The 144,179-nt window shown below is 35.5% G+C and overlaps 4 protein-coding genes across 10 annotated transcripts; 1 reads left to right on the top strand and 3 right to left on the bottom strand.

Annotated features, from left to right (window-relative positions):
- Nucleotides 1–2,996: 2,996 nt before the first annotated feature.
- On the bottom strand, nt 2,997–7,948 carry LOC117342360 (retinal homeobox protein Rx1-like). The gene is made up of 5 exons (XM_033904510.1): nt 7,374–7,948; nt 5,413–5,521; nt 4,935–5,058; nt 4,356–4,425; nt 2,997–3,847 (listed from the first exon to the last, which is right to left on the bottom strand). Exons 1-5 carry the CDS (start codon nt 7,405–7,407, stop codon nt 3,495–3,497), a joined length of 690 nt encoding a protein of 229 aa, XP_033760401.1. The 5' UTR covers nt 7,408–7,948; the 3' UTR covers nt 2,997–3,494.
- Nucleotides 7,949–23,572: 15,624 nt separating this feature from the next.
- On the bottom strand, nt 23,573–121,885 carry LOC117342358 (leucine-rich repeat and calponin homology domain-containing protein 2-like). 7 transcript variants are annotated; one of them, XM_033904504.1, is made up of 19 exons: nt 121,684–121,885; nt 110,105–110,249; nt 71,419–71,548; nt 64,563–64,668; nt 64,143–64,279; nt 63,565–63,698; nt 62,517–62,649; nt 58,877–59,230; nt 53,852–54,033; nt 53,437–53,628; nt 51,736–51,777; nt 46,912–47,067; nt 45,666–46,011; nt 45,214–45,351; nt 43,721–43,814; nt 42,690–42,811; nt 41,465–41,602; nt 39,860–39,937; nt 23,573–28,259 (listed from the first exon to the last, which is right to left on the bottom strand). In XM_033904504.1, exons 1-19 carry the CDS (start codon nt 121,856–121,858, stop codon nt 28,146–28,148), a joined length of 2,916 nt encoding a protein of 971 aa, XP_033760395.1. In that variant the 5' UTR covers nt 121,859–121,885; the 3' UTR covers nt 23,573–28,145. The 7 variants fall into 7 exon arrangements, with proteins under 7 accessions (XP_033760395.1, XP_033760393.1, XP_033760394.1 ...); XM_033904502.1 differs by lacking the exon at nt 51,736–51,777 and adding an exon at nt 48,134–48,310; XM_033904503.1 differs by lacking the exon at nt 51,736–51,777 and adding an exon at nt 48,134–48,310 and having other exon boundaries at nt 58,877–59,227.
- A 4,381-nt stretch (nt 121,886–126,266) lies between these two features.
- LOC117342446 (transcription initiation factor TFIID subunit 9B-like) lies at nt 126,267–132,069 on the bottom strand. The gene is made up of 6 exons (XM_033904605.1): nt 131,949–132,069; nt 130,739–130,875; nt 130,215–130,355; nt 129,486–129,567; nt 128,614–128,739; nt 126,267–127,784 (listed from the first exon to the last, which is right to left on the bottom strand). Exons 1-6 carry the CDS (start codon nt 132,067–132,069, stop codon nt 127,570–127,572), a joined length of 822 nt encoding a protein of 273 aa, XP_033760496.1. The 3' UTR covers nt 126,267–127,569.
- Nucleotides 132,070–132,298: 229 nt separating this feature from the next.
- LOC117342904 (thioredoxin reductase-like selenoprotein T1b) lies at nt 132,299–139,846 on the top strand. Its single transcript, XM_033905200.1, has 5 exons — nt 132,299–132,473; nt 133,796–134,033; nt 134,746–134,833; nt 135,577–135,728; nt 136,316–139,846. Exons 1-4 carry the CDS (start codon nt 132,310–132,312, stop codon nt 135,690–135,692), a joined length of 606 nt encoding a protein of 201 aa, XP_033761091.1. The 5' UTR covers nt 132,299–132,309; the 3' UTR covers nt 135,693–135,728; nt 136,316–139,846.
- Nucleotides 139,847–144,179: the final 4,333 nt, after the last annotated feature.

The raw sequence follows: 144,179 nt of genomic DNA, 5'->3' as shown, positions 1-144,179 counted from the left end.
TATATATCCAAGATTTTTAGTGTAGGCCCGTTTTCACGTGAGATGGACGTGTATAGGACAGTACAAAAAGACTCACAAGTGAAAAACTCCTCTAAATATTTCTAAAGTATTATAAACATACCTAACGAGGATACTAGCAATGTCTCGTTAGGTAATTTGTAATAATACAGGGGTCGGGATAAATGGGTTGTTTAATAAACATGTAAACAATCTACCAGACAATGTAAGCTTATAACGTTGATAATCACAAAAACATAAAACCCAGTATTTATACGGAGAACCCGAGGAACGATGGTGATCGGCGCTTTTTAAGCTCTATGTATGTCCTTGTTGTTTTTACAACAGATCTGCGCTTGATGCTTTAGCGTAACTTAGCAAGATATGCCATCAGGCGTGTCAATCAAATGAAATATATTTAACTATCCAAAGCGCCTGGTTTAGTTCGTTTTTTTAAGTTTACAGTAAGCTACGGCATTCCATACATCATTCCTGTGCAAAGCCTTGTATGTATACCTTAATTATGGTTGAATTTTCTTTGCTGCAAAAATGAATTCACTTCAACACATTTTATTGACATTAGATGTTACAAGTCAATGTGATCGAATAACGACACCACGAAACATAAGGACGATGGTGATCGACACTTGCAATGTTCTGTTATGTGTAATTGTAGTTTCTGTAGCAATGAAACAGTTGTGCGTTTGATGGTTTAGTGTAACCTTGATTTGATCTAGATATGACAGCTAGTCTGTCGAGCAAAACAGAAAACACCGGCCGTTTTCCGTTTTGCACGTAATCAGTGATCAGTGGTAACAGTCTAATAAGCACTATTGAACCTATACAAAACACAGGCTTATACAAACACTTCCGAAGGCATGTAACGAGACGGGCCATATACTCGGTAAGAAAATATCAATGTCATAGGGACATGGGTGCAGGAAACAGTTAATTCCACATCCCAAGGTTTCTTTTCATGTTCCTGTGTTTCGCATTTTCGCAGAGACGTCTACAGAATAAGAAACACTCTTATGAAATGTATTTATAAATAACGTGGGCATTTGAAATCCGCTTTCGATAGTCATATTTCTCTGTATCAGTGAAATTATCATTTTTTGAATTTAGAAGTTAGCCTTATGAAATTTGTCTGATTTTTAAAAGTAAAAATGATAGTATTATTGTTATTGTTCTAATCTTGCTGATCAGACTACCTCAATATAGAAATGTTATTTCCTACGATTTATTTCTAAATTCTCATAAGTGTTCCGTGAGATTGGAATCTTCCATATTAAATCATTATAATCAGATATTCGATATTTATATGTGGTATTTGGTACATGGTTCTTTGGTGGCATTTTGTCATTCAACTATTCTATAATTGGAAACATTTAAGCATTTGGTTAATTATGTATTGTACTGCATATACAATGAACATATTACTTTGTGTGTAATGATTTGTTAGCTGCTGGAATGGATTGAAAGTCGTCGGGTGTAGATAATGGGAACAATAACTACTAATATCTATAAAACAAAGTTTTGACACATTTTAAATTATTTCACCGAAAATAAATGTTTGATAAAAGCTAAAATGTTTAAACATAAACAACATATATATGTACAAGGCGAATAAAACGCGAATATTTCCCTATACAATGTAACATCAGTTTTATACATCTGGTATTTTCATTGATATTAGTTCCTTTCAATGTTACTTTACCATAACATACACTTAACATATTGTAACTGAATAGTGATATTTTATCATAAATCTTTGTTGATACAGCGGGATGCTAAATCTAATGCCTGTACCTGTTGGGGACGTTCTGAAGTAGCCATGTTTAGTGTAAATCCCTATAAGGACGGTAAGTGTTGGTAACGAATGTTTAAACTTGTCCTCAAATAACTTAACGCTAGACCCTCCTCCAGAAGAGATTTAGGTTAAAGTTTGAGTAAAGCATTGGATAAAGTTTAATGATACAAACAATTGACCTTTGTAATTCCTTTAAGAATATTGTCTACTGTACAATCGTTCAATATCATTGTCTTTTGTTCCATCCTGACTCTACCGAGCAAATGCACGCTCTCCAAACTCTACGATATTTCCGTAGTTAATCTACTATCTTAATATGACTTTTATATCTGCACTTGTGATGTGATATTTTGTGATTCACTTGTGTCTACTTAAAGATGGGCGGAAAGCTATTTGAAAATTTACTTCTTTGTACCGTCACGTATCGTCGGATACCCGTGTGTCAACATGTTGTTACATGCATGTTCACCTATAAATTGAAGAGTTCTTATTCTGAAACTGTTATGTTGATTAGTTTCTATATTTGAGTGACGTCATTGAAATGAGAATTTTTCACTGAGCTGACCCATGGGTGATAAGCGTGGCGCAATTAACCGTGGGTATCCGACTTTGACTGTCGCTATTACTTCAATGATCATATATCTATTTTCGGATCCATTGCATATTGTACGCTATCACTTACTGGAACCAATTATCATCACTACGATATAATCTACGATGGCATGTATTTTTATTTTGTCGATAAACCAGATTTATTGTAAAGTTGAAGAAAAACAACATTCTTATTAACGCTTTTAATATTCGTTTTCTATGGATTTCCTTACGTTGGTCCTTTTTCATCACTGCCGAGCCCAAAAAAGACGAAACAGTTGTATGGAGCAATTAGATCCTCTATTGGGTATATACCGTATCTGCTAGTTATTTCTTAGTCAATTGTCGCTTGCTTTTAAATACTTTGATTTATAACATTATGTTGACAGGTATATTCCTACGGATGTTCGGTGGATCGCCTGTCAATCACTGGTCAAAGTTCTCAAGTAACATCTACTTTGTGTGTCGCCCTAACGTCACAATGACCACGCCTGTATTTGAGCATGTGAAATCCGATATCAACCAGGCTCATTTTAAAGTATTTACAAAATATGTTTGCTGAAGATTCTCACGACAATTAAGTCAACAAATAACAATCGACATCGATTTGTGGTTTTTATTCCAGGATGTTTGGAACAATATCAAACGTAATCCTCGGTACAATGAATTCACAGAAACTGTAAAGCAGAAAGTATATCAATGGTGTATTCATAGAAATTGTTAAAGGTATATTATGCCTTGTTTCTAGAAACACTATGATTTAAAACGAAAGTATCCATTTGTTGTTTCAGAAACAAAAGTAAACAATTTCACTGTTCTTGTTTGCCATTCAGACATTTCTTCATATTTGTGCGTTATTATACTGCACTCAACTATACACCAATGTTCCTTAAGAAATCTTGTTACAAGGTTGAAGATATCTCATTAAACAGTTTAAACGGATAAACAATGTAATTCATACATACAAATGTGTCAAATACATATAATTACCTTTGTTAAATAAAACTAATGATACCGAAGCTAACATACTTTATTATTATATTTGGCCATAACAAGCTGTTTTCAATAAATACATGTATAAGTTGGTAAGTGGCGATTAATTAAATATTTTCATCCGTGAGTTTGATGACTCTTTGTTGGGTTTTCCAAACACGTATTTATTCATGAACTGTGTATCCCGAGACATCATCTCCCTCTGAACGAGATTAATCGGAGACGGAAATGACATATGTTCCACGAGACCAGTCAGTGGCGCCGCCTGGTGGTGAGAAAGGTAATGAGTCTGTGACTGTTCTGCAACCGGTCCCAACCATGATGGTTGGTAGTATGAATAGTCTCCGGCTAAAAGCGACCATGGCTGCCACGCCCCCTCCTTATTAGGAACGGTCTCTGTTGATGGAGCAGGTGGCAGTTGGTTGACAGGTTCTGTCTTATTGGTGGAGAAATCTTCTGTAATAAACAGTAACAATATATATTATGTAGAAAGATAACTAATTTTGAAGCCCTAATTTATTTTATATCTAAGATGTCAAAAGTGTATGCTGCAACATGCTTCTATTACGGTTAATGCTGAACACACTACACTCTTCGGTACAACGTAATGATAAAATAGTATAAAGAAAACTTAACACATGTTTATTTCGTATGAAAGGCATGGTCGATGTACATGTATTGTAACATCCAGAAGTTCAAGTCGTGTAATTATATCAAAATACTAATCATATGAGTATTTGTCTTTCTTTATATGTATGTAAATGAAGACTTTTTAATTGTTAAAAGAGTGTTTCAATTAAATGGAATTGATCTATGCCAAAATTTATATCGCTGTTAGCTTTACATAAATGTTTTCTATATGGTCATATTCAACAAAAAAGAATGTGATATCAGCTTAGCTTTAATAAAGGTAAGACAAATCTACAGGGTAATTCTATAACGATTTTGTAAACATGATGCGTACCTTCAGGACATATGTCGACTTTTGGGGCCACACCTTTTCTCCACTTAGCGCGTCTGTTTTGGAACCAGATCTGTAAAATGGATAAGAATCCCATTAAACCTCTCGGAATATAAAGGTACGCATGGGAAATGAAAACGCTGTTTATTAGGTTACCATAGTAACGCAGACTTGGAATGGTTGTGAGGATTCCGCTGGCAACTATTTTTAAAAATAGCATCTGAATATAAATGTAAATGTCAACATTATTTATTTTACAACAATTGCAAAACAACTTTTATCAACTTAATGTTTATCACTCTTGTTGTCCCGGATGGAAGATCACTGTGAAAATACCAGGGGAAAACTCATGTGGTCGGGCAACTGACCCAATACCTTTTCACGTCCGATCGGGGAGTCGAACCCCGGCCGCATATGTGAAAGGGAAGTGTGTTACCACTGTGCCAACCGACCACCCATCTGAATTATATATGACTATATCTTAAATCACAAAATAAAATGATTATTTTCAGAGTTTTTTAGTATTTGAAATAAAATATAATCAATGACGGATACAATAGATTTATTGCGATAGAGACAAACCTGTACTCTGGATTCGTTTAAAGTCAATTTTCGTGCCAAGTCTTCTCTGGTGACAACATCTGGGTAGGGGGCTCTTCGGAATGCTTTTTCCATTTCTTTCAGTTGAAATGGAGAAAACGTGGTCCTGAATAATAGGAAAATAAAATCAAGTCTATTAAGTATAAATCAACATTTGTAAATTGTATGTTAATGTTCCCGAAAAACATTGGCAAGATTTCGTCCCTAAACTTTAAAACGGTTACATTATTGAACGGAAATAAAAGTTATAACAATAATGACCTACAGGGTAATGTGACAATTTAAGAAATGCTTACCATGTATCGATTGTTTTAACGAGTGTTCTGGTAAGACAACAATTATCAACAACAAAATCAAATCCATCCTGCTGTATAACCATGAATACCACATAATTGAAAGTTGTCTTTCAATGACAAATTATTCAATAATTTGATCAAAACATCTACAACTGTTTTCTTACCTGTGTCGAGGTTTCCGTCCTTTGTTTGAGGTGCCCATTCCAGGAATATCGTTTGGCATGTCATTCTTCTTCAAAACCATGGCGTGTAATCTTTGTAAACTTCTCACAGCTAAAATTTAAAAACGTTCTTTATATAGATTGGGAATTATTGTTACAGTATTCATGCCTACTGTAGAATTAGTACAACACAAATATTTGATAAGTGTATATGCAGAAAGCTAGGAGCAAACTGTAGACATAGATTCTAGATTGGTAAATGATTACATCAACAATTGTTTACATCTTAACATTAACGTCTTTAAGCCATTTGATACTTGTAAATACTAATAAAAATACTTATGTTCTCTTTGTGGATTCATAAATTAGCAAATTTTGTTTTATATTACTTACCTCAATAATCACATAAAGGTTTCCATCTATTCTCATCAATAACTAACAATATCTCTGGTTATGATCATTCAACCATGAAATATTTGCTTTGGATGCACTATTTATCATTTGACCAATTAGGTATAGATTATTCTAATGTGGATAATGACGTTATTTACTCCGTGAAATCATCTCGTATTTCTAGTGCCCTGTCCGGTCACCTTAAGTGATATACAGCAATACCTCGTTTGGATTCAGAGCTTTAACTGTTCCGATGCGTTTAATGTCTACACAAATGTTATCTTTTCCCTTGTTTAGAAAGACTCTATACCGCTATGTAGTTAGAACCCTTTATAATCGCAAGGTTTTATTGAAAACACGTGGTATTATATCATTGGGTTTCTTTGAACATTGATTATATCTTATATATATTCCTAAGAGCTGTATTGAAGCTACACATTACTTCTGACACCAAAACATCCCCTGGTAAATGAGGGGAGGACCTGAGTCGCCATAGCGGTTACAAATTTAGTAATGTAAACATGTCTATCAATAGCAAATTAAGTTGATTTGCCGTAGGAGATGTTATCAGTGAAATTTCAGAAATATTAAGTGAGCGAGTTATACTAAATGAAATCCCATACAAATCAAAGTCGAACGGTGAATAATTTTAGAAAAAAAAAAAAACAATATGGCATTTCAGTTGAGGTAAATACATTGTGTAATAAATATAAACAGGAGAAAAAGTACTAATTCGAAGCATATCACTGTGTAACATATAAACCGCGTTCGCTTTGCTACCAATAAGGCCAATACATATAGAACCTAGTCAGATGGTATATTTGTTTGTGTAAAGTGAACATTTTCTATTAACATTTAGATGATACTGGTCAGATATACAATGTAAAAACAAAAATAAAATAATAATAAAAAAACAATACACATAAACACCGTACATGGTACTAGTTCTCAGAAAGGTAAAACTCCATGTTCTCATAACAGCAGCTTTACTTTCTCAAAAAAGTCTCCATTCACATGTGCTTTATTATTATTATAATTTATTTTTATAAAAACAATTATAACTTATACAAGAAAAATGATGAGGTTTGTAATATTCTGGAAATTATGATGTTGAGTGAGTATGAATGAATTGTTGACATGCATTAAAAAGTTCCTTAAGATATAATGTATTCGGTTTTTTTTTATTCCTGTCGATTTCGTTGTGAAAAATAGTAATTTTAAGTTAAGCAATGCAGTTAGTATAATCTCTGATATCACAAAGCTAAGCGTATTTTCTATACCCCTGTTAAATAGAAAATACATATATAAAATACCAAAAATGATGTTAATATTTATAAGAAGCATAATGCCATTGACACACAAGACGAATATGTCTCGTGCCTGTCTATGATATATATCACAAGTATCTTGAAGTATGAAATACGCAGTGAGTAACTAAATGAAACTGAAAAATGATGATATCACACCAAATAGTATTATTACTTTTGAATGAATACACCTCTGCTCTAGTTTACTATAAAAATAAAATAAATAACAATACTTGACGGCCTATCATCTTCCTAACAACTAACCTGAATTATCCTGGCCCTCCAATTCAACCTTCATGTTACACTGTCTCCAGATATGTGGTCAAATTCCAATCCAATCCGACACAAACAGCAATTCAAATATAACGTTAACACATTAATATGAAATGAACAAGTGAAATAAATTTCACGTGGTTCAAATACACATGTTGAAATCCCAGAATCATTTCCTGAAATATTTTGTAAGAGGAAGAGGACTTTATATACAGGCCATGTAATTTCTACAACAATCGACAGCATACGATCACAGTGTTAATAGCCAATTAGAGTCGATAAAGCCGGGAACGCCACAGTCGTCTGTAGGGGCGGTAATCACCACTACATGAGCCGTTAAATGCCTCATTGTGCTCCCGTTATGGCGCTGTCGTGTTTATCCTCCGGATCCGTATACCGTTTAATGCGGATGATGACAGACTTGATTTGGTTAAACTATTAGTTATCACTTAACAAAATCAGTATAGGCCCACTGCCTCATCATGTGTCGTACTTCTCACCAATGAAACTCAAGCCCACCGTAGAACTGGTCCTGTAATTAACAAAGTGTGCTTGTAATATTACGGATGGAATGAACGGGTCGAACGTGTGTTCAATTTCTGCAGGATTTCTCCCACCTCACCTCCCCATTCTCCAGGTAGACCAAAAAACGTAGTGGATGCATTTCAATGCGTATCAACTAACACCCTTATCTTATATACATTTTTGTATCTTAATACCCCATTATGGTTTCGTGAATTGGCAGATGGTTATTCATGTTCCCCACGAAACAAGAGAGAATTCTTATTAAATGTCGGATTAAATTGAGATTAATGACTTTATTTTATATTCATCAATAGAAAGATACAAAGAAAAGTACTGCAGTCGATATTAATCAATAGAAAATACAAAGAGAAATACTACATTTTATATACATCACTAAAATACAAATAAAATAGTAAAATCTATATTTATGAAGATTTATCATGGTCAGAGCGCGTTATTTAAGCAGAAACATCCATATGATTTTTGCAAAAGTAATCTCTGAACTTACGTATGACATACCACCAGCCGCCACAGAACAAACAGTATCAGTCCCCGTCAGGGTCATTTGTGCTCCTTGTATTTTGTTTTGTTTTACTAATAATATGTCGCATTAATCAGGCCTATCTATTAAGAATGTTTATCTATTAAGAAGGTCTATCTATTAAGAAGGTCTATCTATTAATTAGACCTTTCTATTTATCATGTATATCTATTAAGTAGGTCTATCTATTAATTAGACCTTTCTATTTATCAGGTATATCTATTAAATAGGCCTATCTATCAAGTAGGTCTATCTATTAAGTAGGCCAATCTATTAGTTAGGCCTATCTATAAAGTAAGCCTATCTAAACCATCATTTACTTACCAGTAGAGAATAATCTCGAGAAATGGTATATTAGTATAAATTACCCGTGGTTAAACAACCAAGTGGTATAAGTAGCATTCCATATCTCATATGATAATATTTAGATATGGACAATCAGCAGACCTATTGCAGCACGCTTACAAGAAAAATAATCGACATTTATAATACAAATGATATTTATTTGATTATAGATTTTCAAAATATTTCAACTGCATTGTGTTGTTCGTAAAATGATGTTTTAAATTTATTTTACATCTATTATGCCAAAAATATAAATCTATATTTATTTTTGCCAATTTGATTTTCATATTTGTAATAATTATAAAACAATTATGAAATGCTTAAATTCTAACATCATTTGTTCCTCGTTTTGTCAATAGCATGAGTAAGCTGGCAGATGACAGATATGAAATGCCCCCTATAACCCGCATATGACGATGGGGTCACGCAGGGCTATCTGTCCCCGTCATTTAACCTCTTATCTCGCCGTAACAACCCGAAGTGTGACACCGTCAGGCAGACCTACCTGCAACATGTAAAGGTTAGAATTAGCAGACAAATAAAGAGACGAATTCAAGAACAAAACAAACGAATAAAATTCCTTCTCATCGTTATTTCTGACGGTTTTACTTTTTAGGATTGATCTATTTCCCGGCATTGTATTTAAACACGGATGGTAATTCAAAGTATTTCAACAGTTTCGAAAATTTCCTGCCGATTAGAACGATATAATGTAAAATAAGCCATTGACATTGTCCCAACTAGTTAGTTGTGAGTCCGTGTGATATCGTTATCACAATAGCAGAAGTCATTAACAATATCTAGTATAGCTGTATTTTGACGTCCTTTTTCAAGTTTGTGTCTGATTGAGAATGTAGATTTAACGATTAATCATGATATTAAAGTGGAATGTATTTTATGCGATTGGAAAAGGCATATTTCATTTATACCATATTACAGCTTTAATTTTCCTATACAATTCGGATTTCAGTTATGTTACCGTGTGAAAGTCACATTATGACTCCCATATCCTGAGTTGTATTTAGTGTCACGGATTTTGTCTCTCTTTTTTTTACAGAAATGATTTTTTAGGAAATGATTCACAAGTGGGAAAATGATATATGAAGACAGTGCTTTGATGTAAGTGAAATTATCTGTCATTGCTGTACGTGGTATAAACAATGTATTGTTTTTTCTGATAATTGTATATCAGTTTCCTTAATTTTTCTAATGATGCTTTAACATCAAATGCTAAAAACGCGTATGACAGAAGATAGACATATCCATGGCGACAAACTCATGAATATTCAAACTTGATTACAGAAGTGTCACTTTTATGTTTCTGTCAGCAGCGCCGCTAAGTGGCGAAGATGAGATGCTATCGGGTTAAAGGGTGACAACCCTGACTGGAGATAGGTCAACTAAGCTTTGTGCCGCTGCCGTTGTAGCTTGAGTCAATTTACATTTTAATGGTCACTTTGATGGTCAGCGATCTGTCCACAACAGATAAACGGATGGTCATCTGGCACTGGAGTGAGATTGGAACACTTGATTACATTCACTCCGATAATGACAACAGTTTGAGAAGGCATCACGAATCGGAACCTGTTTCAGATATAAGTAAACTAAACATATCCATTTAACTATTTCCTATCATTTCATGCCGATTAATTCACATAATTTGTTCGTTTGATGTTGACTTTATTGTTATGCTTTCGCTAGGTGTAAAGGTCAGCTAACATTTTCAGCATATTAATACTATCCTGACAGTATTACGGTGTACAGTTTGTGTATTACCATCCTGACAGTATTACAGTGTACAGTTTGTGTATTACCATCCTAACAGTATTACAGAAGAAGGTTTTTGTATTTCTCCTTTGTTTTAACGTATCTGCTATTTTCTTGTATGATCGATATGTTGTTCATCTAGTGTTTATTTATTGATACCATAAAACATTTATACAGCACACTATGCAATTTGCAATACGACTCTAATGCACCCTATAATCCATTAATAAAAACACATAAATAGTCGAGGTGATAATAGGAAAGCTTATATTTTTGTATTGGAATACTTACGAACAGGCAAAAGTAATTACTTACTTTACGCGGAAATAGTTATCAAAATCTTGTACTTAGTTATCAAAGACTTGTACTTACATAAACAACTGTTTGTGATCACTGGACAACTGCCCCTTCTCTCTTTTGTTTTTGATCACTAGACAACTGTCTCTTCTCTCTTTTGTTTGTGATCACTGGACAACTGTCCCTTCTCTCTTTTGTTTGTGATCACTAGACAACTGTCTCTTCTCTCTTTTGTTTGTGATCACTGGACAACTGTCCCTTCTCTCTTTTGTTTGTGATCACTGGACAACTGTCCCTTCTCTCTTTTGTTTGTGATCACTGGACAACTGTCCCTTCTCTCTTTTGTTTGTGATCACTAGACAACTGTCTCTTCTCTCTTTTGTTTGTGATCACTGGACAACTGTCCCTTCTCTCTTTTGTTTGTGATCACTGGACAACTGTCCCTTCTCTCTTTTGTTTGTGATCACTAGACAACTGTCTCTTCTCTCTTTTGTTTGTGATCGCCGGACAACGGCCTCTTCTCTCTTTTGTTTGTGATCACTGGACAACTGTCTCTTCTCTCTTTTGTTTGTGATCACTTGACAACTGTCCCTTCTCTCTTTTGTTTGTGATCACTAGACAACTGTCTCTTCTCTCTTTTGTTTGTGATCACTGGACAACTGTCTCTTCTCTCTTTTGTTTGTGATTACTGGACATCTGTCTCTTCTCTCTTTTGTTTGTGATCACTAGACAACTGTCTCTTCTCTCTTTTGTTTGTGATCACTAGACAACTGTCTCTTCTCTCTTTTGTTTGTGATCACTAGACAACTGTCCCTTCTCTCTTTTGTTTGTGATCACTAGACAACTGTATCTTCTCTCTTTTGTTTGTGATCACTAGACAACTGTCTCTTCTCTCTTTTGTTTGTGATCACTGGACAACTGTCCCTTCTCTCTTTTGTTTGTGATCACTAGACAACTGTCTCTTCTCTCTTTTGTTTGTGATCACTGGACAACTGTCCCTTCTCTCTTTTGTTTGTGATCACTGGACAACTGTCCCTTCTCTCTTTTGTTTGTGATCACTAGACAACTGTCCCTTCTCTCTTTTGTTTGTGATCACTAGACAACTGTCTCTTCTCTCTTTTGTTTGTGATCACTAGACAACTGTCCCTTCTCTCTTTTGTTTGTGATCACTAGACAACTGTCCCTTCTCTCTTTTGTTTGTGATCACTAGACAACTGTCTCTTCTCTCTTTTGTTTGTGATCACTGGACAACTGCCTCTTCTCTCTTTTGTTTGTGATCACTAGACAACTGTCTCTTCTCTCTTTTGTTTGTGATCACTTGACAACTGTCCCTTCTCTCTTTTGTTTGTGATCACTAGACAACTGTCTCTTCTCTCTTTTGTTTGTGATCACTGGACAACTGTCCCTTCTCTCTTTTGTTTGTGATCACTGGACAACTGTCCCTTCTCTCTTTTGTTTGTGATCACTAGACAACTGTCTCTTCTCTCTTTTGTTTGTGATCACTAGACAACTGTCTCTTCTCTCTTTTGTTTGTGATCACTAGACAACTGTCCCTTCTCTCTTTTGTTTGTGATCACTAGACAACTGTATCTTCTCTCTTTTGTTTGTGATCACTAGACAACTGTCCCTTCTCTCTTTTGTTTGTGATCACTAGACAACTGTCTCTTCTCTCTTTTGTTTGTGATCACTAGACAACTGTCCCTTCTCTCTTTTGTTTGTGATCACTAGACAACTGTATCTTCTCTCTTTTGTTTGTAATCACTGAACAACTGTATCTTCTCTCTTTTGTTTGTGATCACTAGACAACTGTCTTTTCTCACTTTTGTTTGTGATCACTGGACAACTGCCTCTTCTCTCTTTTGTTTGTGATCAATGAACAACTGTCCCTTCTCTCTTTTGTTTGCGATCACTGGACAACGGCCTCTTCTCTCCTCTTTTTAATAAGTTTCTGATTTTAATTATCATAAGTAATACCAATGGAATATCTGAACTAACCAAAAGCAAATAATAGACTAGGTGGACTTTAAATGACAACTGATTTTCTCAGTACATGTATAATGCCTCGATACAACTTATACAATGTCATATGAAATATACCAATCCATGCATGAAAATAAAGCCTGAAAATTCTAAGGCATTGTTGTGGTTTTTGAAGACTTTTTTTGAAGAAGTTTTATCGGCAGAAACACCGATAATAGTTGTGTTGTGAAATGAGCCCTTTTCATAATCAAGAGTGTGTGTTGTTTTAAACTCCTAGATAAATTTTATACTATGACGTAAAACGCGTGTCACCTTTCATGGTTGAAAACCAAGAACAAAAGAAACAAAAGATGTAAATTATGTAATTGAACAAAACTAATTAAGACATCAAAGAACATGAAATATGAACACCTGATCATTGTAAGCACAGGTGCAATTCTGATTTGTTCAAAATGAGAGAATACGGGCCCTCGCAGTAAGTGTGTCAATTTTCAGATTAACATTTGCACAAGTAAAAACTATTGTTTTATCGAAGAAATGCGGGCGCCATATTAACAAGTGGTTGGCTGACAAAATCAGTTTTGTATGTTCACTTCTCGTATCGTTAATTAATTGTGTCTAGTTTGATATGGGTATTATCTTATAATCGTTAATATCATTAAATCTTCAGTGTTTGAAAAAAAACATCAATTCAGCAAATATTGATAAAAGGAATAGGCGCCAATTATTCCACACACCTGGATGGATTCAAACCAGCTCTATGATTTACGTCTCTTCAAGAAAGAAGGGGAACGTGTTCGTAAAAAACATCTAATTGTGTAGTACGGATATCAGTCATACTAAAAAACAACCATGCTTAAAATAATACCACATAACTACATATCAAAATAAAATCGGATATGAAAATCTAAAATAAACATGAGTTCACGATTATTCCGTATCGGATATCTAAGGAAGAAGTTTCCAATATTTATTCGGTACAGTTACTACTACCACAAAAAGGTAATTGTATATAAACAAGAAATGATTCATTGTTTTATCCATGTCACAAAAACAGCTCAAATTCGACCTATATTCCTTTAGATTATTAAGTATCATAAATCTTATCTAATTTACAACCAGAAGTTATAATGTTTAATTTGCCGCTTTTCTGTATAGAAACAATTTCACAAAATGTTCAAGTTCAATAATATGATATACATATCCTTTCTAAGGGAGTAGCTGTTGGTACTCAGCAATAGTTGGTATAATATTGGTTCGGCCAACATCTCTGTGCAGAACATATGGACTGAAGCGTCTATAGGGGAAATATCATATAACATCTTTGCTTGTTGATATAGATTCTGGTACATTGCTCTAGCAATAGATTTTCAACTTAAGCCTCAATTCAAAATTTTCAATAAATATGAAGATTGATCAATAGGCATATCTTTTTTGTTTTTGTGATTAATAATTAATTATAATGAGATAAAATACGTGAACACATATACTTTCCAATGATTGTGACCAACAATTAAAGAGAATAGATCATTCATAATCCACGATACCTTGAATATTGCATATTTTCTGTTGCATATGAACATTTCAATAGCAAACCATGGATTCATACGAAATAAGCTTCCTTAAAGTACTTTCTGAGGATGCTAGAATGCTCTTTCGTGGCGACACTAATAGCCATGTCTAAACATGTGTCCATGCGCTATTGTTCGGCAATAGAGTTGTCAATTACTGGTCACCTGAGCTGGCGAGCAGGAACGCTGGCGCACGGTGCCAACGTTGAGGCTGACATATGCATGCTTTTAAAGCACGTGCCGTGGATAATCGTATCAGGAGAGAGTAGAATAAACCACGTGTCGCAGATCAAATCTGACGGCCCCATTTGTGACTTTAATCGGGGCTTGGAATTATTACATAACTGTCTTTACAAGGCATAACGGTACCGTAAAAATAAGGTAGTCCGTCGTAATCATCAAATTACCTGGAGAATTACCTTATTACCTAATTAATTTTCGTAGTTTTTATCCAATTAAATATCTTTGATAACTCTATCTTATTTTTAAACCTAAATTCAGACATCTATAGAAATCAACCTTGGTAATCCATGCAGTGATACCTTACCATCACACATTGAAAGTGTATTAATTAATTTATTAATTAATACGTGTATGAAAATCTAACGACTGGTGGTGATAGTGTCCCGGGTAGGAATGACAGTCCGAAATGATAAAGCGACAGTGAGAATCGGTCTATTCAAAACTAATTTTGGATTCATATAAAAGTGGTACTGTAACATACAATTGTTAGTATTTGTGATATAATTTATGTTATAATATTGTATACGTGTTATAAAGTTTAATCAATTTCAAACGTGCTATCACTAAATGTATAAACCTTTCTTAAAAAGATTTTTTTTATCTTAAATCAAATTCCTTAGACATTTCATCGACACATCACAATGTATAATTATATATAATTAAGGTAATATTATCGACAATAACATTCAGATATGGCGACAGTCTACAGAATCAATCTATTGATGTCTCGTCCATTTACGACTTATTCGCAAAGAAAAGGCTCCATTCTTTCTTGTACAAAAAAATTGTATATCTAAAAGCGTTATTACGTTTTAATCTCCTTTGCGTAGATTCTGGAAAGAAAAGGGAAAAACTAGACCAAACACTTTTTATACATTAAGGACAGATAACTTGTGTCCACATTAACTTTGAGGATTTTTTTCATTTTTTGTGTGTATATTATGCCCAAAGATAACACTGAAATTTAATAACATCAAACAACATGAAGTGTATAACCAGAGAGGTATCACCACAGGCCTGGACAGGCCTTCAACAATGCCCACATCAGTGATTTAGTGAATAGATAAGACGTGCTATTATTGTTTACAGGAGACTCCATAAACCAATCACATTTGGAACAAACAGAGGCTCTTTGAACCTGATTATGAGACAGTTGCATAACTGCTGTAAAATTATATTGAAAATAGCAAAATTTATTTAGGACTCTTAGAATACTTCCCATATGATTAATTGTAGATAATTATTTGAATGAATGCTAAAGAAAATTATCAGATTTATATTTTAATTTTTACACTGACACAATCAGGAAGTGTGAACAAATTAACAATTATTCGATCACAATCACAAAATCAAAACATTAATTCTTGTAAAATCTCCATTTTTAGCGAAAACAAACCAAATTGATTTCGATATAATTAATAGTAATAGTCGCACACGCCTGTCCACTTAAAGGATCGCTTTTCATGATATAATTATTTATCAAATAGCTCACAAAGTACCCACCACTAATCAGTGTTATTACTTGCTTTAGACCAACAAATCGGCCAGGAATTATTTCCCAATTATTTCTGATAGCTACGTAAAAAGCCCGTATAAATGTATGTATATGGAGGCAGTGTGACGGATATCAGAGAAACCTTCTAAGTTAATTATACACTGATTAACCTTGGTTAATGAGTTCTCGAAATTGAGTGGAAAATGAACATACAATTTCATACTGACCAACTATTTCTAGTATCACACGCATTGTCATCTTAATGAAATATTAAAAAGATAAACGTGTCTTTTATTTCAAAATTTTACATGTAAAAATTATGATTTTAGATTCACAATCTTTTCTATTGTTTCATTTTGTTATTCAAATACAGTAATATGTAAGCAATTGTGCTTTTCATCAATCATAAAATATAAATATGTTTGCATTGATGTCAAACGAAGCTATCATAACTTCGTACCTTCATAGAAGGAGCTACAATGCATTAAATGACCAACATCCAACACAATCCATGCTTCAGCTTTAAATGTCACGAATTTCGTCCTCAATAGCACGTATGAGTCATCGCGATGAAAAAGAAATATCAAGCAAAATTATTTCTAATCATGAAAGTTGATAGATATTACGAAATGCACATTTCTCGGCTTTCATGATGCCTATCAATTTTGGCAACGCAACAGCTAGACGCAACTCCATGCTTTGTTTGGTAATCAGGCAGACGAGCACGAAAATGCGACAAATTACATGCATTATGGAAATTTCGGAACTTTGCAATGAAGAGAGATTAGGTGAACTACTTATGTTGATAACAATGAAGATTAAAGTCGTAAGTAAGATATAAAAAAAAACCACGGGAAACCAAATTACATGTATATAAAACAAAGGAAAATGAGGATTGGAAGGAAATTCACGTTAATGTGCTTAATTATGATGACCACTTAATTTGTGATATATTATTTTTTTCATGAACAGTAACAATGCGTAAAATATCGTCTATAGAGGATCGTTCGTGACTATGTATATCATACGGAATTTATCAAATCAGCTCAGTAAATTAATATCCGAGCATTTAGGCTAAAAAATAAAATGAGTAACCCCTGAAGCGAAAATCAGCTATTTGTTACTTATAATTTACAAACAGAATAATAATTAGCAGTAACTACACACTTATCATATAAAATCCTCAAAAATAAAAACTATTTGTTTCTGATGCCTACACGCCATGATTTGGCTCTATATATGAAATTATCAATCTATAAATAATGTGTATAATTAATAACTTAATTAACGTTATTGAATCCCATGCTTTCTAAAATTACCTCCGTTGTAAACACTTTATAAATCATGACAACTTATTTATCTCACAATAAAAGTGATTGTTCGATAATTATCTAGGAAGCAGCTATGCTGGCCCATTGTCCGGATGCCGGTGAATGTACACGATTTATTACCCTGTATTGAAAGGACCAGGGCCAGTTTAATTACATCAATTCAACGTTACTTAACACAGGACTATTACATAGAGGACCCGCCCCTGGCCCTGTCAGATTAAATAGACCTGTCAGACGTTATTTGTGCTGTGCCTAATTGCAAGCGAGTTTTCTTTATTTAAAGGATTTAACCATATCATTGTATGGTCTTTTAAGGTATAAACTGATAGCCGTAATATACTCTGATAGTTACGAAGTCATTTTCATGTAAAAGTGCAGCGTCAGTCTAAAAAAGTTTGTAAAATTGATCTTCTAATTCAAATCTAAGTTCTAAACATAAACAGAGGCCGTAAATCCAGAGTGGCTCACCATCAAGTCATCATCCTTATATCTTATCCGTCTAATTGTGGTTATTTTCTTAATTTGTTTTATAACTTCAAGACAGTGTCAGGATTCCCTTTCCATTATTTTGTATTAAAATAATTATTACGGTTGTCTGCTAGTTTAATATTCGTTTTCTTGAATTAAACAGGCGTAGCTAGATATTGATGGACCCATCTGAGGGACATGTCGCCCTAGGACAATATAACCACGCAATCTCCGATAGTAAATGGCCTTTAACAGTCGGTCACTCCCGCTGTTGTATGGTGATCCGAGCCATCAAACATAAAGATGTATTTAGTGAGGAATAAGTGACATATAGGGGTCAAATAAATGTCAACCCTAAACCAGTAACGCTAGAATTATTGCATTCACTAAATTTATTTCCACAGTGAAACAACGGGTAAACTTGACTTGAATAGTTTCCAATTATCATTACCAGCTATACCATCGTAATAAACCTCCACTTACATATAGGTGTATTATAAATATCTCGACTATCCAGCAGAATTATTTTGTTTATTCCTGGTAACATTTAAAACTGTTGCACTCGTGTTTCTGGTCCTAATAAGAAATTTCCGAGTTATTAACAAAATAGACAACTGATGTTCGTTACCAAGGAAATGAAAAAAGAAGACAGGATTTTTTTTTTTTTATTATTATTATTTTTTATTTTTTCCAACAATGTAGAAATATACTTGGAGACTACGAAGAAATGGGCTTCCCCATAATTCAATCAACTAGATATATTTTGTTATTACAAAATCGTGTACGCCAATACAGTCTATGTGTATATTCTGAATCTGTACTTTCTTTACGGGTTATATAGGGGGGAAAACGTATTTGACGTAATTTGGAAAGAGCTCTTCGGGAGTATGTGGAACGATTTCGTTTTCGGCTCGACAGCGAGGAATATTGAGTTATCACCATATCCTATGAATAAAAACTATCATAGTAAACCTGGCCTATTTCCGCGTCATTCAATTTAACTAGCCAGCGTTTGTTTTAAGGGGCTTATGGGCGTTACAATGGGTGTTGGAAACCTAGTTTATTAGCTGACCAGATATTAATGGTAACTTTACTTTTGCCCTCTTCGTATATACATGGAGTAGCAATCTGTGTTTAGCTCAATGGACAACATATTAAAAGCACATAAATTATGATACAGTACATCCCGAATCATAGTTAACATAAATCATAAGGTCGCCTCGATCTTCTCCGCCTCCTAAATTGGTATGATTTTGAAATTAATAGTCTAATTCTATTTCAGATATGAGTTTGGTACTTATTTGTTTGCAATATATGGCATCGCATTACTTCGTTACCAGAAGTAGTCTTTTTTTCTATTACTGAGAGCTTAAATTCATGACATATCACTACCGACTACTCGCAGTAACAACAGGTTTGATTGTAATAATCCTGTCTTGAATTTCATGTAAAACAAATATTTCCAGTAAGAAATAGGTATGTCTTCGAGACCTGTTTACGTCTCGTGTCGACAGTATTCCGTTCTTTTCTTGGTGTCCTTTTCGTTTTAATCCGCCATCAAGATTGAATATATATTAAACATACGTGTAATAGAATCCAATGTAACACGTCTAGATAGTACAGCCTGAATCATTGGCCACTGACGTCATATGCATGTATCACAATTAAATCATTATAAAACAATTTAGACATTCTGTACATACACAACGGTGGCCATGCATGAAATGAAAATGTCTCTCCGGTGCGCGTGTTCTATATATAAATTTAAACATGAGGGGGGGGGGGGGGGGGGGGGGGGGGGGGGGTTCAAGTGTTACATTTAATAGATACGTACGAAAGCACAGCCTGCTTTAGTCATGGTATACATACACAGACCGCTCCACACAAAATTTTAGATTCAGATATTGTACAATCTAAATATCAAAAGGACAAAATTGAATCGGCCTGGTACTGAAAATCCACCATGATCAGTTTTTTTGGGGGGAAAGCTGTCGATAAATTTAGCCTTCGCCTAAAAAAAATAGCTGCACCCAGCAAAACTTATTTGATTTCACTGAAAATATCACGTGCATGAAGACGTTCTTCAAAGAATAGCAAATCCCAATGCTAACGAGTAGGCAGTTCATCAGGGAGCGGGTGAATCCTTGAATAAAGACTACAAGTATCCAATCAAGGAGGGCGTACCAAGTATGGAGAATCTGAACACATAACCTACACACAAACAATACGATATCGGTATGTTTTAATGGACAGAAAGGTGGGGTTTCAAAATGGCCTAAATGTATGTGCTATTGTTAGCCTCCTTAGTCCTACGTATACAAATAGGCATTTAAGTTACATATGCAAGAATTCAGCGCCGTGTTTATGTTAAAAATGAAACAAATGTATGTTTTTTGGTGAAAATAATACAATATCAATTCTCTAATTTTGCTAAGAAAACTTAAAATAAAAATGCTGATAATAACATGTTCGATAAACATGTGATGGATTTTGAGTAAAAACATGCTCTTTTTACATTAAGCGATAAATTTCTGAAGGTCAAAACTATAACTTCCTATTGAAGCCCATTCGTAACTATATGCTAAAAAGCATCTCCAAAATCAGAAATTAGACGTTTTGTGCAAAGCAATAAAAAATGATTGACAATATTGCTATGTGATTTTTAAAAGAAAAACGATCATAGCCGGAAAACTGTTTTTGCATTGTAATATTGTAAAGTAAACTATACAATATTTATACTTGGTTTCATTAGTACACAGGGATTTACACCTACACCAATAACCAACTAAAGCGAAATTTCCAATTTCAAAATGGCCGCCATGTTCCCTGATAACCACAAATATTAAATGTTCTTACAACTTCCGAATGAATTTTCTGACAAGAACGCTACATGATATATTTACACATTAAACCATCTAATCTGGAATCCAATATGGCTTCCTTGTTCTAGAATCTGATTGGCCATGTCAGTGTTAGTCTACAGCGTAGTTCTAATTGTCCAAGTTGACAATACCTAATACCTGGAAGATGACGTTTGGTAGCGATGTCTACATTACTTGAGGTTTGTCTTAAACCTTTTGACTTTTGGATGCAAAAGCTTACTGATTTCCAAATGCATGTACATGTAGTATCCTAAATAGTATATGATACTGGCTACGTGGGCACAACCCCCAATGGTTCTCTGTCCAGTAGTTTATGGGATGGTGTCGGAGCTGTCATGTTGGATCCAAACATTGTACTTTACACTGCTCATATACCGCAAGTGGATCCGACATCGTGCAATGCTCCGTGAGTGCCGAAAGATCCAGATCTCGTAATCACCATCATCGCTGAGCTGCTCACTGATGTAGCCAGCTGCCAGTGATATTTGGTATGTGCCACAGGATATTGTCCGAAGGTATGCCATGTCTAATCCGGGCAAGTCACAATTATCTGCAGTCACATCTAGTTCTACAATTAGTGATTTGGTTCTTCTGGTAAGATCTGGCTCATCTTTCACACGCTGGGCTAAAATGATGTAAACACTTGGGTGTTTTCAATTTGTCTGCCAGCTCTCTATCGAATGTGTCTCGCTCTGGTGTTCATTGAGACAGGCTGTTACTAGTGATTCGACGACATAAATGAAATAATTGGAGGCACGTTGTTTTGAAAAACAACCATTGCTTGAATCGTTTGTGATATGACCCCACTACCCAACTGGATTTAGTTATGGAACTATCAAAGTTTGCTTGTAGGTCGTCATGTTGAGTCTGTCCAAGGACGGCATCTGGTGTCAAACTACAAGATTACAATATGGCAAAACCTACTTAAACCCTCGATCAACAAGGACATTGTCATCTTTCTCCAATCATGATGGCTTTTGTAATATTTGCATCATTATCGTTTACAAGAAAAGGTTCTACTGTGTCCAGAATGTAACCATTAGGTAAGGCTATGCTCATGGACAAATAGTTCCGCTTCTTCCGGCCACATTACATTCTCTGGAGCTTGTGGTCAGAACTTAGGAATAAAGATATATATATGTAACGTCAAATATGACGGTCGCCCGCATACCAAAATTGCTTCGGACAACACTGTGTTGTGCTCCAGGTTATTTTCTCTTTTAAGATGTTCACGTCCAAGGAACAATAGTTATATCTGATGCTTTAACGTTTTCCATATACTGGAAACTGAAATGTTTAAAAGAGCTGAACACCGTTTCTAGGGTATGTCCGTTTTAACGTTTACGCAGTTTAAATACCAGTGTCAATAGAAAAAGACCATTGTGAAAGAAGATCTAGAAACGGTGTTCATGTCTAACCTGTCAAGGCTTTACAATCTGCATTATCCACAGAGGAGAAACCCAGAGTTATAGCGTAGCATACCAGCATATGTAATATCTCCAAAATATCATTGATGATTTCCTTTTATCTGGAAGGTAGCCGAGAAGTCAACCTTTCTCTTTCATCAGTGCGAGTTTCAACGTTAGGGTTAAGTTCTTTTCCTGTACGATAATGTGAACAAATACATGAGGACCAAGGGCATCACAGTTTGTGGTAAAAGACAAGTATGTGTTTTGCGCGCTTGGGCAAAATTGTCGAGTTTTGATTTAAACTATTCATTATAGCGTGCATTTGGCGTGGTTGGAAAGACTGGCCATAAAATAGATCCTCTATGGATAATAATGGGATGTTCCGCCACGTATCATCATCAACACCAACGTTTTGATCTTCTGGTTGCAGCTTTCGTTTCTGATAATTTAGGCATTTTGTTTAAGGTTCAAACTTTCCTATTTCGTTAAAATAAATACAATGTAATCCTTTTTTTTATCTGTTTTGCGACACACTGCGTTCCTAGTTAAGTAATTAAGTTACGTAATTAGTAACAAGTGCAGCATCGATTTATTTGGGTTAAATGTATAGCCAAGGGAACCAATTTTGATGTCAGAAAGCATTGTATCAGTGAGTCGTCTGTAAGTGTAAAAAAACGATCTTTAGGTCGACCCCTATTGGAAATTAACACTACTGGAAACCCCACCTTTGGCGATGGTACGTAATTCGGAAGATGCTACTTAGTTCATCAATAGGCGATTGAACCCTCAAGTGAAGACTAACACCAGACTACAAGCATTTGGTCAAGGGGCCTACCCATCGTCGCATAGCAACAATTGATTACACTACACAATTTGCACTATGCATTTAACCGTGGGTATCCGACAACATGTATGTAGTCCTACCAAGTCTGGAGAAATTTAACACACATCTCATACAAAAATATTTGTTCATAAGGAGAATCCACCTGTTTTTCATAAATTAAAGAAAATCCGTATTACCGTGTTGGTTGTCGGAGTCGATAAAACATTTTAAAGTTGTGGTGCATCGACTCGGACGCAGAATAAAAAGACTATTCCAATAGCCTACCTAGATTGCAAAGTATCGAATCCGGTGTTGTTTTTGGTCCCAATATAATCCTCTCCGATTAATAATCCCACCCTGCGATACATTGAAATTCGACAACCCATCGAAGTAAGCCATGCCTTCTAATCAATCTTAACTTACGAATTTGATACTTTGTCGTTGAACGTATGCATACAATGTTTATAATTTGCATAGTGTCAAAAATTTTAAAGAAAATACAAAGACATTTTAGAGAGTTCTTCACTTTTTCATCGGTTTTTATTTGGTTTAATTTAATTTTTGAAGGTACATTTCCTATAAAAAGCACGTTTTGTGATACATTCAATGATGACAATGAAAATATATTCCGAGATGAAGCATGCTTAATGAACTGAAACATGGTTAAAACACGAAATACAATTTTCCCTTCAAAATTACAAATCTGTAAACAAAAACCGGTATAAATAATAATTGGTAGTGCCAGCAGGCAGACATTGCAGGAGAAGACATCTAAAACAATATCACAAATGTTGAGGCTTTCATCACATACAAGGTCTACAGAACACATTGACAACGACCCGAGACATGTTTGCATATTCCGTGTTGTCCGTATGTCAAAATACAAATAGTAACGGTGTGAATATGAACAGAAACAGGAACCGGAAACTTCCGATCCATGGACAACCACATAACCTTCAAAATGGGAATGGATCGGGTAGCTTGCAGTAAAACTAGATAAAAAGTAAAATATGCTTACTAAGTATACATTTGACGCTCCTTAACTACCTACACATATATTTAGAGGACTTCCGAGTGATTACCTAATGCTCTCCATCCACGATAAATGAACTCCGTATGAACATAAGATGTGTTTCAATAGTAGACATATCTTTTCATCACTTTGAAAAGTTCTATCAATGGTAAAAGAAAATGTATGTAGTTAACCAATTTGGGAAGTTTTAAAATCTTGCTAGATGACCATAAAACTAAACAACCGAATTTGTCATTATAATCCTCGATATACGGAATATGTGTTTTATCTCGAAATTCTAAGTCCCTAGGAAGTGGACTATAGTAGTGGATTGGAAGTTAAGCTAGTAAAGCTATCCAAAACTGACATTATGAATCTTTACCATAAGCTACTTTATATTATCACAACCGACATTTCCCCCAGTGCCAAATCAAATTCCATATGACAAACACTTTTATATAGTAGTTGAGATAGACGATTTGTCAAACAATAGGTATAACAATCGGTTCCAGGTAGAATCAAAGTTTCGGTGAGTTTCGGTGAGTCTTGGTGGAGCGTGTATGAAATACTGATAATGTTATTTGTTTCCTAAATTCTTCAATAGACCCATTATACAAGCTTCCTTATTAAGCGAACAGTGGTGTATGGCGCCACTTTGTCACACACCCAGGATTAATATATCTTAGTAATATAGGTAGGCACACGGAAAAACTGCATGTTGTACATCTAATATCTGGGTTAAATGTCCCCATGAAAAATTCTTTACATGATATTGAATTTTTTTTTTACATGTATTGGACAATAATTAATATCTTCATGATATTTCTGATTTGTTATGATTACATTTAAACTGGATGCTCAATTCTACTTGGCTTTGTGACCGTGGAACAACTGAAACGGCTTGATGTTATTAGCGGGTAACCAGTTGCCACAACAACCAAAAAATCAAAAGGCTTCTAAATCTGACATGTCTCAAATCCGGCATACATGCTTGCTAGAATTGACATGGAACTTGAACCAAAGCGTGGAAAACAGAATATCCTTCCTTCTCATAATCATATGTTAAAATTGCTTAAATCACAATGAATAGTTTTCACTTTACACCAGTACCTCCTGTAACGTATCTTATTGCATTAAATCCTATACTGAAGAAAAAAACCATTACAAAGTATTGAAAGGTGTGCACAAGACGAACATGATTTGCAAAAGTTGGAAACTTAAGTATTCAAAATGGTTTTGATATGCTCCGACACACAAATAGTTTTAACACCAATTTATTTTCGACAAAGAACAATTTAACTTACATGATGTATTTACATATATAATATATAAGATTATATAGCGATATCTTTGAGACATTTTCAATAGGTAAGTGCCTTCGATGTGGACGATAATAGCGAACCCGAAGTTACGAGGGACTGGTAAGCTTGCACTAGAAATGTATTTGGGAGATCTGTAGGGACGAATATATCACCGAGACAAATGGTATCTATGTTTTCACAATGAAAATGCAATATATATCAGTATGCACACGCTGAACAGCTGAATGAAACAACGGACAACTTCTAAATCCAAGGGTCCTCTTCCCAATAAATGTATAATTTATAACATTGCATATTGTTTATTATCTTTACACTTTGAATACGCCACAACAAATTCAAACGCTCTCTCCGCCCACCGTGCGGAAATAAATTAACCAATCTATGCATAATTCGAAAACATTTGGTTTTGTTTTGGTTGAAAGGATTCCCTCCACAGAATATTCATATACTGATAGACTTTAACTTGGTTGTAGCTTCCATGTAAACTGAAAACATACTGGCCTACGACTGGTCACATCTCAACGTCTCCATGGAGCCAATCAGACCAATCAGAAACGACTGGTCACATCTCAACGTCTCCATGGAACCAATCAGACCAATCAGAAAAGGCCATTGATTTTGACACGACGCAGTAAGAATGTAGACAGGGTATGCATATTGGGAACAGAACCCATGGATTTTAAGGATGGTGTATGCCATTTGAGATGAGTTTTAATAAGAGGATATCAATCATAGTTAAATGTTTGCGTACATTTTCAGATTAGGAATGAAATATTATTTTCCTTCTAGATTTATCCCGTTTTAATCTTTTATTTATTAACTATCAAAAAGAACAGGTTTTCATTGACATATGGCTAACTTATAAGACCAATGTAAATATAGAAGCATTTTCTACTACAATATACCAAGGTTATGTGTAGCATGACGTATCAAATGGAAGCCTATTTTGACTGCCTGCAGTCAAAGCAAAATATCTGTTATAAATATCGGTATATCGTATATAATTGCATGCATTTTACACTTACTCATTGTACAAGATATACCCTCAATCCTACCTAGGGTAAATACAGCTATTAAAGAAAACACTTTCAATTTAAGAATTGAAAATTTTGCTATCCGATAATTATCACCACATAGCTACTCAAGACTTAATACTATTTTATTCCATAAGACTACAGAATCTAATCAATCCATCTGGTTGCCAGGTTTGACTGTCCACGAAGACAATCTTTTTGTCTTATCCCCCCCCCCCCCGACATGACAAATTTCTTTACTTGTGTTGTCTATCACACTGAAGTAATATGATAATAAATATGTACCCTCTTATTTCACACTTTAGTCATATCAACCTATATTTCGTTGCTAAGCTGTACAGTATAAATATGTTGGCTATCTTGCACGAAATACTATTTACATTTACCCCGAATTCCATCCCATTATATACATATCTTATTAATCATGTCCTGTTTATCCGATTAAAATTCCATCATTATACCTTACACATCCCAGTCAATTTGCTAGTTATGACAAATAATAAGTTTCTTGGAAATGAAATGTGTTATTTAAAATGCATCTAGGATATTTCTTCATACAAGTTCCTTTTTATACCAATTGAATATTGTTTATTTTCCTCTGTTTTCCTTTATCTTGTATAAACGTCCATTAAAATATAAGATACAGATTGTTAATTTCCAGAAGCAAAACTATTTCTCTGTTCACTATATAGGTGTATCTAAGCATATCCACGCAGAAATGTTTCACAAGCTTAAATAGGTACACAAATAGCCTTAGCATACACAAAAACACCCTGGTTTAAATTGGCAGGGTAGAACTCTGGTAGGGAAGGATCATTAGGTGTGTAAACAGATTACGAAATATCATTATACATAGCGAAGAGGAAGAGAGTTCTTCCTGAAGAATGCTCGACAAAGGAGTGGAAATGACCATGACCAAGGCCAAAAAAATATCACAAGTTTTGTATGGTCATCCTTCACCCTTCAGTGTCACGAGACACACTCACCTTCGGTCACGACACATTGTCACCTTCGGAGAGCTGCACAATTGCTAGCAAAGAATTACCTGCCCTTGACAGAATCGAATATGTCAAAGGAGAGACCATATAAGGCATTTCAAAACATTGGTTTTTACCAACTGTTAATATTAGTTGTCAACGCAACTCATATCTTGTCATTGTTCTTCTTATTGCCATGTTCTGGTAACGCTGTCACCACGGCAACAAAATAAGAAGAAATCAAGATTATTAACTGAATGCAACCTGCATTTCTTGTTATCTGTTCTTATTAGGTATAAAATGACAATAACATGGTATATATTGCCATTTTTCACAAAGAGGCCACAAAAGAGCAAAACTACAAATGCAGTTTAGGTACACGCAATCTTATTGACCAAATATGGTTATTGTACCAAATATGCTCATAGTGCTACGCCTAGCATTACCAAATATGGTAAAATATGACAGTAGCCTATTTCTCCTACGAACATGATAGGTTTTTTCCACCAAATCTGGCAGGTCATACGAAATATGGTAATTGTATGAAAGGTTTGACCAAATAAGATTTGGTAGATCTGGCCCCGAGCCTACATAGACAGCTCACCTACCCAAGTACAGAAAGAGTCACTGCCACTGACAGCTGATAGCTAGACATGCTTTCCGTATTTGTATTTAATATCAAGTGACACAGCGGCCAAATGACTATTTCCTTTTAGATCTATGTTTGTCTGTGGGAAACTGTCAGACATTAGAAGACCTCGGATTGGTTGTTATGGCAACAAGTGCAGATATGGTTACTGCTACCCTTGAGATCCCTTTCTCTTCCAAAATATCTTGTGCGGCACAAATTTGATCCTGGAAAGACAGAAACAAATCAGCACAATAAATAACATGTTTTCCCCAAATGTTATTACTACAACACAGACATTTTTACATGTTTGAAAAGTTTTTGTTGAAAAATAAAAATCACTTCCGTATTCAGGACTAAATAAACTACCAAAAAACATTTTTTTTACCAGATTGTTAATGATTAAATGTTCAAAAATGATTCGTGTAAAAATGGTTATACAAACAGCAGCAAACATACAAAAACACAACCAACACTTTGAAGCACAATCCTATGTTGGCATGATGTTACAGGTTATTTATATAATAACTCCAATTTTGTTGACGACTTAAAAACTCTGATTTGGTATAATACTGAACAGAGCATATGCAAAACTAATATTAATAGCCAGACACTCTCTGGTAAAATGGTATACATCCTGATTTTCAAAGACAGTGTGGGTATTTATCCCTTACAAAGGTGTAAGACAACCATAGCATTTCAACGAGAACAAAAATTCCTTGGTATCAAGAATCAATCACTCAAAATTTTATAATTGAATGTTCTATAAATGTAAAATATTCCAGCATTATAACAATCTCTTATTTAAATAAAATGCTATCATAATGTCTCCAATTTCTATTTCGAAAGTAGTTTTTATAAACTCTGAAAGTACAAATGAATACCAAAATACAGTTATGATAAATTTTGTCCAGTTAACCTAGCTTTGGCTTATTAACCAAATCATTGATTTCTTTTACATGATACAAATAAGTATCAACACTCTTTACAAAACACGATTTACCCACTATGTTTTTGGAATATCATATAATCAGACAATAGTCTGTCAACATATCAAAATCAAAATAACAATAGGCAATGAACTTATCAACATTAAATAACAAAAACTTCTGCAAAACCAATACAATAAGTGAATTAACAATTCATGAGCAACAATGAAGTAACAATAAATACCTAGTGTTCTAACTACCAGTATTTTTGTTGATTCCACATTTTATCAAGACACAAAAAAAGAGTTTAAGAAAAGTAGTCTTCATAGTACTTCTCCTTTTGCTTTCTGCAAAAATATCATCTTTAAATTCTAGAATTGTTTTCTGTTAATTGAACTTTAAATTAAAAAAATCATGAAATGTATTAACTACAGAGTCAACATTTCTGAAAATGTTTAAACAAACAGCCATTGACTTCAATTTTGTAAATTCTAAAAAGTTTCTTCAAAGGCTTGTTAAGCTAACAGGCTTTGAAACCCTCAGGTCTGTATCACATAAGTATGACATTAGGCAATGTTCGGTTACACCGATACTACATTCAACATCATCACCAAACATCTTTTAACTAATACTGTCATAAGTGAAACATAAAATCTAAAGCATCTACATGAAAAAACTATGAGTAATGCATTAAAGAGATATTGTACTGTTGACACAAAAAGTAAAATCTGTTTGAAAGTTTCAATCAGTATCAGACAAATATTTTAGAAAATAAACTATAATTTTTTTTAACGTCTATAGGTTGTTACCAATTGAATAAATTTATGGTAATCCAACCAGCCAGGATAAGATTCCATCTGAAAAGATTTACCAAATATATATCTATCTGATTAGAAGACGGTATCTTCAGTGTGAATACCGAAGTCAGGAATACTAATATAGATATGGAGATCCAAGTTACACGTATAGACACTTTTTCTCATATCACAAAAAACATGTATAAATAAACACATTACCTTATAGTCATAATGATTGTATAAAAGCAGCATTACATGTGGAGATTGTCTACTGTTAGCCTGGAGACCAATAAAGCGATCACAACTAAAATGGGAGACAAATCATTTTTATGATTAAATATATCTCCATAGTAACAACCACACATCCTGAGCCAGTATTATGGTAATACATGTAATGATTAATGTTGAGGATGTTGAATACAGATTCTGATGATTAATGAAAGACAACAATTTGCACCAAAAATCAATATTAAATGAAAAATATATCCATTATAACTGATATTAACACTCAGTGATTACAACTCTTAACACGGCTGACAATAGCAATAGTACTGCTATATAATGCAGGTAGCCAAATACAACATTCACAACATACAGTTAAATAGTTCACAGAAAATTCTTTCTTCCTGTTTCAGAGAATAGCATTTTAAACTCAATGTAAGAACAATATTTCTTCTTGCAGAATTATTTTATTTTTAATTCACTTGGAATAACTCACATACTTCAAAAACAACCCTTCTGTCCTCTCTTATTTACAATCTTATCGGACACAAATTTTATTTTTAGCCAAAATACCCTCCATTTTCAATGCTGTCAACTTCACATCAGGGACATTTAGGAGGCCAGTCGGAATGTCACTTTACAAGAACATGATTTCAACAATAGAGTAAGAAAATACAATGGACAAGTGAATCACAATCACTGGCATGTGGTATATATTCGTTCACTACTTAGGAGGGACTTACACTATTACTGGTATCATATCATGACCCCTATACTAAAGATGCATATCTCATTTCAGAATATTGCAGAACTTCCTGAACTCATGTAAATGATGGTGAGTGGGATACCAAAACAAACTAAAGACTTGAAGGCATTTATTGGAATGAATAAGATATCTACAGCCACTTCTCCAGTCCATTGACAAGTACAGAGGGTATTTTGGCCAACGTCCTTTATACAATATATATCTTTGGTAAAGTCTTACACCAACAAAAACTACAGTATACAAAATATCTCGTCATTATCTACATTGTATTAAGGTATTTACAATATATCACCATTTTTAAATATATATAACACAAATTATCGTACATTTTCAATGCACCTTTTGTTAATCACATTACCAGCTTGATTACCAGCTCCACTCTCACACTACCGATCCTAACTGTCTCAACACACAGCTGTACCATACTGATCAACCGGTCACCATACCGATCGCCGTACCGATCAACCAGTCACCATACCGATCAACCGGTCACTGTACTGATCAACCGGTCACCATACCGATCAACCAGTCACCCTACTGATCAACCGGTCACCATGCTAATCAACCAGTCACCATACTGATCAACCGGTCACTGTACTGATCAACCGGTCACCATACTGATCAACCGGTCACCGTACTGATCAACCGGTCACCGTACCGATCAACCGGTCACCGTACCGATCAACCGGTCACCGTACCGATCAACCGGTCACCGTACCGATCAACCTGTCACCCTACTGATCAACCGGTCACCGTACTGATCAACCGGTCACCGTACCGATCAACGTACCGATCAACCGGTCACCATACTGATCAACCGGTCACCATATTGATCAACCAGTCACCATACTGATCAACCGGTCACCATACTGATCAACCGGTCATTGTACCGATCACCCTACTGATCAACCGGTCACCGTACTGATCAACCGGTCACCATACTGATCAACCGGTCACTGTACCGATCAACCGGTCACCATACTGATCAACCGGTCACCATACTGATCAACCGGTCACCGTATTGATCAACCAGTCACCATACTGATCAACCGGTCACCATACTGATCAACCGGTCACCGTATTGATCAACCAGTCACCCTACTGATCAACCAGTCACCCTACTGATCAACCGGTCACCATACTGATCAACCGGTCACCATACTGATCAACCGGTCACCATGCTGATCAACCGGTTACCATACTGATCAACCGGTCACCGTACTGATCAACCAGTCACCATACTGATCGACCGGTCACCATACTGATCAACCAGTCACCATACCAATCAACCGGTCACCATACCGATCAACCAGTCACCATACCTTCCAATCAACCAGTCACCATACCAATCAACCAGTCACCATACTGATCAACCGGTCACCAGTAAAGGTGGATACTTCAAATGTTCAGTTTTACAAAAAGATTGATGTAAAAAGTATTGATTTTCACAGAAATTTCAGAACAGGCCATAAATATCCGAAATTATTTTATTTCTAAATTACAGAACTGTACTTTTCTGTTGTATCAGCCTATCCTCTAAAATGCCTGGTAGCGAAAACAAACCCTTCAAAATAGCAACCTTCACATAATTAAGTCTACATGACAGACTCGTACGTATATAATGGACATATCTCCATGTACTCTTTAATCAGACTAGTATGTAGTTTATAACACAATCACAAGGTATTTATATATTAACAAGTATATCTACAGCATATGTTTATATGGGAGAATCGTAAAAAGTAATACTGTTATACGTCTCTAAACTATCGGTATGTGCATGGCGCTGTAAACTTTGTTACATGTGTATCATACAGTGTAATGTCATTAAGTGTGGCCAAGGTCATTGTTACCAATATCCTAATTACCATAAATCATTATAAATCACCCCACTAATTAAATGAATCATACACGATGGCATCTCAATTGGATGGACCTGTGCAAATCTGCTGTATATATTATAACATTATTGCATATCCATAACACGTATACAGTCAGAGCTGGTGAATGTCGTTTCTGGTAGGCAGAGAAAACCAAACACGGGTTTGATAAGATATTTCCTGGTTATATTACCTGATTACATTGATTTAAAGATAGTTCAAATTGTCTTTGTAAATCTGGAGTAAATTGTCATTACATATCATGTCATGTTGCCGATAATCTACATATTTATTTGTATTGGCACCCTTAGAGAATTTTTCATCAGAGTGAATTACATAATCATATCATCCGACTCGTCCACCACTCTGTCCTACAACCACAGCCTGGATTTGGAGACAGATTTCTCTGTGTCCCCGTAATTGACTTGTATTGTAGCAGTATGCTGCTCAGGTGAGGTGCTAGATGGAAGATTTACTCCATGTTAATGAAAGACCATTTACCAATAAAAATAATCACATATTGTAAAATACTTGAATTGAAAATGGAAAGGCATTATATAAATAGCTGTGTCTGTAACAAAATCTGATTGTCATAGGAAACCGTTAATTTTCTGTCACAGTGGCAGAAGAGGATGGCCATAATATGTACAGATCTTTGAGAGTATTTTACAAAATGTAAACAAAATCAAAACTTACATGTATTTTGAGTAGGGATATCATTAAAGGTGGTGAGTTGTCTTCTATATAAAATACTGCAGATATCAAAACTGGATACAATATCAGCTACAATTAATTATGCTTATTGCGCGCCAATATGTTTATAATTTTAAGTTTCCATTACTACATTCAACTTCAGCAGTCAAAAATATGATTTTAGGGATTAACTTGAATATCAAACATTGACAAATTTTAAAACTTAGATATCAAAATTGAGATTCTTAAAATTTGATATCATAACTGAGAATTATTAAACTTAAATATCAAACACTGAGAATTTTTAAACTAAAATATCAAAATTGAGAATCTTTAAAATTAAGTAACAAACATTGTTATTTTTTTTTTCATATAAGTATCAAGCAAGCTATACTTAATTACAAAATTGAGAATTTCAGAGATAAACAATCTTACAAAATTGCTTGAGCATTGAACATCCAGTTCGTAAGTAGACAGGCCACACACAATACATCAGACAACTGTCCAACAGAATGGTATAACATATATATAACTTAAGCCTATTTCCTAGAGATAAGAAGCAAGTACACATTTATCCATGTATATTACCCATACAAAGATCCAACATACATGTGGTATGCTCCGACTATACAAAACAAGAGGCCTAGAGGACCTGCAACGCTCAACTGGATATTTCAGTAATCATGCTGAAAATTTTAAGCTATACAACAATTATTTGCTACCTTTTTTTCAGCATCTTACAACTATGGTTTAAACTAAATGTGGAACAAATCCTGTCATTCTTCAAGAAGGAGGATTTTATTTGTAATATTTCCACTTTAGGCCCCCAGGATTAGATCTCCTTTGCCCGATAATGCTCCAGATCAAATTTCATCAAAATAAATTCTGTCCTTCAGGACTAACAGCAATTTAAAGGATTTACCTCAATTTTCCAAATTGAGCCACACCCCTCCTGCCCAAAGAGAGCCACACTCTCAATTTATATGGCATTCCAACTCTTTTGCCTAATGATGCTCCAGACCAAATTCATTGAAATCACTTTAGTCATTCAGGACGATTAGTGATTTAAAGAATTAAACCTTATTTTCCCTATTGGGCCCCATCTCTTGAGCCCAAAGGGAGATACACCCTCCATTCATACATTTTATCTTCTTTGCCAATAATTTTCCAGACGAAATTTTATCAAATCCTGAAGCTGTGCCTTGGCATAAACTCACCATCCCTGTGTGCAAGGTGAACTAAAAAAAAAACCTTTGATGTCATACAACAAAGTCATTCAGAGAAATATCTATTGCACATTTCAAACTCTTTATTGGTGATACACACATCCATACATATCAACTATTCTCATTGATTGTCCTAAAGCCGTATTACTTTTATCAATAGAAATGATACTTTCAGAGTAAAAACCCTATCATCAATTTCTATCTTCTTCAAAACAACCAGGACTATCAACTATTAAATTATATTGTTATCTTTAAAATTAAACAGAATATTAGGGATATTTTATGATAAAAGGCAGTCTAAGGGAGATAAGGTAGGTAATATGTGTAGTAGACTAGAAACAAATGCCCAGGGACATCTAAAAAAAAAAAAAGATAACCTACAACTTACAAAAAAATATATTGAGCGTAGTTTGTAGATTTATGATGTGACAAATTTGTGTAGGACAAGCTTGCTATATTGATATTTGCTTACAAACATTTTCGACCTAAGGTTTGTAGTATTTATATTGACGTGTATAACACTAACATTACAACTACACACCATGATTATAAAGCCTACCTAAGTTTCAGAGAGATCGGTTAAAAATGTAGATCTCTGGACAAAAATCAAATATTGATGTAAACAAAAAGGGCAGTAACTTTTGCAAAAATAGTCCAATCGAAGTCATGTTCAGGGAAACACAACTACATAATATTATTATTATCAAGATGATTGGTTAAAAACTGTCGGAAGAGATCTCCCGAGAAACCTAATTTTAAGCAGGACAGACAATGCCAGACCATAAACTCCATTTGAATATAGACGGACATACAACAATTACACAATTTCCTTGTATAAACTATGATATTTTTTCAGTTTGTAGAATGTGATATCACTATCAATTTTCAAAATACTAGTAGTTATATTCAAAATGTTTAAAAAAAAAATTTTTTTTCAATTTATGTTAAATATTAAATATTGACAAGCAATATTTAAATATATCAGTGACAGTACATGTTAAAGCAGTAAGAGGTGATATCTTACCTGCTATCATTACGGAGTCACCTTGGACAAGGTCAACGGTGAGATTCTATTACACGCAACAATCAGTTCAGAAATAAAGCAGTTCAAGCTAAAGATGAAGCTTGAAAAATATACTGAATAGCAAAACTAACAACATTCTACCTAGTACATAACATAAACGTTAAAAAGTGGAACTTTTTAATCTACTTTCTACTCATGATTTTGATCTAAACGGAGGCAGAATTAGATGTCTCTACAACTGACCTTTGATGATACAATTTGTACCAGTTCTTTTGTAAATAAGACATCTCTTGAATGAGATTGCTGAGAACATGTTCCTTCAATATATTTTTATAGCATTTTTATTTATTAATGAAAATGAGTATAATGGGTTTCACTAAAGCAATACATGTCCCCTGCCAGCCCCCACTATATATAGCTATGGTGACCTTGACCTTGACCCAAAAACTCTGAAACTCGAACTTGTGTGAGATATTATAGTACTTTATCATTGTGAGAAGTTTGATATAAAATCCCTCACAGAATGAAGCCGGTATAGTCCTGACACACTTTTGCGTTACGTACATACAAGATGGACGAAGAGGAAACATATAGTCCTTCCGGTTTCACCGATTTGGAACTAACGATTTCATCTTTATGCCAGTAAGTTTTATCACCAAACTCAAAATAAGTACCACTAATATACAACATCAACAAAAATAAATACAAACAATAAAGTGAGGACACCCGAATGTACACTCTTCTTTCACCAGTACTACCACCCGAATGTACACTCTTCTCTCACCAGTACTACCACCGGAATGTACCCTCTTCTCTCACCAGTACTACCACCGGAATGTACCCTCTTCTCTCACCAGTACTACCACCGGAATGTAGTCTCGCACGTTATAACAAGTAAACTTAACAATAATAACTAACACAGCGTAGGTATTAGCTTTGTAAGTAGCGCAAACGTAAGTATGCTTCAAAATATGGCCAACTTGTTTAGAACCCACACCTAGGTATTTCACATATATTCAGATTATTGTGCAGTTTCCTCTATAAGTGCAAGTTCTTCAGAGAAAAAATATGATTTATTAATTAAAAACAAGAAGAATGAAGTGAAATACAATTATGCAGGTTAGCGTTTTCTTACTAAAAAAAAGCCAAGATTTTAAACAGATTTTGTGTCGGTAAATATTTGTTTGACAGAGTCTTTTTAACACAAAGTACATAAAAACAAACCAGGACTTGTAACATTAGGCAACAGGACAAGTTAAGACATGGAAAGCTCTTGGTAATAAAATGCATGTTATTATGTGTTAGAGCAGCCACAAAAGAGCATCTGTGTAATGATCGAGTTCAAGAAAACAAGGACAAAAAACACCCCCAAAACCTCGACAGCTTTTCCAATCAAGGGATGGGATATATCAACAAGAAAGAACAAGTGGCGACAAACACAGTCAAACAAAAGTAAGACACGTAATAGTCGAGGGGCGTTAGTCTTGGAAACGACACTAGTTGTTGCACAGTTATAGCGACAAGTGCTGGCCGCAGTCCATCAATGATGTCTTCGCATGCACAAAGATGCTCCTGGAACGAAAGCAAACATTCAACACTCTGTTAGCTACTGTTTAAACATTGTTTAGTCTTTTTACATCACATTCAATGTTAGCTAGCTAACTTTTCCATGAATATGATTTTTTTACCAATTAAAGAAAGTTTGCTTCTAACGATGTTTGCCAAACAGTTTTCAAAGAAAGTTTGCTTCTTAAAGATGTTTGCCAATCAGGTTTCATATCTCCGCAACAGATTCAAGGACCCTTTTCAAATAATCTGAAAGGCAGGTATTTCTCCAGGAAATGAATAGTTTCAATGTTGAATGATTTTAATGTGTCCCTATAAGAAAATAATTAAACATTTAACACTTGACATAAGTTTTTCTGAAAAAGAGCAGTTTGTTATCCTTTTTTTACTTTTTTCTTCAGAACATTAGATGTACAGACATCACATATGATTTGTGTATCGTTGTTAGTATTGATTTTATTTTTGATGTACAATCAACAATCATTTCATTCCAACTGTTAGAATCTTCCATGCAAATGTTATGGATCTGATCAGTTCCATGCTATTGAACTTGGTTATTCTGAATACAAAGTCATTAATTTGTTAGCGATTTGATGTTAACTGACAGGAACACTGGGAATGTCCAGCACACGACATGCGATGTGTCTGTCAAAAGCATGCAGTAACATCAGAAAACTCATACAGGGAGATAACTACAGTCTGAGAAGAACTCATATAAGGGAGATAACTGTGCAACAACTAGCTGCAAAGGAAAAACAAAACAGAAATTGAACATTATGTCCCCATCTAAACGTATGTCAATGTAAACCTTCTCAGTTGCTTTTGTGGCAGTAAAAACTCTGTATGGTATCTTTTTTCATCCAGAAATAAATCAGGAATTATATATTTCATTTTCACTGATTTTTAAGAAGAATCAAATGAAAATAAGTTTAGAACTATTACTTTGCAAAAACATTTTATAACTGAAAGGTTTACGGTGGTAAAAGTAGAATATACACAATTTAATATACTAATAAAACGTCAAATATTTTCAAGAATGAAGTCATCTTCTTTGACTGCAGGTCTGTTTCAGGTGCTCTTGTCCGCCGTTGAAACTCTTGTCCTCCTGAAGCGGATATATACACATTTCTCCAAACGTCCCTACCTTCCTGTGAAATCTGCTTTTAAAATGATTGTGGGTGTATTTAGATAGGAACATAATTGAATCACAAAAAAAAAATCATACAGAAAAAAAAAACATGAAGTGAATGGTGACATACAACGTAAAGAGATTTTATCCCGACACCTTTGTGTGTAGTGATACACGTATCTGTAGTGATACACTGTAGTGATACACTGTAGTGATACACGTATCTGTAGTGATACACTGTAGTGATACACGTATCTGTAGTGATACACCAAAGCTTTACTAGCTTTGTGTCTTTACAAATCCTTCACATTACACCAGTCTATTGTATGAGGGGCATCAAAACATTAAAAAAATTCTGTCTCACTAGTCAAAGGGTTTTTATTAGCTTGTTCTTTATTTCAATTTAAAATCATATTAACATGTGTTCAGGTGTTGGTATTCACCAGCCACCAACAATAAATCTAAGAACAGCTAAGTTAGAGGAACAGTGAACTTAAGGACAGTTACTAAGTACCCACGTAGAGTATTTTGTATTTTGGTAAGTATAAATAAGAAAATAGGAAATTTTGAGAACTGGAAAAAAGCATTACTGCTTTCAATACTTTTCCCCCAATATATTGTCCATATTGAATAGATTTCAGAGTGTTAACAAAAAGACCAACAGACTGATGCAGTGAACAACACTTACACAAGCATCTATCCTACATTTTCAAATCACTATGTCCATATCAAAATTATCAGGATTTTTGTCTGAAAATTTGTACAATATCTCTAAATACTGCAACTCATTCAATTTTATCTTAAATATAATTTGAAGTAATAAAATATCCATATAAATTTTCAAGACACCTTAATATATTCACAGTTCATGAATTAAATAATAGCAATTAGAACAGTTTATAATACAAGTAAATAATTAATATAAGCTCTTGATGGTATTTTTGTTTACAATAAATTTTCTGATTTAATTTATATATAGATATTGACTGACATGTCAGTATTTCACACCAGAACTAAATATAAAGAACACATCTCCTCCCTATAACATGCTTCGTATATAAAACAGAATTACACTACTACTGAATGTCAAAAGACATTTCAACAAAAAATATAAGGTATTGGATTAAGAATTTTTATAAAAATCTCCAGAAGTATTTCACAAAAACTAAATCAGCTGAAAGCATACAGGAAACAAAATAATTAAACTACATTAAAGTAAAATTCTTAAAAAGATTCATGAATAAAGTATAAAGAAATTCAAACAGAACAGTAAAATCACAAATAACAAACAAAAACACTAGAAAAACTAACAAAATTAAGAGTTATCTCCCTTCTCCCAATCAGGTTGATACACACTTCATAAGTATTTTTTTTCTTATTCACATAACTTGAGTCATCAACAGGTAAAAGTGAACAACAAGTCTTAACAGAGATAGAAATATGTCATTAAACTGTAAGTATCTCAATTACTAGTGGATCAATTTAGAATTAAAACAGATTATACACAACTTCTATCAAATGATTGAGAAATCACTGTTGTTACTGTAGCTCCATGATAAATAAAGGAGAAATCATCTTTATCGTTGTATACATACCCTATTTACTCCAATTTTCTTACAAGCCTCTAGGAAGTTTTCCACATTTTTCCGACATTTTGCCATGGTCAGTTTTGGCTGAAATTATGGAGAAGTTATTAGATCTAATGACATTATAAAAGGTCTGACATTACCACTTATGGATTAAGCACTATGCATTTGGTATTAGTAATAACTTATAATATGACAATATAAACTAATGTTGGAATATCATTATAAATTTCGGCACTAGTATAACCCTCCTCAGCAGGTGAGGGGACATGTATACTGGGGACGGAGAGTGGTCGTATACTGTTGTACAACTGACATGTTATCCCGTGGGATAACCTACCACAGCAGGTGAGGGGACATGTATACTGGGGACGGAGAGTGGCCGTATACTGTTGTACAACTGACATTATATACCGTGGGATAACCTACCACAGCAGGCGAGGGGGCATGTATACTGGGGACGGAGCGGGGCCGTATACTGTTGTACAACTGACATGTTATCCCGTGGAATGACCTACCACAGCAGGCGAGGGGACATGTATACTGGTGACAGAGCGCGGTCGTATACTGTTGTACAACTGACATGTTATCCCGTGGAATGACCTACCACAGCAGGCGAGGGGACATGTATACTGGTGACAGGGCGCGGCCGTATACTGTTGTACAACTGACATTATATACTGTGGAATAACCTACCACAGCAGGTGAGGGGACATGTATACTGGTGACAGAGAGTGGCCGTATACTGTTGTACAACTGACATTATATACCGTGGGATAACCTACCACAGCAGGTGAGGGGACATGTATACTGGGGACGGAGCGCAGCCGTATACTGTTGTACAACTGACATTATATACCATGGGATAACCTACCACAGCAGGTGTGGGGACATGTATACTGGGGACGGAGCGTGGCCGTATACTGTTGTACAACTGACATTATATACTGTGGAATAACCTACCACAGCAGGTGAGGGGGCATGTATACTGGGGACGGAGCGTGGCCGTATACTGTTGTACAACCGACATTATATACCGTGGGGTAACCTACCACAGCAGGCGAGGGGGACATGTATACTGGGGACGGAGCACGGCCGTATACTGTTGTACAACTGACATTATATACCATGGGATAACCTACCACAGTAGGCGAGGGGACATGTATACTGGTGACAGAGCGGGGCCGTATACTGTTGTACAACTGACATTATATACCGTGGGATAACCTACCACAGCAGGTGAGGGGACATGTATACTGGTGACAGAGCGCGGCCGTATACTGCTGTACAACTGACATTATATACGGGTGGGGTAACCTACCACAGCAGGTGAGGGGACATGTATACTGGTGACAGAGAGTGGCCGTATACTGCTGTACAACTGACATTATATACCATGGGATAACCTACCACAGCAGGTGAGGGGACATGTATACTGGTGACAGAGCGCGGTCGTATACTGTTGTACAACTGACATTATATACGGGTGGGGTAACCTACCACAGCAGGTGAGGGGACATGTATACTGGTGACAGAGAGTGGCCGTATACTGCTGTACAACGACGGGCCGTATACTGTTGTACAACTGACATTATATACCGTGGGATAACCTACCACAGCAGGCGAGGGGACATGTATGCTGGTAACAGAGCGCGGCCGTATACTGTTCGCCAACTGACATAGAAGTACACCATCTCTTAGTACATCCTGGACATTTTCAGGAAGTGTCACTTTCAACTTGGTCTCTATGGTCTGCAAAACAAGCGAATTTTTTTTGTTTTATTTGATATTATAACAGACAAATCATTGTTAATCCAAATAAGCTATGGACAAAATGTTTACAGTGATTCAGTTTCCAAATTGCAAATTTTGGGGTATTTTTGTGATTTTCCCGTAATAAAAGTTTTATGAAATGGGTTTTAACTTACATATTGATTTGACACGATGTACAACGTTATCTAATCATTGGTTCACACTTCGTCATTACAGGTTACGTTCGATGCATCGATATAATGATATTTAGTTATTATCCAGACCATATCAGTAGCATTGTGCAGAAGAATTACTGAATAAAATATTTATATGCCTCATCTTTTGATGAGATTTGTTTATTTATTAGGCCTATAGCATCGATCCAAACCTGTGTTCTGTGCACTTGAACACTCGTTGAGGCAGGTTGCGATCGCCATGATTGTTTACTAGACGCGTTGCATTGTGGGGGCATGTGTAATGAACGACAACTCTTTTTGTGTGTGCGCCATTTTCCAAAACAAACCCAAACAACTATACACATATGTCACGGTCATTTAAGACAGTCTATTGCTTCAGCAGTTCATCATCTATGATCAAACAACTAATACACTCATAGCAGGAACACAACGCATCTCGAGACGATAATGAATGTTAATTGAAACGATGACATTGTACATCGTAGTGCCAACCCATGCGTGTATGACCGATATCGGACCCAGAGTGACAAGTAGTAAATAATGAAGTGTATGCAAATGTTTTTATTTGTACATTTACAAAGAATAACAACCCATGTATTTCGTATTGATTCTTATATTTTAAATAATTTTTTTTTAAAATATATTTTTAATGCAAATAATGTAAACAATCATATAGCGCCCATTTTGAGTACCTACCTGATGATCTACATGTGTATAAGAGGGGCCAAAACCCAACTCCGCCTATACGAATACTCCGGTTATTTGCATATTTTGTCATGGAAAAAGGGCTATGCAAATTTAATAAGCGGGTTGCTCTTTACAATTTTTTGTGTTAGATTTAATTGAGCTTGTATATATATTGATAAAACCAGTCGATGAGCCATACTGACCTTTCGTAAATTCTCCATGACTTCCCCTTCCTCCCGCTGTTGTTCCATCTGCCGCCGGATTGTAAAATTTGGATCAGTGTCTTTGTAGCTGTCTATCACCTTCATTGTACTACTGGACATCACTGGAGATAAATCAAATGTGTCATTATAATACTGGACATCACTGGAGATAAACCAAATGTGTCATTATAATACTGGACATCACTGGAGATAAATCAAATGTGTCATTATAATACTGGACATCACTGGAGATAAATCAAATGTGTCATTATAATACTGGGCATCACTGGAGATAAATCAAATGTGTCATTATAATACTGGACATCACTGGAGATAAATCAAATGTCTCATTATAATACTGGACATCACTGGAGATAAATCAAATGTGTCATTATAATACTGGACATCACTGGAGATAAATCAAATGTGTCATTATAATACTGGACATCACTGGAGATAAACCAAATGTGTCATTATAATACTGGACATCACTGGAGATAAATCAAATGTGTTGTTATGACACTGGACATCACTGGAGATAAATCAAATGTGTCATTATAATACTGGACATCACTGGAGATAAACCAAATGTGTCATTATAATACTGGACATCACTGGAGATAAATCAAATGTCTCATTATAATACTGGACATCACTGGAGATAAATCAAATGTGTCATTATGATACTGGACATCACTGGAGATAAACCAAATGTGTCGTTATGATACTGGACATCACTGGAGATAAATCAAATGTGTCATTATAATACTGGGCATCACTGGAGATAAACCAAATGTGTCGTTATAATACTGGACATCACTGGAGATAAACCAAATGTGCCATTAATTCCGGTTATGGAACTAATATCGCCGAATCATTGTTTTTTTTCTTCATCCCAAATCTACATGGTCTTCCTACTTCACCTTATTTTTCTTTCTATATTTTAATATCAATCTAGATATCTACAGTCTACTACAACATGACATCTACTGTGTAGTTAATTCCATTACCAGCTACAACTTGTATATTACCTGCTCCCTGGCGCTTGGCAGACATGGAGGAATAATTGGTGCGGGGGGCAAGGATTTTCTTCTTATCTTCATCAGACGATGTACTACTTTGTCTCTGTTGATTGAATTATACATCAATAATTTATACCATCAATACACAAATAACAGTATTGTTCGTTAATTTAACAGAATCTGGTTATCAGGATCAGGTAATTAAGGAAACTATTTTAAAATGGCTGTGCTTAACTTTCAAAGAATGTAAATCTATTGCAAAATTTTTAAATCTTACATTATTAATTCAAAAGATAAAACATTGTTTATTATAACATTATAATGAAATATCCAGTTCCACCACTATACTGTTGTTAGCTTGTATAACATTGTATACATGACATTGTGTACATATGCAAATTTGTGTGTATTCACACCACCTGAGTCAATCCTTGCAACTTACATATATAATTAGAAGGTTCCAGGTAAGAACATTCTACACTATAATTTATAGTTGGGTAAGATTTTAACGAGTTTATTTTTAGTGAAATTCAAACCTAAAATTTTGACGCTAAAATATTCAACTCCACACTTGCTAAAACAAGACAATTCAGCAAATTACAGTCCCTTAACTGGATGTGAAATTATATGCCAAGAATGCATAGATCATGAATTTGTAATGAATATGGTGAACTCATACCTGAAGTATGAAGTTCTAGTGACAAGATAAAGCCTGAACAAACCTCTTCTTTGATGTAGGTCAAAGGTCAAAATGTATGTCAGATTGATATTCTTTTGATACATTACACATTGCCTCATCTAGGTGAGGCCATGCCCCAAGTACAAAGATTCAGTGTCAAGTAGTGCAAGAGATAGAGCCCAGACAAACTTGTTCTTAGGTGTAGGTCAAAGGTCAAAATGTAGGTCAGAGTGACCCACTTTTGACACAAGTCACACTGCCACATCCAGGTGAGCCCATGCCCCAAGTAGAAAGTTTCAGTGTCAAGTAGTGCAAGAGATAGAGCCCAGACAAACTTTTTCTTTGATGTAGGTCAAATGTCAATGAAGGTCAAAGTGACCTAATTTTGATACATGCCACACTTCCTAGCCTAAGTGAACCCATGCCCATGTATGAAGTTCCAGTGTCAAGCAATGTAGGAGATAGACAAAATTATGTGTAGAAGGAAAGTAGGACAGTAGGACAGAAAGACAGACAAATGGACGGACACAACACAAAACTATAGTCCCCTTTGATCCTGGTGGGGGACTAATAGCCAGCTATACGGTTACTCAGACACAGATTCCTCAGATTTCTGTAACAAGCTTGATTCAATTATCAGTTCTATCTCTACAATTTGATAGTAAGTCCTCCTGGAAAACATTTTTATACAAATAATCTCAAGGTTTTGTTTTTGTACCCTAAGCAATCTAGGTAAGCAAACTCTGCTTGTCAGGAGAAGTGAATGAGTGGCTTTGCTGGAACTTGTTTCAACACCATTTACTACATATGATCCCCGAATTACCTTGGAAACAAAGTTGTTAACAGCCTCTCTCTGAGTCTGTCGGAGTTTGTTAGGATCATCCGCCCTTGACTTGGCTCGCTGTGCCTCCTGGTGTTGGGAAGTTTTCAGTGCCTGGTGTTTCTGGCGGAACTCTTCCTCCTGTTTGTACACACAAACTCAGTTACAGCGGACAACATTTGTCACAAATTTAAACACCATCAACATCTGTTCCCAAACAAATTCATTGATATAATAAATGAAGAAAATGTTACGTACACAAAATTGAAACAAAATTAATACACAGTGACTCATGTATGTTTCATATTGGGGTATATATAAACACATATGGAACTAATACACATTGACTCGCGTATGTCTCATATTTTGTGGAACTAATACACATTGACTCGTGTATGTCTCATATTTTGGGTATCTATAAACATATGGTATAGAATTTGTAAGACAACACTTACAGCTGTGACATGGTTTTTCCTCACACTGTTTGTTGATGTATTTGGTAACGTTTTTGACATAGCTGTTTGACGACTGGATGTACTCGTCGTGGTTGCCGTCGTAGCTCGCCCATGACGCTCCAAACCTGCAGGGCCTTTTGTTGGATTTGTTGATGCAGCGACTCGATCCGATATTTTCCCTCGTCTCGCCACAGAACTTGGAATCTGCTTTGATTCACCTGCTTTGTTGACAGATGATGTTGATGAGGCAGGACTCGGGCCGGCAGATCCGACTGACGAGCGGGGACTAGGACTTGGTGACACGAGTGATGTTGACCCAGAGGGACTTCTTGGATTGGAGGGACCGCTGCAGGTCAAAAGTCACACATATAATTTAACTTCAGTTCACCAGATGGAAAGATCTTCATAACTATTTACAGTGAAACATGTTGGAACCAATCTGTGTGGGTTGAATTTGTGCCATTTTCAAACTTACGAATTCCTTGAATTTGAATTTGAATTTGTACTGATTACAATATACAGAACTCTGGTCTCCAACTAAATCCCGGTCATGTGGTAAAGGATATGTTTCACTGTACACTTGTATAATCTAACAGTGTAGGGTGTGATATATTGGCCATATAATGTCAGAATACACATTCTGTATTGGGTAGTTTGAAAAATAAGAATATCTCGGAAAAGACATGACTCCAGGGTTGAATTATGGTAGACAGGTTACATTGTTTCATTCTTAATGCAATATGGCTATAAACAACCATAGAATTAATATCATCATACAAATGGCATTAGTTTGTGACATATATGAAAAGATATGTGAAAGTGATTCAACTTAAAAGAAAATAATTGAAATTAAAATAAATCAAGAAATCAGTGAAATTAGATACAACAATGATATATTTGTATTGTATGCACAGTTGGGAGTATTTTATTTAATTATTCTATAAATAGTCAATACCCAGTAAAAGTACATTTTTTAGGTGGATGTAAACATTTTGTAAGGCCCATGGAAATCAACCCCTTCAAGTTGTTATATTTAATTGTTAAAAAGAAACATACTTATTTCAATCAAAATTTGAATTTCAAAATTTGAATTTTACAATAGCCGGGTGATTTTTTTGAGGGAGACTGTTTAATATTTTCTTTACCGATTAGTATTTCTGCTACCTGAACTTTACCACTAAACTAATTTTGTAGCAAATAAGTATATAAACCAAACGTAAATAATAAAACACAACAAAATAATTACTTCTTAACGTGATTTGAGCGACCGGGAGCAGTATTATGGGGTATGGATGACGGGGGGTGTTTAGGAGTACTGTCAGAGGCTGTCCTTCGGTAATGGGTGTTACTAGACGTCGTTTTCCGGTCTTCTTTAAAACTTTGTGATGTAAGGCCTGGTTTTCTGTAAGACACAATGTGCTATTTATAGACACCAGTTAGTGGTTGTTATGGTGACACGCTGGTCCGTGGTAACAAGGTGCCATGCCATGTGACAGCTATTGTTGTTATTTGTGAATATAAACAACTTGTACATCATTTCAAATTAGCTTTTTTTTCATATCAATGATGACCATCAGAGATAAAGTAACCATATATACATATTCAAAGACTTTGTATTGAATTTTATTTCAATAATTTTGAATTAACTTGAATCTCTAAGCTTGATTATTTATATAAATTCATATTTTTCATTCAATCTTCTCTGCAGAAAAACTGCATAATTCTGAAATAGCTCAACAAATACATGTAAGATAATCTTTTTTAAGATATTTAAATTAATTTGGAAAAGAAATCCATGAAATAACCTTGTACTTCTAAATAGGATTTGAATATTATAGTTCACTCAAAGAGTGATGCCAATCACCACTTAATTCTTTTATCAATATCCAAGGTACCCATGCAAACTCTACCTAATATTCCTGTTACATCACAGTACTTCTACAGTCTAGGTTTATAGTCAGAGGCAAACGACCACTATATTCAGTTTTAAAAGAAATCGCTCTTTCAAGGAAAGCTGACCACATTACCAGAATATTGTGCAGCACAACATAAGCACACAGAAATTTCCTTTGAAGTATCCGATGAAAGCCAGAAGCACATTATTTTTAAACAATCAGCGTCAACCATGAAAGCTTCACGAGGTCCATAACAAAGCCAGGTTTATAACGTCAAGGGGAAAATTAGAAAACCCATTGTGTTAGTAGGGTCAAGGGATTGTGGCATTATTTGTAATAGAAATCAAACTCACATAAAAGAAATTGAAAAAACAAACTCAGGAAAATCAGAAATAAATCAAAGACAGATCAACTTATAGATTAAATCAATATAGATATAAGGTGACTCATTTTGATCACAATGTCTTTTCTTTTTTTAAGAAGATTTTCCCTAATCATTAAGAAAATGTTTGACATCAGGGGAGACAACCCTGATTTATCTACTCCTCTGGTGTTGGCAAGCACAAACCGTACCCATAATGCATGCTATAGGTATCCGTTGGACTGCTGTCATAGCGATTCCCATATGAGTACCCAGTAGGCGAGTACCCCTTTGGTGAGTACCCTGTTGGTGAATACCCTGTGGGCGAGTACCCAGAGTGACTGGTCTGGGAGTCAGGAGCATGCCATGTGTTGTGTAGGTACCCGTAACTGGAACAAACAAAGGGAGACAAGCATGCAGAACATATCACCACCAGGTAGCAGCATAGTCAATGGAGATGGTGGAGTAGTGCCAGGTTGGAATGAAATCGCTCTGCTACACATGTGCAGATGTAGAATTAGAGATTAGTAAGTTAGTATGATTGTAAGATGTCCAGGTGTGGTTAGCCTTACAATGTTGGTGTTTTAACAGGGTACCTCAAGTCAACTATCTCTTATCAAAGACTAATAAGTATGGTACGTAAAGTTGACTATCTCTTATAAAAGACTAATAAGTATATGCTTGAAAAGAAAGTCCACTCTCAATCTTTTGAAGTTATCAGTCCTTTTTTTCAAAAAACTAAAAATCCTTTTCTACAATCTATCAGCGACTCTGCATCAGTCTCATCAAAAGAACAAAATGTCATCAAATTTCCTTCTAACCAAACCTGTACATGTATCATTTTCATATTTGTCATGCTTCAAGCAGCAAGCAAAAGCCAGTATTAAATATAATTAATCATTCAGATCAGAGAGTAATTGTTTTCAATAGTTCCAAACAATAAACAACCTTGTCTACCCTTACCCTTTGTACCATGAATATTCTCCCTTCATTTCCCACACATTTAATATCAATCGTATATCTGTTTACATGAGGACATCCAGAAACTGAGTATTATAACTTCCTGTTTTCTCAGTTACCATAAGATCTTAATATTCTATAACTTCCTGTTTTCTAGGTTACCATAAGATCTTAATATTTTATCACTTCTTGTTTTCTAGGTTACCATAAGATCTTAATATTCTATATTTTCCTGTTTTCTAGGTTACCATAAGATCTTAATATTCCATCACTTCCTGTTTTCTAGGTTACCATAAGATCTTAATATCTTATCACTTCCTGTTTTCTAGGTTACCATAAGATCTTAATATTCTATAACTTCTTGTTTTCTCGGTTACCATAAGATCTTAATATTTTATCACTTCTTGTTTTCTAGGTTACCATAAGATCTTAATATTCCATCACTTCCTGTTTTCTAGGTTACCATAAGATCTTAATATTCTATAACTTCCTGTTTTCTAGGTTACCATAAGATCTTAATATTTTATCACTTCCTGTTTTCTAGGTTACCATAAGATCTTAATATTCTATAACTTCCTGTTTTCTAGGTTACCATAAGATCTTAATATTCTATAACTTCCTATTTTCTAGGTTACCATAAGATCTTAATATTTTATCACTTCTTGTTTTCTAGGTTACCATAAGATCTTAATATTTTATCACTTCCTGTTTTCTAGGTTACCATAAGATCTTAATATTCTATAACTTCCTGTTTTCTAGGTTACCATAAGATCTTAATATTTTATCACTTCCTGTTTTCTAGGTTACCATAAGATCTTAATATTCTATAACTATCGTCTTTCTCGGTTACCATAAGATCTTAATATTCTATCTTTAATAACACAGTATAGTCATAAATGATCTTTAAGGTTCCATTCACTTTTACATGAGTACAACTATTCATTAAATCATTTCCAGAATTTACCCCCACACCCATAATTCATCACATTTCCAGCAACTTATGTGGTAAGCAATTAATATGAGATATATTTTTAAACAAACTTGATTTTTATAAGGCTTCTCAGAGCTGTTGAAAACAAACTGGTTGAACAGCTAGTCAAGACCTTTGAAAGTAGGATTCATTCCACATGATCATTTCAGACAGGCTGCAGCATCGGATCCTAACAAGCTTATGGGTCGAGATGAGAACGCTTGGTGTATACTATACAGGCAAATACACAATGCAATGAGATTGTAAGATATCTGCTACATTGTGGTTAAGATAAAGAAATATCAGATGTATCAAGGTTAAATTTCCCCCAGTCTATAAAGTAAACTTACCACTGAAATAACTGGTGCTCTCTTCGGAGTGTTTTCGTGTTAATGACTAACAATAAGAAGGGGACTATAGGAGACTAGTTTATGTATTAAGCATAGTTAATGTAGCATGCCCATTATGCACAATTTATTTCTGCAGGAAATGATTTGATATGTACAGGTAAAGGTAAAAATACTATAAGTGATTTCAGAGAAATTTTTCTAATGTCTTTTTTTCCCCTTTTTCTAGCGAGGAGCCTGTCTGAAATAATTCATGAGAGTCCATCTGAAAAAAAAATCAAACAGTATAAATTTTATTATGAGAGTTTTTTCTGAATACATAAATTAAGGAGTACTTTCTACATTTGCCTTAAAACTTCACCATTAATTAATCACAACTAGACATCCTCTAATGAAATAATTTTTACACTAATCTTACAGAATAACAAATTCACAAAAGCCTCTCCATAATGCCTGTCTGAATTAACAGCCAATATAATTTGTTTCAAATTAAAGCCGTTTCTGAAAAATAGGTAGATATTTACTATCTTGATCATTATATTATCTCACATTATAATAATAGGTACATATTTTTTTTATTTATTTATTTTTGTTGTTGTTGATAATTTTCATTTCAAAATATTCTATTAACTCCTAGTACTAAGGGAATTGGATGAGACAAAGCCTGGTATACCAGTCCTCTCCATATGCCTATAGTTGGCAAGTTTTAATAACATATACTTAATAAGACCAAAGTTCTTTTCTTACTTTGCCAAAACCGAAGTGAACAAAGTTATTTTCATTATATATTCCATACACAAATGTCCCAAAATTTGGGTTATCTTTCTGCTTTCAGATTTTTATTAAGGAACCATCATCACCTATCTTCAGTAAAATCACCAAACTCTATAATAGTACACTCAGTGACTCGGGCCTTAACGACTCCATCAATGCTACACCTCTACATTAAATTTCAAATGTCTTAAAGGATTCATAACATTTAATGTTTTGTCCAAGTAAGCTACCAACACTTTACTATTATACATCACTAAAATTAAACAAGAATGTCTCCATTCCCATTTTGACAAAGGTAAAGTAACTCAAAGCCTAAATTTAGTCCCAACAAATATCGGAAATTTATTTCAAACAACTAATTTATCCATTTAACTCCCTAATTTCAGAGTGATTTCTAAATAGAACATCTATACATAACTTGACAATACATACAGCTTGTATTGAGTGAGAACATGAGCTAAATAAAAAGTCTAAATGAATCAAGTGGACAGAAAGGACGAATACTACAATATCGTCCAGCTATTTCAAGGCATTGATATAAGAATTGGAAATCTGACTGATCAACCTTTTGTTCAAATGCATTGACCAACAAAACTTAGAATGTATCCACACCAATTTACAACCTGTTTCCCAGTCAGATTAAGTGTGTTAGTAGTGACCAAGTAAGCATGCAAGGGGAGGTAAGCGGGGATCACCAAGGTAAACAAGGCAGAAATAAACATCATGAGGATGCAGACAAACCGTCCATTTTAGTACAAAGTACCTTAACACATTATCGGTAGTGGTTCTGCGTGGCTTCAAGTTCCTTGCATGAATAAAACAAATACAAACTTTGTATGTGTGTTGTGAAAAAAATAAACGTAATATACTCATAGGTTATCAGGTATGATACACAAACTTAATACAAAGTGATGCAAAGTATAACACAGGCTTATTATAAAGGTTACATCGGACAGAAATGATCTTATAATGTAGCTATAAATAAACATATTTACATCAAGTAATATTGATATACATTTACAAAAGAGTTACTTAAATTTCATAAAATGAAATTCATTAAGAACCAAACAAGTTTCTTGTGACAGGAAAATTGATTAAAATATCCAAACTAATTTCACAGGCAATTACTTGACTGCAATACTTGTGAAAATATTAACAAGCAACTGAATCTTTAACGGGGTTAGTTTCTGAAATTGTTGCAAAAATGATGCATCGTATACAAATGACAGTTTCAAGGTAAACAAAATCAGGGTAATACACAGCAAAGAAATCAACGATCGTACTAAAACATCCCCTACCTGACAGAAATCAGCCTTTAACTTCAGCAAAACAAGTCAGTCACAAGTTACAATGTATTACATCATATCTAGAAGAAATCCTCAAAAGACTTCTTTCATTCCTATCCAACCTGATATAAGCTTACGTAACGTTACTCTGAATTTTTTAAACGAATCTTTTAGTTTGATGTGCATAAATGGAAACTGCTGCAATGATCTGAATACCCCAAGGCATTTCAATAAATTATTTTTTACGGAGACAGATTAATATAATTACATCTTAATTGTTTCTGAATCCCGACTATTTACATTAATTTTATTGTACTGCTTGTTACTTGTATTGATTTATCAATAAAATAACGCTTAAACTAATACATTATTTCTGTTACATTTTATTAGCAGTTGACAAATATCTCTTATTCTTCTATCTAAGCCAACATCATTAGAATTAAGCATTGATGGTTTGAATTATGAAAAACATTATTATTTCAATGAGATATTTTAGTTCAGATCAATTTGTAAAACAAATAAAAAACGACTGACAGCAATGTGTTTTAACTGTACAGGTAGCTGATTTCAATCAGATAGGGAATTTATTATTAAAATCAAACTTTTAGGGGGAGATAACTCAGTGCCATGCAGTCATGGAAAGCAGGTGGTAATTACACCTGTGTTGGTTGCAACAAGATGCTGCACACACACCCACACACCTATAACCTAGGTAACTGCTATATACACCTCATCATTTAAAGATTTTTAAAGATTTTCCAACTATAAAACAGAATTTCAATTTTTTTTTTTTCATTCTTAAAATAACTTTTTCTTCAATAAATCACTTACCTTCAAAAGAAATTTAAGTTCAACCAATCAGAGATGAATGATCACTTTAACATTTTATGGTAGTAAATGAATATCTTTCTAATGCATGAATGAAATACTATACTCTTTTTTAAATTTGTTTGAATTAAAAACATGAAAATAAGTTTCAAATTATTTCTAATATTTTATTGAAAAATAACTTTGAATGGATTTCTCTCATTTCTTCATACTAATAGAACAGAACAGAAAATATGATTAAGAAATAATTGCATTCATATATAAAAAACATAAGATTGAGAACTATTAATCGTCCCAAATTTCACAAAACATGATAATAGGGAGCACCAGGGTGGATATAGAGAACATACTTGTTTTCCACTTTGTATTGCGACTCTTCATGTTGTTTATGCTCCTCCCTTTGCCGTGCTTCTTCCCTCTGTCTTTGATCTTCCCGTAACCTTGCCTCCTCCTGTAGTCTTTGTTCCTCCTGTATGCGACACTCTTCTTGTATTCGGGCCTCCTCCCTCTTTCTTGCTTCATCTTGTCTCTGAGCCTCTAACCTAAAGGCCAGAAGTCAAAACTTAAATATCACCACATAAATCTGTCATTGGAAGAACACAACTTCATTCATTATCTAAAGTTCATGATTCTGTCCTATTGTGAGAAGGTTGATCAAAATCTCTCAAGGAATGAAGCCACTAGTGTGCTGACAAACTATGGCATTACATACATATGTAGGTATAAAGATGGTCGGAGAGGAAACCTATAGCTGTCAGTTTATACCTTGCATCTTCCTGAGCCCTCATTTCCTCACGCTGCCGGTCCAGCAGTGCTCTTTGCTCCTCCTGCAGCTTGATTGCAGCACGTCTGCGCTGCTCCTTCTCGTCCTCCTGTTCCTGCTGCATTCTAAGCTGCTCCGCCATCTTCTTCCTTCGTTCATAGTCTGACTTCTGACGCTGCAATTCCTGGAAAACACAACAGTTTTGGTATTGTATGATGTTACCCCCATACAACACACAATAAGCTAGGCTAGACACACATGGTGTTCGTAGAGTGACAATACTTATATATCATATAAAACATAAGAAAAACTTCAGGAAAAGAAATTCTGATATATGTTTAACTTTGATTTTTTTCAATTTATAAACTATCACTAAACTGTAAAATGTCACTGATTTTGATGTAACATTACTCTGTTACTGAAATATTTAACAATTTTTTTTTCTTCTTGGTTTTTTTTCCTCTATGTGTGATTTAGTGATATTTTGACCGATATATTGAGAAGGAAATATGTATAACAAGCACTATTTACATACCAATAGATAAACAAAATCTCGAAAATTTTTTTGGATTTATCTTTATAAAAAAAAGTTTTATTTTCACTACAGTGCTTTAAGAGAAATTCTTGATACTTAGAAGTCCTTAATTAAGTTATAAATTCAGAGAAGTTTTCGGCGGCTTACAACTTTCTTCTTCTTTTACCTGTGATAATCTGGGCTCCGGAAAGTTAACCTACCAAACAGTGTTTTATCATCCCATTTCTACAGAAATTCTTTGTGCAGAGCAGTTTTTACCAGCTTTTACATTGAATAAAAGTTTATTATAATTGTAGTATCTTTGCTTGTTTGCTGAATTTAGATTTAGGAAAACTTGTTGGAGTATTATACAAGTTTATAAATCATATTCTATACTACTATTTTTTCAAATTATCCTCAATATTTCGATTTACTTAACCATTTTTACTATGTAATGTAACTTTGTGTACTTCATTTTTTTTATTATATTTCTTCAACAGAAAGAAGGAACATTAAGGTGCTTTGGTGTAAGTCAGAGGTAGTGTAACAAATGTGCTTAACATGGCCACGCTTTGATGTGATTCTGGTGCAAAAGCGAAGAAAATAATCAAATGAAAAATAGATTTAGAAATTGGGGAAGAGAGCGGAGGAAAGAATGCCTAACGGACAATGTGTTAGATTGTATCTGATTTTTCCTCTGTTTATCATACATTATAGTAATTAGGCCGTAGATTCTAAATGTAAAACTCTTCCATGTGTTGACATTAATATCTAAGCCAATATAATTGGCCACAATAATTTAGAGTAAAATCATTCTGATTGCTAATTTGGAGTCATTTTGAGATAATTTCACAAAATATCTCTGTCAATCCAACACCCCACCCCTTCTTTCTGTGACTTTCATTTTAGTAATCCTGTCAGAACATTTTCAGAGAAAACACTTCAACTGATAAGTATTGCTTTGGAAAAGATATGTGACTATTTAAAGTAGACTTGAAACTTGATTCTAAACAATAAAAAAAAAATAAAGATACCTAAACAAGAGGAATATTATTTAAACTTTGTATAAGACTAGATCTACCTAAGCATAAAAATCCTTAATATCCTTCAAATCCTGTATATAATTCACCTGAAGTGTTACAAAACTTATAACCAACTAAAGACAAATGAAATAGAACTTCTAGTTAGATAGGACATCAAAAATTCTATCTAAAATGGGGAAAAAATTCAAACCATGCCATTCTTTGGGAGGAAAAAACTTCCAAGAAACTGCTGCACAATGAAATATGAAATATCGAGGGTATGAAGGAGGAAGGACTTGTTAAGGGGGTGGTCAATACTGTTAAGTAGGAGAAGCCAGAATAATAAGTGGGCGTGGCAGATAATTAGTTAGTAGAGACAACATGGATATTTATAAAGACAAGAAAAGTCATGCATTGGAAAAGTCTCCAGAAGAAACCAAAAAACAAACTTAAAAAGATAGCGTTTCAGGAACATGGAATGACAGATGAAATCAAAATACACAAAAATAAATGTAAGTTTGTGCTCAGTGGAAAGATGTGGTAATAAAGTGTAATAAATTGTGTAATTTCCCCTGAAGCATAGAATAAGATTGATAAGGATAATAGTTTAATATTTTGCAAGACTGATTCTTGTTTCAATCAGTCAGAAAATATTTCGTAAAAAAAAAAATTGGCAAAAATTGGCAAAAATTGGCAAAAATTTACATGATATTTGGGTTCAGAAGATATTTTAAAGTATTTTCATATTTGGTAAAAGGAAATATTTTTCAAGTACTTACATGATATTCAGGTAAAGGAAAAAAGTTAAAGTATTAACATGATATTTGGTAAAGGGTAATATTTTTTAAGAACTTACATCATATTTGGGTACAGGAGATATTTTGAAGTATTTACATGATATTTGGGCAAAGGAGACATTTTCAAAGTATTGACATGATAACTGGGTAAAGGAGCTTTTTTTTCAAGTATTTACATGATATTTGGGTAAAAGGAAATATTTCAAAAGTATTTACATGATATCTGGGTAAAGGAGCTATTTTTCAAGTACTTACATCATATTTGGGTACAGGGGATATTTTTGAAGTATTTACATGACATTTGGGTAAAGGAAATGTACATTTTGTATTCGAGTGTACACAGTCTACTTTAGCAATTACACAAACCTGAATTATATATGTTAATCACAGGAAATTCCTGGCTAGTGACAGTCACTGGAGACCTATGAGAATAATTGATGTATGCCAGTAGGTGTTTACAGTTAAGAACTGAAGCTGTCTCTACATAAGAGCTGTCACATTGCCATCCTAATAGATTCTTGTAAAAGTAATGGCCTCCAGCCTAAAAGCATTTTCAGGAAACTTTATTTTTCACATGCAATAAAATTGTGCTGACTCATCATTGTTTCCAATAACCCGAGTGATACTCTGTGATGCCACGTGACATGTATTGTACAGTGTATGTGAAATTCTAAAAGTGCTCACATCATCTGTGAAGTGCATTATTTTTCATTTCATATTGTCCCTTTTTCTTTGGTTCTGAAAAAAAAATCCCCTTTTATCTTTACTGTAATTGTTCTATCAACCCCGGATGTTCTTCAAATTGTAGTGAGTATATCAGACAGTGTTGGTCATACATAGACTTTCTGTAGGCCTACATATGCCCTATCGGTGTCACATAACAACCAATTATATTTGTAATGGAGGAATTTTAGAGGCTAGATTACACAATCTTGTGTCAGGTTGCTATGATGTTTAGCATGATAACTTCCTATATAAAGGTCACATGAAATGACTTTGAATGTTTTGTGTTCTATATATGGTGGTTTACACTAACATCTGTATAAACTAAACTGGTTTTATAATATGTAATGATTCCTGATAAAAAAAATAACATTTTGTTTTCCTTTGTGAAGAAAATACATAAGAAATACCACACTACCAAGTGTCTTTTTTACATATTGCATTCAAACAATCTGAAAAATCATTATTTAAACTTTTAAATATTACCACATTGGATATCTTAGTGATGATAACTTACCTGATGGAAATATTCAATTTTAAAGACTAATAACAATCTACAATATTTCCTTTTCATTTCAGTTTTTTTTTTCTTTTTAGTATTTGATAGTATGTCCTCATGCCAATTAAACTGATGCAAAAATCTTTGTGGAGACTCATATTTGCATATGTTCTTTAATGGGATTAAGTCTTTTCAATTAAAATGTCTGTATTTATCATTTCAGCCCAATAGCTGATCCACACTGGGTCTTCGCCTGTAACACTTCTAATGGACAGCTGTCTTAGGCTATATTGATATACCGTATTTGACCTAATAAGGGCGCAGGGCGCGGGTAATTGACAGTGGGGGCGCCCTTTTTAAGATTAGTTATTCTGAAGTTTTATGAAACAGACTATACCTTATAGCAGAATACCCAAGGTTGTGGAAACGGTAAAATATTCAGTCATAAAAATATTCCAGATGAAGATATCTATTCATTATCATATATTAAGCTTAAACATCACTTGAATACTCCTGTAAACTTGTAAACCATGCCAGCTGATCTTTTGACCAGAGAATGTGTGTTCCACCATTTATGTTCAAATGGAACTCTTTTGTGTTCTATTTATAGAAACAGGTGATTTCCCAGATCATATCAGACATCGTTTTCTTTGACCTAATAATTGATTTACAATGTCTTTTACTAGCTTTCTGTTCTGAACAAAAGTTATTTATCAACAAGAATGAAGTCTTTACTTTATCTTCAAATAAAGATGGTAAGTTATTATTTGTATGTGTGTTTAGTTTTGGGTGCTCTTTGCACTGACATGCAATCTGTACAACACAACGGTTCCACGTATCTACCATTCTGAACAACTTGTCACAAAAAACACTGCTTTTCTCCTCTCAGATGTAAACAATTCATTCTATAACAATGCTTTACAGGCATGAGGGGTATAGATTATTATGACTATGTAAATCTATATTTCTTGTTCGTTTTTTTGCCAGCTTGGTTAATATTGTGAGTTAGAATTACAGTCGATTCTTATGCTGTTTTTGAATTACTGTAAGCTACATATCCCAGTCCCTTCGAATTCCACGAAGAATTCCTCAAAATTTATAAATATCACTTTAAATAAAAAATAATCATATATAATGTCTGGACCATGTCTCACACAGTGCTAAAAGGTGATATTGACCATTAATGTTATTTCTGAGTTAAATGTTAATAAATTCAAATTAACAAATTAAATCTGTCTAGATCAAAGATGTCCAAACACAACTAAAAAGTACGGACATGTATAAACTTTCGACACACAAACTACCCTGGTGTATCAACAAAGATTTATTTGTTTTATACCTACACTAGGCATGACAAATCTAAGAAACAAAATGAGAGCTTTACTATTTAAGAACTAAATATGATGCCTACACTAAGCACACTATCTCCACACACTAAGTTTCCTACTGAATAAGAAGGCTAGGGTACTGACCCTGGAGAACTGGTCGTCAAAGCCCGGTACTTGGATAGCGACCGGCGTGTCGGGGGTCAACTGTGGACTGCTGGACTGGTAGCCATCCGGGCTACGTGGGGGAGGGGCCTGTGAATACATTGGATGCTGGTTATACTGCGGGGTAGGAGTTTTGGGGGTAAGGGCGGGGGACTTGGGTGGTATGTCAGCTTGTGGGACCAGTGTAATTGGGGGAGGATGGTGTCTCGGTTCGTGCGGAGGCGGCCGATGACGATAGTCCAAATCTCTCACATGACGTTGTTCTCGGACCATCTCCGCCGTTTTCAGCGAGAGATGAGTTGCGTCCTCCATGTGGCTGATGTCTCCATTTGTCTGCTGTTTGTTTCCAGCCCCGATGGAAAGATGGTCCATTCATTGAGTGGTGGAAGACCAGAGAAGGAATACAGAAAGAAAAAAAAGGCATGCAACAGTTAGACAAACATCCAGACAACAGGTCTGTACAACAGCAACACAGCACCATCAACAAGCATCACACCATCACTTCTAAAAAACAGTTCAAATATCTTTAAACTATTAACTTTCAACTTATAATGTAATTGGTATTAGACCTGTATGAAAAGAATTTCTTTGATTTTCTTTCATCTGTACAATATTTCAATCCAAAACTTTTAATATAACTTTAACAAATTTTGGGTAATCATTATGCTAAAATACAAAAGAGCTTTTTCCTCAATCTTCATTACATTTTCAAAGCATATGATCTACCCAGATCAAAATTGATCATCTAGTCAACAGAATACTTGTCTTGCAGATGCTGCGTTGCCATGGTGACAGAGGAACATGCATCTACCTCCTTCAGATTCTTAATACATATAGTGGAATAATTATTGTTTACAAAATGCACACGTTAAAGGAGAAATTTCTGTACATATATAACATACACCTGCCACATGCCAAACAAGATACCATCCGTGAATAAGTCCAAAACTTTGATTTTACGTGAAACTACCTCTCGTTGGTTCCTAACATGTGTTACCATGACAACCAGACTGTGGAATATGTAACCTAACCGCAAATTTGATGGAAATCATCAGAAAAAAATTATTACTCAGTACCTAACACTTGTGGTTACAATATAGGTTCGTCGTTTTCTACCGAATATCAAGAGCAATATGCTATAATTTTGATTGTAAATTTGAAATTTGTTGTTACAAGATATGTGAAGTGATATATATCTAAACCAAATGCCATGTCACATTTCTCAAAAACAAAATACAATCATGGCAACAAAAATGTTATTTTGAAAAAAAAAAAAAAAAAATCCCAAATCATAATGCAGTTCTAGATATATTCCCTAACTGCATGCATGAATCAGTCTCTAACTGTATAACCATAATTTTTTCTTAGAAAAACAAAATCCAAAATTCCCCAATAATATATAAAAAAAAAAAGATTTTGTCTCCATCTCATTAGCTTTACACTATCTGCCCAGTTTGTTTGTCTCCTCCTCATTAATTGTATGATATCTTTGTCTCTGCCCAATGTATCTGCCCAGTTTGTCTCCTCCTCATTAATTGTATAATATCTTTGTCTCTGCCCCATTATCTCCACATTCTGTTTGTACATGGTGTGTGTGGTAACTATGACGTTACAGCAGTAAGCAATAGCCACTTATTAGTTCATGTTATTTACATCAAAAGCGCAGGGAAGGCTTAAGTTGTGATCTCGCCTGGTTCTATGCTGCAATCACACCAGAAATGTGCAGTGTCTACTGAAATCCATGTGTCATTCATATCTCAATAAACACAAATGTAGAATTGGAATTTGGAATAGTTATGTTTAGATGAAAATAACTTGATTCACAAGTATGTATTTGCAGAAAGTAACTATCTAAATACTTTGGAGCTGAAGCATTTGCAAGTTAAAAACAAAACAATCATTTCATTTTTCCGAAAATATTTGAAACTGTAACTTTTAAATATTCATTTTCAATGAAATGGTTACCATAATCTGGCATGGGCAGATGAGTTAATCAAACAAAATGAAAATGTTTATGTTCTATAAAGGATATTTCTAAAATAACATATAGATAATCTATCATTAATTCCAACAAACCTCATAGAAAGATGATATAGTGAGGACAGGTATTTATAAATTGTAGGACTAAAACATCTCCTATCAGAGGTGTACAATTCCTCAGTTATGGGTTTACTGCCGACATGACTCTCTTTTCCAATTCCATTCGACTGACACTCTGGTTTAACAGATTTTGGAGTCAGGGCTCATGGACTTTTTTTACCATATATATACTCCAGAGTATTGGTGAGGCCAACAGATTTGTCCAAATTTGGCTACAGTCAAACGATTTAAATTGAAATTGTACACCCCTGCATGTATATCATACTGAATATACTCAATAAATTTATGCTCATTTCATTAATATTCTACATGAAACAAAAATTATATCAAAGTTAACTATCATTTAGACTAGCCTAGAACTGAATATTCAAAATGAAAATAACACATTCTATACATAACTATATATATATATTTATATATAATTCCAATACCTGTAGGGATAAAAAGTTATTCATAGCAAATATATAAAGCCTATCACCAGTTCAAATAAATACTTAATGATGGATAGAACGGAAAACAAGAATACTTTAATATAGAAATAAATAATCATCTAGCTACACACCGAGGTAAAGATTAACAAAATCTGTTTGTAAATGATTAACAGAAAGTGGGCATGATCACTGAAAGTTGAAACAAACACTTGAAAAGTAAGTGACATTAAGCCTATCTATTAACATAAATCAGGCATTATAAAGATAAAGCCATATTAATAACTATCAGATGTTAACTTCTGTAATTATTTTTGAGCATAATGTGGTAAGACAAATTTTCATAGGTATACTGCAAATTTTTGCGAATTATCCGTAAATAACATATAACTACTCGCATGTATGGGTCAATCCATCAACCACAGAGAAATCTCCGAGTCACAACTCGATGGTGAAGCACACTTCTAATGAGTTGTAATAAGTATCTCATTTATATCTGAACATCTCATGTCTTCAACATGGATCATTATAATGACAGATTTAGATACTTACAAACTTCCATACTTAAGAACTGATATATATAATGTTTACAATATCAGTTTTACTATTAAGATTATATTATAATTAACTTCCCTTTGTCACTTTAGAACATATCTTCATCTAAATTTATAACACTAAATATCTTCCAATGTTTTTCAAAAATGTTTCACCAAATTTAAGATTTTTGAAAATATTTTACCATATTTTCTACAAGTACTTAATTTGATGGCTGAAATCTTAGAAAAGGCCTCATAATCATAACATACAGCAGTAAACGTATGCTTTTAATTTTGAATTTAAGTTTCAAAATCAAAACATCACAAAAATAGACAAAACAATATTTTTTTTAGAATAACATGGGTTTATCGACCTAAAAGATTGCTTTAAATCCAAATATGAAATTTCAAAAAATATTTTACAAGTGTTTCAGTATTCAACAGTGAGAGACCAGAACACAGAACATTGTCCTAAGCTATAGGTGTACAGAACAGCAAGTTCACGTCTAAAAAAAACAGGGGAGAGAGGATTATGTGACGGGTGCGAACTCCGCCTACCTCTGATGTCGACCAACCACATTTCTCTATACTGTCAGTCGTGCTGTAGCCAGAGTCACTGCTAAGGACTGTGTGTCGTTTCCATGCTTTACTTTCAGGAGATTCCATCATGTTACGGAATTCCTCAGATGATCTGAAATTAACAAATATCACTGACATCTGATAATCAATGATTGGTCTGGACAGTCAAAAATATTATATCTTGTTTCATATTGGCTAAACATATCCCTGGTAAAGCTGATAAAGTAAGCTCACCACTATACTAAAGTATTCATCAGAACATCTACTTACAAGGCTACCTCTGGGTACAATAGTCTCACACTGTCACTAAACCTTCTACTAAAGTGCATCAAACCTGTACATGGTCAGAACCCTATATTTTTGATGTATAATTGTTGACAATGACAATGGTTCACTGATTCATACATAAATCATTAACATGTGACATTTTTCAATTTGCACCAAGCCCTACCAAGCTTTTACTATGAATTTTCAAATATAGCTAATATGTACAAAATTCTCTTTTGTGACACATCTAAGACATTTTCTGATATTTTATAATGATTAATGCTCGTGTCAGAACTCAAGTGAACTACTTATCGTGATGAAGTGTAACCAGTACAACTAGTGACTGCCAAATGTTTCAAAGTCATGTGATCTACTATACAGTTATAGCCTTTTGATGAAGTCAATACATGGTTTTATTAACCAGAAAAAAATTACTACCCAAAGCTGTTCTGGGTAGATAAAACCTGTATCTGCTGCAATCCAATGCCTACAATAGTTTTTAAACCATCGGTTATATTTTCCTGTTTTTAAAATGGCAGAAAAATTCATGAAGCATGGTAGGAAAAACTATATCAATATTTACCATTTTAACATTGAAACATTCTAACATTGTATATCCTTCTGTTGCCTAGTATAAAATACATGACACAAAAATGCATTGTTTATAATCCATTAAATTGATTTTATTTTTTGACAATTATAGTTTATTGCAAGATTCTGAACACTGTTCTGTATAAGTAGGGAGAGGAAGGGCACATACATGGACTGTTGTGGCGGTAGAGATTTCCTCAGGCGTTTCATTTCCGCATCGTTCATTACACCTCTCTTTCTCTCCTCCCGGATAGCCTCAATCTGGAGGAACTTCATGATGTGTTGTTTGCCTTTTGTACACACCTGTCGTATAAAATTTTAACATAAATACACCATAAATACCAGATAAAACACTTGCGTTACACAGGTTATCACAGACCAAATATATACAGAGTACAAAGACAATATCATCCCTTTGTTTTATCAATGAGAAAAGTATATTTTTCTCATTATGAGGGTTGTAAAGACTCTCTAAAGAATTAACTTCTCTATTTTCCATCTATAGGAAACGTAGACAAAATGTTTTGTTTTCCGAGAGATTTTTTTTTTTTTTTTTTTTAATATATAGTAAAATAAGTTTGACATGAGTGGTAAAGAATCAACACTTCATTATATCATCCATGTGAAATTCTGACTGAAATGTTGTTTCGTTTACGGCTGTGACAGACAGAAAGGACTCTATTATACATTGACTGGTAAAGACTACAGAGATACTCCCCAGTCATTCATAAGAAACACAAGACTTACATGGGCTGGTGGCTGGGTTAAGGGGTTATTGTCTAGGCAGATCTCTTCTAAGGTTTCTATTTTTCGAAATAATGTTGGTATCTTTGAGATTTTGTTACTTGAAAAGTCCAGCTTTCGTAGATTTAATTTACATATTTCTGAAACGACAGAAAGTCAAAATTGCATTGTATATAAATATTAATAAAGAGTTTTGATAATATATACATTGAACACAAAGAAAATAAACTTAATTTGTACACATGAAAATAATATATGTTACTTCCATTACAAATGAAATATTACAACTAGCATTTATGACATTTAAGATATAATTTCAGTTTCAAGATACTATAAGCCAATTGGCAAACACAGGTTTACAATATGTAAATCTATACTTCCAAAATCAAGATTGATGCTTGACTAGACATACAAACCACCTACCTATTGGTAACTCGATTAAAAGGTTGCGTCGTACATTAAGGGAGCGGAGAGATTTGAGGTCTCCAATCTGGTTAGGAAGGTGCGAAATCTCATTACAGCTCACATCCTGAAAAGACAAAATATATGTTTACATTTCATAATCAATCAAAAAAGGAAGACAAATTTGGAAAGTCCTTGATTGAAAATGGCCAAAAAAACACTTCACAGCAAGCACACAAATACAGGGTCGGTAGGGCCGTAATACAGGTATTTTTCCTTTAGGCTTTTTAAGTTTTTCTTCCATTTTTAAGGATTATGAAATGTATGCATCATTAAATGATGGCTGTTAATTGTACAATCCAAACCTCCGGCACCTGAGGCAATAAGATCTTATAATATCACAGTTAAATAATCAATATCTGTCTAGTAGAATTCATCAATATGTTTGTATGGGATATGACCTCAGTGTTTTTATTTTTAAAGGCGATATGTCATCAAACAAGTAGATTTATATTTATTTCAGAGTATCTGAAAATCAATTCTAATCACAAGAGACTAGAAAAGGGATTAACAGAGCCGGTGCCTAGAGTGACACATGGTCCTGGTCAGCCAGCTCATTTACATACCGTAATATCATTATGACTTGCTAACTCATGTTTTATTCAACATCACAGACTCCAGTGATGGAGAGGACTAACAGTAATTACCGATTAACTACATCTCATGTCCCCGTACAGTATGATAATTATCTCTCCATGTAATTAGAAAAGAGGACTACAAAGACATTCTGGTCAGATGACTGTCAAGATAACCAAGTGATCACTTTATAATAATTATATAAATATCAAAAATCAGAACCGAAAACCTGTTTACCAGAATACATTTTTCAGCAAAAGATAAAAATTGTTCTTTGATTTAGAATAATAAAAACCATAGAACATTCAGATTGGCTTTTCTTCTGAATACAAATGTTTTCAATTAATATGCTTCTCTTTCTCAGTGTGTGAGAACTAAAAGTTTACTGAAGAAATTACAATTATGACAAATTGTGTTGTGAATCACGCTGATGGGTGATTTCACATGAATACAGAGAGCTGAAGACATCAGAAATTACAAAGAAATCCTAAGTCTTGTATAAGGTCTTGTGTAAGGACCAATGGGAATGGCCAAACAGATTGTGTCTGTCAAGTGTTAAGATACAGGGGAGGTAATTAACTTGTCATGCAAAGCACCTAACAGATCTATGTATGCATACACTATCACATGTGGGACAAACGCTTTACCTGGTTAATTATCCTCTCTTTCCCACGAATACTCAAAATCATACAAATTTTCAATCACATGTATCTATCTCTTTTCTTGAGAATTTCATATCTATAACAATTTTGAAGAATTACCAGTTCGCTTTACGGACAAGTCAACATCTGTAGTAATTTTAGTCAAATCATAAACCAAGTTTATAGGACGGTTAGGTTTGATATGGAATTGTAGTGAAGCTGACTACACTATGAAGGCTGTGATATAGGCAGTGATATAGGCAGTGAAGTGTTTCTACATGCTGTAACAGCCTCTCACAGCAAATGCTGGTAGAATGGAATGTCTAATTTCAACAGATTTAACCACAGGAGCTCGACATGTCCTACACACTACCAGACCTGGAAAGTGTACAAGTGTTTGACTCATACAATCAAATAACCATTTCTCATTTACTGTTACATCAATACATGAGGCTGTTTTAATGTTCAACAGATTTAAAGTCTTGCCTGCCGCTGAAGGCTTGGTATTGGATAAATAGTTGGATGTTCTTATTTATATACAGATACATCCATACTTTCCACAGATCTGACTCACACATATATATAGGAAAAGGAATTATTCTTAAAAGTGTGGTTTAAGTATCAGAAACGACAATGTAACTTATTCATATAGAAATACTCAACAAAAATCATATCCAATCATATGTTTTCTCTCTCAATTATAATTTCAGAATCACTTGTACTATTACGCTTGTATACGTATTAGACTGGCATCAGAGCAATAACTATTCCTTTTGTCTCAATACTTGGTTTTTTGATCAAATTGATAAATATTCATCAAATTTCACATCCTACTTCCTATAACTATTGTCCTGAGGTTTATGATTATTGGACCAGCCCAGGAACTATAAATCTATAAATATATAATATAGCATGTCTTTTTTCATGTTACAGCAACGAAAAAAACAGTGATGATAAAATACTTCCATTACCGATTAGAAAGGCATGGTCAAACAAGGGAGTCAACGGTCAACACCTTAAATCTTAGCTGTATTTCTATGTCTCAGGTAAATGTATATATAACTTATGGTCCCTCTCTGATCTCGTGACAGTATATACATTAACACAGGTGTTCACCTTGGACTGTCCACAAGTCTACAGGTGTTACCTTGATACTTTCTTATGCCGATGATTGTCATCATGTTTCTCCAAAGCCGGAAGCTATGTCTGCCTGGACATACATCTGTACATTAGTAATAAGTACAGTAGAAAGTATAAAAGATTAAAAGATCCTTTAGGGTTAGTTAACTCTATTTATAGGCCATGATAAAAAGGTATCACTGTCACTGCCACCTCCTTTCCAAATTAAGACTGAATTGTCATTTTCAGTAATGGTGACATTGAAATCTACCTTCAACCTTTTCATCTGAAAAATACATATGAGAGCAAGCACCTCCAATATTTCAGAAAGAATTGTGAGAAGTTTGAGCTTGGCTGGTTCACTTGGTGTTCCTGAGTTGACTGATGGACACATGGTTCCAAGGGAACTCAACAAATCTTCTATCAATACACCTCAACATACCAGAACAAGAGGCCCATGGGGCCTGTATCGCTCACCTGGTTGGATTTGACCAAATGTCAAAATAATGTTCATGTTCAATTTATTCATACACATACTCTCTAAGGGACTGAAAGACCCTATGGATTAGTTTTACAACCTAATTGTGTTTGAAGAAACTAAGTTCCTTAGGGTGGGGAAAGACCCTTGGGCCTCTTAGACTCCGCCCCTCAGGCCCCTGGGTGTTCAGAGTAAAATTTATACAAACTCTGTTCCCCTCCCCCCAAGGATGTTCCTGACCAAATATGGTTCTAATTCATTCATAACTTTATGACTTGTAGCAATTTAAAGACTAATCTCTATTCCCCTATTTGGCCCCGCCCCTCAGGCCCCTGGGGGTTCAGAGTAAAAATTTATACAAACTCTGTTCCCCCTTCTCCCAAGGATGTTCCTGTTCAAATTCATCCATAACTTTATGACTAGTAGCGATTTAAATGATTAACCCTATTTCCTCTATTTGGCCCCGCCCCTCAGGCCCCTGGAGATTCAGAGTAAAAATTTATACAAACTCTGTTCCCCTTCTCCCAATGATGTTCCTGATCAAATTTGGTTCAAATTCATTCATAACTTTATGACTAGTAGCGATTTAAAGGATTAACCATATTTCCCCTATTTGGCCCCGCCCCTCAGGCCCCTGAGGGTTCAGAGTAAAAATTCATACAAACTCGGTTCCCCTTCCCCCAAGGATGTTCCTGACCAAATCTAATTAAAATCCATGAAAAATTTTATGACCAGTAGCGATTTAAAGACTAATCATGGATCAAATCCTTTTATTCCTGCAGAAGAAGAAGGATTTTAAAGAATATGCAATATTCCCCTATTGGGCCCCACCCCCCAGGCCCCTGGGGGGGGCCAGACCCACCGTTTATACAAAATTGGTTCCCCTTCACCCAAGGATGTTTCAGACCAAATATGGATCAAATCCCTTTATTCCTACAGAAGTAGAAGGATTTTAAAGAATTTGCTATATTTCCCCTATTGGGCCCCACCCCTAAGGCCCCTGGAAGGCCGACCCACCGTTTATACAAAATTGGTTCCCCTTCACCCAAGGATGCTTCAGACCAAACATGGATCAAATCCCTTTATTCCTACAGAAGTAGAAGGATTTTAAAGAATTTGCTATATTTCCCCTATTGGGCCCCACCCCTAAGGCCCCTGGGAGGCCGACCCACCGTTTATACAAAATTGGTTCCCCTTCACCCAAGGATGCTTCAGACCAAACATGGATCAAATCCCTTTATTCCTGCAGAAGAAGAAGGATTTTAAAGAATATGCTATATTCCCCTATTGGGCCCCACCCCCCAGGCCCCTGGGAGGCCAGACCCACCGTTGATATAAAATTGGTTCCCCTTCACCCAAGGATGCTTCAGACCAAACATGGATCAAATCCCTTTATTCCTGCAGAAGAAGAAGGATTTTAAAAAATATGCTATATTCCCCTATTGGGCCCCACCCCCAGGTCCCTGGAAGGCTAGACCCACCGTTTATACAAAATTGGTCCCCCTTCACCCAAGGATGCTTCAGACCAAACATGGATCAAATCCTTTTATTCCTGCAGAAGAAGAAGGATTTTAAAGAATATGCAATATTCCCCTATTGGGCCCCACCCCCCAGGCCCCTGGGGGGACCAGACCCACCGTTTATACAAAATTGGTTCCCCTTCACCCAAGGATGTTTCAGACCAAATATGGATCAAATCCCTTTATTCCTACAGAAGTAGAAGGATTTTAAAGAATTTGCTATATTTCCCCTATTGGGTCCCGCCCCTGGGAGGCCAGACCCACCGTTTATACAAAATTGGTTCCCCTTCACCCAAGGATGCTTCAGACCAAATATGAATCAAATCCCTTCATTTCTACAGAAGAAGGATTTTAAAGAATTTGCTATATTTCCCCTATTGGGCCCCACCCCTACGGCCCCTGGGGGGCCAGACCCACCGTTTATACAAAATTGGTTCCCCTTCAACCAAGGATGCTTCAAACCAAATATGAATCAAATCCCTTCATTTCTACAGAAGAAGAAGGATTTTAAAGAATTTGCTATATTTCCCCTATTGGGCCCCGCTCCTAAGACCCCTGGGGGGCCAGACCCACCATTTATACAAAATTGGTTCCCCTTCACCCAAGGATGTTTCAGACCAAATATGGATCAAATCCCTTTATTCCTACAGAAGAAGAAGGATTTCAAAGAATTTGCTATATTTCCCCTATTGGGCCCCGCCCCTCAGGCCTCTAGGAGGCCAGACCCACCGTTTATACAAAATTGGTTCCCCTTCACCCAAGGATGCTTCAGACCAAACATGGATCAAATCCCTTTATTCCTGCAGAAGAAGAAGGATTTTAAAGAATAAACAATATTCCCCTATTGGGCCCCACCCCCCCAGGCCCCTGGGGGGGCCAGACCCACCGTTTATACAAAATTGGTTCCCCTTCACCCAAGGATGCTTCAAACCAAATATGAATAAAATCCCTTCATTTCTACAGAAGAAGGATTTTAAAGAATTTGCTATATTTCTCCTATCGGGCCCCGCCCCTAAGGCCCCTGGGGGGCCAGACCCACTGTTTATACAAAATTGGTTCCCCTTCACCTAAGGAGGCTTCAGACCAAATATGAATAAAATCCCTTCATTTCTACAGAAGAAGAAGGATTTTGAAGAATTTGCTATATTTCCCCTATTGGGCCCCACCCCTAAGACCCCTGGGGGGCCAGACCCACCGTTTATACAAAATTGGTTCCCCTTCACCCAAGGAGGCTTCAGACCAAATATGAATCAAATCCCTTCATTTCTACAGAAGAAGAAGGATTTTAAAGAATTTGCTATATTTCCCCTATTGGGCCCCGCCCCTAAGGCCCCTGGGGGGCCAGACCCACCGTTTATACAAAATTGGTTCCCCTTCACCCAAGGATGCTTCAGACCAAATATTAATCAAATCCCTTCATTTCTACAGAAGAAGAAGGATTTTAAAGAATTTGCTATATTTCCCCTATTGGGCCCCGCCCCTAAGACCCCTGGGGGGCCAGACCCACCGTTTATACAAAATTGGTTCCCCTTCACCCAAGGATGCTTCAGACCAAATATGAATCAAATCCCTTCATTTCTACAGAAGAAGAAGGATTTTAAAGAATTTGCTATATTTCCCCTATTGGGCCCCGCCCCTAAGACCCCTGGGGGGCCAGACCAACCGTTTATACAAAATTGGTTCCCCTTCACCCAAGGAGGCTTCAGACCAAATATGAATCAAATCCCTTCATTTCTACAGAAGAAGAAGGATTTTAAAGAATTTGCTATATTTCCCCTATTGGGCCCCGCCCCTAAGGCCCCTGGGGGGCCAGACCCACCGTTTATACAAAATTGGTTCCCCTTCACCCCAGGATGCTTCAGACCAAATATGAATCAAATCCCTTCATTTCTACAGAAGAAGAAGGATTTTAAAGAATTTGCTATATTTCCCCTATTGGGCCCCGCCCCTAAGGCCCCTGGGGGGCCAGACCCACCGTTTATACAAAATTGGTTCCCCTTCACCCAAGGATGCTTCAGACCAAATTTGGTCAAAATCCACTGAGTAGTTTAGGACTAGTAGCGATTTAAAGGAAAAGTTGACGGACGGACGACGGACGACGGACGCCGGACGACGGACGGACGCCGGACGACGGACGACGGACGCTGCGCCATGCCATAAGCTCACCGGCCCTTCGGGCCAGGTGAGCTAATAAAAATCACACACAAGCACTCCTCATAAGACAGCAGAGTGTGAAATTTTAGTTTGTTTGTCCACTTAAAATTGCATTATTGTTGGGATATGATGATGTGGATGTGCAGAATGACGATGACTGGATCACCATCAGCTTTGGTTGTGTCAGTCTCCGACCTAGATTGGTCAGCGTGACTTGCCAACAGGACTATGTGAAAATCACTGTTGGGGTCTTCTGTATATTTTTTTCTTTTTTTTTCTTGTTCACTTTAAACTACTGACATACATTATCACCTTCATATGTAACTTACTATTTCCATGAGTTTGTCGAGAACACCAATCTCCTCCGGAAGCGAGACCAGCTTGTTGTGACTAGCAATCAGGACTTCCAGTTGGTGTAAATGGGAGATGAATGCTGGGATCACGGAAAGCTGGTTCCGACTGGAAAATATAACATACGAATAAAATGTTTAGAGTATATTCATTAAAAAAATCTGGAAATGAATATAACCTACCTGGTACTTCAAAATATTTTTCTTTATAAGAATGAAGTTAAAACATTTGGTTTGGGAAAGAAAAATATCTCAAAATCTTCTTCAGTTTCCTGAAAGTCAATTTTTTATTTGCAGGATTCCTGAAAAATCTACCTCAACATTATTCTCCCAACAAAAGAACAACAAAAGGTACTCTATATAGCTCAGTTGTGTCACGAATTTATAGAAATAGATAGGGAAACTAGGGAAAGGTATTACCTAAATCACATTGAGAATGGAATCTCCCTTCCCTCAAGAAAAAAAAACTTTTCAAACTGATTTTTATGTTCTATTTTTTTCTCTCCTTTCAATCAGTGCTATTTCACTATGGAGAGTGAGATTCCTCACCCATTCACCTCCATTATAGGAGCTCCTTACAATACAGCCTTGATTCAGTACTGTCTGTGTCTATCAGTATGGCCTAATGAACTCCAAACATCACATAAACAAATCTCATCTCTGATAGTCCCCCTGACTTTCTCTAAAACAAGGCCTGCATTCTTGTTTATTTCTAATTCTCAAAGTGCACTACATTAATTCAAATGATAATTACTGTATTAAAACAGAGAAATCTTCATTTTGCCCTTAATGACTCTCTGATAACCATCTCAAACCCAGACTAAGTGCTAAGTACTTCCCACTCTGATGATCCCAAATCAAGGTTATCTTCAGCTTGTTAAGATTTTAAACCTTCCCCTTCCAGGTTCCTTATATTACAGGCTAGTACAGAAAGGATATAATTTCAAACAAAGCACCACAATGTTTGAACATTTGTTTTATAACGACATTTGATTACCGGTATATACTTTTGGAACTAGCTGGTTGTTCTATAGTGAGCAGTCTATTTTATATATATGTACCATTTTTGTAATATTAATTGAAATTTCTTCTTTAAACACATCCTCTTCAAAGAATTACATATAAATTTACCAATCATTTGTTGAAATATATAGGTTACAATTGTGAAACATTTTGGTGATGATAGGTAATGCATCACAATGCATATTGTAAGATACTTTAGTAATATTATATTGGTATATATATGACAGGGTTGACTGTACTTTAGTAATATTATATTGGCATATGACAGGGTTGACTGTACTTAAGTAATATTGTATTGGTATATGACAGGGTTAAACGTTGACACTTGCAACTAATTTAGATTTTTTTTTTAAAACATTTAAGGACAGCCTCATTTGTGTGTTTTGGGAGTCTGCAGTATTTTAGAGTTTTTTCTCCTTCTGACAGCATGGAACTGATGTTGGATTTATACTGATCATACATCACAGAAGCATACTGCCTGAGACACCCAGGACTGGCCACACACCCCACCGGGCCAAACAGTCGTCCCACTCCCAATAGACACCCAGGACTGGCTACGCACCCCACCGGGCCAAACAGTTGTCCCACTCCCAATAGACACCCAGGACTGGCCACGCACCCCACCGGGCCAAACAGTTGTCCCACTCCCAATAGACACCCAGGACTGGCCACACATCCCACCGGGCCAAACAGTTGTCCCACTCCCAATAGACACCCAGGACTGGCCAGCACCCCACCGGGCCAAACAGTCGTCCCACTCCCAATAGACACCCAGGACTGGCCACACACCCCACCGGGCCAAACAGTCGTCCCACTCCCAATAGACACCCAGGACTGGCCACGCACCCCACCGGGCCAAACAGTCATCCCACTCCCAATAGACACCCAGGACTGGCCACGCACCCCACTGGGCCAAACAGTCGTACCACTCCCAAAAGACATCCAGGACTGGCCACACATCCCACCGGGCCAAACAGTCGTCCCACTCCCAATAGACACCCAGGACTGGCCACGCACCCCACCGGGCCAAACAGTCGTCCCACTCCCAATAGACACCCAGGACTGGCCACACATCCCACCGGGCCAAACAGTCGTCCCACTCCCAATAGACACCCAGGACTGGCCACGCACCCCACCGGGCCAAACAGTCGTCCCACTCCCATTATGCTGAGTATTTAGCAAGACAAGGAACTACATACACTAACTCTGGTATGTCTCAGCCAGGGGGACATAACCCAAAGTCTTTCTCACAGGGGCAAATGCTCAACTAAGGATCAAAAGGGAGGCAGTGTCAAGGGAGACATTAGGAAGGAAAAAGTTGCTTAGAAAGGAGAAAAGATACCAAATGTAGGCACCTCTTACAATCATGCAATAGGAACAGTAGGTGGTACCTACAGGAAAGTGCAACCAACAGAAGACTACAGCTACTGTATACAGACTTTAAATTGTGTTGTTTCAGCAGTGACTGTTATAAACCAGTTCTTACTTCTAGCTCTGCCCCCAGATATAATCCCTATGAAGCTGTTGTCAGTACACAGATAACTACCTCTATAAACAATCCCTCTGACATGCCAGTCACCTCCAACCCCTATCTCTCCCCACAGGCATTAGTCCAAAAATCCACTTAATTCACTAAAAAAAAAAAATGTAACACTATTTCTTACTCAAAGCTTGGATCAACACTTAGAAAACCTCATTCCAAGGTCACCTAAGAAGGAACAAAGCTTGTTAAAATAAATATCACTTGAATATTTAATTGCATTTTAATCCCAAATAAGTTGGGAAAGGATGTGAACAAATGCTTTGTATGTAAAGTTGTGATAGCATTGAACTGAAATGTCCATGTTCATATATGTCTATATATCAGGATGAATCAATCATAAGAAGCAAAATTCAATTTTATAAGTTCAAGATTCTGAGAAAGATTTGGGACTATTTTCTGGCAACATTAAATATTCCAATTAACAAAACTAGTGTGTGAATCCTATTGAGGCCATGATAAATTTGATGTCAATGGTGTATACCATTACTATATATCAAAATGTCAGGGCAGTACAAACCTACCACCCATTATACTGCTGGGCTGTACCAAATCTGGAATTCAGTCTAATGAAAAATTGGAGCTACACAGGCCTATGAGGGTGAAATATTCTTGGTTTGCAGAATTCTAATCAATACTGGTCCAGCAAGTACATTTAAAAGTACTTTAACTTCTGACGGCTTGTTAAGTTCTGTATCATTAGCTGTTGCCATGACACACTGGTCTATAGTTAATTATAATCCACACCAGTAATAAATATAACTTGATTGATCCATTGGCATTACTTATCATACACCCAACTCTGTTGCCTTGGATAAATAATCATTTGGATGATGATCATATCTGATCATAAAAAGTTGTATTTCCTTATGTGATATGAAGTCAGACATGAATGTTTATATGCCTTGTGGTTTCCTGTAACTATACACAAGGTCACATTTTGAATGTGACTTAAACCAGATTTTACTTAGATTTGCATGACAGGTGTTGTTGATGAAGCAGATATTTGTATGACAGGTGTTGATGATGAAGCAGAGATTTGTACGACAGGTGTTGTTGATGAAGCAGAGATTTGTATGACAGGTGTTGATGATGAAGCAGAGATTTGTACGACAGGTGTTCTTGATGAAGCTTTACTTAGGTTTGTACGACAGGTGTTGATGATGAAGCAGAGATTTGTACGACAGGTGTTGATGATGAAGCAGAGATTTGTACGACAGGTGTTGTTGATGAAGCAGAGATTTTTATGACAGGTGCTATTGATGAAGCAGAGATTTGTACGACAGGTGTTGTTGATGAAGCTTTACTTAGATTTGTACAACAGGTGTTGTTGATGAAGCAGAGATTTGTACGACAGGTGTTGATGATGAAGCAGAGATTTGTACGACAGGTGTCGTTGATGAAGCTTTACTTAGATTTGTACGACAGGTGTTGTTGATGAAGCAGAGATTTGTACGACAGGGGTTGATGATTAAGCAGAGATTTGTACGACAGGTGTTGTTGATGAAGCAGAGATTTGTACTACAGGTGTTGATGATGAAGCAGAGATTTGTACGGCAGATGTTGTTGATGAAGCAGATATTTGTACGGCAGGTGTTGTTGATGAAACAAAGATTTGTACGACAGGTGTTGTTGATGAAACAATGATTTGTACGACAGGTGTTGTTGATGAAGCAGAGATTTGTACAGCATGTGTTGTTGATGAAGCAGAGATTTTTATGATAGGTGTTGTTGATGTAGCAGAGATTTGTACGACAGGTGTTGTTGATGAAGCAAATATTTGTACGACAGGTGTTGTTGATGAAGCAGAGATTTGTACAACAGGTGTTGTTGATGAAGCAGAGATTTTTATGATAGGTGTTGTTGATGAAGCAGAGATTTGTACGACAGGTGTTGTTGATGAAGCAGAGATTTGTACGACAGGTGTTGATGATGAAGCAGAGATTTGTATGACAGGTGTTGATGATGAAGCAGAGATTTGTATGACAGGCGTTGTTGATGAAGCAGAGATTTGTACGACAGGTGTTGATGATCATGATGAAACAAAGATTTGTACGACAGGTGTTGATGATGAAGCAGAGGACGCTTACCCTTCCAGAACACCTGGTCTGATTTGCTGTGTAATTTTTACTATGGTTTTTCCTCATTTTATTGATTTAGGTGAGAATTAATAGTTTCCTTATGTCTGCATTTTCTATTGTTTTTTTTAGAATTTCTTCAAATCTCATTAACACTCCAGATCATCCCAATTTACAGAGCTAGGTGTTCAATATAACCCTAATGCCTCTAGTCTGCTGGCCAGTCCATTCATCATAAATTAAAGATCTGATGCATGACTGGTGTTTCTCTGGTAGCTGGGACCACAGACTGTCCAGTGTTTGTGTTGTGGTTGTAACTGTATAGGCAAAACAATTATTGTTAACCTAATTGTTCTAAATAGCATGTGATGGACCCTTCCCTTATGTACATGTGGTCAGTGTGGAAGCCAACAGCTGCTACACGTATAATCTGCCACAAAATTATCCCACTTAATCATAAAGTGATAAACCCAGTAAACAAACAAATATTATAATTGGCACAAAACCTATAACACAAACATATATGTACATACTACCTAGCTAGAAGTCCTGTATCATCTGCCACATTAGTCTGATCTATAATTCATTCCTATCAGAAACTGGAGAAGGGCACTTGCATTATTGAACATCTAGCTATGTGGGCATCTAATGAGAAGTGTTATTTGGAACTTAATCATCCAACATTCATTTATATGCATTTACAAACAACCATTTTCAATATCTTATTACTCCAAACTCCAAAGGTGTCATATAGAGGGGCTGAGATAGTACAGCTAGTGGGTCTTATTACTTCAAACACCTAGGGTATCATATAGAGGGTGAGATAGTACAGCTAGTGTGTCTTATTACTTCAAACACCCAGGGTATCATATAGAGGGTGAGATAGTACAGCTAGTGTGTCTTATTACTTCAAACACCTAGGGTATCATATAGAGGGGCTGAGATAGTACAGCTAGTGGGTCTTATTACTTCAAACACCCAGTGTATCATATAGAGGGTGAGATAGTACAGCTAGTGTGTCTTATTACTTCAAACACCCAGGGTATCATATAGAGGGCTGAGATAGTACAGCTAGTGGGTCTTATTACTTCAAACACCCAGGATATCATATAGAGGGCTGAGATAGTACAACTAGTGGGTCTTATTACTTCAAACACCCAGGGTATCATATAGAGGGCTGAGATAGTACAGCTAGTGGGTCTTATTACTTCAAACACCCAGGGTATCATATAGAGGGTGAGATAGTACAGCTAGTGTGTCTTATTACTTCAAACACCTAGGGTATCATATAGAGGGTGAGATAGTACAGCTAGTGGGTCTTATTACTTCAAACACCCAGGGTGTCATATAGAGGGGCTGAGATAGTACAGCTAGTGGGTCTTATTACTTCAAACACCTAGGGTGTGATATAGAGGTGTGGGATAGTACAGCTAGTGTGTCTTATTACTTCAAACACCCAGGGTATCATATAGAGGGGCTGAGATAGTACAGCTAGTGTGTCTTATTACTTCAAACACCTAGGGTATCATATAGAGGGTGGGATAGTACAGCTAGTGGGTCTTATTACTTCAAACACCTAGGGTATCATATAGAGGGTGAGATAGTACAGCTAGTGGGTCTTATTACTTCAAACACCTAGGGTATTATATAGAGGGGCTGAGATAGTACAGCTAGTGTGTCTTATTACTTCAAACACCCAGGGTATTATATAGAGGGTGAGATAGTACAGCTAGTGTGTCTTATTACTTCAAACACCCAGGATATCATATAGAGGGCTGAGATAGTACAGCTAGTGGGTCTTATTACTTCAAACACCCAGGGTATCATATAGAGGGTGAGATAGTACAGCTAGTGGGTCTTATTACTTCAAACACCCAGGGTATCATATAGAGGGTGAGATAGTACAGCTAGTGTGTCTTATTACTTCAAACACCCAGGGTATCATATAGAGGGTGAGATAGTACAGCTAGTGGGTCTTATTACTTCAAACACCCAGGGTATCATATAGAGGGTGAGATAGTACAGCTAGTGTGTCTTATTACTTCAAACACCCAGGATATCATATAGAGGGCTGGGATAGTACAGCTAGTGGGTCTTATTACTTCAAACACCCAGGGTATCATATAGAGGGTGAGATAGTACAGCTAGTGTGTCTTATTACTTCAAACACCCAGGATATCATATAGAGGGCTGAGATAGTACAGCTAGTGTGTCTTATTACTTCAAACACCCAGGGTATCATATAGAGGGGCTGAGATAGTACAGCTAGTGTGTCTTATTACTTCAAACACCCAGGGTATCATATAGAGGGCTGAGATAGTACAGCTAGTGGGTCTTATTACTTCAAACACCCAGGGTATCATATAGAGGGGCTGGGATTGTACAGCTAGTGGGTCTTATTACTTCAAACACCCAGGGTATTATATAGAGGGTGAGATAGTACAGCTAGTGTGTCTTATTACTTCAAACACCTAGGGTATTATATAGAGGGTGAGATAGTACAGCTAGTGGGTCTTATTACTTCAAACACCCAGGATATCATATAGAGGGTGAGATAGTACAGCTAGTGGGTCTTATTACTTCAAACACCTAGGGTATCATATAGAGGGCTGGGATAGTACAGCTAGTGGGTCTTATTACTTCAAACACCCAGGATATCATATAGAGGGCTGAGATAGTACAGCTAGTGTGTCTTATTACTTCAAACACCCAGGATATCATATAGAGGGCTGAGATAGTACAGCTAGTGTGTCTTATTACTTCAAACACCCAGGATATCATATAGAGGGCTGGGATAGTACAGCTAGTGTGTCTTATTACTTCAAACACCCAGGGTATTATATAGAGGGGCTGAGATAGTACAGCTAGTGTGTCTTATTACTTCAAACACCCAGGGTATCATATAGAGGGTGAGATAGTACAGCTAGTGGGTCTTATTACTTCAAACACCCAGGGTATCATATAGAGGGCTGGGATAGTACAGCTAGTGTGTCTTATTACTTCAAACACCCAGGATATCATATAGAGGGCTGGGATAGTACAGCTAGTGTGTCTTATTACTTCAAACACCTAGGGTATCATATAGAGGGGCTGAGATAGTACAGCTAGTGGGTCTTATTACTTCAAACACCCAGGGTATCATATAGAGGGGCTGAGATAGTACAGCTAGTGTGTCTTATTACTTCAAACACCCGGGGTATCATATAGAGGGTGAGATAGTACAGCTAGTGTGTCTTATTACTTCAAACACCCAGGGTATCATATAGAGGGTGAGATAGTACAGCTAGTGGGTCTAATTACTTCAAACACCCAGGGTATCATATAGAGGGGCTGAGATAGTACAGCTAGTGGGTCTTATTACTTCAAACACCTAGGGTATCATATAGAGGGCTGAGATAGTACAGCTAGTGTGTCTTATTACTTCAAACACCCAGGGTATTATATAGAGGGTGAGATAGTACAGCTAGTGGGTCTTATTACTTCAAACACCCAGGGTATCATATAGAGGGTGAGATAGTACAGCTAGTGGGTCTTATTACTTCAAACACCTAGGGTATCATATAGAGGGCTGAGATAGTACAGCTAGTGGGTCTTATTACTTCAAACACCCAGGGTATCATATAGAGGGCTGAGATAGTACAGCTAGTGGGTCTTATTACTTCAAACACCCAGGGTATCATATAGAGGGGCTGAGATAGTACAGCTAGTCCCAAACAAAAATACTTGCTTGCCGCAAGCTTGCGACGAGCTTGCCGCAAGCTTATTTTACTCTCTGCAAGCTATATGCAAGCTAGTAGGAAGCTTGCGCAAGCTCGCAGGGAATTTGGTTCATATAGCAAGCTATCTATAAGCTTGCAAAATTAAGATCGCAAGCTTGCGAGTCTTTCTGCAAGCTTGCGGGTCTTTTTGCAAGCTTGCGGAGTCTTTCTGCAAGCTTGCGGCCTTTCTGCAAGCTTGCGGGGTCTTTCTGCAAGCTTGCGGGGTCTTTCTGCAAGCTTGCGGGGTCTTTCTGCAAGCTTGCGAGTATTTCTGTTAGCTTGCGTGTCTTTCTGCAAGCTTGCGGGTATTTCTGCAAGCTTGCGAGTATTTCTGTTAGCTTGCGAGTCTTTCTGCAAGCTTGCGGGTTTTCTGCAAGCTTGCCAAGACTATGAATTCATATAAATCACCACAATATCATAATTAAGGCTTGCAAATAAAAATAACCATATATATATATATAACAATATATTATAAATATCTGTATATAAATATAATCTAAAATTGTCTTCCTTCGTCATTTGTGTTACTATGTTATATATATAAATATAACCTATGTATATAACTATATATCATATACATATATATTGCGATGTTATTTTGTTAAACCTTTTAGTTATATTATTTATCTATTCATTTTTCTTTTGGCATCTGTACACCACCCCAAGATGTTTTGCTATTAATTATAATAAGCCCTCCACGAATTATTTATCAGCTGAGGGGTATTGTTTTCACAACAAAACAATATTTGTGTAACGTACTGTTCCATGTTCTATGTCTATATGTGATTGTTTGTAATATGTAATGTAATTGATAAAGGGGCAGATTGCCTCGAAAATTCAATAATTAACTAGTTTGTATACTGTCGTTATTACTTCATTACAATTATATATATATATATCTAACAAATATTATTCACTAGCTTGGCTAGCAGACTCTTGGTTTTGTAAATGCTTATATAGCAAAATGGACCAGACCAACATATCTATTATTGTAGAGATATAAAACAAGAGGCCCCTGGGCCTTATACATATAACGTACATCTGACTCTAATGACCTTTATACTATTTATTGTAGTACAAATACTCTGTACCCAGTATATATAGTGCACTGTTGGCCATGGCAGCTATTCTTGATTTTAGACTTACCTGAAAAATAACAACACTTGATCAGGACCATTCCCGGATCATTTCAGTTAAGTTATTGGTGAAACTTGAGAAGATGTTTAAAATAGGTGTTGTTCTGGGAAACCATGATTGCGCAATCATGTTATAAAATGGCTGCCATATTATGTTATATTCAGAGTTTTTATGAGGCTGAAAAATAACACTTTGTTGGCTCCCCTCCCTTAACATCCTCACCGATTTCCAGCTCAATGTCACAAGTGGAAGTGGAGAAGAAGTTTAAATTGTGTTCTCCAAGATGGCGGTCATCTTGGATTTCAGACCGATCCAATAAATAACCCCACTTGGTCAGGACTATCTCAGGATCATTCCAGGCAAGTGCCAGCTCAATCGATTACACCAGTGGAACTTGAGAAGAAGTTTGAAATGTGAAAAGCGTATGCACAACGGACGACGGACAAAGCATAATGACTATAGGTCATCCTGACCCTTTGAGTCAGATGACCTAATAAATACATATATACAAATTAGAAAAGATGCAATTTAATAAATTTATTGTATTTTTTTTTATATTTATGATATAAACTTTTTATAAATACATGCACAACTAGAAAGAAGATGAATACATACATGCTATATATATGAAGACTGACAAGTATAGAAACTATATATAGAACACAAGTTAATTTAATCTATTAAGAAACCGAAGATTCAATTATTATCTGAAAAGAATTTGTCAAATAATCAATCTTCACATTTTTCTGAAGAAAAAGCAGACTTCAGTATTATATATATATTTACATATGAAACCTAGCTGATACACAGTCAAAATTACAAAATCAGTCATATATGTGAACAAACTGTTTTTTAATTTAATCCTAAAGGGAAAAAATTACCAAGTGATCTAGTTTTCCCATTAATTAATCTGCTTCTTTTCTGTTTGGTCGTACACATACAAATACCCTTCGATCTTGGCGATAAAAGTCAACAAATGCACAAAGGTCTAATATATCCGTAACAGGAATTGCTACATAGTTATCAGTCAACACACCACTCATAATGTTATCAAGTTTTGGTGTGACAACATCACCAGGGTGGCACAGGATGTTTTTTGCTACTGATATTTTCCTAACAACAGCTATAAATTGTGCACATTTACAAGAACTTGCGCTACAAGTACAAACTGGGAAGCATTTTACATAAAACACTATTTGTCCAATAAATGTGTGACTTCCCATTTTAAACTGCACAGTGTATGAATTTCTTGATGTAACTTTATAAGTACTGCTATGGAACATCAATCCTTTTATCAAAATCCTGTAAAACACAAAGCACTTTGCTGGAGCACTTTTCAAAAATTGAGCAATTGCAATGTAATGATTTGGTTGAATATTTCTGGAATGTGTAGCTCCTATTAAGTGCACACCCTCACATATGGTTTCAGTAATTTTGTGTCGATCACCTGTACTAGAAAGTTTAAAATAAAGTTCTGACACTACACCTTCAGCTTTCATATTTTGTTCTAGGATTGGTAACTTCATAAGGGTTGACACTGCATTGGCTATTTGAACAGCTGGAGACTGTGTTCCATGAAAGAGTTTCAGCAATTTACCATTCATGCTTTCAAACGAAAAGCATGAATATACCATTGTCTCACAACCTCATGTAAATGCAACAATTGATGTAAGTTTGCCGACATATTATTTACACCATAAAGTGTGGAAAAAAGACAACAGAATTTTTTTAAGTAGTTCTTCACAGTGCACCATCTCCTCTGATGAAATGGAATCCAAGTTCATCAAGAAGATTGCATCTACAAATAACAGATAGTGTTCAAAAAAATCTTTCTTCAGTACACCAAAGAGAACTGGCACTGAATAATAAAAGAGCCATGAACGACACTCAGAGGCTTTCCAGTATTGTGAATGTTCCTTTATACTCCTTGGGTGGCGTTTGATGAAATAGGGTGGTTTGATACAAACTAGTCTTTTGTCTGCTATGTCCACAAAACCCGAGACTGAATAGGCTTCATTAGAAAATTTAGGATCAAACCAAAGTTTTAAAAGCCTTCGAACAATACCTAGCAAAACTGTATGCATGTAATCTATGGCAGTTCCTCGTATTATGTCTGCAGAAATATTCACCCACCAAGATGGTCCCTTTACACCAAACACTGTTGTTGCTGACGCAAAGGCATTTTCACCGTGTTGAATAAACTCTTCATGGGTTCTTTTTGGACCATTAACTAAATGTGCTTGAAAAGGAAATGTACGAGTGTGACCCTTGCCAGTTTTTACAACAAGTCCTTCTTGTTTGCATCTAGGACACCCAAATTTGCCATTGAACTGAGACATGTTCATCATTAAGCATTTTGCTGGCAAATCACATGTACCACACAACAAAATACCCCGAACAGTAAAACATTCTGCACAGTGTCCACAGTCAACCATGATGCCCCCATCACGCACTTGCTTTAAACTTTCATAGAAGGGTTTCAGAAAAACTGACATAGACGGCTTTGACTTACCATACCACAAACCGGCAAACAACATGTTTTCTGGTTTCATTCTGTCTTGGTATGGTAGTTCATTGATAGACAGGAATAATGGCCAAAGACCAACTTTGGATGATTTAAATAAAGGCACACCATCTGTGTACCACATAAATGACAGATTATTTGGGTTGTTAAGAAAACCATTTTCCTTTGAGAACTCTTTATATAAATCACCATCATAGATATCCTCTATATTGTTTTCTTTTTTCTTTGACCGAGTATGTCTATGACTTAAATCTTGGTGAAAAGTTTTTCTTTCAAAAAGTTTTTGTATCTGCTGCGCAAGGGGAATCTCGACAAAGTAAGATACATTTTTACTCTCCTTTACATTAGATTCACAGTTAGGACACACATTGTTTTCTTTCGTAAGTAAACATTCACAAACTGTGCAGTATGTGTGAAATACCAGCGGTGATTTCAATTTAGAGAAATATGCTCTAAACTTGTACAGTGATGAGTAAATGATATTTGTTGTTAAACAATGAACAGCTATTAATGACAATAAATCTGACAGACATTCACCAGTAAGATTGTGTCGCAAAGCAAATGTCAGAATCAAAAGAGCACTCTGGGCTACTGTAGTTGATGATCCCTCATAAATAGGTTTACAACCATCATCTTCTGAGTCACACGAAAACTCTTCATTCTGAAATTCTTCATGTTCACATTCAAACCATTCAGAATTGCTTTCTTCACAGTCAAAACAGTTTTCTTGGTCACTTTCATTATCTATGAAATTTTCTTGGTCACTTTCAAAATCTGTAGTAGCTGCAGAGTTTTCCACATCTTCAACTAAAATACCATCGTTTTCTAGATCTGCCACCAATACATGCGAGTGTTTGGATGGGTTCCTACAAAGGAAATGGAATAAAGTGATGAATAGAGTACATACATGTGTTAACGCTCATTATGTGTGTTAAAAATAACACACCAAAATGTAGATGTTCCATTACATCTCCTCAATAGATTATGTGTGTTGTACTTTAATAATTGTTGTGTATTCAACTATTCATCATATTTGGACCTGCACAAATTTTCATCCTATACAAACACATATATATAGAATATACCAATTAATGTTGTTATATTAAGCAATTGCAATATCATGGCCAATTCTTTATAGAAATATTAACTTTATCTGACATGGAACCTAATGCTGATTTTGATCACATAAGTAATGGATAACATTGAACAATATCTGGAGGCAAACAAATTATCTTATAATTCATCAAACTTTTATAGAAGTATGAAAAAGTTATGAAATAAGATAAGACAAATAATTGACATAATAACTAGCTGTAGCTAGTTGATCACCATGAAAAGTATGCATCATGTAAACTGCAATATATTATGAAAAATTGGATCTAAAAATTAATATGATATATAATCAAAGTCTTACAATCCATCAGGATTTCCTGCTAATTCATCTTGCTGAATATTCTCCTGATGATCGAAATCTGCAATCACACCTTTTCTCTTTAAACGCCATTTTGTAGTTTTAGGTGCACTTTCAAAGGGGTCATCATCCTTAAATCGGCAATTGTAATTAACTTTCGAAGTGGATGGTGAGTCAAATCTAAAAAAAATGAATGAAATTTAATTTAATGCCATTAAGATGTAAAGTAATGTAGTGTAAATGCATGCTTTATGAGTATATCGGTATACCTTCACATTTGAATACCAAGTACTGATGTTACTTAAATTGTACATTGGGGTGATATTGATGGCCAAATTAATTCAAAGTACACGTATTAACAATGCTGTTGATTTGTTGAAAATGAGTGTCGAATTCTGATCAAATTTTGGGCCCCAAATCGGGATTTAAAATGTTTTGCATTCAAAAAGATTGAATTCTTACGTCTGCATATTATCGCCGCAGCTATCAAGTGTGGACTCGTCATGCGGTTCATCTTCAGGTTGTAAACGAATTTTCTTTTTCAATCGCCATTTCGTTGATTTCGACACACTTGCCACTTGATCATCATCTTTTAAGCGGTTGCTATACATGACGAAATCAGAGAAACAGAAACCCCGATCTCCTGTCGCATTAGGTCTAACGTTAGGCCTCGTTGTTTTCTTTGTATGATCGTGGTCCTTACAATGATTGGTTGGAAACGTTGGTCGATAATAGAAGTTATAAACGCACCAACAGTTCAAGTGTATTTTCTGTCAGTTGATCATAATATTTGGAAAACATCGATGCCGTCGTATCAATTGTGCGAGGCCTATCACACCATAAACCGGAACTGACGACTGGCGCGCCCTCGGGGAGCTGCTGATAACCAATGCGCAGCATCTGCAGATCAACATCCGCTCGATTCAAATTTCGGTGGACAGCACACCTCTACTGTCGCATTTTGCTCGCTCTCGAAGAATCACGAATTGAAATAATGGATCGAACGCAAAATCTCTTCTGTTGGTTTGATTGGGATGATAATACAACAAGTGTTAATAATATCAACATCATAAAGGAGCCAAGAAAAGAGATTAATCTGTATCAGAAAGGGGATGAAGTGATCGCAAAATTACCGAAATACGGACTGTGGAACGGTGTTATTGTAGAAATTGGCGGTAAGTAAACAATATGGCAATTAGTAAACTTACGTCTCCAGAATAGGATGTTAGAAAATAATTCGGCCAAATAGCGGTATCGATTTATTCGTTGAAAATTTCCATGAGTTTAGTTTAACACATCCCACAACAAATTTGCCAAAAAATGCAAGGCCCATGAATTTATATGGTGTCAGGGCCAGAGAAAGATCGGCTTATGATTCTAGCCCCTTACGCACGGCCGGGTTACATTTTATTATTAAAGGTATTCAAATCTATATATGTTTCGAGCTGTTAACCAGGTTAATTTTGTTTTCGAAATAATCAAACTTTACAAATTACGTGCCAAAAGTATTCGGTCAAGCATGCACAGGGACTATTTTTACTATATAGAAATCTGTATATTTCATGCATTTTGGCAAATTTTCAATTAATATTGATGACTTCGTTTTTCAATGTAATTTCTTGAAATTTCACGTACATGTCAAGAAATATTAGCTCATTCCTCTGATAATATTTGCATAAATTTTTATAGCTGATTTCAAGAGACATTTAAATTTGCATGTTTAAGTTTTTAAAATTAGCAATGAAATTTGTAAGTAAGAATAAAGCAGGGGAAAAGTAAGTAAAATATCAGGTAAATGAGCTTACAATTGTTACATTGAAAATGATATCATAAAAATTCACTGAAATGCATGAAATGTGAAAAAATATTATATGATGGAATATATATCCTTTGGCTTGTTAATGTAGGCTATTAATTTCGACATGCAATGAAATATTTTTTGGAAAATAACTACCAGTATCTGATTCTTACTTTCTTTAATTGTACCGATGTGGAAGTATATTGGTCTGCAATCTAGTTGGCGAGTGACCACTCAATATTACATACATATTTCTGAATTTATATATCAAAATCAGTACAATATTTCTTTTCGAAAAACAAAAAGTACTATGCATTTACCATATCTTTTTTCACAATATATTGAACAAATTTTATTGAGAAATTGTCTTTTCTTTTGTCAGAATCCAAGAAAGATCTTGAACTACAGATGGATCAGCGACAGAAGTTGCAATTGCAACAAGCTAGCTCTAGATCTTCTGATCATAATGACAAACATGATGAAAGCAATTCCGAGACAAGTGATGAATCTGAGAAGGAAAGTACCCCTTTGTCAACAAGTAAGTTTTTTTTATTAATACTGTTTGTACTGTCAGAGTAATTTTGGGGCTTGGTCTATGTAATTCTAAGTCATTTTACATATATTAATCCCAAAAGTTCTCACTTTGAAATCTGGGATGAATAGTGTAGACTGTAGAGAACACGGAAGTTTGTGTTTCAGAATGCCAAGGTCAAGGTCACTGTTATTGCCACAAAATACAAATTTGAAATTAGTTTTGGTTTTTCATCATTGTCAAAGTAGATCATAATATATACTGTAACATGTACTTTAATATTGTAAAATAAAGATAGATTATGTTTGTGTATGATAATTATAATTGTAATTTGTAAAATTTGCTTCATATCATGCATGTGGATATAACTTAAATCAACTGGTATTTGTGCAGAAATGGTGAAAAAGTCGCAGAAGGTCAAGGAAGGGAAAAAGATCTCAAAGAACAAAAAAGTAACTGTTGAGTCAGAAGCAATGGAGGAAAAGTTGACCAATAAAAAAAGAAAGAAGGAAATTGACCAAAAGAAGTTGGAAGAAGCCACCAAATCTCTAAATCAAATTATTGAAAAGAGGCGCCATGACCAACAGAAGGAGATTGAACAATCCGTGCCTGAGAAATCATTAAGGGATTTACAATCACCACATTCACCTGTGCTGGATCATGACCTGATCATGAACAGTCCAACTGTAAAACAGCCAATTTCTGCTACTCATCAAGATCAGGAGACAATTACCCCAGGTGAACAACTGCAACAGCAGTCCAGGTTTTCTGCCTCCTTCACTTTTTCAGACCATCACAACCAGGAGATGCCAGCATGTGTACAACAATTGCAACCAACTGCTGGATATGAATATATGTATCAACAAGAACCAATGGCAAGCTCATTCAACTTAAATCAAAGACCTTCACATGTAGACTTCCAGGATTACTCCAGATCCCCCTACAGTTCTTGTCGCCCATTGCCGGATTACAACTTCTCTACGCTGATATCTCACAGAGAACAGTTAGCTGCCTTAGAGAGGGAGAACACAGCTTTAAGAGCTGAAAATCAGCAGTTGCGTCAGAGACTGGAATGTATTGGCCCAAATGACTGTAGTAAGCATGTCTATTATAACACAAATAGAAATACAATATATCTAAATACTTTTAAGGTGGTATCTTTAGTACCATTACATTATTAACTCAGAAGTGGTGTTTGTTAACTTGTCACAAAGTATTATAAAAATTCTTTTGAAAATATTCATATATACCAACAAGAGATCCCAGAGGGATCTTGGCGCCCACCATTGAATGATCTTCATAGGTTCCATGTCAGATTGATCTTTTCTCTACTTTTCCCTTCATTTTACTAATCTGTGCAAATTGAGAAATCCCTCCAGTACTTTTCAAACAAGGGAATCCTAGCTATATAAGAAATTTGAGATTTAACGATAATGGCTGTTTGTTTGCCAGGTTGTTTTCAGGACAGACTGGTCCAAAAATGCAATACAAGGGACCAAGGGGAACCTACTTATGAAATTTGAGAAAGATCCATTCAGTACTTTGAGAAATAGAGATAACAAACTTCAATTGTCAAAATCCAAGATGGCGGTCTGTCGGCCATATTGTTTTCCAATTGATCTCAAAATGCAATTAGCATAACGAGGCACCAAGGGGAACCTCCATATGAAATTTGAGAAAGATCCATTCAGTCCTTTCTCAGAAATAGCGATAACAAACTTCAATTGTCAAAATCCAAGATGGCTGCCTGTCGGCCATGTTGTTTTCTGATTGGTCTCAAAACGCAATATGCATAACTAGGCACCAAGGGGAACCTACATATGAAATTTCAGAAAGATCCATTCAGTACTTTCTCAGAAATAGTGATAACAAACTTAAATTGTCAAAATCCAAGATGGCTGCTTGTCGGCCATGTTGTTTTCAGATTGGTCTCAAAACACAATATGCATAACTAGGCACCAAGGGAAACTAACATATGAAATTTGAGAAAGATCCATTCAGTACATTCTCAGAAATAGCGATAACAAACTTCAATTGTCAAAATCCAAGATGGCTGCCTGTCGGCCATGTTGTTTTCGGATTGGTCTCAAAACGCAATATGCATAACTAGGCACCAAGGGAAACCTACATATGAAATTTCAGAAAGATCCATTCAGTACTTTCTCAGAAATAGTGATAACAAACTTCAATTGTCAAAATCCAAGATGGCTGCCTGTCATCCAGTTGTTTTCCGATTGTCTCAAATCGCAATATGCATAACTAGGCACCAAGGGGAACCTACATATGAAATTTGAGAAAGATCCCTTCAGTACTTTCTCAGAAATAGCGATAACAAACTTCATTTGTCAAAATCCAAGATGGCTGCCTGTCGGCCATGTTGTTATCCAATTGGTCTCAAAACGCAATATGCATAACTAGGCACCAAGGGGAACCTACATATGAAATTTGAGAAAGATCCCTTCAGTACTTTCTGAGAAATAGCGATAACAAGAATTGTTTACGGACGGAGGGACGGAGGGACGGACGGACGGACGGAGGGACGGACGGAGGGACGGACGACGGACCACGGACGCAGGGCGATTTGAACAGCCCACCATCTGATGATGGTGGGCTAAAAATCTGTTTTAATTTCAGCATAATGTGATATCTGTAATATATATATATATGTGTGTGTGTGTAAAAGACTTAGGAATCTCTCAATACAATTGTCAAAACCATGTAGTTCAACCTTATTGCTTAATTAAAGCTTTTTGTTACAGGTATTCAGGTAACGCCGGGAAAACTGAGATTCATGAGGGATCTTTATACAGAATTAGAACAGAAACAGTATGTAAAACTATTATGTAAAAATACTTCTTTTGTTAGGTTGAAATACTTGAAGGATTCCTTATAACATTTTCCATATAAAGAGATACTAATATATATATATATACTAGAAAGCAGAATTCAATATACATTACATGAAAGTGAGAATATATATAGATACATGCACAATGTGACATGTACATATGTATTCCTTTAATAATGGCAATGTGATTTTCTACAGTTGTTTGTAGAGTTATATCCCTTGCTGTTTTTAGTGTTTATCTAATCTCATTTTCATCTCGTTATCATTTCCTTAAAACTTTGTTTGCTTTTTCATCAACTAATATAATCATAGCACTGTTTTTCTTAGCATTTTGCATTTCTTTGTTTTTTATTCATTATGGTAAATAAATCATGAATATTTCTGTTCTTTAGCATGGAATTAAATGCTCTGCCCTGCAGTAAAAAGTTGTTTTTATTTAATAATGTTTTTTCCTCAGTCAAAGGATCTTGAACACAACTAGTACAGAAGATGATGCAGCTGCCTACCTTTCCTCTACTCCAGAGGTATTTGCATGCTCAACTCTATTTTGACCACTATGATGACTCTCCATAACCATTTGATAGACTTAAGGTTTTCTGCCTATTTCTTCCTTTCATTAAATAAAATTAATATGTTTTCTGCCTATTTCTTCCTTTCATTAAATGTAATTAAATGACTTAACTGTATGAATGCTCGTTTTGATTATACATGTATTTAGTTTTAAGTGTGCAAATATTTCCTAAAAGTACAATGTTTATTGAATACTTTTGTTCCTAGGAATCCATGTCCCGAATGCCGTTATTGGTTAAGCCAAAACCAAGATCACTCTTCAAAGCAAAAGTAACTGCAGCACTAGGAGCACAACAAAGTCCCCTGGCTGTTCCAGAACAACAAAGTCCCCTGGCTGTTCAAGAACAACAAAGTCCCCTGGCTGTTCAAGAACAACAAAGTCCTCTGGCTGTTCAAGAACAACAAAGTCCAGAACCAGAAACTCTGTCAACACCAACAGAGGAGAACAGAAATTGCAGCGAGAATTTGAATATTAACTGTTTAGCACCATGGGAGGAAGCAGTGACTGTAAGTATGATTAAGGCCACTCAAGTAAAATTCCTAACCAAAAGGTGGACTCAAGGTTTGTCAACATTGACCACTCATAGGAATGATTTAGTTAAAACAGTCCACCCATAGTACTTATTTTTTCATGAATATCTCAAGTAGGATATCTCATTGGAATAGCCCTAATGTACCCAGTCTTTTGATTTGCATTTAGCATCAATTACATCTTTCAATTGTAATGTGTATCACAAATCTTGTTGCAGGTAAATTAATTGAATAAGTTCATTTAATGAAACGGCCATGATAAATCTATTTGGTTGATTCTTGTATTTTTAGCATTTTCATTTTAATTCAATTACAGACGAATGGGGCTCCTAAGATTAAACTGTTGCCTGACCATCAAGTGTATTTGACACCGCAACAATTAGCACAAGTTGTGCAGAAGGCAGGGAATAATCCCCGAAAACTGCTGATAAACTTGCTAGAAGTTTTCTTCACTAAAGAAATCTTGGCAGTGTCGAGTGCAAAAGGACAGCGATCTGCCCACAATAACAAGACAACAGAAAAAACAAAAGCCTTGCCAGCTGTAGTTGTTGCTGCAATTAAATCCTACACTGTCAAACATTTGAAGAAAAACACTGGTCAGTGTTCAGTCACCGATGCAGTGATGAATGATGTCATCAATTCCAAATGTGCCACTGCACGCAGAGCATTACAGCAAATGTGTAGCCCAAGAAATCTCGATGGAAAATGACTGTGTGCTCAAAATGAATTTTAACTTTTTGGACATATGATGGAACCAGTCTCTTTTTTACTTCATTTTTAAACGCCTAAATCATATTTATTTGAAGGTCATAGTTTTGATATGTTTGTAAAAGTCTGAACACATTTATATACTTATCAAGTAATCACATTTTGAAGCTTTGAATGCTTCTTCACACTGTGTTTTTAGCCGTTTTCATAAAATTTTATAGGGTTGTTGCCTTATGTTTCTAAGCATTTTAATTTTGATCTTTATCTATGTAGTTTTTATAAGCCCATCAACAACAGGTCATATTATAAGATACCCTGCGCTGTCCGTAAGTCTGCTGTCTGTTAACTTTTCCTCGTTACGCTCTCTAGCCTTTATTATCAACAGACTTTATGAAACTTGTTACAAATATTCTATGGCACAATACCTCACTCCTCAGTTTTTAAAGTTTCCTATTTTTCATTCAATTTCTCTAAGATTTTACATAATACAAAAAGAAGCAATTATGTTTAACATATATTACTATTTTTTGGCTCATGTTTCAACTATTACTATGATGGGGTATCATGCTTACCCCTGCGAGGCTCTTGTTATTATCCCCTCGCGACGAAAGTCGGGGAGGGGATATAGCGTTCGTTCGGACTTCATTTTTGAACAGATCCTGACCAAACTTCATATACGGGTCCAGCATGGGAATACCTCGAACAAGTTCATGTTTCAGGGTACCAAGGTCAAGGTCACCGTTACTATTTATAGAAAATCTTTGTCAGCACTCTTGTGACTTCATTTTTGAACGGATCCTGACCAAACTTCATATATGGGTCAAGCATGGCAATACCTCAAACAAGTTCGTGTTTCAGGGCGCCAAGGTTAAGGTCAAGGTCACCGTTACTATTTATAAAAAATCTTTGTCAGCGTTGTTGCAACTTCATTTTTGAATGGATCCTGACCAAACTTCATAGTATTGGTCCAGCATGGCAATACCTCGATAGCCCATGCCTGATAATAAGCCCATCCATGTCTATTGCAGTTCAGTGCAAATGACAACTGATGTTATTTCAATGTCCTGCAATAATTATAACCCCACCCCCTATTTTACGTCAGAGTTAATGTGTTAGCATGCGATTTGTATCGTTTGCAATGCCTTGTTTTTATTGGTTTTTTTTTTTTTTTTTATTACTTAGAAGCAGTCCTTGCCATTTTGCAATTTGTTTGTTTTTTGTTGACATTATTTCAACCAATCTCATAGAATTGTTTGCCTTTATATATATGTGACATGCATTTGAATTGGCAATTGAATATGAAATTTCTTATTAAGATTACATTTTTACATTTTCCTGCATTTTGATACTATATATATATACACAATGTATGTGTTGTTGGGACACATACACACTTCATAAATTGTAAGGTTGTGTACATTTCTTTGGGTCATGCATATACAAACGTGTACTTTCATGTCCCTGATTATCTCATTATGGATGGATTTTATTATTTTTACATTTAAATTTGATGTAATTAGTTTGGTAATATTTTGAAGATTTGGTAATTACTTCAGAAATTTGGAAAGTCCAAGCTGAATTGTTTCTATGGTAAAAATATTTTGAATGGAGAATTATTATGATCAACACTATTTCCTTTGTTTTATAATGAGGGATTTCCGGCCTAAGTTTGAGTATTGAAGGAGTAAAGAGTTGTGATCTTGCCTTTAATATAACCAGATTACAAGAATGGTTATTATTTAAAAGCAGACCTGATTACTGAATGAATTAGATATTTTATGTAACAGATCTCATGAATAAGTAAGAAATACAGTTCTATTAAGAATTTTTAGTTGATGTTCGTTTTATTTATTATAGATTTTCAGCAAGCTTGCGGATTAAGCTTGCCGCAAGCTTGCGGATTAAGCTTGCCGCAAGCTTGCGGATTAAGCTTGCCGCAAGCTTGCGGATTAAGCTTGCGGATTAAGCTTGCCGCAAGCTTGCGGATTAAGCTTGCGGATTAAGCTTGCCGCGAGGTTTCATTTACTAGCTTGCCGCGAGGTTCCAATTCCTAGCTCGCAGATCAAGCTTGCCGCAAGCTTGCCGCAAGCTTGCATTTAACATCATTCGCAAGCTTGCGATTTCTGTTTGGGGTGGGTCTTATTACTTCAAACACCCAGGGTATCATATAGAGGGGCTGAGATAGTACAGCTAGTGGGTCTTATTACTTCAAACACCCAGGGTATCATATAGAGGGTGAGATAGTACAGCTAGTGGGTCTTATTACTTCAAACACCCAGGGTATCATATAGAGGGCTGAGATAGTACAGCTAGTGTGTCTTATTACTTCAAACACCCAGGGTATCATATAGAGGGCTGAGATAGTACAGCTAGTGGGTCTTATTACTTCAAACACCCAGGGTATCATATAGAGGGCTGAGATAGTACAGCTAGTGGGTCTTATTACTTCAAACACCTAGGGTATCATATAGAGGGCTGGGATAGTACAGCTAGTGGGCCTTATTACTTCAAACACCCAGGGTATCATATAGAGGGCTGAGATAGTACAGCTAGTGGGCCTTATTACTTCAAACACCCAGGGTATCATATAGAGGGCTGAGATAGTACAGCTAGTGGGTCTTATTACTTCAAACACCTAGGGTATCATATAGAGGGCTGGGATAGTACAGCTAGTGGGTCTTATTACTTCAAACACCCAGGGTATCATATAGAGGGGCTGAGATAGTACAGCTAGTGTGTCTTATTACTTCAAACACCCAGGGTATCATATAGAGGGGCTGAGATAGTACAGCTAGTGGGTCTTATTACTTCAAACACCTAGGGTATCATATAGAGGGTGAGATAGTACAGCTAGTGTGTCTTATTACTTCAAACACCCAGGATATTATATAGAGGGGCTGAGATAGTACAGCTAGTGGGTCTTATTACTTCAAACACCCAGGGTATTATATAGAGGGTGAGATAGTACAGCTAGTGTGTCTTATTACTTCAAACACCCAGGATATCATATAGAGGGGCTGAGATAGTACAGCTAGTGTGTCTTATTACTTCAAACACCCAGGGTATTATATAGAGGGTGAGATATATATTGCAGCTAGTGGGTCTTATTACTTCAAACACCCAGGGTATCATATAGAGGGCTGAGATAGTACAGCTAGTGGGTCTTATTACTTCAAACACCTAGGGTGTCATATAGAGGGTGAGATAGTACAGCTAGTGGGTCTTATTACTTCAAACACCCAGGATATATCATATAGAGGGTGAGATAGTACAGCTAGTGGGTCTTATTACTTCAAACACCCAGGGTATCATATAGAGGGCTGAGATAGTACAGCTAGTGGGTCTTATTACTTCAAACACCCAGGGTATCATATAGAGGGTGAGATAGTACAGCTAGTGGGTCTTATTACTTCAAACACCCAGGGTATCATATAGAGGGCTGAGATAGTACAGCTAGTGGGTCTTATTACTTCAAACACCCAGGATATATCATATAGGGGCTGAGAAAGAACCAGACTAATGCATTATTTTTGGGGAGGATTAAAGGTTCAATCTCTGGGAGCAGATCGGGTTAATCATGTTCTTGGACAAGATGCTGCCCCCAACTTTATTGGGTAGCATGTGTGATGAGGGACCCTAAGTATATGCTACCTATATACTACAATAAGCTCCCATATCAAAATGGCCGACTACTCATGGCCAATAATTAATCCCAGCAAATATCCCGGTTATTCAGGGTGTCAGATCATACAGGTTGGATAGTGTATATCCACTAATAGTATCATAATCTAAAACCCCATACCTGAACAATGATTCTAAACCACTCAACCACACATGGAAAAAGAACTGACTAGTTAATCTGTGGAATTCATTTTAAGACTGGAAAGATAATGCTGCTGTTTCAGACCTCCAACAACCAAGTCAGCCAATACATTAAAACACGTCAATGTAGATAAAAACAAAGGAGTGGCTCTACAACCCTCACACATAAACCCAAACAATTGGTAAATACTTCTCCAGGCTTCAGTGGTTATGTTACTAATGGTATCAGCAGTAAGATGCTTGCCGCTGTATCAGACAACATCACCTATCTGTCTGAAGTCATCCTCTCTGAGGTACTACCGCTGATGAAAACCACCTGCTTGTTTTCATGCTGTATTTATTTGATTTTGATGTGGTAAATTGTTTTTTTGTTTCCAATTGTTTTGATTTGTTTGTCATCCCTCCGCGGGAGTCTGGGAGTCGTACATTGGGTTTAGTAAGTACGGTGAGCGAACTGTAGAACCTAGATAACCGTATCACAGTAGCAAATCAAGTACACCCTCACAGAACCGTCATTTACAAGTGACATTCAAGCTTTGAACTGTTGGCATACATATATATGTGGCACATTGTAAATATCATATTTTATGTACAAGATTTGTACTTCTTATAAATTTGTGTTTTATTTTTCCATCATTATTGTGAAATTTCTACTTGGCATACATTATTTATACATGTAACATTTCTGTTTGGCATACATTATTTATACATGTAACATTTCTGTTAACTGTGTCTATTGCACTTTTTTTTTTTTTTTAAAGATCCCTGTATAATAACAAGGTTTTTACTTTAAATAAAGTATAGTAAACATAAAAAGGAGTTGAAAGTCTTCAACTAGGTGCCAAGGGAACCTATAAAATTTGGGGAAGATCCACGACAACATTTCTGAGATATATAGTGATAGTGTAAGAACTTCAACTGTCAAAATTTAAAATAGCATCCTGTCAGCCATCTTGAGTTGTAATTGATCCCAAAATATAGTATAGAAGTTTTTTTGCTGTTTTTTTTCTCCCCTCCATTACTCCTGTACTTAAATAGATGTAATAGTGATAGCACATACAATGATACAATATTAGGCATTATCCTTGCCTCACTGTTTATTGATACATGTATACATGTGTATACATTTTTATCTTGAATACAACAGAGGACCAAAACGCAGCTCTGATTCAATGCTGAGCCAAACGATGGGCTTGTCATGACATTGAAATTAGAGGACACTGAAATGACATTTGCGGGTAATTGTATTGACTTGTTGGGCTAAATAGGCTCAGCAACATACCAGCTCAATAACAATAATCATTCATATCATAACATTTTTAAAACTCAGCATGAAATGCCAACATCTTATATAAACCATATTGATCTTAATTTAGCATAGAGACATCGTATGACTGCATACCCAAAACACAATTGCCATAAATAAATTCTACACAATGTTTGAGATGAAAGTTAAAATGCCTCATCAATACAGCAGCAAGTCCTGTTATAAACATCCAAATTCCTGGGAGTTCCTAGTGATAAGGTTATAGTATAGATATACGCTATGTAGAGATAGCATTCTTGTTTTATCAAAGGGGAGTTGTCTAACCAGAGAATGCAGTGTCTGACACACACAAAGTATCCGAGTGCATTTGCCAACAGATACATGCACTGGGGATCCGGACCACCTAAAAATCAAATACATCTCCGATTCTATCAGATGCACGATACTATCACTATTTTTTAGGGTAGCGGTTTCCAAATTCAACAGTTGCTTGCAGCCACTGGCAATGGCATACAGAATCGTATAAGAAACCTGAATTGACTTGGTTCTAGACTTTTAAAATCTTGGTAGATTGGACGATTTTTGTATCCCATGAATACTCTACGATTCTTTGTCCCCCAATATGGCACGTCTCTACAAAAACAGAATCAAGTCAATGACAAAGGGAGAAAAGTGACTTGAAGGATTAAACCAAACCTTCACAATTATAGCCGACATACCGAGGGAACTTTTCAAAAAATTTAAATTCACATATCTTCATTTCCATTTTTTTCCAGGGAAAAGATCATTCAATCATTGTTAGATGTTGCCAGGCTTAGATTTGTGAGGACAGGTTTAACATTGGGCAAAGCCTTAATAAATCTTGTCTAGAATTGAGGGTCCTCTATCGATCCACATGTACAAACAAACAATATATAATTTGTACTTTTATAATGATAACCTGCAGGTATACAGTTATAACAGATTGTATTCGTTCTTGTAATCACCTTTTAGCTATGACAAGAATCCAATGCACCATCCTGTTGCAGACGAGAATAATATCTCATCCTTGTGGTTAGCTATACATATCAAACTCGGCTGGATATATATGAATACGTGCATCACTAATATCAGCAATGCATCATCTGTGGAACTTTTCAATTAACATCACATTCTGCATTTTCTTGTTCCTAAAATAACCACACAAACTCTAGAAGTTCCCTGCATGGAATAATTAGTTATAGCTTGATCAAGCTCAAGCTGGATCAAAACTCAATTTAATTGTCAACAAAATGAAGAAAACAAATCAGAAATTGGGTATACTTGGTACAACATAATTCATAAGCCAAGATATGACGTAAGTGTACAATAGTTTTAGGTGAGCCTTGACTACCTCAGATGAGTCTTATTATTATACATACCAAAGTTATAGTGCTGTACTTGTTCTAAACTCTATTTAATGCCCATATTGCTATTCCCTGCATTTAATGCTCTCATCTCCACATATATACTGGGTCGATTATCCCACTTCCCTGATTTTAATACACTGACCTACTCTGTATTTGGTGATGATGTCCTCCTTATATAGCTTGATACAATGTCCCTTCCTGTATTCATGTTGCTTTCCCTTTAGTTTTATATGATGCCCCCTCCTGTATTTGCTACACTACCTATAGTTTGATATGTTGCCCCTTCCTGTATTTTATAGGAAACAGTCAAATTTGGTTAATATCCATTTATATAGTGAGTGAGATAACAATTTGATATGATGCCCCTTCCTGTATTGATGTTACACTCCCCATAATTTGATATGATGCCCCTTCCTGTATTTGTTACACTCCCTATAGTTTGATATGATGCCCCTTTCTGTATTTATGTTATACACTCCCTATAGTTTGATGTGATGCCCCTTCCTGTATTTATGTTACACTCCCTATAGTCTGATATGATGCCCCTTCCTGTATTTGTTACACTCCCTATTATAGTCTGATATGATGTCCCTTCTGTATTTATGTTACACTCCCTATAGTTTGATATGATGCCCCTTCCTGTATTTATGTTACACTCCCTATAGTTTGATATGATGCCCCTTCCTGTATTTGTTACACTCCCTATAGTTTGATATGATGCCCCTTCCTGTATTTGTTACACTCCCTATAGTTTGATATGATGCCCCTTCCTGTATTTGTTACACTCCCTATAGTTTGATATGATGCCCCTTCCTGTATTTGTTACACTCCCTATAGTTTGATATGATGCCCCTTCCTGTATTTGTTACACTCCCTATAGTTTGATATGATGCCCCTTCCTGTATTTATGTTACACTCCCTATAGTCTGATATGAAGCCCCTTCCTGTATTTGTTACACTCCCTATAGTTTGATATGAAGCCCCTTCCTGTATTTATGTTACACTCCCTATAGTTTGATATGATGCCCCTTCCTGTATTTATGTTACACTCTCTATAGTTTGATATGATGCCCCTTCCTGTATTTGTTACACTCCCCATAATTTGATATGATGCCCCTTCCTGTATTTGTTACACTCCCTATAGTTTGATATGTTGCCCCTTCCTGTATTTGTTACACTCCCTATAGTTTGATATGATGTCCCTTCCTGTATATATGTTACACTCCCTATAGTCTGATATGATGTCCCTTCTGTATTTATGTTACACTCCCTATAGTTTGATATGATGCCCCTTCCTGTATTTATGTTACACTCCCTATAGTTTGATATGATGCCCCTTCCTGTATTGATGTTACACTCCCTATAGTTTGATATGATGCCCCTTCCTGTATTTATGTTACACTCCCTATAGTTTGATATGATGTCCCTTCCTGTATTTGTTACACTCCCTATAGTTTGATATGATGCCCCTTCCTGTATTTATGTTACACTCTCTATAGTTTGATATGATGCCCCTTCCTGTATTTGTTACACTCCCTATAGTTTGATATGTTGCCCCTTCCTGTATTTATGTTACACTCCCTATAGTTTGATATGATGCCCCTTCCTGTATTTGTTACACTCCCTATAGTTTGATATGATGCCCCTTCCTGTATTTATGTTACACTCCCTATAGTCTGATATGAAGCCCCTTCCTGTATTTGTTACACTCCCTATAGTTTGATATGAAGCCCCTTCCTGTATTTATGTTACACTCCCTATAGTTTGATATGATGCCCCTTCCTGTATTTATGTTACACTCCCTATAGTTTGATATGAAGCCCCTTCCTGTATTTATGTTACACTCCCTATAGTCTGATATGATGCCCCTTCCTGTATTTGTTACACTCCCTATAGTTTGATATGATGCCCCTTCCTGTATTTGTTACACCCCTATAGTTTGATATGATGCCCCTTCCTGTATTTATGTTACACCCCTATAGTTTGATATGATGCCCCTTCCTGTATTTGTTACACTCCCTATAGTTTGATATGATGCCCCTTCCTGTATTTGTTACACTCCCTATAGTTTGATATGATGCCCCTTCCTGTATTTATGTTACACCCCTATAGTCTGATATGATGTTCTGCTTTGTATCAGTTGTAAGCTCTCCTGTATTTTGCTTTTTTTCTGTAATTTGGGTTATTGCCTGTTTTTTTTTAATTTTAATCTTTCGCTCTTTCCTGTATTTTTATATATGTTACACTGTTATCTCTATAATTTTGGGATTCTAACCATCCTCTAACAAATAAAATTGTCACCATTCAGGTCACATGACCACCAGATAATAGGTCACATGACCACCAGATAATAATAGGTCACATGACCACCAGATGGCATTATGACCCCAGAACCATCAGGTCACCACTCAGACATAATCAATACTACTGTCCTGGCTGTATGCACACTATCATAATCACATCACAGCATTAATCACTTCACACCAGCAATATTAACTCCCTCCTCAATGTAGCAAACACACAGGGTAATTCTATTTGACTAAAACTAATTCATTTGGAAATATTCCCATTAAGTGGGGTACCTTAAGGTAACTTTTAATACAGATACTGTACATTCAACAAAATTCTAATTTTGTATGATAACAAGTGTGTGGTGCCTTTATTATTCCAAATAGATTTTTAAATTGGTCCCAAGACAGTTTATCGATTCAACTCAGATATCCTGCATTCTACTTAACAGGGTTCCAACAACTGCAGGATAAGATCCATGCAACTAATTTTTTTGACAGAATACACAGAAATTGGATTTTTCCTCTCATAAGCCCATAGGTCCTTCTCCTTACAAAGGCAGGTTTATAGATATCATGTACAGAAAGTAAACTTTTGATTTGATATCAAGACCATATTTCAAAATGTTATATTAAAATTTGGTGTTCCACAAGGATGTTCTTAGGGAAACTTAGATATGAAAATGGGACAATTACAGATATATCCCACAATTCAACATGGTCAAAGGTGTTATAGTAGTAATGACTTCATGTGTAAAGCCTGGAAGAGGTCACACAGTTGAACAGAGACAATAGCAAGAGACCAAAATGGCCATGTAATTGCAGCAGGTCGATCAATGATCAGAACAGTGGGATAGGATAGAAGACACAAGTCAGACTTCAAAGGTGTAATTAAACAGCCCATATCAATTATCCTTACTGATTAGGACCAGAGCCTAGCACAACTACTACAGCAGTGACAGTTTAATAGTTACTGTGTCCAAATCACCAATCATGGCGAGGTGTCCTGGTATTAACACTACCAACAAAGAGTCTATAGACCTCCAACATGGAAAGGTCAAGGTCATATAGTTGTATCATTAGTCCAATACTACATGTTACCATTATTGCTGAAAATCTCATTGAAATTTTCAGAATGTGCTATAAGAATAACATCCATCCACTTTCTTTGAAATCTTTGAAATTCTCCCATAATATTCATAACCTCAAGCTCAGGAAGTTTCAGGTTCAAAACTGAACAACGCTCATCAGCTATGGTGCAATTTATCTGGAACACAATGTTCATGCACCCGATACAGCATATATGAAGCTGCATAACTTAAGCCTCCAAGCATTTATCTCCATATTTAAATAATAATTAGACATTTACATCATACATGTACCTGAAATATGTCTATTAATGACTAAGTTTTGCCCTTAGCTTAGAGTTTAGGTCTCTATTCTGTAATGGTACGTGGAGAGCTTTATGAACTTCCACGGGCCTAGCTAGAATACATATATATTAAACAAGCCAGACAAAATTCCATCTAACAAACAGGATACACACAGCTCTAGAGCTATATCAAATTATATATTTAGACCTAACAAACAGAAGATGCATGCTATTCCACCATATCTGTGCCCTACACCACTAATCACATGTCCAGGACACTAAATCGTAAAACAACCTCAATAGAATGAGATTTCTCTCCCAAAAGACCATTTCTTGGCAGTATACAGATCTAAATTATGTACAAAAAATCCATCAATATCGAATAATACACCGAGAAGGCAGTAACCATGGTAGTGTAGTGAGATCAGGCGTGGTGAGGACAGACACAGACATCTGATATTTTATGGTAACCACGGTAGTGTGGCGAGATCAGGTTTGGTGAGGACAGACACTGACATCTGATATTTTATGGTAAAGTCTGAGGACATGCCTCCCAGAATTTATTTATTCATGGAAAGTTTTTCAATGAATTGTCAATTTTTGGTAGAATTTCTACAACACATTCCAACAGGGATATATATGCTTGTTGCCTGATTATATAATTTGTAAAACAAAAGAATAAATTCTTTTGATGGTTTAATTTTCAGGGTTTGACTGATCATTAAAGATAGACACAAACAATAGTTTTTGCAACTCTATTCCATCCTTGAAAAAAGCAGAAACCATAACCCCTAAAATAACATTGGCAATACTGTTTGATGGAAAGTCACCAACTAACACTAAAAGCCAGTTCACACAGACACAACCTGATCCGACTAAACCAGTACTTGCTAGCTTCCCCTACCAACTGGTCCTCTGGCTCTCATTTCCTTCTATCAAGTGTCAGCGTTTGAACCTGTACTAATCACCTAGGCTGACAATCTTCTCCAGTTCCTGTCTGTGTATCACTATACAGCCAGTCACACCTAATTTAAGCTTGCTCCAAACAGAATTCTCTTCTCTCACAGGGATACATTTATGTTCAGACAGATCAATTTCAGCTTGCTGCATGTTCCAAACATTTTATATCCTATAGAGACAGAAACGCACTGATGAAATTTGTTCAGACAGATAAAAAGAAGATTACAATTTGATAATTAAATTTTTCAATTAAATTCTGATAAATTTAATTCATCCGGGATGTTTCTGCAAGATGCATCCATCCCTCAATACACATATATATAACAGTTTTATTTTCAGAGTAGACAATATAATGCAAGTAACAGTAGTTTATTTACAGAATATAGACTGGTAAATGTAAGGAGGTTTATTTACAGAATATAGACTGGTAAATGTAAGGAGGTTTATTTACAGAATATAGACTGGTAAATGTAAGGAGGTTTATTTACAGAATATAGACTGGTAAATGTAAGGAGGTTTATTTACAGGATGGGAATTTTGCTTTTTAGGTAGATATATCCATATGCAAGTATGTTTCCATTGACAGAGAATTATTTTATGCATGGTCACTCATGGAAGCTGGATAATAGAGCCAATGATCATTGAAACAACTGATCTTACATGTCCTGAATGTCCCATGTCTAGCACATGATGCTGAGGCTATTTATATAAGTCTGTATCTGTGTATGTTTTTTATCAGGGAGGCTCTATGTATATAATATCTTAAAATTCTTGTACAATAGAACTAAACTTTGTTATACAAAACTTAACAGAAATGTAGCCCAACACATATATTTTAGGGCTAACCAATTTAGCCCAAATTTTGAAGCAGAAACATCATAGTGAAAACATCATATCATAACCTTAATTTGCAAATGTATAACCTTATACTAAGGACCCTTCAATGGAGCAGTTGAGACTGAATAATATCTTACCCTATTTTTGCCAACATTCTTATACTCAGTATAACTTATAGGTATTTTTATGATTTATTTAATTTGTCCCAGTATCAAATAAAGTTTACCATCTCCTTATAATATAACTTACATGTAGTTAAAATTATGTCATTCACCTTATTGACAGAGGCAGCATACACTCGAATACAGGATCTTTATGTAGTACTCAGAATCATTGTACATACATGCATAATGTACCCTAATTACTGTTTGTGTAGAATTTGGCATTTGTATGCTTTGCTTCGAAATAACAAATAACCAACCAGGATATATACTGGCATATCTCGTACCTAGAAAGAGCAAACGTGTAAAATAATGGTTGTCAACTATTTACATAGATAACTAAACTAACAGTCAAAATCGTAATCATTCTTAATCATATTTACTTTTGCCTGAAGTTGCTTGGTGATAGAAATACAGTGCTCATGATGATGTAAAACCCCTTGATCTTAGCTGTATAGACTTATTTTGCCATTGAGAGACATAAATGAAAACACCTAAATACCAGAAAGTCACATTATCTACTTACAGTAGCTATATATAGAAGACTTATGGTTCCAAGCTATTAGAGTTATTTTACTTCCACCTCAATGTGAGACAATATTTAAAATTTTTGCACCTTCAGACAGATTAAATGTAAAGATAGCTATAGCAGCCCACCATAGAACCTGCCCGGACTGATATGTATATTCAGTCTTGTAAAAAATCTTCTGGTAATTTTGTGAGACAACGAGAAAAAAATATTATTAGTTTTTGGTCTGGAGTGCCAGAGGCGATTCTATTTCACTAGACCTGACATTGGAAAGAGCAGCAGTCATAATTTTGATGCATTAACAAACCTCAACCTCCACCAAACAGAGGTTACATCGGTATGTTACATCTTACACTGACAGACACTCACCAAACAGAGGATACATCGGTATGTTACATCTTACACTGACAGACACTCACCAAACAGAGGATACATCGCTATATCTTACACTGACAGACACTCACCAAACAGATCTAGAGGAGACATTGGTATGTTACATCTTACACTGACAGACACTCACCAAACAGAGGATACATCGCTATATCTTACACTGACAGACACTCACCAAACAGATCTAGAGGAGACATTGGTATGTTACATCTTACACTGACAGACACTCACCAAACAGAGGATACATTGGTATATATATATGTTACATCTTACACTGACAGACACTCACCAAACAGAGGATACATTGGTATATATATATGTTACATCTTACACTGACAGACACTCACCAAACAGAGGATACATCGGTATATATATATGTTACATCTTACACTGACAGACACTCACCAAACAGAGGATACATCGGTATGTTACATCACCAAACAGAGGATACATCGGTATGTTACATCTTACACTGACAGACACTCACCAAACAGAGGATACATCGGTATGTTACATCTTACACTGACAGACACTCACCAAACAGAGGATACATCGGTATGTTACATCTTACACTGACAGACACTCACCAAACAGAGGATACATCGGTATGTTACATCTCACACTGACAGACACTGACACCAAACAGAGGATACATCGCTACGTTACATCTTACACTGACAGACACTCACCAAACAGAGGATACATCGCTACGTTACATCTTACACTGACAGACACTCACCAAACAGAGGATACATCGGTATGTTACATCTTACACGGACAGACACTCACCAAACAAAGGATACATCGGTATGTTACATCTTACCCTGACAGACACTCACCAAACAGAGGATACATCGGTACGTTACATCTTACACTGACAGACACTCACCAAACAGAGGATACATCGGTATGTTACATCTTACGCTGACAGACACTCACCAAACAGAGGATACATCGGTATGTTACATCTTACACTGACAGACACTCGCCAAACAGAGGATACATCGGTATGTTACATCTTACACTGACAGACACTCACCAAACAGAAGATACATCAGTATGTTACATCTTACACTGACAGACACTCACCAAACAGAGGATACATCGGTATGTTACATCTTACACTGACAGACACTCACCAAACAGAGGATACATCGGTTTGTTACGTCTTACACTGACAGACACTCACCAAACAGAGGATACATCAGTATGTTACATCTTACACTGACAGACACTTACCAAACAGAGGATACATCAGTATGTTACATCTTACACTGACAGACACTCGCCAAACAGAGGATACATCGGTATATTACATCTTACACTGACAGACACTCACCAAACAGAGGATACATCGGTATGTTACATCTTACGCTGAAAGACACTCACCAAACAGAGGATACATCGGTATGTTACATCTTACACTGACAGACACTCACCAAACAGACGATACATCGGTTTGTTACGTCTTACACTGACAGACACTCACCAAACAGAGGATACATATCGGTATGTTACATCTTACACTGACAGACACTTACCAAACAGAGGATACATCGGTATGTTACATCTTACACTCACCAAACAGAGGATACATCGGTTTGTTACATCTTACACTGACAGACACTCACCAAACAGAGGATACATCGGTATGTTACATCTTACACTGACAGACACTCACCAAACAGAGGATACATCGATATGTTACATCTTACACTGACAGACACTCACCAAACAGAGGATACATCGGTATGTTACATCTTACACTGACAGACACTCACCAAACAGAGGATACATCGGTATGTAACATCTTACACTGACAGACGCTCACCAAACAGAGGATACATCCGTATGATACATCTTACACTCACAGACACTCACCAAACAGAGGATACATCGGTATGTTACATCACCAAACAGAGGATACATCGGTATGTTACATCTTACACTGACAGACACTCACCAAACAGAGGATACATCGGTATGTTACATCTTACACTGACAGACACTCACCAAACAGAGGATACATCGGTATGTTACATCTTACACTGACAGACACTCACCAAACAGAGGATACATCGGTATGTTACATCTTACACAGACAGACACTCACCAAACAGAGGATACATCGGTACGTTACATCTTACACTGACAGACACTCACCAAACAGAGGATACATCGTTATGTTACATCTTACACTCACCAAACAGAGGATACATCGGTATATTACATCTTACACTGACAGACACTGACACCAAACAGAGGATACATCGGTATGTTACATCTTACACTGACAGACACTTACCAAACAGAGGATACATCGGTATGTTACATCTTACACTGACAGACACTTACCAAACAGAGGATACATCGGTATGTTACATCTTACACTCACCAAACAGAGGATACATCGGTATATTACATCTTACACTGACAGACACTCACCAAACAGAGGATACATCGGTATGTTACATCTTACACTGACAGACACTCACCAAACAGAGGATACATCGTTATGTTACATCTTACACTCACCAAACAGAGGATACATCGGTATATTACATCTTACACTGACAGACACTGACACCAAACAGAGGATACATCGCTACGTTACATCTTACACTGACAGACACTCACCAAACAGAGGATACATCGGTATGTTACATCTTACACTGACAGACACTCACCAAACAGAGGATACATCGTTATGTTACATCTTACACTCACCAAACAGAGGATACATCGGTATGTTACATCTTACACTGACAGACACTCACCAAACAGAGGATACATCGGTATGTTACATCTTACACTGACAGACACTCACCAAACAGAGGATACATCGGTATGTTACATCTTAACACTCACCAAACAGAGGATACATCGGTATGTTACATCTTACACAGACAGACACTCACCAAACAGAGGATACATCGGTATGTTACATCTTACACTGACAGACACTCACCAAACAGAGGATACATCGGTATATTACATCTTACACTGACAGACACTCACCAAACAGAGGAGACATCGGTATGTTACATCTTACACTCACCAAACAGAGGATACATCGGTATATTACATCTTACACTGACAGACACTCACCAAACAGAGGATACATCGGTATGTTACATCTTACACTGACAGACACTCACTAAACAGAGGATACATCGGTATGTTACATCTTACACTCACCAAACAGAGGATACATCGGTATGTTACATCTTACCCTCACAGACACTCACCAAACAGAGGATACATCGGTATATTACATCTTACACTGACAGACACTCACCAAACAGAGGATACATCGGTATATTACATCTTACACTGACAGACACTCACCAAACAGAGGATGCATCGGTATGTTACATCTTACACTGACAGACACTCACCAAACAGAGGATACATCTTACACTGACAGACACTCACCAAACAGAGGATACATCAGTATGTTACATCTTACACTGACAGACACTCATGATCACCAAACAGAGGATACATTGGTATGTTACATCTTACACTGACAGACACTCACCAAACAGAGGATACATCGGTATGTTACATCTTACACTGACAGACACTCACCAAACAGAGGATACATCGCGATCGGTATATTACATCTTACACTGACAGACACTTACCAAACAGAGGATACATCGGTATGTTACATCTTATCCTCACAGACACTCTGTATTGTTAAACAAAGACTGTAACATGATATTATATGTCATTGATGGCCAAGCGTAAAATAAAAGGAAAGAAAGCTTAAAAGTTAAATTTGTTGTTAAATGTTTCTATATTATAGCACTGGAAATCTAATGATCTTGACCCAAATTAAACAGAGCATAGCTATATATAAACCTTTTATCATGTATAAAATGTGATTCAAATATCACGTAACATTAAAACCAAAGTTATAGCTTTAATCACTTCTCCCCAGCACATTAAACAGCTTCATTTCTCCCCAGCACATTAAACAGCTTCAGCTATTCAGATACAGGCTACACAAAGGAACTGAAATTTGCATCAAAACAAAATCACATGACGCTCTGAAAGTCAGAAAGCATGTTGTTTGATATTCTCCATTCAAAAGGCAGGTTCACTCATTGAAAACAAATGGAGTTTATCACCAGCCAGATAGCCACCTGTCTTCAATCAAACAGAACACCTTTGGTGTGCTGAACACATGCAGCCAATCAATGTAATTTTGATTTGATGTCCCCACTATTAGTACCACCATGCTGTATGTTTCCATCCTCCAAGGTTAACACCACCTTACCTAGTCACCAGTCTCTAAACTTCTAAATGTATACGTAGCCTGATTCTAAAGAAGCTACGATATATATAATATTTATGGAGAAAATTGGTGCCCTCCTCTAAAAACATTATAGGATACAGTGATTGATAAACAAAAATCTACATACGATGCTAATTAACCCAGTTGAGATTAAAAGAAATAGAAGTAACATCACAAGGAATTAGTAAGACAAGACTCCAAAAAGGGCAATAACTCTGTAAATAATTTGTCAACTACAGTGACTAAGACTACGTGTCACCTAACATAAGGGGATATCACGGAAATATAACAGAAGCTGAAGGACCAATGAATTACAAGACTTAGGTTAGAGAGGAACTAACTTGTGCCTCCAAAATTTTACTGCTTGGTGGTAAAATGAATCATATCACAAATTAAATTCTCCAGCTGTAGTCTATGTTCTGGCTCTAAAACTGTCACTGCTAGGTCTAAATATTATTGCATGTTAATTAAATTTTCCAAATTATTTTTATTACTTCATATACATGTCAATTTAATTCAAACCTATTCAAATAAATAATAAATAGAATTAATTAGTAATTATAATTGAGTAATTTAAAGTCCAATTAAACCAGTGATGAAATTATCTTGATTTAATTGAATGTTTTTGATTTTGTAAGCACATTTCTTTAATTCTTCAAAAAAATAAATTCAAAATAAGCCACCATGTTTTGATCATAAAATTTTTAGATACACGTGTACGTGTCAGTTTTGTGGACAGGACCAGATCATGACCATGTACATACATGTTTCAATATGCTGTTTAAGTTGCTGCAAGTTATTAAGATTTACCATGTATCTTAAAATCATCTCAAATTCTACTATATGTTTACAAGATCTAGACCCCTGTTTATTTGTGAACACCTCTTTACCTTAGGTTAAGATGGGTGAGAGCCTGTAGCTGGACCAAGGCATCCGGGAGAAATTTGAGCACATTGTGGTAACAGTTGAGTTTCTCCATGGATGCGAAGTCGCATATTTCCTTTGGGACATCTTGCAGTCTGTTCTTGGACAGATCTGAAATGTTAAAGTACACAATTAGATTGAAGGAAATTTCAAACAACAAACAACTGCACTTAACTTTTACCTGCTGCTAGTGAGAACTCACGCCTGTAAATATAAACATATACTTTTTAACCTCCACGTCTGAAGTTACCTAAAGGATGACTTTTTTTTTTAATTCTAAATGAAAATGAATAGCTTACTGGTACTTTAAAATGTTCAGTAGCATGAATATTTCTTCTTGACATTCTGATATATCATCAAATTTTCATTGCATATGCATACTCAGCATAATATATATTATATATGTTACTAAACAGCCTGAAACTGGAAACTGGCATCAGGTCTCGCAAGAATCAACAAACAAGTTTGTACTTTCAATTTTCTTTATTGGAGCATGTGTGTATTCCCAGCAAGTATATAGCACAGACACTCAAAGAGTGATATACTCAAGTATACTGGGTGTTGTATAGCAACATATGTCCTCTTCCAATCCCCGCTAAAAAAACGTAATAGTGACCTTGGCCTTGACCTTAACCTCAAATGTAGAGTTTTATCAAAATGAATGACAATCTTTGGCATTACGCACATACTATATATATATATACAAGAAGGCCCCAGAGGAACCTATGCTACCCCCAGTTTCACCGATGGGTCCCGGGACTTAAAATAATCAAAATTATATTCAAATAAACTTAATGATGAATGTTCACCAATACAACAAAACAGTTAACCAACACAACAGCCATGAGGCACACTCTGTATAGAATTGTTGGCAGATAAAACCAGATTTGGTTTGAGAAAAGCTACAGATGCAGATTTGGAGTGTTTTCTAACTAGTAAACCATTACATGTTTTCTATGCCTATTCTGTGTCTGATTGAAGGATGGAATTCAACCTAACATCTACCACAAACCACTCAGCCTGGCACCTGGACAATTTGTGTTCTGTTTTTGATAAATAAGTTATAAGGGTTCATAGATACAATATATAATATACATTGGAGAGGCTAAGTGCAGTTCATGACCATGACTGTCATAGAATTACAAATCCTGGCAGCATCCATTTACTGTCCTCGGCCAACAGAAAATGTACACATATAGGTATTGAACATACCCGCATATTGTACTTTTTTAATTACCTAATTATAGAGGCACTGGCAATCAATTTCTCATAGTCGATAATATTCAATGATATGGTACAGAGTACACCAGAGTTCTTTTTACTGGTGTTGAATGAGGCCTTTTTGTTTCATTTTGGAGAGAAATTTCGATAATTCAGAAGCAAAATCTCAGGTGTAAACTGCGAATATATATTAAGTTTTTAAAAGACCCGGCCCTGGAAGTACTTGCACTCTTAAGAATTTTCAAAATACAAACTGCATCTTCTTTCACTTAATATAATTTTTTTTGAGAGCCAGTTAATTAAATTACTCATTTCAATTACTTGATTAATATTCAACATTTCTCAATAAGTCAATGTACATGTATAGACCATCTACATACATTTCCAATGTTGGTGCCAAATTTGTTGTTTATATGCTTCATGGTACACAAAGACATAGTAACTGAAGTCATTAATTAAATTCCCTTGTATCAATCAATTAGCTATCTGGCACTGGCCTCTACTATAAACACAGCTTTAATATGATACTGATAGTTCAAAAGAACCAAATTTTAAAAGAGATTCATCAGCATCAACAAAAAGAATTATCAGACTTCAAAACAAACTTTGTGGTTTTCTCAAAGGAAAGAGCATATAGCAAGCTTTATTTAATGCTTATCAAGTACAGTGGAACTTCGTTAACTCGAAGTCGACGGGACCACGAAAAAACTTCGAGTTATCCGAGTGTTCGAATTAAGCGAGTTATCAGTTTTGGTGAAAAGTTTGGTCAATATTTGTCAACATTATATAATCATTATAACTTCGCTCTGTCGCTCATCAGTTTAGTGTGAAGACTGGTCAATACATGTAAATATATATGTAATGTTTCGTTATGTCACTTGTAATTTGGTGTAGTTTTGCCGATATAAAGTCAAGATAAAGTGTCTTTCACTTAGTCACTTCAATAACGATCTGATGTGCAAGTCATGTTTGCAAAAGGTAAACGATAAAACGGAATTCGACAAAATAACAAGTTATTAATGTCAAAACAAATAACCGTTTAAGTTTAACACAGATTGCATACAAAACGTAACAGAACCATTACCTTTTATTGGACATATATAAAATACTGTTTGATCGGCCTACTTACTTTTTATTGATAACCACGCCATTGCCGTGTGTATTAGCACCGGAAGTTGGGCTGCGCATGTGCATATAAAATGTTACTGTAACTGAGTTGGCGTTTTATCCGATTTAATAGACAGCACTGACCGTTACAGTTGAACTCTGAACACCTCAGCAGTAATTACGCTATTGTTTCAGCAGTTTAAAGATTTAATAGGCGCCGGTGACTGTGTCATTTCTACACCTGTAAAAACATCAGCCGGGTAGATCTACCGGTGTGTCAGAGATTAGTTCCGCTTGAGCGAACGGGTAGATGAGTTGTTGACTATCGTGTGTACTGATATCGGCGACCGCCTTGGGAAATTACCTGATGTAAGTAAAGCAGTACTTTTTATCACCAAGACTTGTTGTTATAAGATTCAACCGACAATTTCTTTTATGAATTTATGAAACACTTATAATAGCATGTAGGTTAGTAGTGCCGATATGTTCAGTATTACAAACGGAATTTAGCTCTTAAAAAATGTCGGCGTTTGCCACCGATCGACGAAAATTATACTTCGAGTTATTCGAACATTTCAAGTAGGATTTTTATTGTTGGGACCAAATTTTTACTTCGTATTATCCGAGTTTTTCGAGTTATCCGAATTCGAATTATCCGAGTTTTTTTTACTAAGATAAAGAGAGAATTCGGCCGGGACCGGCGAGGTACTTCGAGTTAAGCGGGGTATTCGAGTTAACCGAGTTCGAGTTAACGAAGTTCCACTGTATGAACATTGCCTTTTCTGTGTTTCCAATAATCATAATCAATATTTTGTCTGCCATGAAGATAAATGATTAAGTCCCAGGTCCATATTTACAAAAGAAGTAGTACCATTGGGAATTCTTGTGATTGACCATGAAGACAATCATCACCGAGAGCAGGGCCATTAATAGCACAAATATTGTACATGCTGTCTGTGTGTTTTTGCAACAGTAAATGAACGTCCTAATGAGTCATACCATAAGTTTTACACACGTCCCTGAATTGCTGAGCACTAGAAGTGTTTTTTGTAATTGCTCCATTATTCTATAAACCTATACTTCCTGTATAAGACAGATGTACAGCAACATGAGACATGTATGGATACAAATGGTTACATTATTGGGTGATTCAACATTATTTATATCCAAGCTGAAATTACACGAAGGCACCCCATGTACAATATACTAATACTAATAGATAGTAAAAATTACCGATAATTAACTTTTATTTGTTAAGTCAATGCAGTTTGTGTACACTATATATATTTCACCTCAGCTCCAAAACAATGACAATATAATTTTTATTATATATCTAAAGCATTGAAGGCATCCCTGTACCATACAGATGCATACTGATACCCTATAGCCTACAGGCGGTTGGTGATCTCAGCTTCCTTCGGGATGCGAACCAACAACCTGATACGTATACCTGAAGTGGTTACTAGAGATCAAACATGTAATATTTGCCAATGAAGGATTCAAAACAACAGTTGTAAATATTACAACTTAACCAACTTTGAAGTCCCTCTTACATATGTCAATAGATAATGTGATTTAATTGTGGCATCCTGCAGTCCTCATAGTTACATATAGTGTATATATGTGAACATGTGGATGGGTGGAAATGCCATCAATCTGGAAAAGATGCTTTGTTTGTTTTTGTTTAACATCCTATTAATAGCCAGGGTCATTTAAGGACGTGCCAGGTTTTGGAGCTGGAGGAAAGTTGGAGTACCCGGAGAAAAACCACCGGCCTACGGTCAGTACCTGGCAACTGCCCCACGTAGGTTTCGAACTCGCAACCCAAAGGTGGAGGGCAAGTGATAAAGTGTCGGGACACCTTAACCACTCGGCCAACGCGGCCCCTTGGAAAAGATGCACTTTAATTCTGACCTAATTATAAATCAACAGTTAAGTGTTGTATGATTAAAAATCCTTGGTCTCATTATTTAGCATCTTGCTGGCAAATGTCTGTGCAGAAACAATGCCAGATTTGCAAAGAATTCCAGGTCTTCCTTTATCATAAACCATAATCACAGCTGAAAGAATCCACATGGCCTTTCATGTATACATGTGGGCAAATTCTAACAAAAACTTTCCAAACCAAAATAGAAACCTAATATCTTACTCAAGACAATAAATTTGATCGCTATCAGCTTTAATTTGGGATATATATATCAGGCATGGCTTGGCAATCCATGATATGTATATACAGAGGAGCCCACTTATTTGCATATCGGTTATTTGAATATCCCGCTTATTTGCATAAAATTCTCAGGTCCCGATTTTTTCCTTCTTTATCTTTGTATTTTAATCCCGTGTATTTGCATCGACTAAAACACTGACTCCCGCTTATATGCATATAAAAATTCCAAAAAATCGAAAAATTTCAATTGATTTTAGGGTATTTTTGTGATTTTCCCGTAATAAAAGTTTTATGAAATGTGTTTTAACTTACATATTGATTCGACACGATGTACAACGTTATCTTATCATTGGTTCACACTTCGTCATTACAGGTTACGTTCGATGCATCGATATCAACATTTAGTTATTATTCAGACCATATGATCAGTAGCAATGTGCAGAAGAATTACTGAATAAAATATTTATATGCCTCATCTTTTGATGAGATTTGTTTATTTATTATAGCATCGATCCAAACCTGTGTTCTGTGCACTTGAACACTCGCTGGGGCAGGTTGCGATCGCCATGATTGTTTACTAGGTGCGTTGCATTGTGGGGGCATATGTGTAATGAACAACAACTCTTTGTGTGTGTGCGCCATTTTCCAAAACAAACCCAAACGACAATAACATGTCACGGTCATTTAAGAGTCTATTGCTTCAGCAGTTCATCATCTATGATCAAACAACTAATATACTCATAGCAGGAACACAACGCATCTCGAGACGATAATGAATGTTAATTGAAACGATGACATTGTACATCGTAGTGCCAACCCACGCGGGTATGACCGATATCGGACCCAGAGACTCGGAGTGACAAGTAGTAAACGATGAAGTGTATGCAAATATTTGTACATTTACAAAGAATAACAACCCATGTATTTCGTATTTACTCTTATATTTTTAATAATGTTTTTTTTTTAATATATTTTTAATGAAATTACGTAAACAATCATATAGCGCCCATTTTGAGTACCGACCTGACGATCTACATAATGTATAAGAGGGGCCAAAACCCAACTCCGCCTATACGAATACTCCGGTTATTTGCATATTTTGTCGTGGAAAAAGGGGTATGCAAATAAGCGGGTTGCTCTGTATATAGATATCCAATCAAATCATGCAGATTATAAAATTCAAGACTTTCAAGTTTCAAGTGAGTTTCTTGATTCTGTAAATCTCAAGATCTCTAGGTACACTGTAACAGCTGAATACAGGTTAAATTTTATTAGCATGAAGCAAAGATATAAATTTTGGCAGATTTGATTTAGCTACATGACATCTAATTATGTTTTTATCCTGATCTTCATGCAACTAATTTTCATGGTCAATGAATGTACAATGTATATATATTAACTAAATGATTTTCATTAAAAGCAAGAAGTTGTCCTCACAAAAACATTGTCTGTTTTGATTTATATGAATTCATAAATATGTAATGGAACGGACATATGTTGTTGTTTTTTTTGCATTTGATTATGATGATGAAATTTGTAGACCTTATGACTATAAAGCGAAATACCTAGTAACTGAGTAGTGACAGTAATCAATGACTAGAAAGCTGGCAAGTTGTACTATTAAAAGCTTCAGACTTTAATTAAAGAATATAGAGATTATTGCAAAATAAAGATGTCAACCTTGATTGAAACCAACAGTCTAATTTGTATGGGACAGAAACCAACAGTCTAATTTGTATGGGACAGAAACCAAGTCTTTTTTAAATGGGACATAATATAAACCAACAGTCTATTTCATATGGGATAGAAACCAACGGTCTATTTTGAAAGGGACAGAAACCAAGTCTATTTTGAATGGGACAGAAACCAACAGTCTACTTTAAATAGGACAGACACCAACAGTCTATTTTGAAAGGGACAGAAACCAACAGTCTATTTTGTATGGAACATAAACCAAGTCTATTTTGAATGGGACAGAAACCAACGGTCTATTTTGAAAGGGACAGAAACCAACAGTCTATTTTGTATGGGACAGACACCAACAGTCTATTTTGTATGGGACAGACACCAACAGTCTATTTTGTATGGGACAGACACCAACGGTCTATTTTGAAAGGGACAGACACCAACAGTCTATTTTGTATGGGACAGACACCAACAGTCTATTTTGTATGGGACAGACACCAACAGTCTATTTTGAAAGGGACAGAAACCAACGGTCTATTTTGAACGGGACAGACACCAACGGTCTATTTTGAATGGGACATAATATAAACCAACAGTCTATTTTGTATGGAACATAATTATATAAACCAAGTCTATTTTGAATGGGACAGAAACCAACAGTCTATTTTTTTATGTGACCAGCACTTAACGACCATCACTTACTAAATAGTAATTAACTTGCTTAGAACTAGTAGTTATCATTGACATGTTTAAAACTACACAGAAATCATTAGGATGGCAGCTATTAACAGCTGGTGACAGATCCATTTGGGAAATTCCACAGACAAGTTCTATGGTGGAGAATTATGTACACGGGCATGAGTGAACATGGTATGAAGATCAATACTTAACAGTTAAAGTAACATTGATGGACGGAAGTCACACCACACACAAGGTCTGTCACTCAACATAAAAAACTCTATCTAGGATTCAGAAATCATATCTATGATCCCTTCATTTCAAATATATATATATTATAATTGTGTGTGAAATGCTGAAGGCAACATTCACAGAATATGCTATTTCTGAAATTCTGAGGTTTAAATTTTTGTGAAATAATGACACAGTGCAGAGGGTGTCAGTTTAATCTGGCCACAATATCAATGAAATAAGAACACAAATATGATACACATGAAACTTGTATGATCTAATTACCAACAAGATCGATAGAGAAAACTACCAGTCTGTAATCACTTTCCAGACAGATTTTGATGAGGTTCTCGTATAACAGAATGGGTCAGCAAGAAAGCCAGAATACCAGATGATGACTGAAAACAATCATTGATCAGTCTGACAGAAACAGGAACAAATAGCCATCAAACATGCATCCTAACTTGGACCAACATCTTCATTGTTTTTGTAATCACAAGTTGTACAGTAGACAATACTGATCAATATGTCCATTATCAACAGTAATATCTAGTGTTCTGCTGCATTGTACCGTCTCAGAGCTCGAGTATCAAGTTCAATGAAAAATTCTTCAGGAATTTCATAAAAAGCTTGCATGATTTTTACTGAAACTACCTAATTAGGACATTTGAATCAATTAATTATAACAACTGAAATATTCTATAGATGATCAATGATACACATTTCTTGAAATCTATGATCAGATTGATCATAGATTTCAAGAAATATTTTCTACCTTAGATTTCTAGCCCAGTGTTCCAAAGAGACTACATTGATCATAAGAAACAGGATCACCTTTTTTAATAATATCATTATAGTAAATTAATACAACACCAAAGTTACCAAATGTATAGTTTATTATAACATTATCCATGTTGTGTTTCCAAGAATATTATTACATACAGATCAATTCATTTCCTGAATATCTAGACCTTTATAGGAAGTGTTTGCTTGCAGGATGCTAGAAATGACATTTCACATTTACAGAGGAAGACATTTGTTTACATGTATATACACTAGTACTGTACACTAAAACTGTACTGGTCATAAAATGCTTTTTTGCAAAATTATATATTAGCGTAAAGCTATCAATTTTGAGAATTTTTTATCACAATCAAACTATACATTCTGTACCTATCTTATCTATAATTAAAATGTAATCAATTAATAAAATTTTCACAAATTTACAAAGCTGCATATTTACAAAGATCAATCAGATGTATGGCCTAATTGCATATATTATATATATAGCTGGTAATTATAATTAATATTACAACCAAATCATGACTACGACTGCATTGGCATGCATATCACACTGACAGCATAAGTTTTCTTGGATAAATTTCAATTTTTAAACTTAAAAAAGAAGGATACCTGTCTAGAGCTTATATGTTATATAACTTCATCAAAACTGATCATGAATGTGCATTGAAGTGAGGCTGGCCTGAAGCTGATACGGCCATGTAACTTCCTCAATAATCTACAGGATACTGATAAATATGCTGAGCACACTGCACCAAATATATATATACCTCAACATATCTTGTTAAGTGTTATAACTTATGTGGGTCACACATCAAAACCTGACCGAATGACTCAATCGCCATTGCCACCAGCTACAAATGTAGCACAGGAAATATGTATAAAGTTTTGCTACTAGTGAATTTATTTTACTTATTTTGACTGGATTATCAAACAGGATATATATTCAAGTATAAAGTAAATTATAGATTTCAAGTATTTTTTCACTAGCCAACATGTAGTCTATGTACTTGTGTGTAGTAGATCCGTACTGTGAGTGAAGCACATGTATAAGTTACAGTGTTACCTGACAGGGCTTATTGACTGTATGAATTATGTTATAAATATGAATACCTCCGTAGTATTTACAAATAACTGGCTTGTAGATGTACACATGTAGTGCAGTAATATTTTCCTGGTAGATAGCTAGGGAGTGCTCTGGGGCAAGGTTTAGGAATTTGTACCCATGTTTCTTCTGAAAATATCAATGAAATTCTCAGAAAGTGTTATATCAAAACTACCATATAGAATTGCATACACAATGTCCAAACCCTAAAATTACCCCATAACCTCAAGGAACAAGAAATTATCTACATTAGTATTGTGTTACTCTGTGTTTATGGCTATGCATGACTATTGATTATCTGTACAAAGACTATTTACTATCAATTTGAATCTGCAGGCTTATGAATGTTTGTCTAGTTAAATACACTACCTAATAATTTATTCACCTTCCAACAAGCTGCAAGTTCACATTGAAATTTCTGAGGCTACTCCTCATCTCTCTTACCACCTAAAAATATCTTTACCCTTGACCTGCATTTACAACATTCACTTCCAAGGGCAACATGTAGGTTTTATTTTTTATGTTCTGACAGCAGGGTTGTATCACTGGTAGTAGTATAGTATGTAACAGTATATACCTACCCATTACCTGTCACAGGGTTGTGGTCTCATAGATAATAACACACAGGGCTAGTTTACAGGTTCTGACCAACTGTTTTTAAATCACCATAAAGATGTTGTAGAGACTACAGAGGTACCAGATAGGAGATAGTCTGATGACATTATACAGAGATGGATATATATGCTGTCCATGTAGCCTTTTGAACCTTAGAAAGGAAAACAGGACCCCCTTATTTTTCAGGAATTGCATGCAAGCAATGCAGAAGATTAATCTGTAAAGGAAACCCTGAAATAGCTTTCACACTTCAACTGCTGTCATATATGTATGTGTGATGTAAATAGAGGTTACACAGGGTATTGTGGTAGAAACTAAAACATATAACCAATTGCAACATAAATAAAATGTTTATAAAAAATGTCCCTATCAATTTACAAAACTGTTAATGTACCTATACTGGGCGATTGGCCATATTTTTCAAAGTTGTCACAGAAACACATATTTTTTTTTAATTTGACCTGAAATGAACAAATTTGCATGTATACATACATTTAATACTGAATTTACTCTATGTATACTGATTCATGCTATTTAACGCAAAATGCAGTACCTCAAGATGATAACTAAATCAGATCTCTACAAGTTGTATGTAGCCAGGTGATGTGTGTACTGTACCATGATCAGTTTAGAATTACCTGTATCTCTGAAGTACCTGTTATAAGTAGCATCATCTATTACACCTGGCTAATGACTACTACATTACTACTAGGCTATAATCCTGATTACCAGCTGTCAGACTGCAGGGATCTACAATACACAGTCCAACACACAAGTCTCACTATAGAGCTAGGTAGGGAAGTAGAAATTCAGTATACATCATGGGGGTGGGACAACACTAGGCTATTTTGTATAAATACAAATATCAGTAAATAGAAAAATGCTAGGTCAGTGTAATATAACCCAGCCACATATACATAAAATTACATCAGAATTCATAACCTTCTGCAAACCACTCTCATGAGTCTCAGTTAATCATCCTGGCCCATAGCGTATTAGATCTTGTGAATGAGATTGTTATTAGAAACAAAGCATGCTCTTTGTAAATCAAACTTTTCTTGTGCTATCATTCTGATATTTTCTTTTCTTTTCTATTATTATTTAGTAATTTTATTACATCAAACTTTTAAGTAACTAGATAATCCAATGAATCTTAATATGTTAGAGAAACAAATTAACACTAATCAACATTATAATGTTTGATGTTTTCTATCCTATGCCATTTAGTAAAGACGTGTTGAATGCCACTGTTGAATGCCACTGTTGAAGCATTGATTCAGCAATCTAACAGACACATTTAGAAAGATGAACATTTCTGTATTTTAATTTAAACCTTCCCAATCCGAAGACCAATATCTTAAAAGAATGACGACGTGTCTCGTATCAAACCCGTGCCATTGTAAATACCATGTTTGTTTTTGTTTGACGTTCCAGGTCAACGACCATGTTGTGTTTTCACAAAACACCCCAGACGACTCTATAGAATACACAACGCATTGTAAGTCCAACATTTTAAATCAAAACAACCCTATTGAGGCATCACAGGGACTAGATGTTTCATACGTCGTTTGTTATTGAATTAAATTGCTCAGTCTATATAGGGAGAAAGGGAGTTTGTTTGTCAACATATATTAATGTACAGGAGTACAAATAGCCTTTTTGTTCTGCCCGAGACAGAAACCTTATCAGTTCCGGTCCATCGACGTCAATGAATCATGGGCCGGCTCACCATCCCAACATCACTTTATAGCTTTTGATCATTTCAACAATAAGTCGGTGTACCACTTTGTAACTTAATTAAACAGGACAGAAAATGTCCGGTTGACATTTGATAAACATATATAAAAAAGAATGGCAAAGTAAACCACACTCCCGATCGCGATCAGCAAGTAGGTTTTTTTGACAGTATCCGATATCGCACATGCAAAACTCACCTGCTCCTATCGTATCTATTAAGTCATATTTGGCGGAGACACTTTGTGGATACTCTTTTAATTTCCTTCCACTTAAATTGATTTCACCCGTGTGTTGTGCATCTTCAAATACACGATCTATAGTCCGAGAAAGTGATGTAGGGCTCTGGCTTCCAGAGCTAAATGTAGTCGCCATTTTGGTCGTTCATATTGTTTGATATTGATGTGCGCATGCTCAGTGAAATATTTTACTGTATTTCCGGTATGGCTATGACATCACTTAGGCCATGAATGCAACAAAAATGTGATGCTGGAAGCAACAATCGTACACGACTTATCTCCCTTCTTCCCTTTCATTGTAGATTAGGCTAATTCTGTCTAAAATTTGAAAACAACGTGAAACGAAAATTTTAATGGAAAAACATTGTTTTTACTAACTTGTTTTTTCGATATCGGAAGCACCCGTAATTATATACATTATCAAGGAAATGATTTTGTGTCATCCTGCAATAAATCAAATAGACTCTGCCAGTCGATCTTCATATCTTTAAGATCAGTTTTATGTAAAGAATGCCGTTCGCTTTGTTCGTTTTGTTTGTTTGTTTGTTTGTTAATGTGTTTGTTTTAGTTTTTGTGGTTTGTTTTTGTTTTAGTTTTATTTTCATTGTCGACCGTAGAAACGACTATAGTCAGTGTTCTGTCGGCGTGTATCACAAGGACTTAGCTAGTCTACAGGTTTTACAGCCTATTGTTAGTCTCGGCGACTGTAGTCAGTGTTCTGTCTAAACGTTCGTACCAAGAAGGGGGGTGGGGGTGAATATGTTGTAATCCGCGACATATTTTTGGCAATTTGGTAATAGAATTCTACATGACCCCTAGGGGCACGATGTGTGAACGTGCGGGGTCACAGAGCGCATTCTTATCTGCATTCAACTTATAAACCATTTAGGTTTAAATATAAAGAAATTTGGTAGAAATCTGTCCTCAGGGCATGAAGAGGCTACAAAACGGTCTAAAGTGCATTTTTAATTTTTTTTTATTATCTATTTTTTTTCTGACCACAGTGTGCATTTCAAAAACTAGTCAACTTATGCATCTATTAGAACTACGAATCCACTTTTGACCAATAACAATATGCATCTGACTATATAAAGTATCTTTCTGCAAAAATCATACTTATCACTGTAGGGCCACAGAATGGTCCCTCCTTTATTTCTTGACTTAGTTTTCCAGTAAAATTAAGAACATAAGAATGTCATTTCCCATATTCAAGGTCATTGGTGTCAACTTTGTGAAAACACTCATATGACTTCTGATTGAATAAAACCCCTTCAAATAAGATATCTGGCTGATAGTTCCTGGGATGACCCCATCAATGTTTGTGGAAAGAAATGACCTTGACCAATATTCAAGGTCACATGGGTCAAAGGTGGTGTTTCCAGCAATGTTAATTTCCCACAGGGGTCGGCCTAAAGATATGTTACACTTTAATCCAAAATTGATGATGCACTCACCTAATTAACTAATTACTTAACCTGATTACTAAATCAAGAACGCAGATTGTCACAAAACAGATAAAAATGAAAGATTTATTTTAACGAAATAGGAAAGTTTGAACCATAAACTAAATATCAAAATACTAAAACAGTAAATATACGTACCGTCGATAATATTCATTTTTTAAGCATTTTGTCTTTTTTTGTAAACAAATAACATTTTAAATGTCTTCCATATTCATTCCATTCAAAATCATAAATCAAAATCGTATAGAGAGCATTATTACTTATCCTAAATATCATATAAAGCACTTCTATCCTTTTTATAAAATTGTGTCTGACAGAGTCTATTAACATCTAACACAGTACAGTTCTCACAATAAAAGACAGGTGTGTAGGTGCGAGTTGTAAAGTTGTCTTTAGGAGAGACAGTAAAACTATTTTTTCGTTATTTCGTTCTGTCGCAGCGAAAAGGCGATGATAAGCTGGGTGAAATAACGAAATAACGAAATGGCACATATCAGCCACCATAGGAAACAGAAGACTTCCCCAGCTCAATTGGTTGCTTGATGTTTTAAAAGCAGATGGCAATGACTTTACTGATGATCAATAGATTGGCGTGATTCGCAAAGTGTCTCAAGAATTATCAGGAACGAAAGCCACAACATGAAGATCAAAATGTTGGTGTTGAATGTGATACGTGGCGGAACATCCCATTTTTATCCATAGAGGATCTATTTTATGGCTAGTCTTCTCACGCCACCTGTACACTGTGTATAACAAGTTTCAATCAAAACTCAACAATCTTGCCCAAGATATGGTGTCCTTGGTCCTCACGTATTTGTTCACATCATCTCCTTGGGGAAGATCTTAACCATGACGTTGAAATTCGCACTGATGAAAGAGAAATGTTGACTTCCCGGCTACTTTCCAGACTTTGGAGATAATACATATGCTATAAAAGCAGGAGTCTCCTTACTCTGCGTGTCTCCTCTTTGGATGGTGCAGATTGTAAAGCCTGGTTGGACTAGAAGTTTCTAGAAATTCTATCATATTCAAATTTACACTACAAACTACGATGATGCCGACTGCTGTTGTTCTGGGTAAAAGTGAAGACATCATGGAAACATTGTTGAACTCTTTAATATGTCAATTTCCAGTGTAATCAAAAACATTTAATTCCATTATAGTAAAAACATTACACGTGAACATCTTACAAGAGAAAATGTTCTGGAGCACAACACAGTGTTATGCGAAGCATTTTTTTTTTTTGGCTAGTGGACGACTGTCATTAGTGACGGTAGATATATGTTTCTACCCAAGAGTTCGACCACAAGCTCCAGAGGATGTGATATCTTACTGTGGCCAGAAGAAGCGGCGAAGTTCATGGCATAAGCCCTGCCTGATGGTTCTCGACACAGTAGGACCTTTTCCCGGAAGCAATAATGATGCGAGAATTACAAAAGCCATCATGATGAGCCTCTCCTTGCCGGAGAGAAATGACAAATGTTATCTTGAAAGTCGTCATGTTAAGTCTGCCCAGGTTTTATATAAGATGACATCTTTGTTGTCAAACCATGTGATTCCAAATTTGGCAAAACATCCCTAAACCTACGGTCCCAGGGGAGCCCCACCATCCATTATTCAATGTTAGATCTCTTTGCCCAATAATACTCCAGACCAGATTTCATCAAAATCCATTCAGGCCTCCAATACTAGTAGGGATTTTAGGGAAATGTCGACGGATGCCAGACGACAGACGATGGACACTGTGCCATAACATAAGCTCACAGGCCCTTCGGGCTAGATGAGTTAAACATGACATTCTTTGATATTCTTTCAAAATTCGATAGAAGGAAATCACACCCCTCGGTATTCATTCTAAATTTGGCAAAAATGACATCCCTCTGTGTTCATTCAAGATTTGATAAAAACGAGATACCAGAGACCCACCACCTAGTGATATTTTCTCTTTTTCTTCTTAATTATTCGAAAACAAGCTGAACCTACATATTGAATCTGAGAAAGATCCATCAAACAAACTTAAACTAATATCAGCTGAATCGTATTGAATTTCCACAAATATTGATGGACTTCCTGAGAAATAGTGATAACACACTTGAACTCACAAAATTCAAAATGGCAGCCATTGGCGATCTTATCTACACAACTGGGAGTCAAAGGGAACCTACATATGAAATTTGTGAAATATCTATGAAGACCTCTCTGAGAAATAGAGAAAACAAACTTCAACGGTCAACATTCAAAATGGCCGTTTTTTGGCTATCTTGTTTTCAGATCAGACTCAAAATGCAATATGCACAACTAGGGACCAAGGGGAATCTACATATGGAATTTGAGAAAGATCAATTTCTGAGAAATAGCAATAATAATAATTTTTTAAGGATAGAAGGACAAACAGAGGAAAAACACCAGACAAAGAGGGATTTGATTAGCCCACCATATGATGACAACCCTTCTGTGTTCATTTAAAATTCAGTAAAAATTACATCCATCAGGGTACATTGTGGGAGTTCATTCTAAAGATTGTCATTTTAAACAGATTTTAATCTAGTCCCTTTTCTCTATAATGATATATATTTTTGTCAAATCGACTGACCTACTTCCAAGTGAAACAACATTTAAAAGGCGAACATATTTGGGACATTTGATTTTTGATAACTTTTCACTTTAAAATGCTTATTTTTGAGGACTGCTGCATGATAATAGAATATAATGGCTCGGGACGACTGACCTACTTTTAAGTGAAACAACATTTAAAAGGCGAACATATTTAGAATATTGTTGATAACTTTTCACTTTAAAATGCTTATTTTTGAAGACTGCTGCATGATAGAAAGGCAAAAGTGGCTCGCCAATTTGTCTTTCTTTACCCTCGCCAAAATACAGCTTATATTTTAAGACACTGTCTTTGCTTTCTCTATGTATTTGGACCGGTGGGTGTATTATGACAATGCGGCGCCAACTACAGGATAAATGTACACACATACTGTAACAAATTCTCCAGGCCCTGTGATATACCACTCTTTACTAAGTGAGGGTATAATTATTTATAGTGTTAATGAATAATCAAAACAGACAATTCCATATTTTTTATGACATTTAATGTCTTCAATTTTGATACAAATTGTATATAGTTTGAAGTAACAATTAAGATACTTCATAAATATTAAGTCACACACACACACATATCTACTCTAGTGTTCTTCCATTCAACCTCGCATCCCTTTTACAGTACAGTACATTTATCTGCTAGATACAACCACAGAATTGCCAGTGGTGTTACGATGATATATCGACATCTAGCACTCTAAAAATACATGATTATACAATAAATTTTAATCCCATCTGCACAATTTGAAAGATAACGTCTTGCTACAGACACAATATTGAAATCGTGTCTATACCTGGAGTAATCTTAAATCTATTTGCATCTTTCAGACATACTGTTCCACAGAAACCAAACATATAACAACACTACTTTCTGCACCTGTGTTTTACCATTAAGTACTGTACACAATTAAGTTGCAGTATTACAATTTAGAACTACAGTTGTACTTAGAACAGAAAACAAAAACCCTGCAAAGACTTTCAATTCCAACTTTATATATATTGATGCTGTCAAGTTAACCTACATCTTTACTTTTATTGTAATAGCATGATTTAAATTTTTCTATTATTATTTTTCAATTTCGAGATATTGAAATTCGTGTTTTCCCAACTTACTGTGTCTATATGTTCCAGTTGATATGACATTCAAGGACTCATTTCAAATACCAAGGTTTTGTGACAGATGTTGACTGCTGGTGTAAAACATAGAACATATGGTTTCCAGAGATACAGGCCCATAAAGACAGAAGTATAACGGTCAGTTATATTTCAATGGGAATCACATATGATATACATATCATTTCACATTTTCATATCAAAGTTATTTAACTCCCTATTTATTAAGATGTACTTAAGTCTCATTCTCATTTGATCAAATTTTTACTCGATAAAGATTATTTTCAGTTTGATTTAAACAACAGCAACAAAAGCACTATAGAAAACACTACAACATTTGTTCAAATGTGATCTAATATGTATGAAAAAATTCTACTTGAAATGATATATCGAGGAAACCATATGGACTTCATCATTCATGGTACGAAAGTGATGTTCACATGATTACATGGTGTTCATCGTAATCATTCTCCACATGATTATTCTATTTATCATACAACTGGCCAATGCTTGGTATAAATTAAGCCCAGGTGTATTTCTGCACAAATGTAAAAGTGTTTTCTCATTGTCAATAACACAGCTCTTTACTTTAAATGCAACGCCCCCTGGGCTTATTACAGGTAAATAGAGTTTGTGTTGTAGTCATTGTCGTCACCATTACAGACTATGTGTCGTAGTCATCATCCTCATGTTTGCGTTTGAGTGGGTTTGATATAAGTGATGAAGTGGTAGAGGAGATTGGCTGTATTCGTATAGAAGGCTGGCTGCCAGGTAAGGAGGCAGTGACCTGCTGATTGGACGATAGCATGGAGACTGACGGAGACGTCTGGGGCAAACTTGTCACTTTCATCTTTGGAGCATATGATGCCAAGGATCCTCCTGTACATAAAACATTATCTTAAGTAATAAACATAACGTCACAAAATGTCCAGTTTATAACTCTGATTCAATTGTTTTAAGCTTTATGTACATACAGTACAACTGTTCATGTTTATGTTATTTTTAGAGTAAAGTGGTATACCTGTAAGAACATTGATGAGCACAATTGTTCATATTTATGTTATTCTCAGGGTAACTAGGTATTTGTAAGAACATTGTTGAGTATAACTGTTCATGTCATGTTATTTTGAGGTTAACTAGGTACCTGTAAGAACATTGTTGAGCATAACTGTTCATGTTATGTTATTTTGAGGGTAACTAGGTACCTGTAAGAACATTGTTGAGTATAACTGTTCATGTATGTTATTTTGAGGGTAACTAGGTACCTGTAAGAACATTTTTGAGTACAACTGTTCATGTTTGTTATTTTGAGGGTAACTAGGTACATGTAAGAACATTGTTGAGTATAACTGTTCATGTTTGTTATTTTGAGGTTAACTAAGTACCTGTAAGAACGAAGTAAGTGAAATATTATAGGCCTTTTTTGGTGTTTTCTTTTTCATTGTCATTTACAATGTATATAAATAAGGTAGTCTGATGAAAAACACATTAAGAATATATTGCTGCAATGTTGTAACTGAATTGCTTGATGATTTCCTATAAATAGTAGCAGTGGTTTTGACCTTTAAACCCTAAAACAGTTGATCTGTTAGCATAATGGTTGATAATATACCAGACGAAATGCTCCAGTGATCACATTGATAATAAGATATGATATTCATGGTGACAATCTAAACTCTCTAGAGAATGTATAAAAACTTTGACAAACCTCCTGCAATCCTGATTGCTGGTTTTGTTAGAACTGTTGGCTGTGATGATGGTTTGGTTACTATGGTAACCGTTGGTATGGAAACACTTTTTGTAACAACAGTGAGACCACTTCCACTGATTTTACCTGGAAATAAAATTGGTATTGAGATTATAATTAGTATATATGCTCTTAATCAAGCTACATCATATATATGGTTCATAATTGATCCTAACTTGCAACTATTAAAGTCAAAAGGCATAAAGCATATTGGTTGTAGAGGATTCCTTTAACAGGATATCCCTCAGTAACAGTGAGTGGTAGCACAAAATTAAATAATCCAGAGATTCTTGATTGTTCGATTCTTTCTTGTTTTTTTTAATGGCCACATGTGACCTTTATCTTTTCAATTTAAGCGATGATGATCTGATGTAGAATCTACCATACTATGATGTCCCTGATCATCAAGTATATCTATATAGGTAAATGTATTATATTATTAGGAATTAGATGGTATACTGTGGTGTAAATATGAACCTAACCTGTCGAGATCAAGATATACTGTAATCAGTCATGAGCAGGAACAATGATGACAAATCAGAAAGAAAATTAGAAAATGTCTGCAAGTCATAAATGCCCCCACTGCCACTAGACACCTGAAACCTGAGCAGTTTCCAATGATTTGATAGTTACATTGCATCTGGACATGACAGGACTGAGAACAGGACAGGACAGACATGGCTACAATATATATGACTCCTCCCTCCATTTCATAGCGGGGGCATAGAAAATGCATGTATTCAACTTATTTGGATTATTAATTAAGTAATTCAACAACAAAGAAGGTTTCAAGAAGGATGACTCCCCAACATATGTAACTTCTGATGACAAACCATGAGGTGTGATGTTGATTCGCTGATGAGATAAAGATCCTCCGGGAATCTGATTCATTCCAATCTGTATCCTTGATTGATGCTGAAAAAAAAAAATTAAATGTGTACTGTTAGTATGATAATGATCTCTAAAAAAGTTTTCTTTTTCGAAATAACTGGATTTGAAACATTTCTCGTTTTTAACCTTTTTACATTTTTTTTAAAATTGATTACAATTAACGATTCGACACACAGTTTTAAGTAGCTATTGATGTGATAATAACACACACAAAAATCTTCTTAACGTTTTTCCAAAGTGCTGTAAAAAATTCTTTGAATCAGATCTGATTCGAGCTTGGAGGTATATCGTCCTGGGAAGTTTAACCTGGCATGTTATATGGAAGGAAATGACTGGAAGTCTATACAAGTCAAGTTAGTAGGAGGGTCACCAGTAGTTGAAGATGTCATCAACAATGAATTAAAGGTGAGTTAACATTGTATTTTATCTCTTTGCCTACTAATTAAAAATATAACTGTGAAGAACTATGTGCATGTCAATATCACTAGCTGTCATTGAGGCAAATCCGGCCCAGCTTAGCTATCAAAAACTTCTGTTTTCAAAATACCACTGCATTCTATTATGACAAGCAACAAATCCTTTAGATATATATCGAAAACAAATATGGAAGTCAAATATAATCAAGAGGCAGTTTTTGTTGCTGTTTTATATTCAAAATTTTATATATTTACCTTCTTTGACACTCGGTGGCCAGCCATTTTGTAGTTGGGTGCTGACAGGCAGTATCTATCTGGTGGTAGACGGAGACCAGTGTAAGGTTTGATCAGTGGTAAAACCTGGCCATTCTTATGTTTGGCTATATCCATCAGCAGCTTCATAAAATCAAACAACATAGCAATATGAATGGAATACAGACATCTCATAATACACAGCAAGTAATATTGTGTGAATTTAATATACATTGTACATCTGAAATATCTATTATTATGTAAATTAATATAAATTTACATAAAAACATGTACAAATGGTTGTTTTCCTGGAATCTTATTTCAACAATGGTTATTTAATATCTTCAAGATCAACTGAAGTGAAGCAATTGGTCCCAGCGCTAGCTCTATACTCATATTGTCATTAGCTTATGTACTTAGTATTTACATTCAAATGGTTCAGCTTTAACTCCAACCTTGAGTTAATGATGAACTTTGGAAAGTTAATGACAATAGCTGAGACTACCAGTTCTATACTACACACTTACATCTCTTGGTGGTGGGTTAGTGAATGAGTGGTCCATCCTACACTGGATAGCCATCTTGGTGTCTTCAAGATCAATGTTCTTCTTGCTTGCATGAGTGGAATAAACTTTGGCATCATCCAAAATATCTGTGACATATCCTGCTCAAAGAAAAATATCAAAATGTGACTTACTTTAAATTAGTTTAATACATGACTTTGATAATAACATATACACATAACTACTTCTGTAATGGAACAGCAGCTAATGTACACAGTACAAAGTCAAACTCCAAACTTCATCTAACATTAATCAAGAAAACAATTTGTTTCCCCATGAGAGACTCCTGTAAAAACTACATTAACATGGCGTTACAAACTATACCCTCTCCTGAATAAGAACTTGCCTGCAATCCTGTGACCAGCTGGTACTACTAAACAGTACTAGTCGGACAAAACCCCCATTCTATCTGGGGTACCTGATCAGGGGATACTGCTATTTTAGTTTAAACAACATTGTCAACTCTGTGTCTTGTACACGTGAAATTAAACTAATTGCAGATGATTATCATGATTATCTCATCTACAGAAGCATCAAGTTACTAGATTACCATAAGGCAATACAGTCTGACCTTCAATCTTCAAGTCTTGAAAGGCAAAATGGCAAATAAACTTCAATGCACAACCACAACAAAAAAATGCATTATCCATTCAATGTAACACAGGGTATGATTAATTAAATTTAAATCCAATAGGGATCAAACCGGGGACCTCTGGCTTACTAGCTAGATATACATAGTCTTACACTCAGTCAGTCACTATCTCTTCCGACCTCAGCTGGAATAGTCACATGTACATCAGCTCTACTGGCCATGAAGTAAAGCTAATACAATAAGACCCTAGACTCCTCTAGTTGAAATCCGTCATTGTGTACAAAGGAGGTCAAGAAACAAGTACCACCTTGTCCAAGTCCCATTTATTTAGCCCAAATGATTTATGCTAAATAATACAATGGAACATTTATTTAAATTTAACTTACAGTTCTTTATTCTTTAGTTTATGAGCCAGTTATGTACTTACGAAAGAAACACTAGTATCTACAGTACTACATATACTTTGATTACACCAGTATCCGTCAAAACTGGAGTCGCTGCTTAATGTTGTGTACATTATTTGGTAGGTGGTTCGCTTACAAGGATGTGTTCAAAGAATATACATTAATATATTATACTCACTGTAGACAAACTCCAACATAGCATTTATAAGCCGTGGCTCGTATTCTAAAACCCCCATATCTTTCAGTATAGCTGCCATAACTTGGGCATCGCGCGGCGTACTCCTCGCAGGTGCTGCCATTTTGTTTTACTTTGAGAGTAGCTTAAAATTACGGAATTTCAAGTGAAAACTACAGAATATTTATTTTTCGCGAAATAACATTTCTTATCATTAATAACGTTAAATGAAATTTTTTTAAATTGGACAAAATAATTACTTTACACTATCGAATCAATCCTTCATCATATCTCTATAAATGTTTATTTCGTTTCGGAAAAAAATTACAATATTCAGTTTCTAAATTAATATAACCCGCAGGTAATGGCCGAAATGGGCCACTTTTCGATGGTCGCCGTTTTTGCTGCGCTAATTTTTCTAACCTGGAGAGATCTTACACACACTGAAACGTCACACGATGTACACAAGGACATTAAAGCTCCTAAATTTGCGAAAATGGCAGCACCAACGATAAAATTCTTGTTTTGGTAAGGAACGAGTGATGGGCATTTATTGTCATGTGATTCATAAAACGTAGATTGGACATGAGTCGGCATAATGTTCGATATAATTTCCATAAAACATGGTGATAGTGTTAATCATACTAAGTGATGTTACCGAAACGATATCATAACATAAATCTAGGTACAATATGTTGTTATCTGCCACGTTCATGTTTTCGTCATTGAACTACGGAAAGATGACGTGTTAGTTAACGTTGGGTAGATATATATAGGTCGGTACGTACACGGTAGGTCGGTACCCGGTAGGCCTAGGTCGTTTCGGTACCCAAAGAAGACTCTTACCAGGACGTTTCGGTACTTATATTTGTTGTATTGTAAGAGACCTCAGGTCTTTGCATACTTGTAAAATTCCCCGGCTCCTATGTAGATTGACAAAAATGCTTTTCCAGAATTGGAGTCGTCATGATATTAATAAAACTTTCAAAATCAAAGCACAGAAGTTTTATAAATAAGAATAATAAAATCCATATAAAAACAAAAGAATTATCTTACACAGGGTACTTTATATTGATTATCATATATTCTTATGAATAGAGCTTCAAACTTCTGTAAAGCAAAGCTCAATTTTTAATTATCTTATTCAGATCTTGATCTGTTCAGTCCTGAAAAACTTAATGAGGTGTTTCCGCCCAATTGCAACCAATTCTATTTTTGCCATTTTCAAGGAAGGACTATTAAAGTCAAGATTGAGGATTACTTGTCTATAGTAACCTAAGTAAAAACAATTCAAGAATAAAGATATTTCCTCACCTACATATATACTATATTATTTTTTTGGTGCTTCATTTAGGAGTTTGTAGCTGAGTTTCAATGGAATATCTCCTAAAATTCAAAAATGATATAAATACGTATTTTTGTTGTTAATGATACTTATTATTTACTAAGGCAGATATGTTGTTTGTTATAAAATGGCTACATTTCATCAATTATGTATTCATATAACTGTCATTTTCACTGGGCAATGTTGTTGGCCATGCACTCGGCAATACCCCTTAATGTATTTGTATTAATGATATATCTTCTAGTAAGTGAAACACGTGCATATAGGTGCAATGTAAAGAATGGTAATTATATGATAAAACATTAACAGTCTCACTGTCTGGGCTAATGAAATAAAGGAACTGGGTAGAGAAGTTGTAAACAGTAAGTTTTCCATCATTAAACAAATGTGATATCACAATGTCATCTATTTTTGATGTCACAATGGTGTTTTAACGTGTCTCACAGTATTTATGACATGCCAAAACATTCCATATATGTGAAGAAGTGTATTGTTTGTGTTGCAGCTACTCCTGAGGGTACAGGAAGGTCTATGACCAGTACTTCCATGCTCTTCAGGAGCGTTTTCCGTCTTTAATCGTTGAGGGCGACAATTACCCGCCGCCTTCCGGTAAAGCCGCAATTGCACAGTTTCTAAGTATTGCCAAGCTATTTATAATTGCCATGATTGTATCAGGACAAAATCCCTTCCCTCATCTCAACATGGAGACACCTAGCATATTCACCTGGGCCCTCTCCAACAAGGCAAGTAAACTAATGATAAACAGTGTGGTAATATGAATGGAGAAAACATGCTGTTGTGTTTAATATTTATATGTAGAGGATATTTAATGATATTCATTTAAACACTTATATTATCATTATGTCTTAAGATTGAAGGAATATCAGTATATTATCATTATGTCTTAAGATTGAAGGAATATCAGTATGTTCTGTCATATGAGTCGGTGCATGTGGAATATGTAAATGTGTTTGATATTTGACATTTTCTACTCATATTCTTTACTGCAAGACAAATGAAAAGCAAATCTTGATCTGCATCCTAAAATGATGTCAGATATACGTACTGTACAGCAGCAAATGATTGTAATATGTCCGGGGGACCAGGGCTTTTTCTGGGGGCTTTTTGGGGCCGTTAATGGACCCCATTCCCAATTGAAATTATTTCATATTTAAGCCAAATTCCCAAAATTTACAGTTTACTCCTAAAAATATCTTTCCCAATTCACCAATTTTCTTCCCAAAATAAGACAAAAAGGCCCTTTCCCAGTCCCTTGAGAAAAAGCCCTGGGGACATGCTGACTTATTCTTCCTCAATCAAATTTCACTAATAAAGTAAAACCTATTTTTCCTTCTACAAGGTCATTAAAAACTCTGTAATGATTTAATATGAATGTCTGCTGCAGTACTTAGCCAAGGTACAGTATAACAAGATGTTGTTTTTTTTTGTTTTTAGATCTATGCCTGTTTAATGATATTCTTTATCAGCAATGCAGTAGAGGGACAGATGATTTCTACAGGCGCCTTTGAAGTTTCATTTAATGGTGAGTCTAGAGCAGTTAAATTGAAAAACACCTGCCTGGTGATAAATGGTTTGATATTGTGTCATATTTCAGTTCTGGCTGAAAAAAATGGGGTTTGTGTGAAATTTTTTAACAGGTAAATGGAGACAAACACATACATACTGCACGCATCAAGCATATGTACATATGGGAGCCTGTCCTTAAATGACTATAGCTATTGGTAGAATGTTTAACAATACAAAACCAAACAAACAAATGATTTATAATGAAATATGATATAAATAATAGTCAAACACTTTAATATAATGCTTGGATGTTATATTCCTAATAAGGTAATTTCTAGGCATTATGTAAAAAAAAGATACCTTGTACTGCTGGTAATATTTAAATGTTTTACACAGAATTAATATGCCATTGTTATTTTTTGCTATTTATTGACCAATTTAAAATACATAATGTATACCCAATACAGGACAGGAAGAAAAATTTCAGCATCAGTGGTCCTTAAGTTCAGGATAGTTAAGGTTTAAAATTACTATCCGTAGTAGTTCGATTAAACTGAATTCATAGTATCTTAAAAGACTCTTAGTAAAAGGTAAAAGTTTAAGAGAATTTGCATTTTCAATTTGTTAAGTAGTTACCAATATTTACTTGCCCACCAAATCTACTGACTCCTGGCCATCAGACCTGGATTTTTTCCTTCCCTGCAACATGTATATGTCATTACACAATTTGAAGACCAACGTTTGTTTACATTGCCACAGATGTCCCCATTTGGTCTAAGCTACAAACAGGAAGAATCCCTGCCCCCGGAGAAATGTTCCAGATCATTGAAAACCAAATGAATTTGAACCCTAATCAGCCTGTTCAGAATATGTAGTGTGTTCACCACAGTACCAGCTCAGCAGAAGTACAGGTATGTATAGATTGGTTCAGTGATCATGTCCGCCATAATACTGGCTCAGCAGTAGTACAGATATTTATAGATTGGTTCAGTGATCATGTCCACTATAGTACTGGCTCAGCAGTAGTAGAGATATTTATAGATTGGTTCAGTGGTCATGTCCACCATAGTACTGGCTCAGCAGTAGTAGAGTTATTTATAGATTGGTTCAGTGGTCATGTCCACTATAATACTGGCTCAGCAGTAGTAGAGTTATTTATAGATTGGTTCAGAAGTCATGTCCACTATAATACTGGCTCAGCAGTAGTAGAGGTATTTATAGATTGGTTCAGTAGTCATGTCCACTATAATACTGGCTCAACAGTAGTAGAGGTATTTATAGATTGGTTCAGTAGCCATGTCCACTATAGTACTGGCTCAACAATAGTACAGGTATTTATAGATTGGTTCAGTGGTCCTGTCCACTAAACTGATATGTAATTTTATTCCAAATTAATAGAATTTTGATTCATAGTGATCGAAATTATAAAACGTTAATATTGAGAGGTAAATACAATCTGTATAAAATTAGATCTTTGTAAATTTAATTTTATTTGCAGGAATTTCAGTCACAGATGTTGGCATTGATTACAAGACATTGAATCCTATCATGAAATTCTGAAGAATGACGGTCTTTGTTGAAAATAGCCATGCTGTCTACAAAGAACCTGAGGAGCCTATCAGAGGAAGTGTTGCATTCACTGTCAGCCAATCACAGACAAGATCTGTGTCTGTTCTTGTACTTCTGTTCCGTGGTCAGAAAATATTTATAATGCTGGGTTTGTCATTTCTTCATGGACACAAAACACATGTACCGTATGTGCAATTTTATGAAATCATGTGCAAAATTTTGTAAATTGTCCTTGATTATTGAGAACTATTGAAGAAGTAACACATGCCCTTATCCAGATACCCAGAAAATTTCCATAAGATTCATCCATTAAATTTTCTTTAAGATACCTTTTGTAGTTATATCGGAATTATCTGGGGTATAAAAAGTAAAAAAAAAAAAAAGAAAAAAAAAAATCTGGATATTTGTTTATATGAAAATATTCATTTACGTACCTTCTTGTGTATATTCAGTTTATTTTCAAAGGTTTTGTTTTTGTTTTCTACAGTTTTAAGTATTTGATAAAAAAAACATCAGGGGACAAATAGCACTAATTAGGAGAAAATTAAAAACAGAATCAGAAAACTACTCAATAGTTGATTTGAAACAATGTTTTGTTTTAATACGATTGTGTTCATTTTTTTTTTTACACAATGTTTAAGCTGGAATTGATCAACTCTCATGTTGAATATAATAGTTATTACATTGCTAAGTTTAATGTAGGTGCGAGTTGGAGTAACACTAGATATGGTAAGAGTTGAGGATAATTGATAAAGGGGAGTCATATGTGAGGTAATCCGTGATTGTGTTGTAAAATTTTGTGAATGCTAGGGTAAGAATCATGTGAATGACTCGGTATATATTGTGTCGTGTAATCTTTGTCTCTCAGCTTGGTAATGTGTCAAAGGAAAATATAGTTTACACAGAAAAAACATGGATTATTTGGACTGGGTAAAAATATACATGTACCATCAAAAATTGAAAAAAAAAATATTAAAAGTTTGTGGTTGGTATCTTACACATGGTTAAAATGTGTTGCTGTTTTCTTTATTCAAGATATATTTTGTAGTTAGTTGAAATGGAAATAATACAAGGCTTAAAACTGATTAACTCCCCTGAAATGGAAGTTTGTTCTGAAAATTTCATTTCTTTCTCTCTCCCCATTCTTAATTTCCAAGAATGATTTTGCTCATTCTCTAGAATAATGCTCCTTTTACAAGCCTTTCCTGGTCCCTTATAAATATGAATACATAATAAAATTGTGATTGCATCTCATCCAGCAAAATCACGCTTGCAAATATTTTGGAAAACAATTGTGACTCAGCAAGGCAGTTAAGAGAAATATTAAATTTCCAACTCAAACAAACCAGATATTTATTAAAACTAAGAAATGTAATAAAGACTTTCCCATGTGATGTGATATACAGCCAGGAAAGCTCAATTAGTGACTATTATAAGATAAAATCGGAGATATCATTTAAGTTTATAAATAGTTACAAATTTTGTGGAGGAAAAAAAGAACAAATTATGCAATTATATACCGGTAGCTGATTATCATTAATTAGAGACTTTTCTGTATGTATATTAATATATGTATAGGTAACGTATAGTGGATGTTGAAATGAGTGATAATTATATTTAATGGAAGAATGGGGATATTTTGTGTTCTTTTTAAATCCTTTCATTTTCTCTTTAACATGAACATTTAAAATAAAGCTCACATATGATATTGTACTGTCTTGAGATTTTCATTTTTTGACACCAAACCTGTGAGCATTTTACTTGTGAGTTCCATATCCGGGGACTCCTAATCCTAATAACTCGACCATTCAGGAGACTGTAACTTCTAAAATATTCATTGATTACAGCATAACCTGCTGCAGTCAAGCTATTAATTGTTCTTATGAGATTTAATTGGAAACATTCTTGTTCAGGGAAGGTGTTGTATGGGAGGCCAGGTCAACATGGTTCCTCTAAAGGATATCAACACCAGATTTGAAAAAAAAAAGAATATTAAAACCTTGCTATATAATATTGTAAGTGAAGTTTAAAAGGCATGACTTGATATGGAGTCTGTGATAGGATAGTTGATAGAGCTGTATTATAATGTATTATATTGTCCTATAATCAGGTTTTTCATTCAGATATTTTTTGTTACCATACCCTCATCCAGTGTATTAATCAGAAAGATTTTTTTTTATACTGGTACTTTTTCCTTTTAAATGAAATTGCAGATTTCTGTAAGAATAAGAATCGTAGAAATATACCTATGACACAAAAGACTTGTACAATCAGGCAGTCTGAATTCCACATTTAAAATCTCAAACAAAAGCAATGCCACTATGATCATACAAACAATTAATAAATGAATTATGAAGAAGTATTTGATAATGTGGACTTAATATTAACAATAGATATGTAATATTCTGTACTTGCACTTTGAATTGAGCTTAATTTGTTCTTCAGGGATACTTCTTGCGTACTCGCAGTTACTCCTAATTAGTGTACCGACAGTTTGGCTGAAAATCAACTCAATCTGTGTACGTCACTTCACAACTTTTTTGTCAAGTGATTTTGTTGATTTATAACTGATAACAGGAATTGAAATAATAAAATCCTATGGTGTTCTTATTCTGTTCTGCCACATATAAACTTTGATAATTGTGAAAATAATTTAAGTCTTTTTATATCTGTTGAATATCAAAATGTTACATTCCATTTAAATAATTAATTTTAAGTTTTTATAGGCTCAAATTTTGCAGTTTTCAAAAAAGAATCCATTATTGTGGGCATTTGAATTTTTGGCTTGATAGTATTTGATCAAGAATTTCACTAAAATTCATTTTATATACATAAATGTAGTTACAGCACACTTACTTGGTAGCTACAAATATCAAAACACCTTCAATGAATTTTTTTGATATGTAACAATATTTATAAACAGATCCATTTCAGTTTGAATTGTTAATGAACATGATATTGGTATGAGTGACGTTTTGTTGATTTTGTACAAAATGCATGATAATCATCAGTTTTTTTTTTGAAGGATGGAGGTGTCGTCTTTATATTTATTTCATTTCTTTATCTCTTGCTGCTTAACATTAATTGGTTAGTAATCAGTATTCATTTTTATTTCGAGAGTTATGCTATACTTAAAGACATGCAAATCATTTCATTTACATACAGTGTAGATTATAACTTAACAACAATGGTCTAATTTTGACTTTAAACAATGTTATAAATATGAAGAGTAATCCACTAAAAACCGAAACATTTGGAGAATTTTCTGCCTTTTTCGTTTTTGTATGAAAAATGTGTTTTCAGGCATTGAAATGATCAAAACCTTCCCCTATTTTTGCTTATTGCAGTTTTCGTTTCAAATTTTGGTTGTTTATTTATGAGGAAGAAAAACATTCACTTTGTGTAATTCATTATGTTCTGATGTTTATTAATAAATATATACATGTGTTAAAAAGCTTCATTCTTTTGTTGGCGTCCTTGATTCAATGATATAAAGAATGGTAGTAAATGTAGACATAGGTGTTTAGCTCCGTGAATAGTCCAAGAACGATTATGACATTGTATACATGTATAGATATTATGTACATGAACTAATCGGCCTTGTACATTCCATCATCGTTGATATTTTTGTACAGATCTGCCCAGTACGTCGCATCATCGTTGGTATTTTGTACAAATCTACCCCGTATGTCCAATCATCCTTGATATTTTGTACAAATCTACCCTGTATGTCCCGTAATCATTGATATTTTGTACAAATCTACCCAGTATGTCCCATCATCCTTGATATTTTGTACAAATTTACAGTGTATGTCCCATCATCTTGATATTTTGTACAAATCTACCCAGTATGTCCCATCATCCTTGATATTTTGTACAAGTTTACAGTGTATGTCCCATCATACTTGATATTTTGTACAAATCTACAGTGTATGTCCCATCATCCTTGATATTTTGTACAAATCGACCCTGTATGTCCCGCCATCCTTGATATTTTGTACAAATCTACCCTGTGTGTCCCATCATTCCTGATATTTTGTACAAATCGACCCTGTATGTCCCGCCATCCTTGATATTTTGTACAAATCTACCCTGTGTGTCCCATCATTCCTGATATTTTGTACAAATCTACCCTGTATGTCCCGTAATCATTGATATTTTGTACAAATCTACCCTGTATGTCCCATCATCTTGATATTTTGTACAAATCAATCTTGTACCTCCCGTCATCCTTGATATTTTGTACAAATCTACCCTGTATGTCCCATCATACTTGATATCTTGTACAAATCTACCCTTAATGTCCCAACATCCTTGATATTTTGTACAAATGTACCCTTTATGTCCCGTCATACTTGATATTTTGTACAAATCGACCCTGTATGTCCCATCATCCTTGATATTTGTACAAATGTACCCTTTATGTCCCATCATCCTTGATATTTTGTACAAATCTACCCTTTATGTCCCAACATCCTTGATATTTTGTACTTTATCCTGTTTGTCCCGTCATACTTGATATTTTGTACAAATCTACCCTGGTGCCCCATCATCCTTGATATTTTTGAAGCGCACAAGGGGTCTTGATGTAGGAGGAAACCGGAGTACCCAGAGAAAACTCGGAAATGAAAATAATGGTAGTGTGAAGTTAAAATACAGGCTTGGTTGAACTCCTGTGATACAATTCTGTCAGTATATCATTGTGTAGTTTTGTAAGCAGGTCAGCGTCCGTACCATCAACTGGTATTGTAAAGTTGGAGGCTTGGTTAGCTAGTTTTTTTTTCTTTAAAAAAAAATTGGAAATGTTTTAAGTAGGGTAACCTTGGGCCAAACAAGCCATGTTAATATTAGATTTCTTTTCTTTTCTGCAGACAATTGTCAAGTGTGCCACCACAACATATGTTACACTTGGTTGCACGGTAAAAATTCAGGATTGATCAATACAGACTTGTTTTGTTTTATATATAATAGATTTAACCCAATCTGCTTGTAAACCTAATTTGATATGCTCACAATTTATCCACTCGATTGCGGGTCTAGTCTTCTAGTAATACTCGTCCTACTCCACAAAAAGGGCTTGGCCTAACTACATGTGTGGGAAATGAGGGAGTATCTATATATGTGTAAGTGATATGCGATGTTAATTTTGACACCTGTCGTCATGATATATAAATACACGGAGTTTGGTGACTATCCACATGGACATGCTCAAGGATCTGTCTTTGCGAGTTCGAAACCCACGCAGGTACCTGGTTTTGACCGTAGGCTGGTTGTATTTCTCCGGATACTCCGGCTTTCCTCCCTCTCCAAAACCAGATACGTCCTTGAATGACCCTGGCTGTTAATAGGACGTTAAACCAAATAAACCTAAAGCTTTGAAGCAATGGAATCGAATAAGTAATGGAATAAGGAATAAGTAATCAACTTCACGGAGGTAACCTTTGAGAGCTTGCGAACAACAGTTTTTGATTCAAACCATCTCGCAATTTCAAGAATACAGTAGACACAAATCCAATGTGTGGTTCGAACATGGTAGAAACCTGGTTTATGTAGACGTGTTCTTCAAACGATTTATTTGTCGGGTTTACTACTAAGTGTGGGGTTATTTAGTGTGGTCATGACATTTCTACAGAGTTCGGACATTCAGATAAAACGGTTGATTATGAAACGAGCGTGGTTAACATAAGTTGTTATAACTTGTTTTGTAATTATCGTAAAATAAATAAAGTTTACATTATAAAACATTTTCTTCTGGTTGGTAGGCGGTAAATCAGTAACTACAGTGTAAATTCAGATGAATGGTAGATGAATGATAGAGTTTCGGTATATCAAAACCAAGTTTGGATGTTGTATGACGTTTCTGTAACTGCCTATATGAAAAATAATGAGTGAGGCGTATGACACATCGTATTGTAAACCAAAACATGACAAACAGTGTAAACCTACTGCGGCCTATCACGTATCTCATGGTTACAACATCTCCGACAGAGTCTCGTATAATATTCATGAAACCGTACTCGTGCTCAAATACACATTTTGTGCTCAGACTCAAATGCTTTTTGTGATAAATCTGATATCTTATATACATTGTACATGTATATTTTTTCAATAATAAAAAAAAAGAACCTTATGGAACCTTTCGAGAAAGATTTCAGCCATAACCACTGCCCTTAAAGCGAAAGCTTCGTTTGCGGAAACGCTAATGTTGACGACATATTACAGGGAACCAGGAACGAATCTCAGAAGGGTTTTACTAAGTCTGTCAACAGCGTAGATACCACCATCGGCATGCACGAGTTCACGTATGATGAAAACATAAATGACACTTTGTCCTTCCTTGACTTACTTTTTGTAAAGAAAGCTGACGATACTATCATAGACATTGACCAATACCACACCTTTCAGTCTCACCATCCCTTACACCAGAAATTGGGCGAAGTACGAACATTATCGGATACAAGGACCGAATTCTGGAGTAGATCCCGTTCTTGTACAATGAAGACGTGGATATCCTGATTAGACACCCAAGAGGGTGATCCAGGATCCAATGAAAGCAAAGGAAAGAACACGCGAAGGTCACTGTAGGGGGGTGGGGGAAATATAGAATGGGGCAAGTACGGTAGTCATTCCTTACATAAATGTACACGATCGCGATATTGTCCATTAGGGTATTGTAATAGCCACCAAGACCCTGGAACACCCCGGTACATCCCAAGGATAAACAAGATTACCACGGGGCGTGACAATATACCGCATTGGACGCCTAGGTAACACGGATTCTTGTATCAAAACGCATTAAATAGGTTCAAATAAAATACCTAATACCACAGATTTATGGGATGAATGTAACGAGTCCTGGTCAGTCTAAATTACGAGGACATCAGTATAAATCTAAAGGTTTAAGACAAAATAGAAATACAGAAATAACGACAATAAATATTACCGATATTAATCCGCACATTTTAAAAACGTATCAAATCAGAATTTGACTGAAGAAAACACTACTTTATAAAGCCTCCAATTTCAAAGAGATCGATCGAAATTACGGAAGGAGGTCTCCGGACAAGATTCAAATACTGAAACAAATGAAAGGCAGTGATTTTTTTTTTATAAAAGTCTTTTCAAAATGCTTCTCGGGAGGAAAACACAGCTACGTGTATATATCATAATTATAAAGAAAACTGAGTTTCAATGAAATTAGTTAAAATATGCAGCGGGAGATATCCGGGAAGATCCTAATCTTAAACAAAAGACCTTGGCAAATACAGTCGAATCAAAATGTCGAGCGGAAACAAATATCTATCGATATAATGGTGATATAGCCTACCAAGTTTCAAAGAAATCGACTGATAAAATCAAATATTGAAATAGATAAATCGCGTCAATGAAACACAACTGTATACTACGACTAAAAAACCATATCAAGATTCTAAGAAATCCGATGAATAAGAATTCCATGGAAGCGGATATGTCGCCTGCGCAGTAAGTTGGGTGATGACGATGAAATAAATGTTGTTGCTTTTTCACTTAAGAAATATGTTAAAGTAAGAAAGACCAGTATCACTCAATTACGCTCGAAATTCAACAATACAGAGCAGGAACTTTCGGTAAATGAGCACCTCAAGAAGGTTTCAGCTTGATCGGCACAAGAGAACTTGGAGTTATTGCATGGAAACAGATTTTCTATTTATAGTAACAGTAAACTTGACTTTTGGACTTGTAAAAAAAGCATTCAAGCACTTTTCGTAAGGAAAAACTGCATGAAAACTGAGTTTGACGGGCAATAAGGAACT

Source organism: Pecten maximus, chromosome 14, assembly GCF_902652985.1.
Source record: "Pecten maximus chromosome 14, xPecMax1.1, whole genome shotgun sequence".
NCBI classification, from domain to species: domain Eukaryota; kingdom Metazoa; phylum Mollusca; class Bivalvia; order Pectinida; family Pectinidae; genus Pecten; species Pecten maximus.
The sequence above is the reverse complement of the archived record's forward strand: the minus strand, read 5'-3'. Positions and strand labels throughout refer to the sequence as shown.

Bases quoted from the DNA above. Each gene is read 5' to 3' on its own strand.
- LOC117342360 (XM_033904510.1), bottom strand. From the start codon at position 7,407: ATGAAGGTTGAATTGGAGGGCCAGGATAATTCAG. The intron at 5,059-5,412 runs GTAAGAAAACAG...CCTATTATTCAG, and splicing joins GGACGGAAACCTCGACACAG to GACCACGTTTTCTCCATTTC. The intron at 4,426-4,934 runs GTTTGTCTCTAT...TCCATTTTACAG, and splicing joins TAAACGAATCCAGAGTACAG to ATCTGGTTCCAAAACAGACG.
- LOC117342358 (XM_033904502.1), bottom strand. From the start codon at position 121,858: ATGGCGACTACATTTAGCTCTGGAAGCCAGAGCCCTACATCACTTTCT. The intron at 54,034-58,876 runs GTCAGTACCCTA...TGTGTTTTCCAG, and splicing joins TTGACGACCAGTTCTCCAGG to GAATTGCAGCGTCAGAAGTC. The intron at 46,012-46,911 runs GTAATTATTTTG...TTTGACCTGCAG, and splicing joins CGCTCAAATCACGTTAAGAA to CGGTCCCTCCAATCCAAGAA.
- LOC117342446 (XM_033904605.1), bottom strand. From the start codon at position 132,069: ATGGCAGCACCTGCGAGGAGTACGCCGCGCGATGCCCAAGTTATGGCA. The intron at 130,876-131,948 runs GTGAGTATAATA...TTCTTTGAGCAG, and splicing joins TATGTTGGAGTTTGTCTACA to GATATGTCACAGATATTTTG. The intron at 127,785-128,613 runs GTTTGTCAAAGT...TTTTATGTACAG, and splicing joins AGCAATCAGGATTGCAGGAG to GAGGATCCTTGGCATCATAT.